This window comes from Pipistrellus kuhlii, unplaced genomic scaffold, assembly GCF_014108245.1.
Source record: "Pipistrellus kuhlii isolate mPipKuh1 unplaced genomic scaffold, mPipKuh1.p scaffold_m20_p_10, whole genome shotgun sequence".
Taxonomy (NCBI): domain Eukaryota; kingdom Metazoa; phylum Chordata; class Mammalia; order Chiroptera; family Vespertilionidae; genus Pipistrellus; species Pipistrellus kuhlii.
In genome coordinates, this window is record NW_023425405.1 from 4,419,805 (window position 1) to 4,563,983 (window position 144,179).

Genomic DNA, 144,179 nt, shown 5'->3' on the forward strand with positions numbered 1-144,179 from the left:
AGGCCTAATATAGCCCATGCAATCCTTGCCTGTTACTAAAGATTGCAGTGTTATAATATCAGCACTGTTCTGATTCATCAAACCCTGATGTGAATACAAGTTCAACCTTTGAAAATAAACAAATTTAAAAAAAAATTATAGAAAATATGAGATGTTTATATGGAATGTTCCTTGGGATATCTTTAAAATGAGGCAAATTCTCTGTGGAAATATTCTAGCCTGTCTTTCATGAAATTCTGTAACATTATGATGGTGCACTTAAATGTCTGTCATTAAACCATTTATTGCTGCATAGGTGGCTAGTTTTAAGACATTTTCTGAGACATAAAAAGGTATAGCTATTCTGGAGCTACAACAAAATGTTTATTTGCACAGCTCATTCTATTCAATATGTGTAGCCCCCTTAATAATGTTAAGTAATTATTAAGAAAAGCAGAAGAGTGACAAATTATGGGGTTTGTAGGCAAAGGTACAAGTATATTTTCAGAGGCTATTTGAAAATGTACATGGGAGCTCATCAGGGTACAGACAATATAGTAAGAAAAGCTTTAGAAAAGCTTCTCTGATTTTTGGATTAGCAGTGGCCCCGGGTAATGCTCTTTGTCCAGAGAGCTTGTGAGCTTTTAAGTCCCTAGAAAAGATTTGTAGGTCATCTCACTAAAAATTAGCAATTATAAATACTGTATGTCTTTTAGTCTTTATTTCCAAACTTAGGTTCAAAATTCAAAATGAAAAAAAAATTGTTTATGTACTATTATAAGAGATTATGATTCAAATCAATATAACTGGATCTATGAGATACTTAAGTATCTTAATATTGGAACTTTGCTGCATTCACTTTTTTTATTTAAAAAAATATATATATTTTATTGATTGTTTACAGAGAGGAGAGGAGAGGGATAGAAAGTTAGAAACATCGATCAGCTGCCCCCTGCACACCTCCTACTGGGGATGTGCCCACAACCAAGGTACGTGCCCTTGACCAGAATCAAACCTGGAACCTTTCTGTCCACAGGCTTGCGCTCTATCCACTGAGCCAAACCTTTTAAAGACATCTTAGGGAAGAATGGATATTTGCTAACTCCTTTCTTAGAATGCATTTCCCTTCCATTAAGGACCTCATTTTCTATAGGAGAACTTACACAGCCCCACTACAAAGCAGCAATGTGATTTGAATGGATAGATTCCACCACCAGGTTAAGTTGAGAAGAGGATCTGATACCTAACCACAGTGATTAGTTCAGGGATGGGCATGTATCACGTTTTGACCAATGAAATGCCAGAGATTTACTAAGAACTCCTATAAATGAAGTTTTCTTTTTCTTCTGTAGTGGCTTTAAAACTTCAGATTACAATGTAAGAAAAATGTGAAATCCATTAATGCCAAGAGCAGATCTAGCATGAAACTGAATCCAGCACCTGGAAGAGGACAGAGCTACAAGAATCAAAATGGAGCCGGGACCGGTTTGGCTCAATGGATACAGCGTCGGCTTGGGGACTGAAGGGTCCCGGGTTCGATTCCGATCAAGGGCATGTACCCTGGTTGCGGGCATATCCCCAGTAGGGGGTGTGCAAGAGGCAGCTGATCGATGACTCTCTCTCATCGATGTTTCTAACTCTCTATCTCTCTCCTTTCCTCTCTGTATAAAATCAATAAAAAAATAAATAAATAAATAAATTAAAAAAAGAATCAAAATGGAGTTGGTGTCCCTATGTCATCATGAACGTATCAATCAAGACTTCCCAATAGCTTAAAATCAAACAGCCCATGTGCAATTCAGTTACATGAATCTATATATACCTCCACATTTTTTCTTTTAAAATCCATTTTGGTTCAGGTTTTCCATTATTTGTAACCAAAAGCCTCCCAGTCATTACAGGGAGGTAATCTGGAACATCAGGTAATCTGGAACATCAGAGGAAGTACTGGGTTCAGGAGGCCTGAGTTCTAGTAATACCAGAGAGTATTTGTATGATCTTAAGCAAGTTCTTTAACCAAATCCTTTAATGTTTTTAACCATGAGTAAAAGGAGAGCAGTAGTTCTAGATGCTTTCTGAAACACAGCACAGAATGTCCACCAATTCTACTCCTCTTCCCAGGCACATACAAGTGACTAAATTTTCTAGTCTCATGTGCAGTTTGGTTAGGGCTGTGGTCGGGCTTTGATCCATTGAGTGTGGCTTTTCCACAAAATACCACAGCCTGGGTGAGTCTATTTTGAATAATTGGCGTTAGAAGAAGTTTAAGTTTAAAAAATTTGGCTCTCCAAAGAAATTTCAATCATTGTACCACTGATATTTGACTCTGTTGACTAATGAGTTTGCTGCCCACTGGGTTAGGGAATTATGACTCAGTTCTAGACACTGGGATATAGAGCAGAATGATAAAACATACACCAAGGTGTAGCCTTTTAAAATATCTAATATGATTCCAAAGTTATCTCTTTCCTTTCTGCAGTGACTGTAAGGGAAAATATTAAGGATGACAGAATCCTAGGTCCCTGAATCTTTATTGGGAGGACACCATCCAAAGGAGCTGCTCAATCCACATGAGACTCTGGGTCAATAAGAAATAAATTTTGTTTAGTGACAGAGATTTGGGAATTTTTTTAATAGCACTTAGCTATACACTAAGATTTGTTTTTCATTTTACTAACTAAATATAAATTAGGATGGAGGTACTAAACTATGAGTAATTTCAATTTACAGTATCAGTCACATAATGTTGAATCAAGGCCATTTTGTCAATGCAATTAACAAACATTGTCTTTAATATTTACCTTTTTTTTTTACCTCCAGGATAACCTGTAATGGTTGTCAAAGTAACTGGGCATAAAAAATACACTACTATATGAAACACCATATTTCTTGACCATTATCAGTTCTATAAATAAATGTTTGTTGGTGAAGCAGAGAGCCAGACACTGTGATGATCAGAAACACATTGGAAAGTCATCAAGTTTTATAGATAGTTTATGCAATTTGGGTTGAAAACTAGAGAAAGGAAATTTTGAATGAACTAGGTAGACTGGACTGTGAGGATTTGGGGAGAAGTACAGGCATCCCGTGGATGGGCCTGAATCTGTTCCTCAGCAGGTGAAAAGCCACAGCAGAGCTTTAAGGAGAGAATATGGCAGGATTACTAGGGACAGGACAAGAATATTTTCTAGGTCAAAGTTGAGCAACCCATTCTATTGACCTAAGCAAGAGGCAGCATTCAATTAATAACCAATTGATTAGTAAACCAATCTGGAAACTTTAGATCAGTCTTCTAAATTTGATTTATTTTGTTTTTCTTAACCAGTCCCAGATGTTTGCCTATCACTCTCCCTCTTAGACACGTGGAATAATCTACTATGTAGTGCTAAAACTGGATCTTCCCAATCTTTTTTTCCCTCCAAGATCCTGCCCCATTAAAACTCGAGCTAATACATAACTTATTCCTGTGTCTCCCAACCCAAACCCACAGGGAGAAAAACCTCCCTACTTCTACTTATTTTAGAAGTGATGTAATTACAATATAAAATCAAGAGCAGCTCTGGATATATATATATATATATATATATATATATATTCTCCATAAAAATAGTAAACTTAAGAAAACTATCTTATTTATTTGGTACTTCTTATCAAATAGCTATTCCTATTTTTTTCTTTTGGCATGTCAAACTTTCATTAAATATTTTTGAATATATAAACAAATTAAATTCCACCACAATTATATTTATAGATGGGTTTTCTGTGTGTGGGAGGAGGAAGGAGGGAGGGAGGGAGGGAGGGAGGGAGGGAGGGAGGGAGGGAGGGAGGGAGGGAGGGAGAGAGAGAGAGAGAGAGAGAGAGAGAGAGAGAGAGAATGTGTGTGTGTATATGTGTGTCTTTGGAAGGGTTTACGGTGAACAGATTTAAGATAAATTTTGTCAACTGCTAGAATTCAGGTCAAACTGGAAATTTCTTATATATTTACAATCATCTATTTGCATGGAGTAGAAGGAGAATATGAAGAGAATTTTCTTCTTTATCCATCGCTATGGTCTTGCATCTAAACTTAGTACAGGGGGCCAGCTACAGACAGAAGCAAGAATTGTTTTCACAATGATTCCCTGAGACCTGGGTATACATGTAATCCTTCCCCAGAACCCAGTAACAAGCTCTGACATAGACTCAAGGAGGAAGCCTCATCACTTAAGATGTGAACACAATACAGCTGAAGCTAAAAGCAGATATTGAGAATAGACTACTATTTTGGCAAACTTGGAAGCCTAAGGCTCTAGAATTTTTGGGAGACATCCTCCTGCTCTCTCATTTCCCCACTCTTCCAGATATATTGTCACTGCAGGCATGAGTCATGGTGCTGGCAAAAGGGCACCCTGAAGAGAATTCTCAAGGCTGCATGAGCAATAATGAAATCTGGAATAGAAGATGTGAAGAGTCTTGGTGAGTTATTATGAGACATCCCAGATGGACTCCCAGAAGTGACCTGGAAGACTCTAAATGGGGGATGGAAATCCTGCATGAACCAGATTAAGCATGAATCAGAGAAAACTGAGTTGTTATTATATAAGTTCCTTTGGGCCCTCAAGCTATGACAGCCCCTAGGCAAACTTGAATTACATATATAATAAAGAGCAGTTCAATAATGAAGTGTCCAAACAAATGTTTCAAACTATATAAGGGTTTGTTGATGTCACAAAAAAATTCTTCTGTGCCGTGAATAATCCTCTCCAGGTCCTTTCTTACCCCTGCCCGTATGACAAAAGAATTGCCTTAATTACAAGTGAATGTTTTACCTGTACACTTTGTTGATATGAAGTAGAAAATATCTTTTACAAAACTGGAATTTTCTGACCTTCCTAAGATTTTCTTATTTCAAATATGCCCAAAACTTAAATGAGTAGAAACTGAATTGTTCACTGAAGTGAACACTGTCAGAGCTTTTCCCAGACACCCTAAGCCTGTCTTCATGGTTTCTGTGTACCTCTCCGGCTTCATTAGTTTTTGCTCCCTGAGGCCAGGATCTGCTACTCTTTTCCAGAATATTGCCATCCTTAGACTACTTGGGCTTTGCCCTCCCTCAGAGCTGGGAGTTTGCCTCTTCCACTCCAGGTAGCCCCTCCTAAGGACTGGCAAGGTGGGGGTTATAGAAGCCCAAGTCCTTGCCTCCGGTGAGGACAAACTCCCACATGGCATTCCTCTGCGGAGTCAGCCTGGGTAAGTCCTTGTCTGCAAATGCAGCATGCTTTGTTTCCTCCCCGCCCCCCCTCCTGCTTCTCCCACTTCCTTACTGAGTTCTCTTGGAAACACTTCTGAAATAAATCACTGATATATAAATAAACCTTTGCTTCAAGGTGTGCTTCTGGAGACTCTGTCTTAAGACTGTCTTCTAAATAGAAAGGTATATAAAGAAATCCCAGGACTCAGAAGGGGAATATGACAGGGAGTCTCACAAAAAGGTGGTTTAACCTATTACCATCCCAACATGATTTTAAGGAAGACTGTAAAAGCATTTTGCTTGAGTATCTGACTGCCACTAATATTGGAGATGCCAACATGAGTGACTTATTCTGTAAGCTCTGGGCCCTGGCAGACTTACCATATCCAGTTACTCCAAGAAAGAGGCATGTGTAGCTCAAACCTTCATCTCCACCAAAATCACCCAGGATTCTGAATGCTACTAGGTCACTGTGGTGTTGGGGAAGAAGGTGAGTTCAAATTTGTCAAATGTTAACCTGAAGAATCCACTATGTTTAGGGGGGTGCATAGATTATTGGTGGCATCTACTTATTGCCAGACACAGGCTGGTCAGTGTGTAGGGTCAGAATGCTTTTACTTTGGTTTGCTTTTGAAGCAGAAAGCAAGCAGCACTAAGGATATACGTAAGATTAGGATATAGAGTAGTGGCTGCAATAACTAGGAGGCACATCCAGAGTTGAGGGATCTCATCCTCCCAGAGGGAGGAATCAGCAGGTCAGAACAACTAGAAAAGGTGGGTTCACTCTTTGCAATTGATACCATTTCAGACTTATTGAGGGATTCCCCATAGTTTACCCTACCACCACTAAATCAATTCTTGCTGTGCCAGTCATTTCTGTGCTTCATTTATTGCTGTTACTGAGCCTCACTGAAGTTTTAGTGCAACAACCTGGTATGTTCTACCATAGACAGGTATATTGTTTTTTAAGTAAACAACCCATTTAAACCAACTTTGCTAGTAGCAGTTTTGGCTTTACTAGACTTATTAAAGAGGCTTATATAGCCGAAACCAATTTGGCCCAGTGGATAGAGTGTCGGTCTGCAGACTGAAAGGTCCTGGGTTCTATTTTGGTCAAGGGCATGTATCTTGGTTGCAGGCACATCCCCAGTAGGTGATGTGCAGGAGGCAGCTGAACGATGTTTCTCTCTCATCAATGTTTCTGGCTCTCTATCTCCCTCCCTTCCTCTGTAAAAAATCAACTATATATATATATATATATATATATATATATATATATATATATGTTAACATTTGACAAATCTGAACTCACCTTCTTCCCCAACACCACAGTGACCTAGTAGCATTCAGAATCCTGGGTGATTTTGGTGGAGATGAAGGTTTGAGCTACACATTTTATATATATATATATATTTTTTTTTTTAATTTTTTTTTAAGAGGCCTGTATAGACCCTATGGAGGGAGCAAAATCTTATATCCTCCTTTGCATCATATAAAAGATGACCTAGTGATATCAGATGATGGCGACAAGAATTGGGGTTAGGCTACAGATACCCTCAAAGTCAGGTAAGATACAGATCCCTTTGAAAGGAAGTATTCACGCTAACTTAGTTTGAGTGTCCTCTAAAAACAGATCCTAGGACAAGAATCCAAATGCAAGTAGTTTAGGGAAAACCAGTAAATGAGTAGAGAAGAGTTACAAGAAAAGGAAGACAATCAATTAGAAGTGCACTATTAAGTCAGCTACTATGTTAAATGACTGGAGATATCCCATCTGAATTATTCTACCAAGTTGAAGAAAGGCTGAGATATTTATAAACCTTCCTTGTCACTCACTGAAGATTGCTCCCTAAGAGTGCTAACTTCCCAGTAGTTCTAGCCTGCCACAAATAGATAGGCAGGATTCTGAAAACAAAACAAAACAAAACAAAACAAAAACTCAGAGATAAGTTTTTGTTTTGTTTTGTTTTCAATACAAGCACAATAAAGCAGTTTTGAAAGAACTGCAAAATGTGTATTGTTATATTCCTGTTTACCTAGAAACTGAGTTACAAGGGACATACCAATACAATTGGCTCAAGTGAAGAGTAATGACAACTTTGCATTTGAAGCATACCCAGTATGTACAGGAACTTCAAGGCTCATGGTAGATTGACTTTCCAACAGTTCTCAGAGAATGCATGGTAATATATATACTTAAATGGAAAAAAAGTGGAAGTCAGCTAAAAATCCAGTTGATATGATTATGATAAAAATAAAAACTCTCAGCAAAATGGAAATAGAGGGGTTATTCCCCCAACATAATATAGGCCATATATGACAAACCTACAACTAACAGCATACTCAATGGGCAAAAGCTAAAAGCACTTCCCTTAAGATAGAGATGTCTGCTTTCGCCACTCTTATTCAAAATAGTATTGGAAATCCTAGCCACAGTGATTAGATAAGAAGAAAACATAAAGGGCATCCAAAGTGTAAAGGAGGAAATAAAACTGTCATTATTCGCAGATGACATGACACTACACATGTACAGAAAACCCTAGAAACTGCTAGATTTAATAAATAAATTTGGCAAAGTAGCAGGATAAAAAATTAATAAACAGAAGTCAATGGCATTTTTGTACACCAATTAATAACCTTCAGAAAGAGGGGGGGGAATCCCATTTACCATTGCAACAACAACAAAAATATAAGATACCTAGGAACAAACTTAACCAAGGATGTAAAAGACCTGTATTTAGAAAACGTATAGGACACTGAAAAAGGAAATAGAGGAAGACATAAAATAAAATAAAAAATTAAAAAAAGCGGAAGCATATACCGTGTGTTCACTGATTGGAAGATTTAACATCATTAAAATGTTGCAGGCTTCAAAACTGCTGGCAAGCACATGTGCCTGGCTGCCACCTGCAGCATTAATGGCATGGCTCCTTTAGGCACTTGCTCTTGCTGCATCTATTCTAACAGAGCGCCTATCTTAGCTATATGTACTGTAAGTGCTCCTGACTAGATGTGGGTTTCAAACAGACCAGAATACGAAATATTAGCCATTTGGGAGTGACCTGTAGATAATTTTATGGGAATGCTGTAATGAAACAGATGCTTCACTTTTCATAAATCTGCTGACACTGCAGGAGTTATTTCAGACCCACAATTCTTCAGTTAAGGAATCACAATCCTAACTCAAATCAGAGGTTTTGTTGTTGTTTTGTTAAAAAAAAAAAAAAAAAAAAAAAAAAAAAAAAGCCATAGCTCCTAAGGTAGTCTCACACACCTTTTCCAATTTGGCTTCAATTTCCTAAATAAGTGAATAAAAACCGCGGCCAGGTTGGAGCACTTTGAGAGGCAATTGCAGAATATGCGAACCTGCTATTTGTCGGTGTGTGTACCTTAGTCCCAGGCCATTCATTCAGCTTCCCAAAGCCTGTCGGGCCCTGCGGTGGAAGGCGGGATTGCACCTCCCGGCACCTGCTTTCATAGAACAGCACTCATCTCACTCTACTTCGCTCGCAATGAGAACACCTTACAGTATTCCGTTTTCCCCGTCCTCCCTCAACGCTTTCCCACCTCTACCCACGCCTTTCACTCCGCTGGGGATCTCCTCGCTCGCCCGCTTTCCCCACTCCGACCCCGATGGGCTGTGCCCCCCGCTAGCTTTCGGGCGCGCGGCTGCAGCGCACACACCCGGAAATCGGCGGAAAGAACACTCTGCGCACGCGCCCTAAACTCGCGCCGCTTGGCCTCCTGGGCGCGGTTGGCTGGTTTCTCCGCCTCTGATTCGCGGAGGCTGCGGTGTGGAACTCTCGCGGTATTTGCCGTGGACGGCAAGCGGGCTGCCTGGGCTGCCGCGGCTCCTTTTGTCGCCCGCGCTTCTTCGTCCCCCGGAGTGTTGGCCGAGCAGCATGACTTCCGCCCTGGAGAACTACATCAACCGTATCCTCTGGCGGCCCCGCCGGCGCCGGCCGGAGCCGCGGGGAGGCCCCCGCCCGGCCGGAGAGGGCCCGGGCCGAGGCGGCGGGCGGTGGGGACTTCCGGCCACTGCGCGACCCGGGTTCGGGGGTTAAGGATCCCGGACCCACCAATCCAGCGCCCGCGACACGAATGGGCCCAAATCGCGCCTTTTCGTTTTAACCTTTAACGCATGAGATTATTCGGAATGTCTCCTTGTCTGTAGAAGTCATCGATTTATTCATCCTTTCTACTTCTCTAGGCCGTCAAGTTGGGGAATGAGAGGAACCGTGGTGCTACCGATGACGCTATTGTTGTAAATCCATGTGTTGCACTTGTTTTGTTCCTAGGCTCGGCTCATTGTCCTGCCCCTTGACCGGCTGAAGTCTCAGCTTCTTTGTGGATAGAATGGAAATAAAGCTGGGAGGTGGCTCGTCGCAGGGGACACACAACTTATAAAGCCTCCGGGCAGTCTCCCGTGCTCGGTGCATGTATGACAGTTTTAAAGTCTCCGGGCAGGAACGCTACATTGTGTGTGTGTGTGTGTGTGTGTGTGTGTGTGTGTGTGTGTGTGTGTGTGTGGCGGGGAGGAGGAGAGCGAAATACTAAAGACTTAATGCTGTGAAGCACATTTATTCCTGTGCCACTCATTACAGCTTTTCTTTTGAATTCCAGAAGCCAAGTCCTGGAAGACAGGGTCTTACCACACTTGAAATCATTTAGCACTAACCCATTTTAGTTGTAGAGATGAGCACACAGGTCTAAGAAAGGGGGACATGCCTTGCTCAGACCCAGAGGTACCCAGTTAGAAAGAACCGAACATCACAGCGGCTTTGAGACAGACAGGTTATACTTGATCACATTGGACAGTGATTTTTTTTTTCTTCTTCTCTATCTTTACCTTTTCTAATTGCCACAAGGAATTGAAGACGTTAGAAACCTCACGTTTTTAGGTTGTGAATGTAGTGTGTGTGTTGAATAGTTGAATCTTAATTCTGTCACCTTTCCCCCAGCGATTCAAACCACTTCCTTACCAGGTTCTACAATAAGTTTTCAGGTCCCATTCCCTGAGAAATGCTTTCCTTGATTCAGTTACCAGGAACTGTTGCTGTTATTACTTCTGACGGGAGGATGATAGTGGTAAGTATTTGGCATATTCATTCTCTCCTTTCTTGGAGGCTTATTGGTTGTAAGTTTTTCTGTAGAAGCTCTGATCTGCAGTGCCTGGGCACGGGAGTGTTACACCTGCATTACAGTTTTCTTGTGTCTCAGCTCTTCACCTGAAAGGTTACCCTGATCACATACAGAAAAGGATTTTCTTTTTCTATTTTCTCCTTTTCTAATTGTGTAAATATGACGAGGGTTGGAGGAGTTACAAACTTTTAAGTCTTTACGTTGTGAATGTAGTATTTTTTTCTTTATTAACAAGTTTGAATATGAGTTAAAGGCTTCTGGAAGCTAGATTCTGCCCTCAGAGCATCTACTGGTAGTATATAATAGTATGCAGACATCCGTATTTCATATTGGTCTTTCCCAATATTTATTTCTTTTTCCATTCAGTACTCTGATATTCACTACATGAATCATAATATTTATTTGAAAGTTTGCATATTGTTCTTAGGATCTTTTTTTATGCACTGGGCCTAACATACTACATTTATGGAACATTTAAGGTGTGTATGGTGTTAATATTCTTTGACTCTTCTGAGGTTGTATGACCTCTCTCTTCTGTAGGACAAATTATGATGATTGACCCTAAATTTATTTCATCTCATTTGTCTGTTTATCACAGTATCTCCTTTTAATTACAGAAAAATTTGAGATTCTCTCCTTGACCTCTTCCTTGATCTGAGGAATTTATTCCATAATTTTGGGCTACTTAATTATTTCTTCACATATAATTCATATAGCTGTTTGCTTTTCAAAAAAGTTTTAAGGCTACTAAACTATATTCTAACTGTATCTAATTTATATAATTTAATCTCATTTTTCCATTCTGCAGTTCTATTTTTGTTTGTTTTCTATTTAATTCTTGTGATTTTTCTCAGTAAGTCTTAAGAGAAGATTACCAGTCAGAGTGTTAGATTTTGCCATTTATTAAATTACTAGAGGCCCAGTGCTCGAAATTTGTGCACGGGGGAGGGTGGTCTCTTAGCTTGGCCAGCACCCTCTCCAATCCAGGAACCCTTGGGGGAATGTCCGACTACCAAGTTGGATATCCCTCTTGCAATCTGGGACCGCTGACTCCTAACTGCTCGCCTGCTTGCCTGATTGCCCCTAACCACTCTCCCCTGCTGGCTTGATCTCCCCTAACCACCTTAGCCTTGGCCCCTGCCACTGTGGCTTTGTCCAGGACAACTGGAAGATGTCCAATTGACCCGGTCTAATTATTATAGCATGTTACCCTTTATTAGTATAGATATTATAATTTAATAATCAGGACAACTAGGTGAGACTACAAATACCCTTGTATTCTACATTAGGCACCAAGCTCAGAAAAAGTGAGTTGCTTTCCCAGAGTCACCTGTAATCAAGTGGCAGAACCAAACTGGGTCTTATTTCCTTCGTAATCAAGAGAACAATCATGTTTTAAGCACATCAGCTTAAATTTTGTCAGGGACAGTTTGAAATACTTTAATCTCAACACTTCAGGAAGCTTTCTGCTATGGCCACTGGCTAGGCCCATATGCATGCACACAAGTCCCATGGATAACAGGGTGGGTGGGGACATATGTGGGGATGGGTTTGGGATGGGAATGGGGGAGTGAGGACAATTATGTGATATCATAATCAATAAAAAAATTAAAAATAAAAAAGCTTTCTGCTATTAACACATTTACAAGTAGTTTTTATTTTTTTATTTTTCAAAAACACAGTTTAAATTTTTCTATTGTTAAAAGGATATGTAATGAATTGGAAAATTATTTTAATTTTATAAAAGAAGGGAAGCTTTTTAAAAACAGCATTTTGAGTACTAAAGTTCATTTGTTCAGCATTTCTTTGATGCATGGTATACTTGATAGAACAGTTATATGTAAAATGAAGCCAAATGCTATGTGTGTGTGTGGTAACTATTTGCAAATTACTTTACTATAGACCGTGTTTCATATTTTGTTTTCTCTTTATTTCATTCGGATTTTATATATATGTTGATTTTCAAAACATGAAACAATTTAATAGGGAGCTTCAGAGATTTAAACAACCAAACAAATATAACGTTCTTCAAAATATTGAATAGCCTCGAGTTATTGTGCTGTGCTATGCCCATGTCTTCCCTTATTCAAAATCAGAAGTCTTCCATAAAAACTTTATCTGTATATTTTCTTCAAGGTTTGGCTCTTAATTATTTCAGTCATGTTTGTATCTACCTTATTGCATTATTAGGAGGATTGAATAAGTAAATGCATGCGAGGCCCCTAGAACAGTTTCTGCCAACTACTCATTGTGTTAACTGTTAAGAACAGTTGAGGTTTATATATCTTTATGGGACTTATCTGAATCTCTTAAGAATGTAAATTATATTTGCTTGTTTATAGTAGTTTAGTAGTTCAGCTGTCTGTCTCTGAAGCTATCCTTTCTTGGTCAGATCCTAGTTCTGCTACTTTCTGCCTAAGAAACCTTTAGAGATTACTTACCCTCCCTGTGCCTCAGTTTTCCTTTTCTGAAGTGGGAATAATTACATCTACTCAAAAGGAAAAGGTTAGTTGAGATAATGTGTACAGTGTGTTTAGCACAAGTCTAGTACTAGTGTGTTGCATGAAGTGATACTGCTATATTGCAATAGCTGGTATATAGTTCCAAACATATATATATATATATATATATATATATATATATATATATATATATATATATATATATATATATCACACACAAGGGTGGCAAAAGTAGGTTTACACTCATGAGTAAGCAAAACACAGTTTATTCTTGTATTTCTCATACCTGCAACTGTAACTACTTTTGCCCAGCCTTGTATAATTCCCCCTTAGATTTAACTTGTTTTAGTTTGTCTCTGTAGAATGTTAGCTTCTGGTCGGGCTTTTTTGCTATTTTCTTGGAATTACACTGGTACATTGATGTCCTTTGTAAGTCTAAGCAACTCTGCACACTAGTGAAATGTGTGCTGTACTTTCTTTTACCCCTTAAAAAACCAAGAGGTAAGTTTTGTGCCAGAATATCGGTAATTATAAAGAGGAATTACATTTTATAGTGGACTTGTATATTTCTATTGGAGGACCCAGCACCTAAAATTATTGTCTGGTTAAATTTACATATTTAAGTAAACCTGAATACTTAAACTTTTCTTTTTACAGGGAACACTGAAAGGTTTTGACCAGACCATTAATTTGATTTTGGATGAAAGCCATGAACGAGTGTTCAGCTCTTCGCAGGGAGTGGAACAAGTGGTACTAGGGTTATACATCGTAAGAGGTGACAATGTGTAAGTGAAATGTGTCTTCTTTAAGGCAGGTTAAATATACTATAGGTGTACTGTCCTACTATGTGGAGAGGAGGTTTTTATCTACTGAGATTTGTCCGTATTTCTAATAGTTAAGTGGTCTGGATAGGGTTCAGAAAGGGTCTCAACTTACACTGAATAATTCATTAGGGAGGCTTCTTAGAAAGTTCTTCCAAAATACCTCTAATTTCAGAGGAATATAAATATACTCCTAGGATACCAAAGCTAAGGTTTGAAAATTAATTGAAAATACTTTGCATGAACAATTTTAAATGATTCCTGCTATATAAGTAGAGCTGAATTTATAAACAAGTATTTATCTATTACTTATTTTTTTAAAAAATTTTCAGTATAATTGGCATGCTAAATATGTGCTTTGTCAATGCTGTGGCCTCAGTTAATTTGTGACGCACTGATGGGGCAGTTTAAGAAGATATAGTATGGTGGTGGCAGCTTAGGAAAAGTCTGCAACAATATAGAACAAAGCTGTTTAGTAGACCTTTTGGGGTGGGTGTGGTGGAAATGCTATATATCTGCATTAAGGTACAATAGATAGCACTAAGGTAGGTACTAGCCGTGTATAACTGCTGAGTTCTTGGAAAGTGGCTTATGTGGCTGAATGACTGAATTTTAAATTTTATTTAAATATAATTGAATAAATGTAGCTAGTGGCTACTGTATTAGACAGTGCGTTATAGCAGCTAAAAGATTGTTGAATCAGTTTTCTACTGATTACTGTATAGATTTAAAACATGGCTGGAATGCAGCAAAAGATGTATTAGCATCTTAGTTTATTTGGGGGGACAGGTAGGATATAGAAGATGTAAGAATTCCATTCATTTGAATTGTTTATCTTAAGAAAATCATATTTTAGATTAAAATTATTGGATTTTTATCTAAATTGGGGGTTTATTAAATAGATGACTATTAGGTGCAAAGTTATAAAGTGAGCTGTAAAAAAATAAGAAGGCTAAGGAGATGGGGCCCAGGTCCCCTGACTAGAACACACTAATTCTTTATATTGTAGCTCCCTGTATAAAAATTGATTTTAAGAATCTCCTACATTAAAAAATAATACTTTTAACTGCAATTTAAAAAAATGTAGATCTTTGCTGTAGACCTAGTGATGTGCTGAAGCCAGCTTATACTAACTTTTGAAAGCAGATTGTTGTGTTTTCAGTTTTGTAAGCTGGTTCATTAATGTCTTGTTGGTAGCTTCATATCGGGAATTGTGGGAGGGTTTACACTAGCGATGTCAGTAAATACTGTAAACCAGCCTCCCATTTTTTTCTTTGGAGATCTGGTTTTAAAACATTTATCAGCACCCACTGCCTTCCAATAGGATTTTAAATGATCCTAAACTTTTAGGGGTACAGTTGAGATCTTGGATTTGTTTTATTTTGAGAAAATAATATATTTCCCCAGAGTTTAGTACTTTTCATTATTAGAGAACTGAAGGCTTTATATAGTTTAAAGCAAAATTGGGCAAATTCTGAATTGAAAGTATCCTATCTAATAAAGAGAGAATATGCTAATTGACCATCACATCCTCACAAAGATGGAGGTGCCCACAGCCAATAAGGAGGTAATATGCTAATTGACTGTCACACCCTCAAAAGCTGGCGGCACCCAGTCCTTTTAGCCCTGCTGGGGCGACAGGTACATGGCATGGCTGGGCCTGCCCCCCAGGCCTGTCTCCGGAGTAACCAAGTCTCCTCAGACCCCACCCCCCTATAGGGCCAGCCCAAGGCACAGGCAAGCCTTGGATGGCAGCTGCCCAGGGCCACCTGAGGCTCAGGTAACCAAGGCTGGCCGGGGCTTGTGCTGCCAGCAGTGGTGGCAGCTGAGGTGTGATGGGGGTGTCGCCTTCCCCTGGTCGCTGGGTCACCTCCCGCCCCTGAGGGCTCTCTTACTGTGAGAGGGGACAGGCCGAGCTGAGAGACCCCTCCCCATCAAGTGCATGAATTTTCATGCACCGAGCCTCTAGTTCATTTATAAAGAATTTACTCTCATTAAAACCAAACAAATTTAAACTGGTTTTTAGTGGAATAATGTTTCACACATATCTCTTGGTCTGGATGTAACAATAATTATATCCAGCTAGAAAGCCATGGCTTTGTTACTTAGCACAGCATTAATGGAATTAATGTTATAGGTTTGTGTTTTCTCATGGGAAAACTACTGGCTGGAAATAGCCAATCACATGAAAAAAATTTTTTTATTAGGTACCTAAGTACTTGTTAACTGCTATTATTTTTGTATATATATAAAAAAAACACACTACTTTTTGGTTTTGAATTTAAATCAAGCAAACTGAGAAATCATGACAATTACTAATAAACATTATACAACACTTACATATTTAGTTCATTGATGTTAATGATAGGTCACCGAAGGAGGAATGCACGAGGCCAGAATGGTGAGGGATTGTGAATTTATTCAATCATCCACACACCAGGTGGCTGAGCCTGGATGGCTCCAGACCCAAGTGATGGAAGTCAGTGGCTTTTAAAGGACCTTTGGCGGGCTTCTTCTGGGCGGAGACTTCTTTATGCATACCCAGAAATGAGATAATAGAATGTGGTCACCGCAAGTGAAATGTGGTCTCAGCAAAGGCAATGTCCATTGTGAAATGGCCTGAAAAGTCAGTTCCTGGGAGGGGGACGGGAGGAGAGTATTTATTCAATCAAACCTAATAGTTACTTAATTAACAGATGCTTTATTTTCTTATTTAGTGATTTTGTGATTCTCCCCTCTTCTCAGACCTCCCCAATACAGTTCCTAGAGTTGAAATCTTGGGATTGGAAGTTTTGGGTTTTTATACCATACCTGTCCCATTTGTGTCTTCTTCCTTTAAAGACTTATGATCGACTAGAGACCTGGTGCACGAAATTTATGCACTTGCGGCGGAGGAGGGGGCTCCTCAGCCTAGCCTGTGCCCTTTTGCAATCCGGTCCTGGGAGGATGTCCGACTGACAGCTTAGCATTGCCACACAGGCAGGAGAGGCTCCCACCACTGCTGTTGTGCTCACCAGCCATAAACCCAGCTTCTGGCTGAGCAGCGCGCCCCCAGGGGAAGCACACTGACCAGGGGGCAGCTCCTGTGTCGAGTGTCTGCCCCCTGGTGGTCAGTGTGCATCATAGTGACTGGTCATTCCACCATTCGGTCATCTGCATATTAGCCTTTTATTATGTAGGATACACTGTAGATGAGACCCCCTAGAACCATAAGAAATGCAAAAAAATCACTGTTAGCTCATTCTCTAATTGGCCCCACTTAAAACCAAATTGCCCCCCTGTGGGGCGTGTGCTGCACCTTGGGAACCACGGGGCTTGACCCTTTTCCTCTCTGAGCTTCATTTCTGAACACATACACATATGCCATGGGAATTGTGATCTCTCCTCCACCGACCTCACTGGGTTGTCATGAGGAGGTTCTGAGCTAGTAAACCTAGAAATGCTTCATCCAGTAAGTGATGTCTAAAGGGGAAGGGATTGTTACTTTTAAGCCCACGGGTACCCTCGCAGGTGGCAGGTGCTGGTAGGGGAGGAGGCATGATTGTTTCCTGGGACTGTAACTATGGAAGCTTTGCAGAGGGTCCGCAGGCCTCGGAGGGTGGGCTCTGGCCAGCAGCCCTTAGCGGTGTCATCCCTGGAGGCGCTGGGAGCAGGCAGGGAGTTAGTAGAGTGCTAGGTGGGTGGTGAGGCCGAAGGGGAAGTAACTGTCAAACCTTCCCGCTTGGCGCCATTGTATGTGGCTGTTTCTCAGCTGTACCTGCTCAGGGCAGAGCTCCAATCTGGAGCGGGATGGGGCTGGGCCAGGGTGGAACCAGGCAGGCTAGGAGGGCAGGTTTAGCCACGCCCCCAGCGAAGTTCAGCGGGGCCTCCACCGGAGTCTGGAGTTGTAAGGGCCTGGCAGTGGCGAGCCACTGGCCTCGGGTGCCTCGTGGTGCCAACGGGTGGTCACCTGTGTGCTATTATTGTGCGCGAGAGTGGCTGGGGAAGAGATTGGGAGTTGGAGGTGCAGGCTGCGGCTACCCCCAAGGCTGGGTCTTCCCATCCAGTAAGCCTCCCCCACCCCCCACCCCCCCCCACGGTACAGGGGCTGGGGTAGGGTGTCCATCAGGGAGATTGGAAGAGCTCCCTGTGGCTGCTTCCTCTCCTTTGCAGACCAGATTTCTGTCAGGCACTGTCCTCAGATCCCTAGGAACTCTGCTCCTGCTGCGCATGCATCATATGCAAATTGGTTGTTAAGGAGACTCAGTCATGGGCAAATTAGCATATTACCTCTTTATATGTATAGATCACACTATATGAAATGTGTCCTTTAATATTCCTGCAATAATGTTGCCTTCAAATTATTTCTTTTTGAGTTTTGTGACTTCATGAAAAATTTGGTTTTCAAATTAAGTAGTTCTTTTTAGTTTGTCTTCTCAGTTTTATCCAGAAATGAGATTGTTTTAACTCACTTTTTTTCTCCTCAACTAATTGCAGTGCAGTCATTGGAGAAATTGATGAAGAAACAGATTCTGCACTTGATTTGGGGAATATTCGAGCAGAACCTCTGAATTCAGTAGCACACTGAGGAAAAATTACATACATTGGACATCTGTAAATCTTTGTACAGAAACTGATTATTCTAAGGATGATGTGTGGAATTTTTATAAACGTGTAATTGTGCAATTTTGACTATTGATTAATTGTGATATATGTAAATTATAATATTTTTACATTTTGTTGAATAAAGATTTTTCTTGTCTAAATCATAGGTTTGGTAGTTGGTTTTATTTTTCCATTAAATAGTGTGAAAATCTAATGATTATTTTGAGAATTTTTAGGGAAAAAAAATGTGATATTTTAATCTTTATGGAAAACTTGTTGAAAAGAGAAATGTGTGTGCTGTATAACTGAAGCATAAAATACCACCAATAACAGTGCAGGATACACGTCACAGGAAGATAAGTCTTGCTTTCCAGATATCTTACACCTCCTCCCCCCTCCCATTTATTGCACAGCCCGGGGGGCTGTTCCCTCACACTTTAGAAGTGTGGGTAAATGTGTTTGGTTGAGAAAAGGAAAAATGCTTATAACAAAGTTGTATATTATCTGAAAAAATGAATGCCATATAGCATTAAAAGCCATCTTGGTTCTTCCGAATTGTGGAATTGCTAGTATTAAAGGAGTTTTTTTTATTGTTTATAAATGTGAGTAAATAACCTTAAGTTTATGTTGCAGTAGTGCTTGCTATTATTGTCAACAACTTTCTATGACACTGGTTCCATAAACCTGGTTTCTAAGGAAGCACTGTAAACCTGGTTTCAAGCATTTCAGGCCTATTATTGGTTGATAATTTGAATGAGTCAAGTAATGCCCCTCATCTACAAATAGGCTGTTTTCTAAAACTCCTTGTATAATTGGTTGATTATATATTTTAAAGAATCCATAGAAACAATATTATAAGTACTGTTTAGATATCCAGGCTAGTGCACAAAGATTATCAACCCGTGTTTAGGCCAAAGTGTATATCTATGCTGAAAAAACTTAGAATTTAAATAAAATTTTTAATGAACTTGTTAAAAATAGCTATTAGCAAACTTTTGTCATGATGCAGATAGTAAGTATTTTGAACCCTTGAGGTCCTATATGGTCTATGTTATAGCTTCTTGTGTAAACAACCATCTAATAAAAGGGTAATATGCTAATTTGACCAGATATCCTCCAGGACAAAGCCACAGTGGCTGCAAGGGTTGAAGGCAGGCAGCCATGGCAGTGGCTGTGAGGGCTGAGGGCAGGCAGCCACAGCAGCAACTGAGGGCCCAGGGCAGGAAGCCATGGCGGTGGCTGCCAGGGCCGAGGGCAGGCCGCCTCAGCGGTTGGCAGTGGCAGCAGCTGCTGGGTGATGGGGGTGGCACCTTCCCCTGATAGGCCCTGTCGCCTCCCACAGAGGCCAGAGGTATCAGCAGTGGTGGGGTGATGGGGGCAAGGCCTTCCCCTGATCAGCCAGGTCACCCACAGAGGGAGGCTAGACTCTGGACATCCCCTGAGGACTCCGGTCTATGAGAGCGGGCAGGCTGGGCTAATGGACTACCTCCCCTCCCCCCATGTCCCAGGTGCCTGTGGCCAGCCAGAGGGAGGGGAGCCAGGGTGCAGAGTTGAGGCAGAAGCCGTTAGGGGTATCAGGCAGGCAGGTAGGTGAGCGGTTAGGAGCTAGCAGTCCCAGATTGTGAGAGGGATGTCTGCTGGTTTAGGCCCAATCTTCTCAAGTAATGAGTTGCCAATATGCTGTATCATTTTGAAGTCTAAAATTATTTACAAAGATGTATTTTCTTGGTTGATGTCAGAAAACTCATTCCCACAGTATGAGTTGGTTGTCCTTATTAGAGGAAATAAATGAAAATGAAATGTACATGCAGTTCTTTACTCCTGGGTGCACATGGTAGGCTTTTATGCTCAACCGATTCAAGTTGGTATCGTTTTGCAAAAGCACTGTAAGGGAAACATAACTATAAGTGGTATCATTAATATGCAGTGGCAAGTTTTTTATATTCTTTAATGAAACTTTTATTCTTACAGTTTTCTTATAAAGAAGAAAATCACTTTTAACCTATAATTATCACTTCTGTGCTTTGTGATTCAGGTACTGTCTAAACCCAACTTAATAATGAATCAAATTTTTCTTGGCATGCTATTTTCACTAAAGCATTTTGCAAATGGCAACTAACTTCAAAAAGGACGTAATTTGTTTCTTTTTAACTGAAAATATACTATCTAAAATAATAATTTAAAACATTGCTTTCATGTTAAAACAATTTGATAAATGGCCTTACATGTTAACAGTTTTGGCTTAAATACTGTAATACAAATCTTGATGCCAGAGAATAAGAGGTATTATAGATAGACTTTTATTAATATTTGCTTTAAGCATCTCTTTCAACATCTTAATAAAATTAAAATTTTTAACCTCGTGAGATATAAGAATTTTTAAGTATTATTTAATGCAAATGTAGGCTATGTCAACATTTTTTCTCAGATATGTAACAAAAAATTCCCCATGTGGACAAGAAAGGAAACAATCCCCAGTGGGATCCAGAACTACTTGTATAGTAGCCAAAGTTACAAAGCAGTCTTTAATTGGCAATATAATGCATTCTGGGCCTCCTCCAAAATTAGTGCACAGTATTTATTGAATGCATGCCATGTGCCAGCTGTGACGTTAAGTGCTTAGAACAGTGACTTTTACATACGGCAAAATTGAGGCTCAATAGGATTTGGCGCCTTACAAGAAGTCACTTGGAATAGGACTCTGATTCAACCAGGTCTTTGTCTATTATTGCCTGATCTGCACAAAGTATAATCTCAAAATTTTTTCTCTCAAGTACCTATCAAAAGCATTGTTGAAAGAAATACTTAAATGTATTTCTCCTCAACTAATTGCAGTGCAGTCATTGGAGAAATTGATGAAGAAACAGATTCTGCTAAACAGATCTAAGGCTATTCCCAAAGCTTCATATACAGAGTGGGGCAAAAGTAGGTTTGTAGTTCATGTGGAAAATACATTAATAAATAATAATACAAAAATAAACTATTTCACTTACAACTATAAACCCAATTTTCCCCCCCAATATTCATTGTGGGCCACCTTTATTATAATTACCTGAAATACTTTAAATATTCTTGGCCCTACTCTCACTATTGCGGTTCAGTAGATATGTGAGCACATGTGGTCTTTGTGAACAGATGCTGCCTCCTAATGATCACTGCTTAGTTTTCTATATGTCCATACTGTTAAAACAAAACAAACCCACAAAACAGATTTTTGAAATTTTGTCAAGGACATTTGTCAAGCCATGAATGCATGTTAGGTACTATGCTTGAAGCTATAGATATATCAGGAGACAATATTAACAAGCTGTTGTACTTGTGAAGCTTGTATCTGCCAATAGTAACTCGGCCAAATCATCTTGACTCCAAGATTTACAGTTCAAGGTCATGAGTTAGTTCATTAAATTCTCTCACTACTCTGGGATATAACTTATGGGTCTTGGATTCTATTTAAAGCAGCTGAAGACTGTGTTTTTGAGTTTAATATAATTTCTATTGAACTTTGCCTGCCTTTTTTCTGTTTTAAGATTACAGAGTCTATGTAGATTGCAAAACAAGAAGGATAAAGGCAAAATGGGACTTCACCAACAGTTCTCTATCAGCCAACATTATACATCGTTTGGTAATGAATGAGTTGAGAATGATTCTCCAAGACATCTTTGCTTAGGTTTAGCATTTAAAAGTTTTAAAACATCCAATTTTTAAATTGATTTTTCTTATATCTGTTACTTCTATACATTTTATACATATTTCCCTTTTAAACATCCTTTAATTTTATAGATATATACTAGAGGCCTGGTGCACAAAATTCATGCATGGATGGTGGTGGGGGGTGTTGTGTGTGTCCCTCACCCAGCCTTCATCCTCTCCAATCTGGGACCCCTTGAGGAACATCCTTCTCACGTTCCTGCAGGAAAACTCTCCATGTTGATGGTGAAGATGCAAAGCAACAGCAGCAGTGGCCTCATCTTCTCCCAGTCAATTGGCTTCTCCGGCTCCTTCTAATTTCCTCCTGGGTGATGCACAATTCCACCGCCATCTTCCTCCTATGGTCCCCAGGAAGCTTACTCTGACCTCCAACCTGGCAGCGAGCGTGTGAATTGCTACTACATTCTTGAGAATGCATTTTTCTACAGAGCCACAGTGCCTTATCAGAGCTATCAAAATAAACAATGATATACCCAGTAACTAGTCTACAATTGGATTTCCTCAATTCTCTCAAAAATGCCTTTTCACAATTGGGTCATAAGGAAAGATGACCCAAAAATGGTTTCTCTGTACCCTAGTTTTTGATATTCAGATGATTTTGTGTAATTTTCCTAGAGTAGTTTGCTTGTTTTCATTCCCCTACTTCCCAGGGCAGAAACATTGAGGGGCCTTTTGCTGGGGCTGGAGATTTGAACTCTGGAAGAAGTAGCTGGCCTTTCTCTCTTTTTCCACTCCCCTGGCCGCCTCTCTTACGGTGGGGGCTGCTCCTTCTGAAGCTGAGAACTTTGCTGCGCCTGCACTAACTGCCCTGGAATAGCCCTGTTTTGTGTTTGTTTTTGTTTGTTTGTTTGTTTTGCTCTAGACACATCACATTCCTGCTGTCCTTAACTAGGTTTTTTAATTGTTCTTTTTTTGTTGTTTGTTTGTTTGTTTTAGAGAGAGAGAAAGAGGGAGAGAAAGAAAGAGATGTCAATTTATTCCACTTATTTATGCTTTCATTGGTTGATTGGTTATTTCTTATATATATTCTGACTGGATATGAAACTATGGCATATGGGAAGGATCCTCTAGCTGAACTACCCTGCCAGAGCTGTCCTTTGCTATTCTTGGTATTGGGGGAAAACTTCAAGTCTTTCTGAGTTTTGCTTCTCTGACACTTTTTACAAAATCTGTTCTACTCCTCTTCACTTAGTCATCTTTGCTTCTGTCTTTTGTCCCTGTAAATTCTGGAGTCCTCAGAAGCACCCAGGATGCTTGGGTGTTTCAGATGCTTCCTTCTTGCTATCCTGTGGTGATTTTGAGTTCTCATGAGTTGGGTTTTAAGGAGGAGGGTGTGCATCTTGGACCATGAGAGGGACCTCTGCCCTTCTGTAGGGAACAGACAATGCTGGCAGTGTAGGCAGGTCTTCCAGACCCTGACTGCTGAGCTGCTCCAGGGGGGAGGGAGACTTTAGTGACAAAAAAGTTGCTAATTTCCATATCTCTTCCCAGGATGCCCAGCAGTGTGTCTGATTCTTGTTGATAAAGACATTTAACACTATCTATTGATAAGTAGATGCTCTGGGAAGATTCTTAGGGGATATAAATAATTGATACTGTGAATGTGATCATTTATAAACTTATAGAGAACTGATGCACAAAATTCATGCAAGGAGCTCAGCCCTCACAGCCCCAGCTTCTGGACGAACATTCTGCTGTTCGGCCATCTGGTCTAGTTAGCATATTACACTTTTATTATCTATACTATAGGCCCAATGCATGAAAATTCATGCACTGGAGCGAGAGGTCTGTCAGCCTGGTCTGCCCCATCTCACAGTCAAGGAGCCCTCAGGGGCGGGAGGCAACCTGGCGATCAGGATAAGGCGATGCCCCCATCACACCTCTGCTGCTGCCACTGCTGGCAGCACAAGCCTCAGCTGGCCCTAGTTACCTGAGTCTCCCATCCAAGGCTTGCCTGCACCCCAGGCTACTCCTGGGTGGCTGGGCAGCTGCCATCTGAGGCTTGCCTGTGGCCCTGGGTGGCTGGGGGAGGGGCGCTGAGGAGACTGGGGGACTCCGAAGGCTTGCCATGCACCTGCCGCCTTGGCAGAGCTGAGGGTACTGGGTGCCATCATCTTGTGGCTCTGGGCTCCACCGTCTTTGAGGGCAGGATAGTCAACTAGCATATTCCCCCCCTTATTGGGTCTGGGTGCTGCCATCGTTGTGATGGTCTTAGGGTCAATTAGCATATTCCCTCTTTATTAGATAAGACATATAAAAGGCTAATATGCAAAGTGTCCCTTCAGGAGTTCAACTGGGAGACCGGGAATTCAATTGCTTGCTATGATGTGCGCTGACCACCAGGGGTGGCACGAAACAAAGGAAGGCCCCAGCCAGCGGCCAGCGGCCAGCAGCCAGCAGCTAGGGAAGGAAGGCTCTAGCTGGCTAGGCCTAGGGACCCTACCCATGCACAAATTTTATGCACCAGACCTTTAGTTATAGATAACTGAGAATATAACTGTGAAGTAAAAATGAAAAAATTCTAGGACTTACATAGTTTAAGCAGCAGGAAAGGTTCTTAGGTGGTCCAAAATTAGTGAATTATTTTAATCAAGTTGGTTAGAGTCAGTTATAGTTTGAATTATACCTTTCCTCCCTTCTTACTACTACACTTTACTGGTCTTTTGTAGTTTTGCACTCCCAACTCCAGGTGTGAAATCCAGCATTGTTTCTGTTTTCATCTTCAGTACAATTTTTTGAAAGTCAGCACTACCAAATCGTACTACTGTGTATTAAACATTGAGATGAGAGATGGGAGATGGGAATAAAAAAAATTAAAATATAGTTTTTTCCCCTCCATGAGCTAACAGTAATTTTGGGAAGCCCATTACAGACCCCCCTCCTCTCCCTCTCCTCCTCTGTCCCCCTCTCCCCCCCGCCTCACACCCAAATAAAATAGACTAAGATAGACATAGTAAAGATACTGTATGTTCTGGACATGGTGTGAGGGTGAATTAGCTTTTTTTTATCCCACCTTTTAATAGATTGGGATTTTATTTAATGTTTATATTCTTTAAGTTGTTAGCCAAAAAGAAAAGAAAGAAAAAATTAAAAGTCTGTGAAGATATGTAAAGGTTTTTGTTTTTTTTTAATATCAGAATGAAAGGCAACAATTATTAGGAGACATTCAAAATTGACAATCCTGTTAAAGTTCGAAGATAGAGGTGTGAAAAGTCTCAACTGGAAAACATTTCACAGGAAGAAAAACTAAGTCCAAGTCTGAAACTAGAGAAGGCGGAGAAGGGCGGACAGAGTGTATGGTAGGATGTCGAGGTGGGACCTCCCAGCCACTTTCTCATCGTGGTTCTGTGCTTAGCTTTGTGTGTAACCTTGAGAAAGCTACTCAGATGGCTCCTCAGCTCCAGCTGAGGTTAGAACACTCATCTTCCTTCCTCGTTTGTTAGATGGAAACGTACTAATCCCCTAACAGCATCAGCACCCAAGCCTAGTACCGTGGGGCAGATGCCACAAATATGCATCAAATGAAGGGCAAGTTTTGGTTTGTCCTGACAGGTGCAGTCTATCCAAGGCACCCTGAGACCATGGGGTTTTCTTGGGGCGTCCACAGGATCATCTCATTTAGTCTGGCGGCACCCCTCCCCCCGCCCCCCCGAGAGGTAAAGTGGTGGTATTGCTCAGAGTTCAGAGAGATCGAGGGCTCCCTGTGGGTGTTCTCAATCTAAATCTCACCCTTTTCCTGTACACCGCAATGCTTCCTCGGTAATGGGCATACACTGAGGAGGCAAACCACCTTAGTTACAATGGATCGTCCAAGCCTGTTAACGATGCGATAATCACACACCAGCAACAGGACTATCTGAGGAGTGGCAATAAGAGAACAACAATCCATTTACATAGCCAGTGTTCTGTATTTGCCAAAGAAAATCATTATGTTTGTGTTGTGTTTCATAAGGTGCAAGATATTTTCACACGATTTATTTCACTTACTATTGTTTACAACCCAGTTAGGTAGTATGGCAGTCATTACCATTTTACAATGGAGAAGAGATCATACGGTAGCTCCTGGCCAACCAGAGAGCATTCCTTGAAGGGCCAGGATAACCTTTCTTCTTTAAGAGTAATCTCTGCAATGAAAAACGGACAACAGAATAATGGCAGCCAATTGCTATGTCCACCAGTAGGAACATAGTGAAAAATAAAAAATATTTTTAAAAAAGAAAAGTCATTATAGATAATAAAATGAGTGTGTGGGGTGTGGAGGGGGTGGAGTTAGTTCTTTTCTATGACTTGTGTGACTAAGATAGGGTTGCCAGATAAAACACAATATGCTTATTCAAATTTGAGCGTTTTTTATTTTTTTAATTAATTTATTTTTTAAAATATATTTTATTGATTTTTTACAGAGAGGAAGAGAAAGGAATAGAGAGTTAGAAACATCAATGAGAGAGAATCATCGATCAGCCACGGGGGGATGTGCCCACAACCAAGGTACATGTCCTTGACCAGAATCAAACCTGGGACCTTTCAGTCCGCAGGCCGACGCTTTATCCACTGAGCCAAACCGGTTTTGGTGTTGAGCGTTTTTTTAAATTATTTTTTTAAATTTATTTATTTTTGTTTGTTTTTTTCTATTTTATTTTATTTTATTTTTATTATTTTTAATCAAATCTTTATTGTTCATATTATTACAAAGGTTCCTCATTTCTTCCTCCCTCCACCAGGCTCCCACCCCACCCTCTGCCCTTTCCCCACCCCCCATTGTCCTCATCCATAGGTGCACAGTTTATGTTCAGTCTCTTCCCACATCCACCACTCCCCTTTTCCCCGAGAATAGAGAGAGGAAAGGAGAGAGAGAAACATCAATTTGTTGTTCCAATTATTCATGCATTCATTGATTGATTCTTGTATGTGTCCTGGCCAGGAATTGAACCCATAACCTTAGGGGTTTATCAGGATGATGCTCTAATCAACTGAGCAACCCACCAGGGCCTTAGATCTGAATTACAGATGTTGTTTTAGTGTGAGCATATCCCAAATATTGCATGGTACATCCTGCAATCATTGCATACACCATAATTCGAAACCAAAATAATCTTGATTTGTGAAAGCCCTTCATTTGATAAGAGAATGGAGATTTTCTTAAAAACCCCAAGTCTTTATGTTTCACCAGAAAAGCAAAGCTTGGTGGACCCAAGATTTAAGCCAATAACATGAACCTGCTGCTATTTCACTTGACACTGTGGCTAGGAAGGGGCATGAGAAATGGTTCATTCCCTCCTAGATCATAAATCTTTTTCCAATGAACACTGCAGACACCTGGGGACCTCCTTTTCACAATGACCCATGCAGATTCATGAGCTTTGAGAGCGCAGCCTCATAGTTTTCAATGACAGGATGTCATTCACAGTTCATTTTCTGGTGTAAGCAACCATCAACAGGGGCTAGGAAAAATAATTTTCTCCAGTTTTCCTGGCAGCAAAAGGCCGGTCAAGTGAAGCAGTGGGGGTGGAGAAGGAACAAAGAAATCTGTAACTGGCTGTGATCAATTAGTTGTAAGACACCACTGCACTCGGACCAGCCAAGCACTTAGGTGGTGCTGAAACTAATATAAACCTCTAAAGTTCCTTCCTTTTACAGTCATAGTGATTATTTACAGGGGTATTTTTCAACGTATGGACCTACGCATCATATATAAGCCATATATTTTAAAAGAGAAAACACCACACATAGGAACTTTGTCAGGAAAAGAGCCCTTTTCTCCCCGATGGAATCAAAGGAGAGCCAGGCATCTCTCCTAGAGCATTGTGGGTGATGTGCATGCAAAATACGCCGGGACACTTCGCCAGAATCCCGGCGGCTCTGAAAGTGGGAGAAGTCACGTGACCAGCCTCCAATCTCAGCGGGTGGGCGTGTCCTTAGGAAGGATGCGGGCAGAGCTGGTCCAGAGCCATCCTGCTGGCGGAGGAGGCTTCCCTGTCTAAACGGAAAGGGAGACCAGTGAAATCTGTCCCCAGAAACTAAAATAAGAACTACAGAACCTGCAGTAAGTTTTAAAAATGAGTTCGCGGAGAAGAGGCGCACAGGAGCCGCAGAGAGAAGCTCCCTAGTTGGTCCCTGGAGCGGCCCCAGCGCGGAGCGCTTGTGCCCCGCGACGTCCCGCAGCTTTGCTGAGGGCGGGAGGGACGCCCTGGACCCAGAAAAGACAGCAGTGCCCCATGCACACGCAGTGCAGCTTTTGGGGCCTTTTCATTTTCAGGGTGAACAGTAGGTACCAAGGACTTGACCCCTGCAGTAGGTCATTGTGAGCACTCTTCCGTAGGACAAAATTATTTTCAGCAATATTCATGTAATAATCAGCAACAATCGCTGTTCCCTCCATTCCTCCTTTAGTTTTAAAACGAGCAACTAAATTTTTAAAAAGGAAGAACTTTCCATTTCGAAAGATGCTTCCTAATTTAGTAAAATATTCCATGTATGTCTGAAAATTTGCATTTCCCAAATACAAGAATTACACCACGAAGCTCCCTCTGTTCGTTCCCATTTTAAATAGCGTGCTTTAAATTTTTAATGAAACACTTTACATTTAATTTAAAAACCAACTTATACCTATTTATTTTAAACTAAACTTTAAAAGCTCATTTACATTTTAATTTAAACAAATTCCAAGTGGTGACATACAATAATAGAAATGAAGTAACTCAGGTTCTCATTCTTGTCTAATCACTGTCCTATGGTCTTTTTTTTTCTTCTTAATAGATTTTATATTTAGGACCATTTTATGTTCATAGCAAAACTGAAGGGAATATGGAGATTTCCAATAAATGCACCCTGTTCCTATGCACAACCTCCCACACTATCAGTATCCTGAACCAGAGTGGGGCGTTTGTTACAATCCACACATTGACACATCACTTGTCACCTAGGACAGCAGCAGGGACCTCAGAGCCTGTGAGGGAGGGAAGTGGGCAGGAGCTGTGAGAGGCTTTGCCTCGGGGCAGCCAGGGCACACCGCCTGAGGCAGGCATGTCCTGAGCCCAGCACATGCACAGGGTGGGCACTGGTTCAAATGCATGAAACAGCCACTGCCCTTGAAGGACTTACATCCACTGAGGAAGAAACAGCCACTGCCCTTGAAGGACTTACATCCACTGAGGAAGACCTGCTCCTTTAAAAAGAAAAAAGTACCAGAGCAGTCACAACTGAGGTCAGTCAAGATGTGCCCATCCTATTCTAAAGATTTAACAGAGCATCTCCTTTAATCCCCACGGCTACTCTTGTGATAGCTGCCTTACGTAGTCCCATTGCCCAATGTAACTGGGGAGAAAAAAAAAGGTTCAAATAAGTAATTTACACAAATCATCCAGCTGGTTAAGTGGGATTTGAACTTGAGCCTGTGGAACAGCAAGTTCAAAATAGGAGGAGAGACATCAGAGTGAGAAGTTTATGGGCACCTAGAGAAAAGTGATGGCCAAGATGACAGAGGGATGAGCAGCCCGTTCCTGAACTGGGGGAGGCGAGTCCCTGGGAGGGCTTGCAGCAATATGCCCTGCCCAGGGGCCATCTCACCTAGCCTCTGGCCTGGCCTGAGGTGTTGTCCTTCACCTGAAACACTCCCATGAAAGTGGCCCAGAGTATGGACGTTCCCTAGGGCCTGGGCCCAATCCAGCTTTGCTGTCCCACTGTTCTTTGCTGTATCCCAATAGCACCCCCAACCCAGCTGAGGTGACTCCCTTGACAGAGCCCAGTTGGGACCCAAATGGTGAAGACTTAGCCCTCGTAGAACATTACAAAAGGTGCATATTGGGAGGGCTTAAGGGGTGCCTAAACAAAAGGGCCTGAATATGATGAGGCTGTTCAACAGAAACCAAATGAGACCCTTCTGTATTTTTAGAAAGGATCTACCAAGCCTAACAGGAACACACTGATGCTGACCCGCAGGCACCGGAAAATGTTCAGTTGATAAACATGACTTTTATTGGGCAAAGTTCCTCGGATATCTGAAGGAAGCCCCGATGTTTAGATGGGGCATTGGGAATGAGTCTCTCCTAGCTGGTGGACATAGGCTTTATTTATTTATTTATTTATTTATTTATTTATTTATTATTTTATTTTTAAATTTTATTGGGGTGACATTACTCTACATGAACATATAGATTTCATGAATGGATTACTAATTTACAAAATCAGTATATAGGACATGTGCCAACCTCCCAAAGTCAAATCTTCTGTCACCTCACATTAGGACCCCATCCCCCTCCTTCTGGCAACCACCACACTGCTGTTGTGTTCATGAGTTTCCGTTTTATATCCCACCTATGAGTTAAATCTTATAGTTCTTAGCTTTTTCTGTTTGACTTATTTCACTTTGCATAATGTTCTCAAGGTCCATCTATGTTGTAAATGATGCTATTTCATCCTGCATGATGGCAAAATAGTTCTCCATTGTATATTATAGCACATGTTTATCCAGCCCTCCATCGTAGGGCACTTGGGCTGCTTCCAACTTTTGGCCACCAGAAATAATGCTGCAATAAACACAGGGGTGCATATATCTTTGTGTATAAACGATTTCTAGTTTTTTGGGTATACACCTAGAAGTGAGATTATTGGGTTATATGGTAACTCTATTTAAAAAAATATATAGTTTATTGATTTTTCACAGAAAGGAAGGGAGAGGGATAGAGAGCTAAAAACATCAATGAGAGAGAAACATTGACCAGCTGCCTCCTGCACACCTCCTTACTGGGGATGTGCCCGCAACTAATGTACATGCCCTTGACCGGAATTGAACCTAGGACCCTTCAGTCTGCAGACTGATGCTCTATCCACTGAGCCAAACCAGTTTTGTCAGTAACTCTATTTTTAATTTTTTGAAGAATCGCCAGATTGCATTCCATAGTGGTTGTACCATCTACATTCCCACCAGCAGTGAATGAGGGTTCCCTTTTTTTCACAACCTCTCCAACACTTGTTATTGTCTTGTTGATAATGGCCACTCTAATTGATGTAAGGTGATATCTCATTGTAGTTTTAATTTGCATTTTCCTAATTGCCAGTGAGGTTGAACATCTTTTCATATATATATATATCGGCTGTTGGTATGTCTTCTTGGGAGAGGTGTATTTTCAGGTACTCTGCCAACTTTTTTATTGGATTGTTTATTTGTTTGGTGTTGAATTTTATGAGTTCTTTATATATTTTGGAAATTAAACCTTTGTCAGAGCAAATTTTATCTCCCATCTAGTTGGCTGCCTCTTTGTTTTGTGGACACAGGCTTTAAAGTTTATTATGCCCAGGAACCAAGAACATTAAAGCAGGCCACTGTTTGTGGGTTTTTTTTTTTTTTAATAGTTTAGTATAACTTTTTAAAATATATATATTTTTTATTGTTGTTGATAGTATTATAGATGTCTTCCATTTTCCCCTCCTTTACCCCTTTCCTCCCAGTCCATATTCACCCCCCCCCCCCCCCGTCTTCCCTATCCTATTGCCCGTGTCCATGGGCTATGCATATAAGTATATAAGTTCTTTAGTTTATCTCTCCTTGCCCCCTCCCCACAATACCCACATCCAGGTACGTCAATCTATTCTATACCTCCATGTTTCAGGTATTATTTATTTATTTGTTTATTTTGGTCAATTCATTTTGCTCATTAGATTCCACAAATAAGTGAGCTCATGTGATATTTGTCTTTCTCAGTTTGGCTTATTTCACTTAGCATAATATTCTCCAGGTCCATCCATGCTGTCCCAAAGGGTAAGATATCCTTTCTTTTTACAGTTGTGTACATGTCTCACAGCTTTTTTATCCATTCATCTACCGATGGGCACCTGGCTGTTTCAAATCTTAGCTATTATAAATAATTCTGCTATGAATATAGGGGTGCATATATTTTTTTCTGATTGTTGTTTCTGGGTTTAAGAATATATTCCCAGAAGTGGGATCACCTCTGGGCCAAAAAGAAGTTCCATTTTAAATTATTTTGAAGAGACTCCATATTGTTTTCCACAGTAGTTGTGCCAGTCTGCATACACACCAGCAATGGACTACAGTTTCCTTTTCTCAAGGGAAAGGAACACTTCCAAGCTCTTTTTTATGAGACCAGCATTATTCTAATTCCAAAACCATATAAAGACACTACAAAGAAAGGAAACTATAGGACAATATCTCAGATAAACAGATGCTAAACTCCTCAACAAAAATTAGCAAATTGGATCCAGCAATATATTAAAAAGATCATACAACATGATCAAGTGGGATTTATTCCAGGAATGCAAGGCTGGCACAATATTCACAAATCAACAAACATGATACATCACATAAACAAATTGAAAGACACAAATCACATGATCATATCAATAGATGCAGAAAAACATTCAACAAAATCCAACACCCATTTTTTATAAAAGTGGGAATAGAGGGATCATATCTCAACTTAATAAAGGCCATATATGACAAACCTACAGCCAACATCATACTCAATGGGCAAACACTAAAACAGGAACAAGACAGGAATGTTCATTTTCACCACTCTTATTCAGCATGGCACTGGAAGTCCTAGCTATAGAAATTAGACAAGAAGATGAAATAAAAGGCATCCAAATTAGAAAGAAGGTGGTAAATCTCTCAATATTCACAGATGATATGATTTTGTACATAGAAAACCCTAAAGACTTCATGAAAAACTACTATATTTAATAAATGAATTTGGCAATGCAGCAGGATACAAAACTAACACCCAGAAATCAATGGGTTTTTTATATATCAATAATAAACTCTCAAAAAGAGAAATAAAAAAAATCCAATTTATCATTGCCACACAAAATTAATAAACCTAACCAAGTAGATAAAAGATCTTTACTCAGAAAATTACAGGACATTGGAAAGAGAGAGAGAGGAAGATATAAACAAATGGGAGAATATACTGTGTTTATGTACTGGTAGAATCAACATCATTACAATGTCCATCCTACCCAAAGCAATCACAGATTCAATGCAATCCCTATTGAAATACCAATAGCATATTTCACAGTTATAGAACAAATACTTAAAAAAAAATGTACATGGAACCCAAAAAAAAGACACCAAATAGCCAGCCACAGCAATCTTAAGAAAGAACAAAATTGGAGGAATCACAATATCAGGTATCAAGGTATTATGAACTCATGTAATCAAAACAGCCTGGTACAGGCATAAAAACAGGCATCTAGATCAATGAACAGAACAGAGATCCTAGAATTGAACCCAAGCTCAATTATGCTCAATTAATATTTGACAAAGGAGGCAAGTTTAGTCAAGACAGTCTCTTACAGTTTAGTCAAGACAGTCTCTTCAATAAATGGTGTTGGGAAAACTGGACTTACAATTGCAAAAAGAAACTCACGCCTGTCAGAATGGCTACCATTAACAAATCAATAAAAGACAAGTACTGGCAAGGATGTGGAGAAAAGCCAACCCTAGTATATTGGTAATGGAAATACAGACTGGTACAACCATTATGGAAAAACAGTATATGGAGTTTCCTCAAAGAATTAAATATGGAGTTCACATTTAACCGAGTGATCCCACTTCTAGGAATATATTCCAAGAGATCTGAAATACTAATCAGAAAGAATGTATACACCATTATGTTTATAGCAGTACAATCTACAATAGTTTAGATCAGTACACAGACCAAGTGCCCATCAGTAGATGAGTGGATTGAAAAAGCTGTGGAGCGCTTACACCATGGAATACGATGCAGCAGTAAGACAGAAGTATCTCTTACCCTTTGAGACAGCATGGAGGGACCTGGAGTGTATTATGCTAAATGAAATAAGCCAGTCAGAGAAAAACAAGTATCACATGAGCTCACTCATATGTGAAATCCAATGAAAAAAACACACTGATGAACAAAATAAATCCAGAGACATAGAAACATAGAAGAGACTAAGGAATCTCAGAGGGAAGGCAGGGTTGGATGGAAAGAGATCAACCAAAGAAGGTGTATGCATATATAGATAACCCAGGGGCACAGGCAATAAGGTGGTGAAGGCCTGGGGTGGGGGTTGGGAGCAGGCTAGAAGGGGGTCAATGGAGGAAAAGAGGAGACATATGTAATATTTTTCAACAATAAGATTTAATAATAATAAAAAAAGTTACCTGATTCTCAGTGACTGCCATACAATCCTCCTATAAGGCTCTTGACCTAATAGAATTGTGTAGCAGTCACTGAGAATCAGGTCTGGGCGCTCTTAAGACTGGGTCCCAACTCCAGTTGCTCTAGGAGCTGAGCATTGTGAGGCACCTGCCCTGCTCACTTCCGGTCATCGGCCCACTTCCGGTCATCGGCCTCCTTCCGGCCTCAGGCCCACTTCCGGTCTCTGGCCACTCAGCCTCTGGGGCTGGTGCGAAGCCTTGGCCAGGCAGAGGGCCATGCCGGGCGGTTGCAGCCGCAGGGGCGCCCCAGCCTGACCGGAGGGCGGTCTCCTGCGGCCATGAAGAAGCTCTTCACCTTCTGGAGGAGGAGTGATGGCCCCCACCGCCCCCCGTCCTGGCAGCCCCGCCACGGGGCCCCCGTGGCGCCCCAGGTGTACTCTGGCTACAGCCTCCGAGATCGGGACTTGAAGGCTCTTCACAGAGCTGCTGCCCTGGGGGATCTGAACAAGGTGAAGGAGTGCCTGCTGCTCAAGAAACATGACGTGGACACTCAGGACAGAAAGCTCAGGTGACCGGAGCGACGAAAGGCCCGGGATGGGAAGCTGGGGCCCTGGAGGCCGCTGGGTCCTCTGCCCGGAAGCAGGGCTTGTCTGGGCTCCCCAGGTGGTGGTCCCTCTTGGCAGACGCTAGCCCCGAGGGTTACATTCCCAACTTTCATCGTCTTCTTTTTAAAAATGCTTACCTGGATATGTGAAGGCATTCGTGTCCTCCGATTCTTTCCTCTTCACGCATTGCCTGCACCTCCACGGGCTACTCCAGTTTCCCAATCTCGCCCCCCTCCCCTTTCCTATAGGTTGTACTGTATTGTCCCCAGCCACCTACGGCTTTGCCATATTACTAATGTAGTCATAAAGAGTAGAGGTGACATCCGAGATCAATGATTATTAAGATGGAGACTTTGAAACAGTGAAACAATGAACTCTTTAATGTGGATCTTTTTATTTTTAAATAAATCTTTATTGTTCAGATCATTACAATTGTTCCTCTTTTTCTCCCCCATAGCTCCCCTCCACCTGGTTCTCCCACCCCAATCTCTAACCTTACCCCCCAACCCCCCACTGCTCTGATCCATAGATGTACGATTTTTGTCCATTCTCTTCCCTCACCCCCACACCCCTTCCTCCCTCCCAGCATTGTCAGTCCACTCCCTTTCTTTGCCCCTGATTCTGTTATATTCACCAGTATATTCTGTTCATCAGATTTTTTTATTCACTTGATTTTTAGATTCACCTGTTGATAGATAATGTATTTATTGTTCATAATTTTTATCTTTACCTTTTTCTTCTTCCTCTTTTTAAAGAATACCTTTCACCATTTCATATAATACTGGTTTGGTGGTGATGAACTCCTTTAACTTTTTTTTAATTTGTGAATAATGTGGATCTTTTATAATTTTTTTTCAATTGCAGAGTTATCTTCCAAAATCCCATCAATACCACTTATTGCAAAACAAAATGAATTTTATATATTAAGAAATGAAGTTGTTATGTGTTTGGCATTAATAACAGAAAATACATACCATCTGCATCTATATTAATATCTTTTGAGGAGTTTTTAAGTTATAGGGCGTGAAAGGGGTCATCTTTCATCATAATTGGGTAACTGGAAACTATGGTTAGAAAGATGATTTGTGTCATCTTGCTGATAGTTTTACCCTCTCTTTAACAAGAACAGAGTTACCTAATTTATCTTTTATTCTGTAACACTCCCTTGAATTACTTTACAAGGTCATGGAGAACCTCAATATGACTTCATTCAGTGGTTAATTCTCAGCCTTACCTGGCTGGCATCTCAGACAAGTATCTTACTTGCCCTCTCAGTAGTAGCTGAAATATTGTCTTGTCTTTCAGGACATTTCTTCTACTTCTGTGGAAACTTTTCAGACTCCTTTGCTGATTTCTCCTCATCCTCCTGACTAGTAAAAATTTGAGGGCTCATACCTTGAATTGATATTCTCATTCATATTCTCGCCCTCTCTCTCGCTCTCGCTATAATCTCTATCTCTATTTGTCTTCTCTCTTTCAATCTTCACTTGCCTGGTGAAGAGAGATTGGCTTTAAATATTTATGTTCCAATCCTTCCAATTCTTTTTACCTCCAGGGAGATCTCTCTCCTAACACTCTCTCTCTCTGTCTCTCTCTCTCTCTCTCTCTCTCTCTCCCCCCCCCTCTCCTTGGATGTGTAATAGGTTGTGGTATGCTCCTCAATGTTCAGTAACAGGCACTTGGAAGGATGGGGGTGAGAGCTGGAGGGAAGAGAAGCCCTGATTTAAAGCTATCAATGTGATGCCAACTGGCTAATTATTCCTGAATATTTCACATTTGGCTCATGAGATCAGGCATCTCCTGTTTTTCCTCTTCAGATCTGCTCTTCTCATTCTATAAATGCCAAGTCCTTTTGTTCAGATGTTTAGGACAGAAACTCCAGAGCCATTATTGACTCTTCTTATTCTTTTACATTCTCCATCTGATTCAACAACATGCCTTGCTTCAAATAAAATCCAACCATTTCTTGACACTTCAACAGTTACCACTCTTATCAAAGCCATCATGTCTTAACCAGAATTACTGCAGTAGTCTCCTTAACTAGTCTTCTGTCTTTTAACCTTTACAGTTTATTCTTAATATAGTAGCCAGAACGATTGTACATAATATATGTCAAATGATGTAATTGCTTGCCTTAAAAATTTCCACTGGCTTGCCATATCACTCCACCTGTTATCTTTCTGCTCTGACTATCTACTACTCTTCCTTTCTGTCATCTCCAGCTACCCGGGCCCCCTTGGTGTTCTGCAGAACTGCCAGAAATGCACTTAGGCTCTTAGACCTGCTGTTTACTTAGCCAGGAGTGCTTTACCCCCAGATAATCACAGAGCTTTCTCTCTTATTTCCTTTGGGTGTTTATCACCTTATCAGTGAGGGTTCCCTCCTTGTTGACATTTCCTACCCTTATTCCCTGCCAGATTTTACTTAGCACTTAATGCTGTTTGTACTTTTTATTATAAGCTTTGTGTTCAATTTTCTGCTAGCATATCTGATCCATAAGAACAGGTATTTTTGTCTGTTTTATTTCCTGTTATATCCTTCCTTATCATCTAGAATCCAGCCTCACTGTAGTAGGTCCTTAATAATTTTTGAATACATACATCCATCCAAAGATAAACATGATAATTTAAAAATACTACTCAGAAATAAAAGAGTATCTTTTATTAATACAAAATGAATTACTCATAAATTCAACAACATGGATGATTCTCAAAAGTGTCATGCTAAGTGAAAGAAGACAGACATAAAAGATTATATGTTGAATAACTACATTTGTTTAAATTCTTTTTAAAAAAATATATTTTATTGATTTTTTACAGAGAGGGACAGAGATAGAGAGTTAGAAACATCGACCAGCTGCCTCTTGCACATCCCCTACTGGGGATGTGCCCGCAACCAATGTACATACCCTTGACCGGAATCGAACCTGGGACCTTTCAGTCTGCAGATGGACGCTCTACCATTGAGTCAAACTGGCTTTGGCTGTTTAAATTCTTAAAAAAGGCAAAAGTTTAGCCACAGAAAGAATATTAGTAGGTAGCTGGAGTTTCAGATGGAGAGGGAAGAAGAGGATTGGTTGTAAAGGAGTATGAGGGAACTTTTAGAGTGATGGAAATGTTCTTTGTTATGATTATGGTGGTGTTTATATGACTGTATATTGGTCAAAACTTATAAAATTCTATACCTAAATTTTTGTATATAAATTAACACCTCAATTAAGAATAATAATAAATATAAGCTGTATATTCTACTTGAATATTTGTGTGTGGAGAAAGATTGAGAATGAGAGAGATAAATTCTGAAAAGATACATACTAAAATTATAATCACTATTTCTGAAGAGAAGATGGAATTGGTAGGGGGAGTAGGTAGGATGAGAATGGTCCCTGGAGACTGCTACTTTGTGTTGCTCATCTCAAGAACACTGTGTCTAATAAGTTTGAAAATTAATAGGAGATGTTTGGTATTTCTTCCAACTATAAAATTAAATGACCTTTTTGGTTTTTAATAAAAAGTCCCTCAGATCATATATAATCTGAGAAGTGAAGGCTCAATTTTAAACTAATACTTTTAGTCACACTACTGAAACCTAGAATAGACCTAAAATGCCCACTCTAGAGTTGAACATAATAATGACCTAGTGTAAAGTAGCTTCATTGGGTTCTTTGTCACTTACCCTGGATTCTAAGTTATCAAGAACCCAAGAAAGTCAATTAATAAAAAGAGTATTCTTATGATAACCCCTAATTAAAGACTGCAGTTCTGTTCTGGCCCTGCAGTAGAGGAACAAAACTTTTCATTTCAGCTTCCATAGTACCATCCACACTTGACTTCCATCTAATTCATGCTTTTTGTTAAATTTAAATTAGAGATTTCTAAAATCTGACAATTTTTCACCTGTCCACAATCTATGCTGACAATTCTTTCACTGATATTTGAGAGAGTGAGAGGCTGGGAGAAAACCAAACTTGAGTGAAACAAAATAATATCAACTAACCTGAAACTTTGGAAATGAGCACTAGGCCTCATGGAATTTAGATGTTTTGTAAATAGGTATGATCAGTTAAAAAGTGACAAAACAAACTAATGTCTTAGACCGAAAATAAAATACATTGATAAAAGAAAAGTTAAGAATTTTTGAGAAATGGAATGATATTCTTGGTTTTAAAATATTTCTCTAAGATATTTACACATATCCATTTTGCGTTCCACTGTTTTAAAAAACAAGCATTTTTGTTTGTGACATTTGGTGAAAAAACATTCTTACTGGCTTCAAAGCATTTACTTTTTATGTGCAAACATTGGTGAATGCCCATAACAAAGCTTTTATTGCATACTCCATTTGTTAGTTCTGGAATTTAAAATTAGTTAAATCTAAAACTTAAAATGAAATGTAGGCAAATGTTAAATCTGTGTGTTTTTAAGACATTTTGTCTTTTTAAACCTTAGTGGATTATTTCATAAGATTCCAAATATTCCGAGAGAGAATCTTTAAATACTATCTTGAAGTTCTGAGTGATACAAACTTTGTAATATTTAATGCCTGATCAAGAGAGATTAGTCTAGTTTTCACTGTGTTTTTTTGTTTGTTTGTTTGTTTTGTTTTGCTTTGTTTTGTTTTGTTGTTTTGGTGTTTTTTTGTGTGTGTGTGTGTGTGTGTGTGTGAAAGACCAAAGGACTATATTGGTCAATACTTGTTTAGAAAGCTGAGGCTTTTCTAGCCATTTTATTTTATTGAATTTAAGGCTGATTTCCTATGTTCATTGGGGCATACAGATGGGCTTAGAGATTAATTGTCTCAGTGAGGTTTAGACTTTAATTAAAAGAGTGAAACTTATCCAGCAGGCATGTAGCAGCCACTTTGGGTAGACCTATTGAAAGTGCCCAAATAGCATTTACTTGTTCTTGGAGTAGGGTATTGTGGGAACCACGCCAGAGACACCCATAGTCAAGGCCAATTAAAGCATAAAGGCCTTGTTGTCAATGCACCAAATGTTGAGGCCACTCTGTCCCTAGTCTAAGATAACATAAGCAGGTGCAAGGACACAAGCACAATAATTCCAGAGTATACTGCTCATGCATGCCCTTCTGTAACCAAGATATGATGATGTAACTATTGGCAGGAAGCCTTTTTTGTTTCTGGAATAATATACAAGTTACTGACCAGCTAGTGTGCTGGAGTGTGAAGAAGTGTGCTGGAGTAGCTACTCAGAGATGTAAGGCTACAAAAACAAGTTTGTGTGCTGGGCAAGGGAGACAGAAGCTGCTTAGCCAGGCAGCAGAAGCTACTGAGGCAAAAAGCTCAGATACCACTATGATGTGATTTTTAGAGGCAGCATACAACTGCTCAGATAATAGCTATAGGTACAGAGATTAATGCTACTATGTAGGAAAGATATGTGTTTACCAGATGGCGTACCACTGCCTTTATGAACTTTGCTGTGAAGGACTGTGTTGTCTGATGGCTATGTGGGCACTGGCTCCTGCAATAAAGACTCATTCTTATACATCCGTAACTCCTCATGGCTTCTCCGCCTAAGACCTGGCATCCAAGAAGGTCCAACCCTAGACAGAGAGGCTTGGACCCAACAGTTAGTGTAGCAAGTAGGGTGTGAGAAGGAACCTACTCTGGTATAGTCTAAAGGAATTTGGAAGAATGTATGGACTCAGAGCACCAGAGCTCTTGCTGGACTCTGGCTGCATCTGACACTCAGAGCATCAGTACTGAACAGTGCTCTTGCTATCATATACAATATATATATATATATATATATATATATATATATATATATATATATATACACACACACACATATATGAAATTAATTAATGAAAAACGAGACCTGGGGTTGGAAGGAGACATGGATCTAAATATCGAGTAAAATACACCTAAGTTCTTTGGGACTAAATTCTTAGGATATGTATAATAGTGGATGAAGGAGACAATTAGGATGTTTGCTAGGATTTGCTAAGCTACTACAAAAAGTTATTTTAGGTGGGCTTAAAGCTTTTGGCCCTTTGGGTTGTGCGTTTGGCTTGAGGGCTGGGCACATTTCTTATTACACAAGGAATAATTCAGTAAAAAGCAATTATAATTAATATAAATTCTGTTTAAATACAAATCAGTACATTTAGCAAATACATACCTTAATGTATAATCTGGCATGAATAGAGTATCATCTCAAACTAAGCCTTATTTCTAACTTTGTGTCTTGTTATATTGATATAGGACACCTTTGCACCTGGCCTGTGCTTTTGGATGTTCAAATATTGTATCTTTCTTAATAGAGAAACAATGCCAAATAGACATCGTGGATAAAGAAAGGAAATCTCCATTGATTAAGGTACGCTAATTTCTCCTTTTCAATTAGAATGTGTTTGAGCTCTTTTCCTAGTTAACTTTTGTTGAACTTCATATTTTAAAACAAAATATTAAACATTTGACTAATATAGCTTATCCTGAGTAGCAAATTGGTTACTTATCTATTTTTGTTGTATTGACAGGCTGTGCAGTGTAAAAAGGAGGCTTGTGCTGCTATGCTTCTAGACCAAGGTGCAAACCCAAATCTGATGGATTTCGATGGCAATACCGCTCTTCATTATGCTGTCTATGGTCAAAGTGTCGCATTAGTAAGAAAGCTGCTTGAACACAAAGCTAATCTTGAAATAAGAAATAAGGTAGTCATCTATTAAAAACACTATATTTTAGAAGGTAATGGAAGAGGTATTTATTACAGATAATTTATATCTGTTGAAACACTTGTTATGTAAAGTATGAATTTGCAAAAATGAAATTGGGGAGGAGAATGAGATTATTAAACACTGGTGTGGTTTTCCTTTTTAAAAAGTCTTTCTCCATTTTATTTCAAATGATAATCCTGACCTCCAAAGCAATAACACATTTATCCTATAAATGAATATTAATCATATAAATGAATTTGATTTTCCTATAAATGAATAAGAATCATAAAGCCTATGTTTTTCTATTTACATACTTATGAATAATGGTAAGAATAGGGTTGAATTAGAAAATTATTTACAATACTAAAAGTAATCCAAATTTTCTATTGAGACATTATGGAAAACTGATGAGTATTTTTTTTAAGCTTCTTAGCACCTTAGTTCACTGATAATTTGTTTACACGACTCACTTGTAGTGCCAGCTTGAAAGTTTAATGAAACCCTATGAAAAGTCAGTTGTTAACAACATTATTAAATGTGAATATATGATTTGCAATTCTTATATTAAATGCTAAGGGCTCATCACCTAAATAATCTAGGTGCCTCTTACTCACAAATTGCATTAAGACTAAAGTTGAAACTTTAATTTTGTTTTTTGACTGGCCCAACTCTAATTTATTTGCTTGGTCTTTAAAGACATTTTTTTTTTTTTTTATGTATCAAAACCTTTTAAAATTAAAGTGTATATCAGAGAATTTTCTTTGTAGCACACTTATCTTTTAAACTGAATTGGGTCTAAAAAGCATGTTAATGTACGATATTTAAATACTCTTTGAAATATATTTTCAGGATGGGTACACTCCACTTTTACTTGCTGTTACTGAAAACAATGCAGAAATGGTGGAATTTCTTCTGAAGAAAGGAGCAAATGTGAATGCTTCAGATTTTAATCAAAGGTATGATTTGATATGCTAAATAAGAGCACATACCTACAGCAACCTAATGGGATGGTGTGAGTATATATGTATATATATATATATATATATATATATATATATATATATATATGGGCATGTATGTATATATACATGTATGTATATGTTGATATATAAAATGTAGTATATTATTGTTGCTGTTGTTGTTTTGGAAAGAGAACTGGCCATATGATTTTGAGTAAATACCCTAGATTCCCTGTGGGAATCCCTTTCTTGTCCTGTGTGGTTCAGGGTTCTGGTTCAGGGTTTGGATTCTGGAGAAGGCCACACACAAATGAAAGAGACTAGAAAAATATTAATTTGGGAATATTGGGGGCCAGGCAGTAGCCCACCTCTGGAGGAGGACTACACTTTGCCATCCCTTTTATTCAGGTTTGGGATACATCCATCGCCCTTAGGCAGGCAATTTCAGTAACTGGCAGATTATCTTATCTGTAAGGATTTATATGATTATTTGGTGGGGAAGTTGTTTTAGCTACCATTGTCTCAATTAGATAGGGAGTGGTTGGCTCTGACTTTTCAGAGCTACAAGGTTGACCAGCATTCTGGGTTCCTTGTCCACATCTTTCTAATTAGTGAAACAATGATCAGTTTTCAGCAATTCCCAAGACCTGTTTTCCTGTAAAATCAAATGTTTGGACAAAATTTATTATTATAACTAGAGGCCCAGTGCATGAATTCATCACCAGTGGGGTCCTTTGGCCTGGCTTGGGGGATTGAGCCGAAATCGGCTATCTGACATCCCCTGAGGGGTCCGGGATTGCAAGAAGGTACAGGCCAGGCCAAGGGACCCCAAGATGCATAATAGGGGCTGGGGAGGGACAAGGGAGGTTGGCCAGCTGGGGAGGGACTACAGGAAGGCTCCAGGGTATGTCCAGCCCATCTTGCTCAGTCCGGATCAGGCAGATCCCAGTAGCAAGTTAACCTACTGGTGGGAGCATCCGCCCCCTGGTGGTCAGTGCACATCATAGTGACTGGTCGACTGGTTGACTCTCTGCCCCCTGGTGGTCAGTTCACGTCATAGTGAGGGGTTGAGTGGCCTTATCATATCATTAGCATATCACACTTTGATTGATTGAAGGGATGACCAGATGACCAGAAACTTGGCATATTATGTTTTTATTATATAGGATAACTTTTTATAACAGAATTTTACACAGAAACCTAATCTCTACCTCCTAGATGTTGTAGTTAAATGAGGGTAGGGAACCAAGAGCTTCAGACACACTCCTCCATAACATTTTGAGACATCTCCTTGAAACCCCAGGGTTTTGGAAAGGAGGCATTGAAAAACCATTGAGCTAGCTGCTTCCTAGAGACTCTATCTTTAGACTCCCAATAAGATCTGGGATTGACACAGGTTTTTGAGCAGATCTGCCCCATTTTTTACATACTTGCCCTGGCTCATTTCCTGATCGAGATTCTACACTTGAACAGTAAATTTAAAGATTAACTTTTGAAAAAAGTACAAGACATGTTTGATCCATAAATAGACATTTCTATCTCTTGTTCCAGAACAGCCCTTATGATTGCTCTAAGTGATGAACCAACAAATTTGGTTAGTCTTCTTCTTCAGCATGAAGTGGACCTATCTCGCCAAGATATTTATGGATTCACAGCTGAGGAATATGCTTCTTTTAATGGTTTTACTATGTAAGTGACACTTCATATCTTTTAACAATTGTATGGAATTTGATCATAAGAAAAGAAACATGAGCCCCCAAATACAATGCTGGAATAGACTCTGCAGTGTGGGTGACCACTTTATGAACTCTGGTCCCATGGATGCAAGGATCCTTGCTTTCACCTGTTTGTAGGGTCCAATCAATATAAGAACTACAGGTAGGCAGAATGTACAATTTAACTCATCGTGGCCTGGGAATTTAAAGAATGCAAAGAGAGGGGATTCCAATAACTAGTGACATAGCCATTAATAAAAATCAGGGCAATAGGGTTGGCAAAATATAATTAATTCACACAATCTCTTTTAATTGTGTTTACACATTAGCAATGTAATAAGTATATTCTCACGAACACAAAAGATAAAACTTTTCATGTATGATCATATATTTCTGATTTTAATAGTAGGTAAGAAAATAAAATAAAATTTAGAAAAGTTTTTTTTTTGTCCCTCTTTTGCAATGGGAACTAAGCTTTCTGTAATTGTGACGGTTGTTGCTTGAATAGCTGTTAACTTTCTACCACAGTTAGCACATACGTGGCCTTTGCTTATTAGTACCATTTTTCACGCTTTCTGGGACATAGGTTCTATGATTCCTTAAGAGAGGAAGCATAGAAAATCTTTCTTATACATATTTTTTTGTTTTGTTTTGTTTTTGTTGTTGTTAATCCTCATCAGAGGATATCTTTTCCATTGATTTTTAAAAACAGTGTGGAAGGGAGGGAGGGAGAGAGAAAGACGGTGAAAGGGAGAGAGAGAGAGAGAGAGAGAGAAACATCGAGGTGAAAGACACACATCGATTTGTTGCCTCCTATCCACACTATTACCCGGGCCAGGAATTAAACTCGCAACCCAATACATGCCTTTGACAGGGAATCGAACCTGAAACCCTTTGGTGTATGACCAACTCTCTAACTATTGAGCAACACTGGCCAGAGCTCTCATAAATTTTGTTTGTTTGTTTGTTTTTTTGTTTAAAATAAGTGAAACTATAAAATGAGGGAATTATGTTTAGATATTTATGTTACAGTTAGCTTTAACCCATATGTTGCCTTGTTTCTTTCATTGAAATACTGAAACCATATACCTAATCATTACATCAAACTTAAAATTAAATAACAATATTCGTGATTAATTGAAATTGACATGTATCTATTAAAACATTTTTTGCTGTTTATTTTCAAAAATAAATATAATTATTTAGGTGTTTAAAATCAGGGTGTCTTTTTTGTGTGTGTGAATATGTCTCATATTGGCATGGAGAAAAGGGTTATTCTTTACTGGGCATGGTTCAGTCCCTATTAATTGTGTTCACGTGTTGTTTGACTGTTAAGCCCAAATGCTATGAGCTAAATTGTGTAACGGTCCCCCAACCCCATCAAATTCATGTGTTAAAGTCCCAATCCCCAATAACTAAAAATGTGGATGCCTATATTTGAAGAAAGGGCTTTTAAAGAGGTAATAAGTTGAAATGACTGTGCATTAGGTTGGGCCCTAATCCAATCTGACTGGTTTCCTTTAAAGGGGGAGAGTACGACATACAGCGAGACATCAGAGGTGCTCATGCACACAGGGACAACCTAGTGAGGAGGCAGCAAGAGGGCAGTAATCCACTAGCCAAGGAGAGAAACCTGGGACTGATCCTCCCCTTATGGCTCTTACAGAAAACCCATCCTGCTGGCATCCTGAACGGGGACTTTCAGCCTTCAGAATTATGAAAAAATAAATTTCTGTGATTTAAGTCACCCAGTATGGTATTTGTTATGGCCTCCCCAGCAGATTTATATGCCAAATAGAACCTCAAGCTATTTTTTCTACCTTGCTAATGGCTTATTTGTGATGGCAGGTAAAAAAGAAGTGCCAGAAAATGGGAGTACATGAAATAAAAATGGTGTCTGTTAATGCAGTTCGCTTGAGAGGTTGCTTGAGGTCAGCGCCAATGTGTGACATCCTTGGCAAGGCACTCGCTAATGTCTGAGGTCTTAATTTGGTAATTTGGTATTCAATTGACTGTTTATAAATGCTGATATTCATATATATTTTCTCTTTATGAAAAGATACCATCATTTAATTGCTAGTTATGGAAAGGAGAAGAAAGTTAAAAAGATATAAAGGTACAGCCTTGGACACTACATTTGATACAGAAGAACTGGAGGAAGGTAAGAAGATAAAAACAAGTAGTTTTTCTTATTGGTTATTTGTTTGTCTTTTAGGAAGAAACACAGCTTTCTCAAGTAATATTTTATTTGAAATTAAAATTTTTTCCTATTTTGAAATGCTAAATTTTTTTAAGAACTGTTCCTAAGAGTATGTGTGCTAAAATATTCTGGCATTGTGTTGACTGAAAATGTAATGTAAAGATATACTGAGTGATTAAGATAATTTTATCTATAGTCTCTTGACTAGATATATAAAACAAACTAATTTTTGCATTACATAGAGATTTCAATAGATATTAGTAAATTTGTTTATTTTAAAACACCTCGGTGAAGTACTTTGATAATAGATAATATAATATATACGTAATCACTACATAAAATTTAAAATTAAGTAACACTATTTGTGATGAATTGAAAATGCCATGCATCTATTAAAACAATTTTTGTGTTTATTTTCAAAAATAAATATAGTTATTTGGGTCTGTAAAAATCAACTTTTTTTGTTAATATGTCTTATTGGCGCTTTTTTATTGTCGAATGAAATAAAAATTTGTATAAATATTTTCTGTATTCACCAGCAACCACACTCCTATCCTACCCTTTACCTGTGTGTAAAAAAGAAAACAAGGTGGGGGCAGAGAGGGGGCCTGATGGTAACAGACCATATAAATGCCACAACATCCAAACACTCACCATGCCTGCTCTGTAGGCATGATATTAGAACAGTGGTTGGCCTTTTTGACATGGGGTGAGTAAATTTAAGAGAGAATTTCCCTGAATTCTTCTTTTATAATTTAATGTCACATACTTTTCCAACAGAGTTTGCTTTCTGGACTCTTGATCTAAATCCTTATATAATTTTCTCCTACTAGCTTTCTTTTTTTAAATGTCCATAGTTATAAGAAGTAAAGAGTTTCTGTGGTTTGCACTTTAAAACCATCCCCAGCTTAACACATATTTCGAGTTTCTAGTCAAATGTTAAATCTTTGCGTGCTTTAAAGTGTAATTGAAATATTAGGTAAAGAAAATTACCAAAAGACAATGCAAAAAATAGCAAAGATAGAAAGTTGTATTTCTGTCAGATTCAAAGGGGATAAAATGCACAGGACCAATGATAAATTATAACTCTGTTGTAACCAAGGCATTGCATTTAAGAAATATACTTAGAAGTAGCATATTTGAACATAAATGAAAACATTACAAATTTACTTGTTTCCTAGATGTGTAACATCATTTCTGCAAATCCATTGCTGCTGCCTTGAAATAGAAAAATCTTTATCGAAAGAGCAGTTAAGTGAACTATCACAGTAGTTTCACTGACTACTTCTTTGAAGAAAAGTTCATTAAATTGAGAACAGTTTTCACCATAGAAGATGTGAAGAAATTTCAAAAGACAAAATGTCTATCTTAGTAACTATGTCAGCTGAAAAGATACAATTGTGTTCAGTATGTAAGTAGAGAAAAACTTTTTAGTCAAAATACTAAATGAAATGTTCGTAAAAGTAAACTTTGCAATATATTGTGTTAGGCATGCATTAGAACATTTAAATAAAATAAAATATTAATGTGTTGGCTATAAATAAGTAGAAATTAGAAATAATCCTGTGTAATTGGAAATTCTCTTTTATTTACAAGTACTTTCATTGATAAAGCCCTTTTTAAAAAATACTACATTAATACATATTCAGAATATTTGGATTGAAAAAAGAAATGCATTACCATCGTCTTATCAATCGAACAAAGCATGTGTTCAGTTTTTGGAATGTTTTTGTAGTCTTTTTTTCCCCCTCAAAGGGAATTTATAATTTTGCTTTTTTCCTTTAAGAAACACCAAACATAATATTTGGTTTTCACTGTGCTCCTTGCCATACCTTAACCACATTCAATGTGGTCTGGCTTTTAAGACATTTCCCTGAAAGACTTCCTTTATCTGTCTCCTGGGACAGCTTTCTTGCTTCATGGGACCTCAGTGCAGCCTTTTCTGGTTGCCCTGCCATTCTATCATTTTTAGTGCTTTATCGTGTACTAGAGGCCCAATGCACAAAATTTGTGCAAGGGGCTTGGAAGGTTGTTTGGCTATCTGGACTAATTAGCATATTATGCTTTTATTATTATGGATTCCTCTCCTCCTTACCTTGTAGATTCCAAGTTCCACAAGACCTTGAATTTTTTGTTTATAGTTAAATTCTCATCACTTGTAAAATGCTCGGTGTGTAGCAGTTAGTTTGTCAAATACATAATAATACTAGTAACTGACAGTTGTCAGGCACTGCTCCAAGTGCTTGACATATGTAATCATCACATAGTCTTGTTGAGGTAATTACTATTCACATCCTCATTTTATGATGAGTATATGAAGTACATCAAGGTATAGTAGCTTGCCTCAGGTTATTGAATTAGGAAGCTGAGAGCTGGGATATAAACCCATGAATTTTTTATTTGAACCTATTCAGTCTCACTCAGGATTTGCACATTAATCAATATACTACACCATTTCACTTATAAATATATGAATATATCATCCTTGTAAACTCTATTTTTAATGCCTCAGAGGAAACATTTTAGTGTTATTTGCAACTTATTTAAACCACTAGTTCATTTAAATATATGCTTATTGTGAAAGAGTTAAAGCCAAGGAAAAAACCTAACAATTCTTGACATCAAGTCAGCACACATTTAATTTCCACTGTGGTTTAGATCAGTGGTTCTCATTTCATCCCCCATGACATATTTGGCAATGGCTGGAGAAATTCTGGATGTCAGGATTGAGGGGAATACTGCAAAATAGTCCACATGAACAGGATAGCTCCTATAACAATATTTATCTGGCTCCAAATGTCAACAGTGCCCAGGTTTAGAAACATTGATCTAGAATCTATAATATGTACTGGGGAGCAAAGATGAAAAAAATATCTTAGTCTTCTGCCCTCAGTGAGTACATAAATGTTTAGTATTTCTCAACAATGTAAGTTAGTAAGGGTCAGACAATGTGTTCTCTACCTTTACCACGAGCTTAAAGAGAAAGCATAGTAAATTACTTAGAGCAGGTTAGGGAGAGTCAGGGATGATTTCAAATAAAAGAGAACGTCGTTAGCTGGGTTAGAAGAACAAGTAAGATTTTGATGGGTCTTTCAATCAGAGCTTACCCATCATGGTAAAAGCTAATTCGTAAGAGAGGCAAAGGAAAACAGCTAAGAATCAGAGGAGAGAAGGTTCATTTGTGGTACCCTCACCAAGGTTGACCCTGGTAGAGAAGAGATTTGAATTAGGTCCTGAAGGATGGATGAAATTTAACATGGGACATCTAATAAAAACTAAATGGGATAGATAAAGAACATTGTATATTTTATAATTGAAATTGTGCTGACTATCTATTTGTAAACATACATACTCTAGTACCGTATGTTGTATAGTGCTGGCATAGCGCAACAATATTGGACTTGAGTTATTTGTGTCCATTGTTGTGAATTCTTGTGCCAATACCAGGTGGTTTTGACTACAGTAGCTTTGTTGGATAACTTGATGTCTGGTATTGCGATTCTGTTAACTTTTTCTTTCTCAAGATTGCTGTGGCTACTCAGGGTCTTTTTTGGTTCCATATACATTTTTTGAGTATTTTTTTCTAGATCTGTGAAATATGCCATGTATTTTAATAGGGATTACACTGAATCTATAGATTGCTTTGGGTAATATGGACATTTTAATGATGTTAATTCTACCAAACATGACCATTTCTTCCACTTGTTTATATTTACTGTATTTCCTTTTTCAATGTCCTGTAGTTTTCTGAGTATAGGCCTCTTACCTACTTGGTTAAGTTGATTAAATTTTTTTGATGCAAGGTAAAATGAATTTTTTTTTCATTTCTCTTTCTAAGAGTTCATTATTGGAGTATACAAATGCCATCAATTTCTGGGTGTTAATTTTGTATCCTAATACATTGCCAAATTCATTTATTAAATCTTATAGTTTTATGATGGACTTGTTAGGGTTTTCTGTGTACAACATCATGTTATCTGTGAATACTGAGAGCTTTATTGCCTTCTTTCTAATTTGAATGCCTTTTATTTCTTCTTGTTTCATCACTGTGACTAAGCCTTCCAGTACTGTGTTGAATAAGAGTGGTAAAAGCAGACATCCTTGTCTGGTTCCTGTTTTTAGAGGAAATGGTTTTATTTTTTGCCTATTGAATATGATGTTGGCTGTAGGTTTGTCATATGTGGCTTTTATTTTTAAGCAATCACATTCTTGCTTTAAAGGAAATACCTGGTAGTCCTTTCCTAAGGACTTGTATCAGTTTCTTATTGTTGCTGTAACAGATGACCACAAACACAGTGACTTAAAACAACACAAAATTTTAATTTTAGAGTTCTGAAATTCAGGAATCCAAAATGAGTCTCACAGGGCTAAAATCAAGACGACAGTAGAATGTGTTTCTGGAGGCTCCAAGGAAGAATCAGTTTTCTTCCCTTTTCTAGCTTCTGGATGTTGCCCACATTCTTTGGCTTCTGACTCCCAGAAATTGAATTAGTCTGACCTCTGCTGCTATCCTCACATCTCTTTCTCTGACTCTGCTTTGCACATATAAGGACCCCTGTATTTTCACTATCCACCTAGAAAGTTCAAGATAATCTCTTTTTTGAGACCCTATGGTAATCAACTCTTTCCTATAAATAGGTACTTTTAGGTGTGAAGTTATAGCTCATTATAGTTTTGATATGTATTTCCTTGATGCTTAGTGATGTCAAGCACCTCTTTTTATTTTAAAGTGTTTGTTGAGTTTAGAGAGAATGGAAGTGAGAGAGAGAGAAAGAGAGAAACATCAATTGGATGACTCCTGCACATGCCTCACCAGGGATCAAGCCCACGATCTGGGCATGTGCACTGACTGAGAATTGAACTGGTGACCTTTTGGTGCAAGGGACGACATCCCACTAACAGAGCCACATCAGTCAGGGTTCAAGCTTTTTTATGTACCCGTTGGCCATTTGTATGTCTTCTTAAAACTGTCTATTCAGTTCCTTTGCCCATTTTTTGAATTGGGTTGTTATTTCTTTTGGCTTTTGAGTTGTATGAGTTTTATATAGAGAGTGGCCAGATTATTATGATCTCTAAACGCACAATAATCTGGCCACTCAGCATATATATATATATATATATATATATATATATATATATATATATATTAAGATATTAGAGGCCTGGTGCATGAATTTATGCATGGATAGGGTCCAATTAGCCTGTCCAGGGGGAGAGGACATGGGCGGTTGGCCAGTCTACCTGCTGGTCAAACTCCTGGTCAAGGGGACAATTTGAATATTAGCCTTTTATTATATAGGATATGCACCGAGTGACCAGATTATTATGCATTCAGAGATCATAATAATCTGGCCACTCACTATATATATCTCCTATCTAATAAAAGAGTAATATGCAAATTGACTATCACTCCAACACACAAGATGGCTGCCCCCATGTGGTCAAAGATGGTTGCTCCATGTGGACACAAGATGGCCATCAGGGGAGGGCAGTTGGGAGGGACCAGGCTTGCAAGGGAGGGCAGTTAAGAGTGTCCAGGCCTGCAGGTGAGGGCAGTTAGGGACAAACAGGCTGGCAGGGGAGCAGTTAGGCATCAATCAGACTGGCAGGGAAGTGGTTAGGGGTGATTAAGCTGTCAGGCAGAAGCTGTTAGGGGCAATTAGGAAGGCAGGCAGGCGAGCAGTTGGGAGCCAGCAGTCCTGGATTGTGAAAGGGATGTCTGAAATCCCTCGAAGGGTCCCAGATTGGAGATGGTGCAGGCTGGGCTGAGGGACTACCCCCCCTCCCCCCGCAATTATGTGTATGTTTGTGTGTGTGTGTGTGTGTGTGTGTGTGTGTGTATTATTAGCCCCTTATCAGATATATGTTTTTCAAATAGATTGTCCTATTCCATAGGTTTTCTTTGCATTTTGTTGATTGTTTCTTTTGCTATGCAGAAACTTTTTTGTTTGATGTAGTTCCACTTGTTTATTGATTTGCCTGAATACTTCAAATATCAAGTCTACTGACATATTGTCATTATATTGCATATGTCATTTTTGTTGCTTATAACATAGATAATTTTAATTTGGTTTAACAGATTTTAAGTTGTTGATTTCTTGTAGTAATCAACACTATCCTAATCATGTATTTATTCTTCACTATCACTTTATTTGAATATGTATTCATTTGATCATTAATATTTCTTCTCTAGACATAATTACTACTTATAAGTGATTACAGTGTTTTGTTTTGTTTTTAATCTAGAGCATTTTACTCACAGAACTACTAATGGTACCGTACATTTTCATTTTGTTTATTTATATTTCAATAATGAATAATTTTGAACCTTTTCTTTAGTACCTAAAGCTAAGAAATATTTCCTCTGTACAACCTTTCTTCTATTGATTTATTTTTGTTTAGCTTCTGATTCATAAATAATTATAGGTTAATAGGAATTTGGAAGAATTTTGTTCTAAATAGGAATTTAAGGCATTTGTAAGGTATTTTATTTGAAATGTGCTTCATTTGTTAAACAAAATTAAAAAAAAAAAACTCCTGCCTTTCTTTACAAAAAAACAGTAAGAATAACAACAAAAAACCACAGCAATCCATAGTTCTATGAAATCCTTTTTTTTATCAGTCTCCTCATGTAATTGTTTGCCTTCCAGTGGACAATCTAAGTACTGCTGTGCTTTGTAAAACAAGATTCTATGTATGGTATGTAGAGATGAAAACTGATCCAAGATTTTCTGGGGCAATGTGTGTTTTCCATTATTGTGTATCAGTTCAAATTATATAGGATAAAAATGCTTAATCTTTCCTTTGTCTTGTCTTTATAGGCTGATTGGGTATCAGCTATCTAGAAGCATCATCTCTTTGATTTTGGTCTGGAAGATTCCAAGAAAGTGCCCCATAAATATCACTTCCTAATAACTGTGATCAATGTAATAGATTACATGTGCATGTGTGTCAACTTATTTTCTCCTATTACATTTTTCATATTTAGAGTTCTCATAACACAGAGAGATAGTGGGTGGAGCTGTGCTTGTTTTACTATGAACTGTTATTTCACTTGAAATTTTGTTGGAGTATTCAACCAGCAGGGATGTACAAGTGAATCTAGGACACCTGATTACCTTGAGCAATGAAGGTAACTGGAGAATAATGTTAATCGATGAACACTTCAGATGTCTGTTATTCACAGAGAGAAGTTAGATGTTTCAGACAACAAATACTAATTGAGTTCTCATTATATGCCCAATAAGATTTTTTCAGTTAACTGGACAAGAAAATCTCTTGTCCTTCTTCTTTAAAAAATTATGTTTTAGCCTATATGTATTTCCATGCCTTGTATGATAGGCAAAATTATAAGATGACCCCACATGATCCTTGCTCTGAGTGTGGATGGAACCTGTGAATATTATGAGATACCATTTTCATGATTATGTTATCTTAAATGACAAAAGGGTGATTATCTGTTTGGTTCTTATCTGATCACATTACCTAGAAAGTCAGAAGTCAGAGATGTAAGGATGAGAGAGGTTTGAAGACAGGAGAATTCTGCTGGCTCTGAAGGAAAGCATGTAACAAGAAAACGGCCTTTAGGAGCTGAGTCATTCCCTAACAAAGATCCAGCAAAATATAAATAAGTAAATAAATAAATAAGTAAATAAGTAAATAAGTAAATAAATAAAATCCTATTTAATAAAGAGGGAATATGCTAATTGACCATCACTCCATCACAAAGATGGCTGCACCCACAGCTGAGGCCAAGTTCCCATAATGAGCCTTAACGAGCGATCAGCAGGGACCTGAGGCTACACCCTCTCCTGCCCCTGTGGGGTTTGACAGGGGACTTCGGTACACCCCCCACCCAGCAGGGCTTGACGGGAGACCTACAGATGCACTTCACATCCTGGTGTTGGGTTAGGGGACCTCAGGCTCTTCCCCCTGCCCCAGCTTCAGACTGGGGAACCTCAGGCCATGCCCCCCATCAGGTGGGGCTTGACAGAAAGCCAAGATAAATATGAAAAAATAGTTAATAATCTGAGAGATGCAAATGAAAATGACAATGAGATATTACCTCATACCTGTCAGAATGGTTATAATCAACAAATCAATAAGCAACAAGTGTTAGTGAGGATATGGACACTGTTAGAGGGAATGCAGATTGATGTAGCCTTTGTTAAAAAAAAAATAAAAAAAAATGCAATTCCCATTTGACCCAGTGATTCCACTTATAGGAATATATCCTAAGAAACCTGAGACACTTATCAGAAGGAATATATGCACCTCCATGTTTATAGCAGCACAAGATTTGGAAACAGCCTAAGTGCCCATCAGCAGATGAGTGGACAAAAAGTATGGTACATTTACACAACGGAATACTACACAGCATTAAAAAAGAAAGAACTCCTTACTATTTGCAATAGCATGGATGGACCTTGAGAATATTATGCTGAGCAAAATAAGCCAATTAGAGAAAGATAAAGTGTCATGTGATCTAACTCAAAGGTGGAATGTAATGAACCAAATAAACTGATGATCAAAAATAGACCCAGAGATGTAGAAGCATGAACAGACAGTTGAACCTCAGAGGGAAGGCAAGAGAGGGTGGGTGGGCAGAGATCAACCAACGAATTTGTATGCATATGTGCATAACCCATGGGCGCAGACAATTGGGGTGGTGAGGGCCTGCGGGTAGCAGGATATAGGTGTGGGCTGGAAGAGCTTAATTGGAGGAAAATGAGGACCTATGAAACACTTTCAATAATAAAGATTTTTTTAAAAACATTTCAATGGAGGAAAGATAATCTATTTAAGAAAATGCAGCTGAAGCAATTGTACAACCATAGGCAAAAAACAAAAATATTTTTGCTTAAGTTTCACACCTTACATGAAAATAAACTCAAAATATAAGAAGTAAAAGTAGCAAAGTTTTAGATAAGAAAAAACAGAAGAACATTTTGGGTTCTAGGTGAGGCAAAGAGTTCCTAAATGTGTCACCAAAAAGATCCTATATAATAAAAGAGTAATATGAAAATTGACCATCACTCCAACACACAAGATGGCTGCCCCCATGTGGAAACAAGATGGCCACCACAAGATGGCCAGCAGGAGAGGGCAGTTGGGGGGGGGGGCAGGCCTGAAGGGGAGGGAAGTTAGGGGTGATCAGGCTGGAAAGGGAGGGCAGTTAGGGGTTAGCAGGCCAGCAGGGGAGGGCAGTTGGGGGTGACCAGGCCTGCAGCAGAGGGCAGTTATGGGCAATTGGGCCAGCAAGGGAGCAGTTGCGCATTGATCAGGCTTGCCAGGGAGTGGTTAGGGAGTGATTAGGCTGGCAGGCAGAAGTGGTTAGGGGCAATCAGGCATGCAAGCAGGGGAGCCTTGGGAGCCAGGAGTCCTGGATTGTGAGAAGGCAGTCTGACATACCTCAAGGGGGTTCCAAATTGGAGAGGGTCCAGGCTGGGCTGAAGGACGTACCCTCCCCCCTTTCACGAATTTCATGCACTGGGCCTCTAGTGGTCTATAAAAGGAAGAATTGATAAATTATACTTCATATAAATTAAAAAATTTTGCTCTGAGAAACTCTCTGCTTTATTCTGTTAAGAGAATGAAAATATAAGCTATAATTAAGAGGAAAATATTTGCAAATTAAATATCTGACAAAACACTAGGATATATACAAGACTCCCAAAACTCAATAGTAAGAAAGAAAACCAAAAAAGCAATCCAGTTAGAAAAAGGACCTAATACATGAAAAGGTATATCACCAAAGAGTGTATACAGATTCCAACTTGGTTTGCTATGGTGATCAATGGAAAAGCTATTGATATGTCATTAGCCACCAGAATATTTTATATCTCAAGCAACAGGATACTTTCTCTCCCTCTATTGAATGCAACACAGAATATTCATTCTTTTCACATCTCAAGAGCAATAACATAGATTTATTACTTATTAGCCACAGTCATATTGATCTCAAAGGTAGCACTATCTTTGTTAATTTTGATGTAGTAGATTTCCAGCTTCACTTGGCAATAATTTCTGTAGAGTGGGAATAAAGAAAATGACATTGGAACTCGGGATTCTGCTGTGGAGCTCAGTTATCACTATCATGGGATAGTGAATTCTGTCCTGATTTGTTAGCAAGAGCATGTATATTATTGGGGTTTTATGACAAAGACTGAAATTTTTATACTCTACCAACTGGGTAATTAAACACAGATTTAAATATTGATGTAACTATATCTGCGTTCACCACTTGGTGGAGCTCATACACTGAATTTATACTCATATACTGAAGTTATGAATGAATAAACTATGGGTAAAAGGACAATCTACTAAAATATTAATTTGAGTATGTGTTTTCCCATTAGTTTTTCTTTCTCTCCAGTTTAAATAGGTTGGTACTCTTGGTAATATCTTATCTGAAGAATTGGAGAAGACTGAAAACAGAATAATGGCTTCAACTCAAAGGATTAAAGCAAAGAAGGATAGTGTTTTCAATAAATGGTATAGGGGAAACTGGATATCCACATACAAAAGAACAAATTGGACTCCAAAAGGATAAGCCTTTGAATTAAAGAGTAAGTGCTAGATAGAGAAGGCAATTGAACACAGAGAGATAGGAAAGCTTTCCAGAGATTGGGAAGGGGGCAGATATCTATGGGTTCAGAAATGGTTCATTTAAAATATATATATTTTATTGATTTTTTTACAGAGAGGAAGAGAGAGGGATAGAGAATTAGAAACATCAATGAGAGAGAAACATTCATCAGCTGCCTCTTGCACACCCCCTACTGGGGATGTGCCCACAACCAAGGTACATGCCCTTGACCGGAATCGAACCTGGGACCTTACAGTCCGCAGGCGGACACTCTGTCCACTGAGCCAAACTGGTTTCAGCAGAAATGATTCATTCCGTCACCCCCCCCCTCCTCCCCCGCCGCCACACACACACATTGGCATTGTGGAGATGCAGTAGGCCTTACAACCTGGACTCCCATTGTTCTTGAAGTTCCCGAGTCCCAAGTGCGATATGCATGCCAGAGGCCAGAGGAGCAGGCCACACTCCTGCTGTCAGTACAGATGGATTGGAAGAATGATGATTAGTACAGATGGATTGCTAAGGACCAAGGCTTGCCTACCTGGACCTCTGCAAAACCTTGCTGTAAGGAAGAAGCCCAAATGTAATTAGATTGAATTTTCCATCAGCATGGTCCATAGCATTCCAGAGTTGTAAATGGTTTACATAAAATTTGATATAGTGCTTGCATTGTTGAGTGTGTGGACTGAGATTCCTTGACTTTACCAATGATTCCTATTACAAAGGGCTTTTACTACTAATTTCCTACAAGTCTTTTTGATTGGAATCTTGTTCAGAGTTTTAGCCAGTGTGGCCAGGGGCACCAATCTTTATTCTTGTCCAAGTATGATTCCTCTTTTTTTCTTTCAACTTCAGGTCATAGGAATTCTCATGTTATTGTTTATAACCTTTGTTCCTAGTTTCTATGTATGTTCCTGATCAAAGATATCTCTAAGGAAAGCCTTTATTTAATGATACCTATGAAAGCTTGTATACTATATGTGCTTTTGAAAAATGCTGGGGATCTTTCTTACTTGCTTACTAGTTCAGTTTCAGACTATATCCTAATGTCCTTAAAAATGGCTGCAGAACTGTGTAAATTCATTAAAGCCACCTATTCTTTGGCTCAGGGGCCTCCCATTCCCACATTGCAATTCACACCTCTCCTTCCATTGCTATCCCATCCTCCCCCATGACTCTTGACTGTGTTTGCTTTGCATCTTGTTTAAATTTCCTCATTAGTCACTGATTTGCATTTGAAAATCTAACTCTAGATTTGTTTATATGAGGTGTAAGATATAATGGGACCTGAGTGCATACTATATTACAAAGTTATGTGATAAAAGTAGTAAGGTGTTGGCATAAATAGAGACACATACAATCAATGGAATAGGATAGAGAGCATAGAAATAAATTCACACATATTTGGCCAATTAAATTTTGACAAAGGCAATAAAAATACATGAGAAGGAAATGATAGTCTCTCCAATAAATGGTGCTGGGGAAAACTGGATATTTACATGCAAAAGAACAACATTAGACCTCTATCTTACACCATACACAAAAAAACAATTCAAAGCAGATTAAAGAATTGAACATAAGTGAAACTGTAAAACCCTAAAAGACACAAAAGGGATAAGCTTCTTGACATTGGTCATGGCAGTGGTATTTTGAATTTGATACCAAAGTACAAGCAACAAAAGCAGTAATAAACAAGCGGGGCTACCTCAAACTAAAACTTTTATTCAGCAAAGGAAACTACAGAAAGAAAAGCAATCTTTGAAATGGAAGAAAATATTATATTTGCAATACACATTTGATAAGGAGTTAATATTAAAAATATGTAAGAACATATGCAAGTCAATAGCAAAAACCAAATAACCAAATTAAAATAATTGGCAAAGGAACTGAATAGACATATTTTCAATGAAGACATACAAATGATCAATCTATATATATAAAAGGCTAAGCGACTATCAGACTATTAGCTATGATGTGCACTGACCACTATGGGGCAGATGTTCAATGCAGGAGCTTCTGAGCTGTGGTGACTTGGCAGCAGCAGTTCCTGGAACCAGAGAGGAGAGAGCTCGATTCCAGGGTGTGTCATCTGAGAACCACTCTCTCGCAGTCCAAGACCTCTCAGGGGATGTTGGAGAGCTGGTTTTGGCCTGATCCCCACAGGCCAAGCCAAGAACTCCATCTGCTGGAGGGATCCTGCTCACTCTGCAGATGCCCTTTGAGCTATGGCGCTGCCCCAGCTGTGGCCAGCAGAGGAAGGATCGCAGGAGGTTGGCTCCAGGGCACATCCAGCCCGTCTCACCCAAATCCCACCCCACTGGCCAACTTCTAATTAATTACCTTTTGATGTGCATGAATTCATGTTCTGGGGTGCTGGGAGGTATATGCAAGGTTTCATATCATTAATCATTAGGGAAATGAAAATCAACACCATAATGAGATACCATCTCACCTTTTTTAGAATACCTAATATAAAAAAGGCAGTGGAAAACAAAGATATGGAAAAGTAGGAAACACTTGTATACTGTTGGTGGAAATGTAAATTGGAACTGGTACACTTTGAACCTGTGTTACCATCTTCACTAACTGTTTTATTGACTCTAATAAAGATCTTTGGAATTTGACGTTTCTCTAGAACAAGTTTTCTCAGTTGCTGAACTATTGACACTTCGGGGCAGATAATATTTTTTAGGAGACTGTCTTGGGTATTGTAAAATGTCTGGTCTCCTTGGCCTCTACCCAGCATTTGCCAGCCAGTAAACATTACCTCACCCCTATCATGAAAACAAAAAATGTTTCTGGATATTGCCAAAAGTCCCGTGGAGCAAAAATCACCTCCAGTTGAGAACTAGTTCTAGGATAGCTGAGAGTTTAATTTTGGGGTATATTATTGATTTGCATAACACAGACTGAAAGTTTTGTATTCCCTCACCCCTTTTTTTCTTTTGTGTGTATGAAGAGTCATTTAGCATCACAAAAATGTATTAGTGTTCGATATAACTGCAATTTCTCTTTGCTCCATAAATATCAATCTTGGGGGAGGATCTTTTAAGAGGACAACCTTTAGATTAAACAGAATTGCATACAAATGTGGCTTATTCTTGTATTTTGTATGTGAATCTGTTCACATATAAATTTATTATATCTGAGAAGAGAAATTCAAATGAATAGTGGAGCTTAGCTGAAAGAAAAAAAACGAAAGAAATAGTGTTCAGTGTTTCAGTACCCCACTCCAGAAAAAAAGGAGAGCTAAAAAATTGCCATATAGCTGAAATCGGTTTGGCTCAGTGGATAGAGCGTCCGCCTGAGGGGTCCCAGGTTGATTCCGGTCAAGGGCATGTACCTTGGTTTCGGGCACATCCCCAGTGAGGGGTGTGCAAGAGGCAGCTGATTGATAATTCTCTCTCTCATCAATGTTTCTAACTCTCTATCCTTCTCTCTTCCTCTCTGTAAAAAAATCAATAAAATATATAAAATAAAATAAAATAAAATAAAATAAAAAATTGCCGTATAACTCAAAATGCCAGCATTCTGAAGTAGTTTGTTTTAGATACGAAGAAGTCAGATTTCCTCAGAATGTAATATTTTAAAAGTTGTATCAAAAGAGAATTTTCCTGTTTTAAGACAATAAAGTTTATATTAAACACATTTAATTTGCTAATAAAAACTATTCATTCGTAGGAAAATTCTAAAAATCATACTGTAAAACAGTGCTTGAGTTATTTCCCCAAAGGCTTTTCTCCAAAAGATAAGCAAGCTAAAATTTAAACCTTCTTTATGATTTTGCTAAGTACATCTATTACACTACATTTTTTTTTTTGCCATAAAATCTCTTCTATTAGAAGCAGTAAAAAATTAAACCTGTGTTCTGCATGCCAAATCTTTCCATCATTTTCCAACTGTGCTGGCATTTTAAGGCAGGAACTCTCCTTGGAATTAGTGTAATGAGCTATAATTGATGGTAGCAATGATGATGAGGAAGCAGGAACAGGGTATTTCTCATGTAAGCTCATTCCAGGCGTTTTGTGAAATCATTTCTGCATCAGGGTTCTTTTAAGTTTTTACAGCGAATGAACAAAATAATAATAAAAAAACTCCTCCATTTTGAAATTTTTTCTTTCTGACCCATTAATCTGAAGTTCGTTTCTTGTTTTAGAGGTTTAAAACTGGATTATTTTCCATAGCTAAAGTTTCCTCCATTCTATCAGCTTATTCTTCAAAATGCTTAATAATCTTGAGAAGAAAAGTTAGGAATTAAGTGTAAGATCAAGAAATATATTTCCTGTGTTTTTTACGGGACTGCTAGAATTTTGCTGTGAATTTTAAAAGTAGTGTGCAGCATGTTATATATCATCAATGAGTAGGAGGGGTATATAGCATTAAGTTAAATAATGTACTGACTGAATAAATTGTGCTCACATATTAAGAAAAATAAATATAGAGGCATTTTATAAAAATATTAAAAATTCAGTTAGGAATCACTGATTTGTCCAAACATAAAAATCCTAGAGTTCAAAGAGACCAGTAGAGATCCCCAAGTTCAAATATTCCAACGTACTACAAAAATCTTTTCCAAAAGCAGTGTGATCACTGGAGTGAAACTTGATGAGGAACTTTAAGGAATGAAGCTATCTAAGGGCTAGTATTTTCTCTTGGTTAAACATCTTTACAGCTCCCTTGTTTGAATGTTAGTATCTTTAGTTTATAGAATAGAAGATCATAGCTGAGGAAGGCAAAGTAAATTGCTTATGAGTTCAAAGATAGAAAGTAGCTGACCTCTGACACCCCCCCCCCCCCGTTCCTGCATTTTCCCTCGTTAGTGGGGGGAAAAGGAGATATATGTACTACTATTTGTAATACCTTAAACAATAAAATTAAGCAAACAAAAATTAAACAAACAGTTCTTCTAAAATTAAAACAAAATTATTAATTAAAACAAAATTATTGTTAAAATTAAACAAACATCAGTTCTTCTAAATTTAAGGCCAAAGTTCTATTTGCTTGATCACATGTCTATAATTTTCCTTTTTTTTTTTTAACCCAAACATTTAAAAAATAATTTTTCAAACATTCAGAAAATTTGAATTTGTACATACCCTTTATCTAGATTCTTAGGTTTTATACTTACATTATTACACATCCATCTATCCCTCCATCAATTCACTTTTAATTGATGCATTTCTAAGTAAGTCACAGACATTAGTACACTTTCCCTCACATACTTCAGCATTCATGTTGTTAATGAAAGTATAATATTTATTTATATTTTATGATAATAATTATATACAATAAAATGCTAAAATCTCAATTATACAATGGATGAGTATCCACAAATGCAAATATCTGTGTTACCCAAACCCCTAGCAAGTTACAGAACATTACTCAAGAAGATTCCCTTATGTCTCTTCCCAGTATACCCGCTTTCTCCATCAAAAGTATTTTCATTTTCTTCTACCATAAATTAGTTTTGCTTATTCTAGAACTTTATATAGAGTCACGCAGTATATAGCATTTGGGTAGTGCTTCTTTCAGCATTCTGTTTTGAGATTCGTCAATGTTATGCATATGTTATTACTTTATTCCTTGTCTTATTGAATAGTATTCCATTAATGAATATACCACATCTGGTTTATCCATTTTCCAATTAATTGATGCCTGGGAAGTTTATAGTTTTTTTTTTATGTGTCAGAAATGGACTGCTGACTTCCAGTTTCCAGCTTGACAGGTAAGGAGTTTGGGAATCACTGTCCTGTTTTAACAAGTAAAATGCTGAACATATTAAAAAATTAGCAACTTAGCCCTAACCGGTTTGGCTCAGTGGATAGACTGTTGGCCTGCAGACTCAAGGGTCCCAGGTTTAATTTCGGTCAAGGGCATATACCTTGGTTGTGGGCACATCCCCAGTAGGGAGTATGCAAGAGGCAGCTAAATGATGTTTCTAACTCCCTATCCCTCTTTCTTCCTCTCTGTAAAAAAATTAATAAAATATATTTTTAAAAAACTTCTATTGGGTCCTTACAAGAGGGAGGAGACAGGGCAAGCCTGTGCCCCCCAAGTTGGAGAGACAGATGAATTCAAGAAGTATGACTTAACAGAAAGCAGAGATTCACAAACAGAAACCACCCAGGAATCAGTAGGAGAACCTGAGGAATTGAGTAAATGACCAGTAACTGGAGCTCAATGTCTGAGGGTGAAAAACTCCAGGTGGACCCTGCAATATGGGGTGATTTACTTCCCGGAGCATCATGGGGTTTCCACACTCCACAGTGGAGAATATCTCCTTGTGCTTCTGGCGGAGGGAAGGGGAGAGGAACCTTACTCCAGAGCTCTCTGCTCTCCTTAACAAGGCCTTCCCTGAGGAGAAACTAATTAACCTGCGCCTAACCTACTGGGGTTTTATCAGAGCCTGCTGACGGAGAGGGGAAATGCCCAACCGCAGCCCTTCAAGCTGTGCTGTCTCATCTAAGGGGAGTGCAGGTGAGGATACTAAACCACCTGTGAAGACCACAACCCAATGGCACAGACTCATTAAAAGACTGAGATCTAATCATACACTGTTTCGCCTGCCCCCACATCTTATCACCAGATTACTAAAGGCCATTTATAGCTTTTCCTTTCATCTGGTACAGCCTGTCCAGCTATTAAGAAGAAAAAAAAAAGTGCACCAAATTGCAAAAAAATATACACATTTGAAGTGAGAGAGCAAACATCAGAACAACATGGCAGGGATGTCAGAATTATAAGACCAGAAATGTAAAATAACTATGACTAATATACTAAGGCTCTAATGGATAAAGCAGAAATTGTGCAAGAACAAATGGGCGATGTAAGCAGAGAGAAATCCTATGAAAGAACCAAAAATAAATGCTAGACTTTTTTTTTAAAAAAAATAAAGGTAATTCCTTATAGTTGACAGAAAAATGGATATCTAATAAATAACATAGACAATAAACCTTTTTAAAATTAAGCTTCTTGAGAAATTGTTTAATATTGAGAAGATAAACAGTTATTTAAAGTTATTATCAGCATCCTTTTTCTGACTTTGAGATCACATTCATTATTTTGCTATAGTTTGTAATGTCAACATCCAGCACTTATTTTCAATGTAATATTCTAAACGTTCATTCCCTTAGGCTACAATCATCATTCTCGACAGGAAAAGTATTATAGCTATGTCAAGACCCATATTTGGAAAAAAATTCATCTTAAAAGTAGCCACCAGTTTTCTCAGAATTCTGTGGCTTATCATATCTGGACAATATTACTTTCAGTTCTTCATTAAGATGATACACAATGGTCCCAATCATGGTCAGCTGCTTTTATATATATATATATATATATATATATATATATATATATATATATATACTGTAGTAAAACTCATTATTTTGGGGTGTGCCTGGAAAGATTCATTTTTTTAGAATAAAGTTAAATGTAAATTTTGGAATCATTAAAAAGAACATTTTTCATTATAAGCACATGCAGTAATTATTTTTAAAGAATATTTTTTATTTCAGAGAGGAAGGGAGGAGAGAGAGATAAAATCATCAATAATGAGAGAGCATGTGCCCTTGACCGGAATTGAACCCGGAAACCCTCAGTTCACAGGCCAATGCTCTATCCACTGAGCCAAACCAGTAAGGGCCAGTAATTTTTAATGGTAATATGATTCTAGTAAGACATCTGAATGGAGCCTGACTGGTGTGATTCAGTGGTTGAACATCGACCTATGAACCAGGAGGTCATGGTTAGAGCACAGGCCTGGATTGAAGGCTTGACCCCCAGTGTGGGGTGTGCAAGGAGGCAGCCAATAAATGATTCTCTCTCATCACTGATGTTTCTATCTCTCTCTTCTCTCCCTTCCTCTCTGAAATCAATTAAAAAATACATTTTTTTAAAGTCTCAGTGAATTACTTTACTAAACAGATTGACCAACTACGTCTGTAAATAGTTGCGTCTACTTTGGTTTAAGCAGTAGACCCTTTAAAAGTAAAAAAATGTATTTTTATTAAAAGTCGTGAACTAGATTTAAAATTTGAAAGCTAAAAATAACCTTGGCAATCACTTATCAATTGGGAAAGTCAATTTGTTAAGCAAATCCATTCTTTATATATCTCAGTCCAGCTCAGTTTGAAATGTCAAACATCCAAGATTATACTGCATTATGAAAGATTCAAATATAGCAAATGTCTGGTTTTGCCAAGATACCCACATTTTAATTACTGACATATAAAATTTTCTATATTAATGAAGAAAAATATAATTTACAGAAATATAATTTCAGAGTACCAAAATATTATTTTTAACTCAAAAATGTATGGTCCCTCCTGTGACTTAAATTTTTTTTTTAATTGATCTTAGAGAAGAAGGGAGGAAGAAAGAGAAACACCTGCAACTGGGGATTGAATCTGCAACATAGGTGTGTGCTCTGACCTGGAATCAAACCCAGGACCTTCTGGTGCACCAGATGATGCTCCAAACAACCGAGCCACACTAGCCAGGGCTCACCTATGACTTTTAAGTATTCTTATTTACAGAGAAAAAGGCATTTTCACATAATTTTAAAAATATTTGAATTTTTTACATTAGTAAAATGTCTAAGAAGTCTTGAAAACTTTTGAATTTTTAATATTTTTGATAATATTTTCATCACGAGGTACTCAATATATGTACAACTTTAAATTTACTTTATAAATTTATAGATTTACTCTGAAGAACAATATTTCTTCATTTATACATGCACATATCCACCATCTACTGGTGCTTCAATAGGCATTTCTGCAGTGATGGAAATGTTCTACATCTGTGTTCTCCAATGTGGTAGCCACAAGCCATGAAGGCTTAATATGTGGCTAGTGTAAATAGGAAACTAACTTTTAAATTATGTTTAATTTTAATTAATTTAAAGTCATATTGTTATTGAATTAAACAGCATCGATTCCAATCTTTTATGTTTTTAGTGGAAATTCTACTTTATGCCATGAAGTTCAGCTGACAATAGATCTATGGTCTAATTCCTGACTCACCCACGGACATATTTTTAGTAATTTTTAGAGAGAAAAGAAGGGAGAGAGAAAACATCAACGTGAAAGAGAAACATCAATTGGTTGCTTTCCATATGCTCCCAAACCAGGTATCAAACCGGAAACCTAGGTATGTGTCCTGAAGGTCATGTTTTAAGATCAATGGGCTATCAACTTGATGGTCAATACAAAACAGGTTACTACAGTAATTTACTAACTATTGTTAGGTGTTCAACTATGCTAGATACCTAAACCTTCTAATAAACACTTGACAAACATAATTGTTTATTGATAAAGCCTGACCAATATTCTATTTATTCATATAAGTTTTGCCTCTTTCTCTTGTATAAGAAAAAATAAAAATAAAAGCATTAAAAGATGTAAGAGATCAGAGATGTGCATGTGAGTTTACATAATAAAGAAATGTAAAACAAAAATTTAAGTTTAGAAAAGAAAAAGTGGCAAATCTATGCTCTGAGGAGAAAAAAGATTCTGTCTGGGGCTAGGGTTTAAAAGTGCTCTGGATTATCTAGTGACTGAAAAAAAAATACAACAAATAATTAAATAGCAAGTACTTACTGAGCTCTCTGGGTGTGCCCACATTGAACTAGATAACTTGAGAGATACAAAAGGAATTTAAGATACCATTTATTTTCTAACGTGTTTGCAATTTAGTGGAAAAAAATAATATAAATTAAATGATTAATTTTTGGAATGTGCACATGAGAAATAACAATAAATCCAAGTGAAAAAGGCTGAGTAAGAGAAGTGAGTAAAAGATTCACAGCTGTAAATTGGCCAGTGGAAAGCCAAAGACTTAAGGTAAAAAAAGAATGATTTGTGAGAATACTTCCTTAAAAAAGTTAAGCATTTATATATTATATTTATAATATATAATCTGAATATTATCATTATTATATGATTATGAACATTTGTTTTTCAGTTGGAATAACTTCTGGTAATTTAAGTAAGATTTCAACTGTCAGTATAAATTGTTTAGTTGATACACAGAGCAGTGGATTCTTTCTTGGGGTTTATTCCCATGTGGAGAAAAAACTATGAGGTGTGGCTGATGGATGATTGTGAATAGAGTCAAAGTTCAAAGTTGATTTTCTATCAGCTTTTAGTGTATTACTCTATTAAAAAATTACATACAGTAGTATTCACTGTTTTTGGCACAGAGTTCTGTTAGTTTTATTTTTTAAAATTTTTTTAAATTTATTTTATTTATTTATTTTATTTTTTAATTTAATTAATTAATTTATTTATTTTTACATATTTTATTGATTTTTTCCCCCTCCCTCCCTCCCACACATCCCCTCCCTCCCCAGAGCTTTATGTCCATTGGTTGTACTTATATGCATGTATACAAGTCCTTCAGTTGATCTATTATCTCCCCCAGATCCTCCTCCTCTCCCTGCTGAAATTTGACAATCTGCTTGTTGCTTTACTGTCTCTGTATCTATCTTTTGGTTCATCAGTTTATAATGATCTTTATTATCCACAGATGAGTGAGGTCATGTGGTGTTTCTCTTTCATTGATTGGCTTATTTCACTCAGCATGATGTTCTCCAATTCCATCCAGGTTGCTGCAAATGATGAGAATTCCTTCTTTTTTATGGCAGCATAGTATTCCATTGTGTAGATGTACCATAGTGTTTGGATCCAATCATCTGCTGACGGGCACCTAGGCTGTTTCCAAATTCTGGCTATTGTAGATTGTGCTGCTATGAACATAGGGGTGCATATATCCTTTCTGATTGGTGTTTCTAGTTTCCTGGGATATATTCCTAGGGGTGGGATTACTGGGTCAAATGGGAGTTCCATTTTCAGTTTTTTGAGGAAACTCCACACTGTTCTCCACAGTGGTTGCACCAGTCTGCATTTCCACCAGCATTGCACGAGGGTTCCTTTTTCTCCGCAACCTCGCCAACACTTGTCGTTTGTTGATTTGTTGATGTTGGCCATTCTGACAGGTGTGAGATGGTACCGCATTGTTGTTTTGATTTGCATCTCTCGGATAATTAGTGAGTTTGAGCATGTTTTCATGTGCCTTTTGGCCTTCCTTCTGTCTTCTTTTGAAAATATTCTATTTAGATCCATTGCCCATTTCTTAATTGGATCATTCACCTTCCTTTTATTTAGTTGTATCAGCTGTCTGTAGATGTTGGAGATTAAACCTTTATCAGAGGTGTTATTAGCAAATATGTTCTCCCACACCGTGGGCTTTCTTGTTGTTTTGTTGATGGTTTCTTTTGCTGTAAAAAAGCTTTTTATTTTGATGTAGTCCCATTTGTTTATTTTCTCTTTAGCTTCCATTGCCCTAGGGGCAGTATCAGTGAAGAAGTTCTTTTGGCATACGTCTGAGATTTTGCTGCCTGTGGATGCTTCTAGTATTTTTATGGTTTCCTGTCTGATGTTTAAGTCCTGCATCCATTTTGAGTTTATTTTTGTGTATGGTGTAAGTTGGTGATCTAGTTTCATTCTTTTGCATGTGTCTGCCCAATTTTCCCAACACCATTTATTGAAGAAACTGTCTTGATTCCATTGTATATTCGTGCCTCCTTTGTCAAATATTAATTGAGCATAGTGATTTGGGTTGATATCTGGGTTCTCAATTCTATTCCATTGATCTATATGTCTGTTCTTGTGCCAGTACCAGGCTGTTTTGAGAACAGTGGCTTTGTAATACAGTTTGAAGTCTGGTATTGAGATCCCTCCTACTTTACCCTTCTTTCTCAGGATTGCTGTGGCTATTTGGGGTCTTTTATTGTTCCAAATGAACTTTTGGAGAGTTCTTTCTAGGTCAGTGAAATATGCCATTGGTATTTTAATGGGGAGTGCATTGTACCTATAGATTGCTTTAGGAAGTATGGACATTTTGATGATGTTGATTCTACCAATCCATGAACATGGTACGTTCTTCCATCTCCTTACATCTTCCTCTATCTCTTTTTTCAGTGTCGTGTAGTTTTCTGCATATAGGTCCTTTACTTCCTTAGTTAAATTTATTCCAGGTATCTTAATTTTTTTGGTGCGATGGTAAATGGAATTGCTTTTTTAGTCTCTGTTTCTGTAGTTTCACTGCTGGTGTATAGAAATGCCATGGATTTCTTGGCATTAATTTTGTATCCTGCTACATTGCCAAATTCATTTATTAAGTCAATTAGTTTTTTAATGGAGTCTTTTGGGTTTTTTATGTACAATATCATGTCATCTGCAAATAAGGATAACTTTACTTCTTCTTTTCCAATTTGGATGCCTTTTATTTCCTCCTCTTGTCTAATTGCAATGGCTAGTACTTCCAGTACTATGGCAAACAGGAGTGGCGAGAGTGGGCATCCCTGTCTTGTTCCTGTTTTTAGAGGGAATGGTTTTAGTTTTTGCCCATTGAGTATAATGTTGGCCGTGGGTTTATCATATATGGCTTTTATTATTTTGAGGTATGATCCTTGTACTCCCACCTTATTAAGAGTTTTTATCAGGAAAGGGTGTTGGATTTTATCAAATGCTTTTTCTGCATCAATTGATATGACTATATGATTTTTATCTTTCAATTTGTTTATGTGATGTATCACATTTATTGATTTGTGGATATTGTACCATCCTTGCATTCCTGGAATAAATCCTACTTGGTCATGGTGTATGATCTTTGTGATGTTCTTCTGGAGACGATTTGCTAGAATTTTGTTGAGGATTTTGGCATCTATGTTCATGAGGGATATTGGCCTGTAATTCTCTTTCATTGAGTTGTCTTTATCTGGTTTTGGTATTAGGGTGATGCTGGCTTCATAGAAGGAGTTTGGAAGTGTTCCTTCCTCTTGGATTTTTTTGAATAGTCTGAGGAGGATAGGTTTTAGTTCTTCCTTGAATGTTTGGTAAAACTCTCCTGTGATGCCATCTGGCCCTGGGCTTTTGTTTGCTGGAAGCTTTTTGATGACTGTTTCAATTTCTTCTCAAGACAGTGGTCTATTGAGATTTTTAGATTCTTCCTGATTGAGTTTTGGAAGTTTGTATTTTTCTAGGAATATGTCCATTTCCTCCAGGTTGTTCAGTTTGTTGGCATAGAGTTGTTCGTAGTATTTTGTAACAATCTGTTGTATTTCGGTGGGGTCTGTTGTTATTTCACCTCTTTCATTTCTGATTTTGTTTATTTGGCTCCTCTCTCTTTGTTTCTTGGTTAGCCTGGCTAGAGGTCCATCTATCTTGTTTATTCTTTCCAAGAACCAGCTCTTGGTTTTGTTGATCTTATGTATTGTTTTTTTGGTCTCTATGTCGTTTATCTGTGCTCTGATTTTTGTTATTTCCTTCCTTCTGCTTACACTGGGCTTTTCTTGTTGCTCCTTTTCTAACTCTTTGAGTTGTAGAGTTAGATCATCTGTTACCCTTTTTTCTAGTTTTTTGCAATAGGCTTGTAAGGATATGAACTTCCCTCTCAAAACTGCTTTTGCTGTGTCCCATAGATTTTGGATTGTTGTGTTTTCATTGTCATTTTTTTCCAGGATGTTTTTAATTTCTTCCTTGATTTCTCTGGTAACCCAATCCTTGTTTAATAGCATGCTGTTTAGTCTCCATGTGTTTGATTTCTTTGGATTATTTTTATTGTAGTTAATTTCCAGTTTTATGCCATTATGGTCTGAGAAGATACTTGATATGATTTCTATCTTCTTGAATTTGAAGAGACTTTGCCTATGTACCAAAATGTGGTCTATCTTTGAGAATGTCCCATGTGCACTTGAGAAGAATGTATATTCTGTGGCTTTGGGGTGCAGTGTTCTGAAGATGTCAATTAATTCCATCTGGCCTAGTGAGTCATTTAGGATTGATATTTCTTTGCTGATTTTTTGTTTAGATGATTTGTCGAAGGGTGACAGTGGGGTATTAAAATCTCCTACTATGATTGTATTGCTATTAATCTCTCTCTTAATGTCCTGCAGCAGTTTTTTAATGTATTTGGTTGCTCCTGTATTGGGTGCATATATATTTACCAGGGTTATTTCTTCTTGTTGGATTGTTCCCTTTAGTATTATGAAGTGGCCTTCATTATCTCTTATTATGTCCTTCACTCTGAGATCTAATTTGTCAGATATAAGTATTGCTACCCCAGCTTTTTTTTCATTTCCATTTGCCTGGAAAACTTTTTTCCATCCCTTCACCCTCAGTCTGTGTGCATCTCTTTTTCTGAGGTGGGTTTCTTGTAGACAACAGATGTATGGGTCTTGTTTTCTTATCCAATCTGTTACCCTATGTCTTTTGATTGGAGCATTTAATCCATTTACATTTAAGGTTATTATTGATAGGTACTCATTTGATGCCATTTTTATTCTATACCCGTGTTCCTTCTTCACTTCTTCTTTCTTTATTTTTACAGTAGACCCTTTAGCATTTCTTGCATTGCTGGTTTGGTGGAGATAAATTCCTTCAGTCTTTTTTTGTCTGTGAAGCTCCTGATTTCCCCTTCAATCTTGATTGATAGCCTTGCTGGGTACAGTATTCTTGAATTCAGACCCTTACTTTGCATGACTTTGTATATTTCATCCCATTCCCTTCTGGCCTGATAAGTTTCTGTTGAGAAATCAGTTGCTAGTCTGATGGGGGTTCCTTTGTATGTAACTTTCTGTCTCTCTCTGGCTGCTTTTAAGATTCTGACTTTGTCGATGTTGTTTGCCAATTTAATTATAATGTGCCTTGGAGACTGTCTTCTGGGATTCATTTTGCTTGGGACTCTGCGAGCATCTTGGATTTGTGTGATTTTTTTCTTCTCTATTTCAGGAAAGTTTTCTGTCATTATTTCTTGAAATACTTTTTCCATGTCTACCTCAGTTTCCTTTCCTTCTGGAACCCCTATTATTCGAATATTATTTTGTTTTGTATTGTCCCAAAGCTCCCGTAGGCTCTCCTTCTGCTTTTTAATCTTTTTTTCTAGAAGTTGCTCTACTTGGATATTTTTTTCCATCTTTTCTTCTAGCTCACTGATGCGGTCCTCTGCTTCATCTAGTCTACTCTTGATGCTTTCTATTGATTTCTTCATGGTAGCGATGTCATTTTTCATTTCTTCTTGGTTCTTCTTCAGTTCCTCATGGCTCTTCAGTTCCTCATGGTTCTTCCTCATTTCTTCTTGGCTATTGTCAAATTTCTCTTCCATTCTTTTTAGCCATCCTATGATCATTACTCTAAATTCTTGCTCTGGTAGGCTGCTTGCCTCTGACTCGTTTACTTCCTTTTCTGGTGATGCCTGCTTTTCTTTCACGTGCGGACTATGTTTTTGTCTCCCCATGGCCTCTCTTTTCAGGATGTCTGGTTATGTAGTGTTCCTCCTCCTTTCCGTGGGTGACCGAAGAGCTCCCTTGAATCCACGTGTCTGCGCCGATTTGGGCTTCTCAGCTGCTTGATGGACCTCTCTGCTGGGGTTTTCCAGGCCTCAGAGAAGCTACTCCTTTCCTGGTAAGGTGGCGGAGCCCCCGAACCGCAGCCCTCAGCTCACCGCCGCCTCCGCTGCCGCAGCAGTGCTGGCCACCCGGCCAGGAAATCCTGTCCAGCGGACAGCTTCCTACCTTCCTTGAGAACTCCGCTGCCCCTCAGCTGCCAATCAACATTCCCTGAGCTGCTCAGATGCTACTTTTGTCTGTTCTGGGACCAGAGTCAGAACAAGTCCGACTGTTCAGTCGCCATCTTCAAGCTCCGCCCGAGTTCTGTTAGTTTTATCACATGCATAGATTTTTCACATCTCACCTTGATGTAGAACAATTGCAACATGGCAAATAATTCTGTTGTTGCCTCTTAAAAAAAAAAAAAAAAAAAAATATATATATATATATATATATATATATATATATATATATATATATATATCTGATTTCAGAGAGGAAGGGAGAGGGAGAGAGAGATAGAGACATCAATGATGAAATGATGAGAGAGAATCATTGATTGGCTTCCCCTGCAGCCCCCTATTGCAGGCATGTGCCCTGACCAGAATCAAACCTGGGACCCTTCAGTCCAAAGACTGATGCTCTATCCATTGAGCCAAACCATCTAGGGCCATTGTTGTCTCTTTTAATCAGATCATGCCCCCTATACACAACCCCTGGCAATCACTGATTTTTCCCACTGTTCTAATTTTTTTTCAGAATGTCATTGTCATACTAATGGAATTATATGGTATATAACCTACTGAGACATAGTTCTTTCACTCCATAAAATGCTCTGGAGGATCAAATTGTTGTGTATAGCAGTAGTTCAATATTTTTAGTGATGAATAGAATTCCTTTGAATGAATGTACTGCAGTTTATTAATTCACTCATTGAAGTATATTTAGTTAGTTTTCCAATTTGGGCTAATTTTTTATTTTTAATTTTAATTTTTTAAAAATTTAATAAATCATTGTTCAGATTATTACAATTGTTCCTCTTTTTCCCCCCATAGCTCCCCTCCACCCAGTTTCCACCCTACACTCTTTCCTTGCCCATCTCACTGTCCTCATCCATAGGTGTACAATTTTTGTCCAGTCTCTTCTCGCACCCTCTTCACCCCTTTCCCCCTAAGAATTGTCAGTCCACTCCCTTTCTATGCCCCTGATTCTATTATATTCATCAGTTTATTCTGTTCAACAGATTTTCTATTCACTTTATTTTTAGATTCAATTGTTGATAAATATGTATTTGTTGTTCATAATTTTTACCTTTTTCTTTGTCCTCTTCTTAAAGAATACATTTCAGCATTTCATATAGTACTGGTTTGGTGGTGATGAACTCCTTTAGCTTTTTCTTATCTGTGAAGCTCTTTATCTGACCTTCAATTCTGAGTGATAGCTTTGCTGGTAGAGTAATATTAGTTGTAGGTTCTTGCTATTCATCACTTTGAATATTTCTTGCCATCCCCATCTGGCCTACATAGTTTCTATTGAGAAATCAGCTGATAGTGCTCCCTTGTAAGTAATTAACTGTTTTTCTCTTGCTGCCTTTAATATTCTCTCTTCGTCTTTTGCTTTTGATATTTTAATTATGATGTGTCTTGGTGTGGTCCTCTTTGGATTCCTTTTGTTTGGGGTTCTGTGTGCTTCCTGGACTTGTAAGTCTATTTCTTTCACCAGGTGAGGAAGTTTTCAGTCATTATTTCTTCAACAGGTTTTCAGCATCTTTCTCTTTTCTTCTGGCACCCCATAATTCGGATGTTGGTACACTTGAAATTGCCACAGGGGCTCCTTACACTATCTTCATATTTTTGGATTATTTTATCTTTTTCCAATTGAGTTTTTTTTTTTTTTTTTTTTTTGCTTGTTTGTATTTCAAATCTTTGACTTGATTCTTGTGATCCTCTAGTCTGCTATTAGATCTCTGTGTAATATTTTTATTTCAGTCAGTGTATGCTTAATTTCTAGTTGGTCCTTTTTCATATCTTCGAGGGGTCATTTCTTGAAAATTCTTGAAAAACCTTATAACCGTGGTTTTGAACTCTATATCCAGTCAGTTTCTTTCCTCTATTTATTTCATTTGTGATGCTTCTTTGTCTCTGCATTTTGGCTATTTCCATGAGTTTATAGAGTAGCTTTGTGTGCTAGGTGTCCTATAGGGTCCAGTGGCTCAGCCTTCCCAGTTATCTGAGGTAGACACTCTTGGTGCCCCCCTTTATAGGCTGTGTGAAGACTTTTATTACAATAAAAGCCTTGATTGTTGTTGGTATCACTGGGAGGAATTGACCTCCAGGCCAATTGGCTGTGAGGATCAGCTGTGTCTTCGCTGGGAGAACTGTGCTGGAGACACCCTTATGAGGGCAAAAGCCTCTGTTCTCAGCTTGGATGGAGTGGAGTCTCAGAGTAGAGCAGACAACATTGGTTTCCCATCAGCCCTGCTCTAACAGGCCCCTGTGTCTCAGTATCCCGTGGTAATCACTGCAAGCACCTCTGAGAGAAAGCCACCCTCAAGTTTCGCCTGCTGTTAGACAGTCCAGTTTCTCCCCGAATGAGTCTGGGTCCCCAGTCTCGCCCAAAACTTGAGTTCAGTGCAGTCAGGAGTTTTTGTATCCCTCTCATTTGAGAAAGCCAGCCACGCACTCAGTTGCCAGTCCTCTCTGCGCATGCACGTCTCAGTACCTGTGCCTCCTATAGCTCCTCTGAGCCTCAGTGTGCTTTTCTCTCTCCTTCTAGTTGTAGAATTTCCATTCAGCCAGCCTTCCTGTGATTCTGGATGATGTTCATTTTATCTTTTAGTTGTAGTTTTGAAATTGTTGTGTGAGGCAGCAGTTTAGGTGTTTACCTATGCCGGCATTGTGTTTTCTCCTTCCAATATGGGCTAATTTTAAATAATGCTGATATAAACACTTATGTACAAATTTTAATTAAACATATTTGCTCTGACAGAGCAGTTAAGAGAATGAAAGGATAACTCAGAGTAGAGGAGTTTATTTGAAAATTACATTGTGCTTAGAATATGGAAATTTTATTCTTGGACTATATTAGAGAATATTTTCCCTGAAACAAGGAAAATAATGTTAGTGACATTGAATTTTAATGTTAAAGCAGCCTGAATTACATTTTTTTTTCTGAAAGGAAGCAATGATAGAACATTATAATATAGCTATAAAGTAATACAAAATAATATGAAAAACAGAAAAATACCTAAATGCTGGAAGGCTAGATTTTGTAGATGTTTTTCTATGAAAACATGGAAAAGGGGTAAGATATTTAATGCAAACTTTTAACAGTGGGAGAAAGCAGTCATTGCATTTACAGAGCTGCTGCACGTATTTAAAATATGAGAGTGTCTGAGCAAGAGACCTGGCATTTGGAGGGCTTTAAATGTGGGAAGCCAGGTCACAGAAGTGATCAAACAAAATGTCATTTTTTACAAAATATGTGGGAAGGATGAACATATGATTTCATGGTTGCCTAAAGACTGAACATACTAGTGGAGACCAGAGAACAAAATGGAAATTTGAGCAGAAGTAAATCATATATCACTTGGAGCTTAAAAACGGTAGGTGATTTTAAAGGCTTTGAGAAGCAAACATAAAAGGATGTTTAGAGAGAACAATGAATGAGAAGGCTTTTATGAAGGAGGTGGAAAGTAAAAAACAATGAAGTGGGGAAAAATGCCTAAGTGGTAGTTTGTGGCTCTGGGTATTTCTAGCGATGGCAGTCCCATTTCAGAGGGCTCTCCAAGGGACAATGGTATTATACATACTTCAAGGACAGTTGCAGCTGCATAGAGAAATCAAGAAACTTTCATAGTTTTCAGAAGAAACTGTCTTGGAGAAGTTTAATGCTGATTATCACATTCCTTTTTCAGGTGTTTTCTGAAATTAAACTGTGTTCAGGCCTTGCCTTTCTTTACTCATATACTCTTGTCAACCACAGTGAGAAGCAGAGCCTTCTGAAGTACCGTGTTGTAATTAGTGATGTCAAATAACTCACGTAAAACTTACAACATGTAGTAAAACAAAATAATGGGTGGTAAACAATGAAATTTAATAAACATTTTGTATGCTGTTATAGGACTAAGTGTTTTATAAACTCCACTTGTCATTAAGAATAGTAAAAACTGTCCCACCTGAGGTTAGGGTAGAAGGAAGCAATGATCTGCAATCCTCTGTACTTATTGTAGATTGCACATCACTTAACTGTTTTCTTTTTAAGAAGCAAACTAATTTGTATCTACTTATCTATATTTATCAATACTTACCCATATGTACATTTATATGTGAAAAGTAGGAAAAACACACACAACAACCCTCAAATAAAGGGCTTTTAGAAAAAACGACTGGTGGGAAAAGCATGAGCAGTTTGAAAGTGCACCCGGCGGACCTGTGTGTGAGTCCAAGTTTCACATTTTGGACAAATTACATAATCTTATGAGACTTGGTTTTCTCAGCTGTAAAACGAGGGGGGAAATACCCACTTCCTAACTTGTTCGTTGAGATTAAATAAAGTGACAGTGTGGAGGGCCTAGCAGAGTGTCTCACACAGAGAAGTTTCCTGAGAAACAGCAGACGAAGATCTCCTTCACTGGCTTGTGGAGTAATCCTCTTGCTAACCACCTGAAGCAATCTTTCATAACTTTAGAAAGTAAATGTTCTCACTTTATATTTCCACTTATTGAGCATCTCATAAATAATCTGAACCCACAGTTTAATTGGGGTCTTTGACAGATATGCTCTTACAAACTACCCATCTTTCACACATTATGAAACTACCTCAGAGGGAGCGCTCACATCATTGACGATCACTCTTCTCAAGACAGGGAAGAGTTAGAACTCAGAAGGTGTCAGAGTCTCATGAAACTACTATGAGCATTCATGCCTCCGAGTCTTTGGTCTCCTTGTTGAGTCCACCTAGAAAGCTTCTCCTTCCTTTCATCTCTTTGTATATTATTATATTATCTCATCTTCAGATCCCAGATCAAGGACACTTTCTCCCTGAAGCATATCATTGCCATATGAGGCAAACCTTGGAATTTCTACCATACAGTCAGTACAAGACAGTCCAGCATGTATACACACATACACTATTCATTTGCGCAGTTGGGTCCAAATGGAGTTTGCATAGACTTTAGAATTAAGTGTAGTTCCTCTCAAGGGAAACAGATACAAATCTTCAAATAGATAAAGCAATAGCAGTTCACTTAATTATCAGAGAGTCAGGTAGCTGGTTAAGGTTAAAGAAGTTGTTTATTAGGCAAGGTTCTTGAGAAAATGAGCAGTTTCAGATGCCAAGGGTGAAGGAAGCTAGAGCATCCCAGGCCCATCTGTCTCAACTTGGATTGTCTTGCCAACCTCCCTGGTCTCTAATTAGACTTTTTCATTTCACTAATAGGTTACTATCCTGAAATATATGCAGAATAAACTGCATTTTACCTGTTCTACTGCTGTCTCCCTGGTCCAAATCCCACCACCAATCACCTGGGGTATAGCACCCTCTCCACCAGACTCCCTGTTTCCACTCAAGCCTTGCCTTCAGTTTATTCTGAACAGACCTTCCAGAGAGATCTCTTTTGGATAGCCTCTGAGTTCCTGTTCCACTTTGAATAAAAGCCAAAGTCTTTATAATGTCTCTAAAGCCTGGAAATTTTAAAATAAAAGGATTATTTCCGTTCTTTCCTCTGTTTCATCACTTCTCTGAGGCACTGACTAACAAAATAAGAACATGGCTAGGTACAATATATGAGGAAATTCAAGAAGATATTGTACCATATAGTTTACACATGATGTGCTATGTAGTCTGCCACTGCGCCTTACTGAAAAATAAAGTTGGTCTAATAGGAGCTTAATTAGTAGCACTGGAGCAGAAATCCCATACCTGTTTCCTGAAAGGATTATAAAAAAATCCTTAGTAGGAATATAGTCAATGGATGAAGGAAACTTGTAAGAGATTTAAAAATAATAGGACATGTTCTTTCCCTTATTGCTTTAGAGTTCATAAGACTTTAGCGCCAAAGGTGTCTGCTATAACCTGGCAAGGAGAGAAAAAATAAATAGGACAGGGATGTAGTTGGGGTTGGGGAAAATCTTTAATCCTGTAGTAATGTCCCCTATAAAATGATCAGGAATCTAAATCACTGTATCCAAGCATGAGATGCAATCTGTGTTCACACTTGGTTGATGTTAGTGTCACATTAGAGCTAGTCCAAGGCTGTAGGGTGATAAGAGGCATCTTGTGGGAAAGAAGCAGTGGCTGGAGTGACCTATATGATGGCGGTTGAACTTGGAAGATATCTGAGTTATAGCAGAATTCCAGCTAGCAGAGATTGGGAGGTAAGTCTGTGAAGCTTGTAAGAGTGAGAAAAGACACTGATGTACCCACCAAATGGACCAGGAGTTAGATAGGCTTCCTGGTGTTTTGTTTGTTTTGCTTCTCTTTACAGGGGAAACTAGGGGGCAACCAAATTTGGAAAGGCAAAACTATCATGAGAAAGGAGGAAACGAAACTTACTGGTGTTAAAGGGCATGCTAGGGTACTTACCATATGTGGGTAATTTACATGTGGCAGCTTATTTGAATTGTTTGATTAAAGTTATTCAGAGGTTTTCCCTAGGCATACCAGGATTAGGGCAGGAAAATAAGTTGTTTTTAATTCTCACTCAAAGAGTGAAGATATTTTTTCCATTGATATTCCCCCCCCCTCCCCCCCCAGAGAGAGTAGAAGAAACAGAGGGGGGGGGGCAGGGGAGAGAGAAAAATCAATTGAGAGAATCACATCAATTGGTTATCTCTCACACATGCCCCGACCAGGGACATGGATCAACCTTGCAACCCAGATTACACCCTTGACCAGGAATTGAATCAGACCCTTGGGTATGCAGGCTAGTGCTCTAACCACTGAGAACACCAGCCAGGATCATAGAAAAAATAAATTTTAAACCTAACCTCGTCAGGCCTTTTTAGGCCTTGGATAGACTTGAACCTACGGGTTGTTGGACTTATATACGCACAGCTAGGTGGAACCAGGATGGCAGATTGGGCATTTCCTAAATTCAGTGTTCTCAGCTGTGAAACAGATTCACTGTTTGTGCAATATCTACCTGGACCTGCCTCTTTGTCACCCCGTGGATTTTATAGAGACAAAGGGATATAATGCAGACATGAAGTGTGTGCTGCTTGCGGTGCAATAAGCAATAAACTGTTTAAATCAACTTGGACTAGTTCTCTCCTTGCCAGCCAATGTGTGGAAGTGTGGCAAGCCAGCCTGGCAGCAGCTCCTGCACTGCTGCTCAGGGCCTGTTTACCTGCTTGCCAGGCCAGAGGGAAAAGTACCACACATTTGTGCTCTTGCCTGCCTCCTTGTGTCTATGAGTGTAGTAAAGGTTCTTTTCTGGATCCTGGAAGAATCTAGGAAGTGCTCCTTAGGAAAACAGAAAGTATTGTTTCCACTTACCTATATTTGAACAATTTGGTTATTCAACTGGATTAAGATCTTGATCTTCTTTCCCATCTCTTAATCTGGCCACATTACCAAACAAAATTGGTTAGGGGCAATCAGGCAGGCAGGCAGGCAAGTGGTTGGGAGCCAGCAGTCCTGGATTGTGACAGGGATGTCCGACTGCCTGTTTAGGCCTGATTCCACCGGCAGTTGGACATTCCTCAAGGGGGTCCTAGGGTGCAGGCTGGGCTGAGGGGACCCCCCTCCCCATGCAATAATTTTTTGCACCGGGGCCTCTAGATATGAAATAACACATGTTAAGAAAAATAGAAAGAAGGACAATTATTATTCATGGAGGATAGCTGCTAAAGTAAAGGGACTATATGTTTAAAGTAACAAAGTTAAGTGCTAACCACTTGTATAGCTCTCTCTGTATGGTTTGACAGGTGATAGCTATAATTCTACTAAGCAAAGATATTATCAAATTTCTTTAGGGAGGAAACCAACAATTATTTTCAAGGAAAACTTCAGTTTAGATGGATTAACTGAAACTTGTTTTATTCTGAGTCTTCAGTATACCGGGACCCTCAAGGGGGAGCCTTCTGGCTGGAGAGGACAGGATGATGACAGGACAAAGTCTGCATTGGCTCTATATCTCAGTTTTCTTAATTCCACATTTCCTTAGGATTTTAGGCTCTGGGTCTCTCTTGCCAATTTCAAAAGGCGTTTACATCTGGAAACTTTAGTTGGCATCTTTTACTTTGAGCTCAAGTATGCATCCAGCTTGCTGTGTCTTTTTAGTGACCTGGACATCGTCAGAAGATTACTCCTCAGGAGGAAAACAGTTTGCATTAATAATGAGAACATTTCCCCTTCATATTTATTTTATAAAAACATGCGTGCCTTAAAAGATTCCTGAGCAAGTTCTTCCATTATTTAAATTTGATTTTTAGTGCCCATTCAATAGGCCACTCCTAAGAGCCACAACTTCTCTGAGGATTGATAGAAGTGGACTCAGAATGGCCCCATCTAGATTTTTTTCATGGAAAAAATATTTTCTTTCTTTACAGTGTTATAGAAATGCAAAAACAAATACCTATGCATCTAGCAAGAACAACCCTGAGGCCACTTAGCTCAGAAACATTTATCATCATTTTGCACAGGAGCTCTGCTAATATAGAGTCGCCAAACTCTCTTTTCCACCAGTTTTCCTTAGTGGCATAATTGCAGGAAACCTTATCTCTTTCTAAAAGGATAAAGCAGACTTCTCTCAATATCAAGGACATTATACTTCTGTACTTAAAATATGTAGTTAATTCATCATCAAAACTTAGATCTGACTTATGCTATCACATATCAAACAAGAACTAACTATAAGGGATGTTAGTAAGGCCATTATGGGGCAAAGGGTAGGGAGAAATAGCTAAGAAAGTAAATTTTTCTAATCAAATTTCTGTTCTCTATGCCCATAGATGTAAGTATATACTTAAGTTATTGATTACTATGAATTTTGAGTTTTTATTTCTAACTAATAAAATAGAAAATATGGACTTTTGAAAATAAATCTCCTAGACTTAAAAAAAAATCTAGGTGATAATTATACTCCTTATGTTTTTTTCCTAATTTATAATAAGTAAAGTTCTGTTAGTACCCTGTTTACCCGAAAATAAGACAGTGTCTTTTATTAATTTTTTGCTTCCAAAGATGTGCTAGGTCTTATTTTCAGGGGATGTCTTATTTTTCCATGAAGAAGAATACGGTACACATTTATTGTTAAATGAAAATCAAGGAAATTTATTACCTGTATACGGTACGGTAGTACGGTAGTTGTCAACACAAACCAGACAAACTGTGAATCCTACATTATCAAGAAGTTACTCATTTATTCAATGACAATCATGTCATCATCTTCTGGTACATCATCATAATAATCCAATTCCTGAATTTCCTGGTGAATTTCTTGTGACTCCATTTCTTTCAGAATCAGTGGACCAAATCTCTCATGTTTATCCTGGGAGGGGGCCTTATTTTCCTTATATTTCCTTGTATTTCACTCAGAAGGAAACCTGTAAGTAGGTCTTATTTTCGGAGGATGTCTTATTTTCGGGGAAACAAGGTAGCAACATTTAATTTACACAGTAGAGATTTTTGCCACCTTCTGTTATCAGATTGGCTCTCGCTTCTCTGAATAATAATTTTTGTTTTATGAATGTCCACAATACAGTTGGAACCCTAAGCACTTAAACTCGCAGCTTTAGTTGGGAAAATTTTATCTCTGGGCATAAAATGTACACATTTTGGGTACTAGTTTTTGCATAATTTGTGTGAATTTATCATGACAACTAGAGGCCCGTTGCATGAAGATTGGTGCAATAGGCCTTCCTTCCCCTGGCTGCCAGCACAGGTTTTCCTCTGGCACCCAGGACCCAGGCCTTCGCTATGGCCACAGCAGAGAAGCCAAGCCTCTTCAGTCTTCAGTCTTCACTCTTCAGTCTTCCCTTGGGCCAGAGCAATTCAGTCTTCGCTCCCTGCCTGCATATGCAGATTAACCTTCCATCTTTGTTGGGTTAATTTGCTACCCACTCCTGATTGGCTGGTGGTCATCATAGAGTTATGGTCAATTTGCATATTCCTCTTTTATTAGTGTAGATGGCTCTGAAGTAGATATTGTTGTCATGCCTAACAGTACACAAAACCAGACTCACAGAGACTTTACCAAGTGACTTTACTAAACTAAGCAACAAAGACTGGATTCAAGGTCACATATTCTGATTTAAGTACAGTGGTCTTTCTAGGATTTCATAATATTTCAGAATAAATTGGAGACAAATAATGTATCTTTAGAGGAAGGTGATTAAATCCTTCAGGGAGAAGAAGCTTCCCTCTTTTGTTTTTGAGAGGATAAAAACATAAAGGACAATTTTCTTCCACAACTTAATGAATATTTTATAGGAGAAAATGTTCTGGTTCCAGAGTATGAATCAAGGCAAAAGAGAGACAAGCACAGCTCTTGAGAGCAGGAGGCCAGAGGACGAGGTAAAATATCAGGTAAATGCCAGATCTCCAGATGACCATGGAGTGTCACTGTCTGGGAAGGTGAGTGGTCTAGTCATTGCAGCTGAATGCGTTACAACCTGAGCATCTTTTGCTAAGCCATGATGGCCACCCTGACATAACTGATGAGAGAGCCACATCTGGAGAGATATGTAGCAGGTGGGAATGAGAGAGTTTACCTCATTTTACCTAAAGTTGTACCAGAACCAGGTACAGAAACCTCAAGGAATTGGAAAGAATGTGGACAAATGAATTTTTGTGACACCACCCCCAATATACCACAGCAATTAGAAGAATAAATCATTATAGATGCACCTACATGTCTCCAAACTTAAGAAAAATTGATTTCCTAGGGACATTGGGTAGTGTGTAAATTACACATATCGGATTTTTCTCCTTATGTAGTACAGGGAGCCTCCTCTTGCATCCCAGGCATTAGGCACAGTTTGTTAGGCAGGATCCTGCCTGTACTCTCTCTGCAGACATAGATTATGGCTTTAATGGACTTGTCAATTTCATGCTAGAAAGGATCTGAAAGCTAGTGAAAACGGCAACATTTTCAATCTTTTAAATGGCTTTTAGGTCTATGCTAATAAATTTTGAATTCATAGTTCATAATTTTAGGTTCAAACACATAATTCTTATTTTGTTTATAGTCTCAAGAGTCTGAGCATAAAATGCTACTCTCATCATTCTAGGCTGTTAAGAAAAATTACCTGTCAGTTTGAATTAAAGGTAGTTTCTTTTTTTTTTTTTTTAAAAATATTGTAAGAAAAATCTTGTTTGGAAGTACTAAACAAGCCCTGAACTTTCGTTCAAGTGCTTTTAAAAAGTATGATACTGTTGTATTATAATTAACTAATCAGTAATAACAGGAAAGGAGCAAAGGGAAGGCCAGACATCATGGGCATGTTCCCTGCAAGGCGGTGGGGGAAGGGGGGGAGAGGAGGGGAGACAAAGGGGCCAGAGACAATTGTCAGTAAAGTTGAGATGACATAGGTAAGATATGTACTTGTCAGTCACACCTGGGAACAGAGATCATTGGCCAGAACGGGGCAACTGCAAGCCCAGAGAAGATTTAGGATGCTTAACTCCCTAGAAAAGGAGTTCGATCTCTTATGCCTTTTGGCTGTCTCCCCATCTTGGGACTTGGCAGTCTTGGGACTCTGGGCTTTTTGCTCCTGTTTCCCTGTTTTCGCCCACATAATCCATGTTCCATGTGGACTCCCCACAGAAAGGACTAATGGACTGTAACTAGCCTGAGGCTGGACTGGACCTGCTCCAACAGGAAGAGAAACTCTGGACACTGGCTCTGATTTTAGCTCTACTGAAATCCCAGCTATGCTGCTTCTATGACTAGACTAAGGGAAATGGGGCTTTGGGTGTAATTCCTTAGAGATAAAGCTGTTTACCATATTTCATTCTCCCATGGGAACCTCTGGAAATGCTTCTCCAGAGCTCCCCATGGGGCAGTACCCCAAGAACCCCACTCCCACTAGCCACGGGGGAGATGATGTACCCTTTTCTCTGATAACATGTACACAGGAGGGTAAGAAACCAAATAATAGTTATATGTTTAAACTACTTAATACTCTAACCTTGTTACTAAAAATAATTTTATAATATTTGTTACAATGTATGCTGTAGATAAAGATAACAGAACACATTTAGGAAGGTAGTATGGTGCAATGAAAAGTGCAGCACACTAGAGTCAGGTAATTCTAGGCTCAGTTCTGTTCAGTCTTGGTGGTGTGACCTTGGTGGAGTCATTCAGTCTCTGAGTTTCACATTTCTTATCTGTGAATGGGAATAATAATATCTGCATCCCACACATTATTGACTAATTTTCACTGCACATATTTCCAGAGATAATACATAGGGACCTCATGACACTACTTACATAGCTCCTTGCCTGGGCCAATACCTGTGCTAGATAATGCAGTGTTTCATAGTGAGTAGTCGAAGCTATTTTTATGTTATAGCTAAAAATATCAGGAGTTGATTATCCATGGTGAAGGCAAGCTTTTCAACTTCACGCTGGGCAGACCTAACCAGAGCACTGTGTTCTATGCTCATTGCTTAGCCATCTGCACTCTGCAACTGAAGTCCTTTAATTAATTCAAGGACCCCTTTTAGTCAAATTCAGGAATGTACACACCTAGACATGGTTTTAGGTCACTGTCTAGTCACCAAGAGACTGCTGGAACTTGTTCAGCAGTCATGTAACTACAAGCCACTTTGGAAAGAAACCAACGAGGCCACCAGAACCCTCAACAGAGGCATCTCCGAGTTCATTGTGATGGCTGCAGACCCAGAGCTCCTGGTGTTCACTCTTCACTTCCTGCTGCTGTGAGAAGACAAGAATGTGTCCTTCGAGCAGGTCCCGGTGGCCTGTGGGTCTCCAGGCCTGTCCTGCCTGTAGTGTCACCTTCAGAGAATGCGCACAGCTGATGCAGCAGATCCCATCCTTCTGGCAGTCCATTGAAAGAACTCTTAGCCTAAACCCTGTGGCTTCTGCCGCAGTCTCTCACCACTCCTGTCCCTGGCGTGTGTATCATTGTCTGTGCCAGCATGTAGCATTTCCAGCTACCTGCTAATGTTAAAAATATTTTAGTAGTAAATCTGATGATTGCGTTTTCGTATTATTTTTGTTTTATCTTACAGGTCATCACCCCTACGCCACCCCTGCCCTAAACCTCCCCTTCCACTCTCTCTCTGCCATTTGTCCTCCGTTTGAAAAATGAACTAAGACCCAGACAGGTGGGAGCGGAGCAGTGACACCATTCAAAGGCAGGGAAGAGCCAGGGTAGAGATCTGGTTCCAGCTTTCAGGATTACTCCCTTCTGTGTGCGAGGCATGGTGAAGTAAACACCACCCATTTGATTTCCTCTGTGTCTGGCCTGCAGAATCATTCCCTACATGTTTAAGTGACCTAAGGGTTTCCTTTGCTCCCTAGGGATTAGGGATCATTTGGGGAGAAAGCACGTATTTTGTGAGGTTGTTAGTTGTATCAGGTGTCACTTGTTAAGGTACCCTTGCTGCTTGCTTTTGATAATATGATGCTCGGCCAGTCCCCCAGGGTGGCAGGACAGCAGCATACCAAAGAGATGTGTGCCACAGAATCCAGGGGTCTTAAAGGAGTCCGTGGTGGTATGGCGCTGGAATGAAGGATACTGGGCAAATCATGAAGACCTGGAAGCTACAACAGAGATGATGAAGCTCAAGGAAACATCTTCTCTGTGGTGAATAGGGATTTCTCAGTGGACACTTGGTAACAGTTCTGAGAGCCCTCATCCCTGTTTCCTACCATGATAAATTTATTGTGCTGACATTGGTTAACAGCTGTATGTATTCTTATCACGTCGGAAGGACAGTGCTAATGTGCCATTCTTGTGAAAAAATATATTTAAATTAAAAAAAGAATTGGCTTAGATTGTATCTTAATGGCTAAGGCCACTTCTTTCATTAGTTTCTTACAATATTTTTCATTTTTATTACCATTCATTATTATTATTATTGGTTAATTGAATTAGAAGCTTTTTAGCCCTTGTCCATTTATTTAACTATATAACGTCATTTCTAGAAAATAAGAGATACAAATTAAATACATTTACATCACTACATTTTTCTAGTTTGTAGGATTTCCTCAGATAAACACCAGGCTCATATTTCTGAAATATATATCCTATATAATAAAAGGCTAACAATCAACCTAAAGGCAGAATGACCGGTCGCTATGGTTCCCACTGTCCACCAGGGTCCAGATGCTCAATGCAGGAGCTGCCCCCTGGTGGTCAGTGCACTCCCATAGAGAGAGCACTGCTCAGCCACAAGCAGGGCTGATGACTGGTGAGCGAAGGGGCGGTGGCACTACAGATGTCGAACTGATGACTTAGGCCCACTCCCAGCAGGAGAGCAGAGAGAGAGAGAGAGCTGGTGGCTTGGAATTAATTCATTGAAGGGAAAAAAAGATCATGGAAAAGAAATAGGTTTAGATTAATCAGGTACACCTTCTCAGTGATGGTGATGGTGATGGTAACGTGAGATGGAACAGAGTGTGAAACTCCCTGGGATCAGAAGCAGCATGGGGCCTTCAAGGGTGTGGGGAGTCCAGTGAGTGAAAGCAGGCAGGGGGTGGGACATGGGGAGAAATTAGGTGAAAGAGGGAGCAGAGGACAGATGTCCATCATGGTTTATTCAGATTAAAAAAAAATAATTACCTTGGCATGTCCATCCTGCATGGCTCAGTGATTGAGCATGGACCTATATACAAGGAGATCGAGGTTCAGTTCCCTGTTAGGGCACATACACGGGTTGTGGGCTTGATCCCCAGTAGGAGGTATATGCAGGAGGCAGCTGATCAATGATTCTTTCTCATCATTGATGTTTCCAGCTCTCTCTTCCTCTCTGAAATCAATAGAAATATAATTTTTTAAAAATTACATCACAGCCCGAGTTTTCCCTAATCATGTTTAGTTATGTTAACCATTATCATCCAGGATTAAATGGTGTCTGTGAATGGGTTTAACCAGCATGAACAATGGTGAACACTGTAATTTGGTGATAAAAATGTAGTTACAATAGGTAGTATAATCTAAATGACCCTTGATGTTCACTAAGGTATGTCAGAACATAGTACTAGGGCTAACATTGTACTTTGCACTTAAAAAGAAAGTTTTCATATTTTTTTCAGAAAAATAATGTTTATTAATATAAGTTGTGCATTTAATAAAACTATTCTTTGCTGTCTTTGTATATACACACATACATAAAATTGTTATGTGGGCATAAATGAGTTGATGGAAGATAAATTAATATTACATATGTCATTACCTAGCCAAGTCCTGGACTTATATTTAGTAAATATTAGTTTATTTCCTTAATTTTTTACATGTCAGGCACTGAATTAGACATTTTATTTGTATTTTATGCAAGACAGTAAATTTATTTTATTTTGCCTTCATCCACATAAGAATGGGGAATATAAAATTATTTTCAAGTCTCACAAGTAACATTATTTTATAGTATAAAGGGAAGTGTCTAAAATACCCTTGAAATGTATGCTAAAATGAAACACATAGCAAAAAGATTTTATAACTTTTTATAGGCATGCTATGAACAAATGTATGTCAATAATTTAGATGACTTCCACAATTGGTGTAAATTATTACACACAGTGGGGCAAAAGTAGGCTTACAGTGGTTCATATGGAAAAAGACATGAGGTTATGATTATTACAATAGCTTTATTAACTCTGTTTTGCATATTCACAACTGTAAATCTACTTTTGCCCCACCCTATACATTGGAGGTTTTTACAACAGCCTGGTAACAGCCAGTTTTTCCCTACCCACAACCTCTTGCCTATCACCTGAGGCAAGGGCACTCAACCTTGGTTGCTTATGAGGATCACCTGGAGAGCTCTTAAAGTCTCCGTGTCCAGGCCTCTTCTGAGATCAAACAAACTGTAATCTCAGGGGCAAGGATTGGCATGTCTGCCTTGAAAGCTCCCTGGGTGATTTCAGTTGGGAGGGCAAAGTTGAGAATCACTGTGCCAGGGGGTCCTCTGTGTAGGGATGGAGGGCTATCTTAAAAAAATGCATGCATTTGGCTTTTCAAAAAATGTCTGACCCTTTTCAAATCCCACTCTGCTTTCAAGTCATCAAAGAATTGGCAGCTGTATTATGAAGCCTTCCCATTTGATACAGCCTTTGATATTCAATCTGCTCTGTGCATAACTTTATTATAGCTCACACAGAAATAGTCATTCCTAATGGGAGCAAAAACAAAATATTAAACTGAAGGCAAGCTCCTTGAGGGCAGGGAGACAGATGGGTAGAAGACAGATAGATAGGTAGATAGACAGATAGAGGTATCCTATATAATAAAACCCTATTATGCAAATCAAATGACAGATCAACCGGTCGCTAAGAGCAGGGCCTAAGCTGAAAGGCAGACCTCTCCTAAGGGGTCCTGAACTGAGAGAGGGTGCAGGACAGGCTGAGGGACCTCCCACCGTCCCCCCCCTTCCCAGTGCACAAATGTTGTGCACTGGGCTTCTAGTTTAGAAATAATTAAAGAGTAAGGACAAGTGGTATCTTAAAGGTTTTAAGTCTGATACTTTATGATGTTCTTATTCCTCTAACATCTGACCAGCGGTTGTCCATCTTATTCTTGCATACCTCAAAATGCAGGAGCTTCTTAGTTCATAAGACTATGAACATTATAAAATAGTATGTTTTATAATGTTATCACTTTGATTTGAAAATTGAAATGTGATATGACAAATTGTGAAACTTTTTTGAATGAAATGAATTATTAATATAATCTTGAAATTTGCTTCTGAAATGTGACTACTAGAAATAAGGAAAAACAACTGATTATTATGAAATTAGTTAGAGAACCTCAAAACATGTTATGATAGATATAATTTACTGAAGCTTAAAAGGATCTCAAAAAGATTACTATTATGGCTATTATCACTATCAGAATAACAAAGGTAAGGGAATGAAGATAGATATATCTACATGTTCAAATAACAATAATAGAACATTGTATAAAGCGACTATAAACAGATTTTGTGCTGAACAATGAGAGGGCTTATTAAAAAGCAGTTAAGAAAACTGAGAATAGAAAATGGTTATGGGCATAGCAGTCACCCCTTATTCATAGTTTTGCTCCCCATAGTTTCAGTCATCCCAAGTCCCAATTCATAAGTTTTAAATTGCATGCCATTTGAGTAGCATGATGAAATCTCACTCAGTGTCCCAGTGTATCCTGGAGTGTGAAGCATCCCCTTGTCAGAGGACCCATGCTGTGTGCACTCCTCGAACACTCCCTCGTTAGTCACTTAGTAGCCAGCTCAGTTATCAGATCAGTTATCAGAGAGATTGAGAAAGAGACAGACCCCATTCATATAACTTGCATTCCAGTACATTGTTACAATGATTCCCCTTTATTATTATTATTAGTTATTGTTGTTACTCTCTTGGTGCACCTAATTTATAAATTAAACTTTATCAGAAGTATATACATATAGGACAAAACATAGTATATATAGGCATCTTAGAAAATACCTACTGAGGGTCTTAGAAGTATCCCCCATGGTTAAGGTGGGGGCTACTCCAATTTCTGAATGCTGAAACAGAATTTAATTCTGTAAATAAAGATCTGTATGCTTGTTCCTGTCAGAGAAAATTGAACAAGTGTAATATCATTTTCCTAGAAACTTTGGAGATACCAGTCTATTTGGATAGAAGACTTTTAATTGTGATTCTCTTCTCATGTCTTCCTATGCTCAACAAGCAGAGAATATCTGGATGATAAGATAAAAGTGGGCAGATAGAAAAAAATGAAAATAATAAATTAATCCCTAATGAGGATTATACCAAAACGCGCTGTACTGTGGAACAGATGAGAGGACTGCTATCCATGTAAATGAAGCAAACCTGACTACAGTCATCTTCTATTATATTAAACTAGAGGCTCAGTGCACAAAATTCATGCACTCGGAGGGTGGTGAGGTCCCTAGCTTGGCCTGTGCCCTCTCACAGTGAAGGAGCCCCATGATTGATTGCCCCAAAGAGGTAGATCTTGCCCACCCTTCCATGGTTCCTCAAATGGATTGTCCCAAAGAGGTAGGCTGGAGTTGGGGGTCCTGCCTCTGTGACGGACAGAGTTGCCAGACCCCCAGGCCTCACCACTTGGAGCTGCTGGGCCCAGCCTCCACATCGTGCATGCAGCATCAACTCCCCGCCCACCTGTGTGTGCCTGCTGCACACGCAGCCTCCTGGTGATGGCTTGTGAGGGCATGATGGCATGATGGTGTGAGGGCATAATGATCATTGGCATATTAGTTCTTTATTATATAGGATTAGAGACCCAGTGTATGAAAATCATGCACTGGTAGGATCCCTAGTGGCTGCTGGCTGCCGACCTGGGCCTCCCTCCCTTCCTCCTGCCGTCCTCCCCCTCGATGCCCTCCCTCCCCCGATGAACTCCTAGACACTCTTGGTAGAGGGGACAATGTGCTCACTACGCTTTTATTATATAGGACGTTGGCTAACATCACTTTTGAAGAGACAGGCTTATATAGAAATGGCTGTAGGTCAATTAGCCAAAAGTGAATTCACTAAATTCACTTGTTTCTCTTAACTATATTAGTTTTAGTTGAATAGTTTTTATTTTGTTTTCATAACACCTTTTTAGGTAATGATCCATTTGTTTCTCCTCCAATTTTCCAAACAATGTTCCTTTGGTTTCTACCAAAGCTGGAGACCAAGGGCCAGAGAGCAGGAAAGACTGGTAGACATAAGGACGTGTGTGTGTGTGTGTGTGTGTGTGTGTGTGTGTGTGTTTGTGTGTGTGTTTTAGTAAAGCCAGCATAAATCAGTTTTATTGTAATAATAAGATTTGAAACTCATGTAGTTTTGGGGGTGGGTGGGGGTGGGCAGCAATCATTTCTCTCACCAGATCACTACACAGGATAGCAAAAGAATGAGGAGGGGAGGGGAGGAAGAAGCCAGGAAACTGAGATCAGCAGGGGCAGCTTAGGTATAAATATGATACTTTTCATGCTCAAATTGGTTCACCAATTTTTATAGACAATTCTATTTTTATAGACAAAAAAGACAAGAGAAAGCATACCTCAGATAATCGCTAGTATTGACATTTCCCTTAAAACCAAAGCTACTGCAATGCGTGAACCTTGAACGTATCCTTGGACTCTTCTCAGACACTGCCACCTATCTGGCAACTATGAAAGAGTAAGGGCTCTCCATTCATTCTCAGAAGTGTTCTAAAATGTCTCTCCATACTTTCTGTATGACTGAAGGACAGAAACTTATATTACGGACAACAGGAATAAAATGGACCTCTAATAATAATATTCAAAACTTGCCCCAGTTGGTTTGGCTCAATGGATAGAGCATCAGTCTGCAGACTGACGGGTCCCAGGTTCGATTCCGGCCAAGGGCACATGCCTGGGTTGTGGGCTTGATCCCCAGTAGGAGATGTGCAGGAGGAAGCCAATCAATGATTCTCTCTCATCATTGATGTTTCTGTCTTTCTCTCTCCCTCTTCCTTCCTCTCTAAAATCAATAAATATATTTAAAAATATTTAAAAAATAACATGCAAAACTTGAGAGATAGATGAGCTATTTTCAGCAACAACTGAAACTTAGAGAGAGTTGCTTTTCAATGTTATGAGGTCCAGTAATGAAATGACTCTCAATCCATAAATCATATGATTGGCACAGCTGAAAAATAAGGTCAAAAGAATCTTGTTTCTGATTCACTATTTTCTCTGATAAAGTTAATTCTCTCCAGTATACAGAAAACTTAAAGATATTTCTTTTTAAATCATGGTAAAGAAACCTATGTAGTAAGGAAAGAATATTCTTAACCACTCTTTAAACTTAAGTGGCTAAGGATAAGAGTCTGTTTGTGATATAGTTAGAATTTCTCTGTATATATATTTATCCTCGGTGGTTTGATGCTTTGCAAACTGTATTTGTTAACTGCCTACTCCTGTTTTCAAACTGTTTAAGCAATTATTTCTTATTAGCCAAATGTAAGTCAGGGGCATGTATGTAATAAATTAGTTGTGAAGGCACTGTTCACAGATTGAGATTAATGATACGTACTACTTAGTTTTGAATCATTTTTTCCAAACCCATGGGGAGCAACACAGCTAAACACAGCAAGAGAATTGTTATTGAAATAGATAATAAATGTGAGTTGTCTTAAACCATGTAAAAGTGTCGATAGTAATTATGACCTCACGTTTTCTTGGACTATAAAATTGTTGTGAAATACCTTCTCCCAGCTTGAATGGAATGAGAACTGTAGTGTCCTCACAGTGATGATATCAGTGCTCTCAAATGGGATAAAGCACCCTGAGCTGTTTCTGGCATTTAGTAGGGGCAAAATAAACTTGAATTTTCTCTTATTGGTACTTATAAAGGTTTTAAACAGGTAACAAAATAAAACTTTTCATGCCTATACAAACTTTGAATAAATTTTCAAAATTTCCCAGCCTTTTAAATTAATGTTTTGCTAAATTAGTTGGGTTTGTTGTGCTTTTCATATTATTTCTCAGGTAAGATGACACCAGATAAGTTATCTTTTGAGTTACTGTTTTGCACCTTTTAGACACAGATATAGATATACTGTTAAATTTGGCTTGCATTTACCTAAGAAAAATATATCCATACCATTTTGAAAAGCCAAGGGCAGGAAATAAAAAACTCAGCTTTCCAAATGCTTTGCCCCAGGCTCTGGATTAAGCATTTGTCTCTAAATAAGCATTGCCCTTGGCAGTATGTTTGATGTTTTGTCTCAGAAGTAAAATATCTATTATTATAAGCTATATTGTTAACCATGTGGAAACATTAAGCTAATAGATATTTTATTTAGCATGGTTACTTTCCAGTGACATAAAATATTAAAGAATCCTAGTAGAAGGAGTTACACATAAGAAATAGGAATAATTATTTTAAGACAAACAATAAAGATATGTATTAAAATATTCATTTGTCTAAAACGAAATAATTGGGGTAGTTATATTTTTTCTATTAAAGTCATAAGAAATATATATATATATATTACTTAGGTAGAATTATATTTATAAAAATTAACAAAGCACTTTGTCTGTACACTGTATTGTGCATTCACCACCCCAAGTTAAGTCTCCTTCCATCACCATTTATTCCCAACTATACCTTCATCCACCGAAGGTCCTCTTGTAATCCCCACACTGTTGTGTCTGTCCATGAGTTTTTCTCTCTTTTTTTCCATACAACCCCCCCTCCCCACTAAGTCCACCAAATTCCTCATCCCCAACGGCTGCCAGCTAGCTTTCTCTGTCTATGGGTCTATCTCTGTTCTGCTTTTAGTTAATTTTGTTCATTAGATTCCACATATGAGTGAAAACATATGATACTTGCATTTTTCTGACTGGCATATTTCACTTACCATACATAATGCTCTCTAGATTCATCTATGTTGTGGCAAAGGATAATATTTTCTTCTTCCTGTTCTTGTTCTTCTTCTTTACAGCTGAGTAGTGTTCCATTGTGTAAACATACCACAGTTTTTTAGCCACTCATCAACTGAGGGGCATTTGGGCTGCTTCCAAATCTTGGCTATTGTACATAATGCTGCTGTGAACAAGGGTGTATATATTCATTCAAATTAATGTTTGGGTTTCTTTATTATTATTATTATTATTATTATTATTTATTTATTTATTTTTATTTTAAAGAGGGAATTTTATTTTTGTTTGGGTTTCTTTGAATGTATTCGAAGAAGTGGATTGCTGGGTAATAAGGTTGTTGGTCTCCTGGTTGAAAGACTGCCTTTGGGGACAATTTGCATATTAGGTTTTTATGATATAGGATGGGACAAAAGAAACATCTTCTTTGGAGAAGTGTCTATTCAGATTCTATGCCCATTTTTTAATTGGTTTGATTTTGTGTGTGTTTGTGTAAGTTCTTTATAAATTCTGGATATTAACCCCTGATCAGATGTATCATTGGTGAATATGTTCTCTCATTCACTGGGTTGTCTTTTAACTTTGTCAATGGTTTCATTTGCTGTGCAAAAACTTTGGTTTGATATAGTTCCATTTGTTTACTTTTTCTCTTGTTTCCCTTCCACAAGGTGATATAAAAAAATATTGCTAGGAGAAATGTCCAAGGTTTTACTGCTTATGTTTCTTCTAGGGTTTTTATGGTTTCAGGTCTAACATTTCAATCTTTAATCCAGATTGAGTTTATTCTTGTGTATGGTGTAAGAAGGTGGTCTAGTCTCATATTTTTATGTGTATTTTTTTCCAACACCATTTTCTGAATAGACTATCTTTATGTTATTGTATGTTCTTGCCTCCTTTGGGTGGTTCTAGCAGATCTTCTGTAAGGGGAAAGTGCCAGTCAGGTTTATGGAAAAGTGGGAGGAATGGCCCCTGTCCCAAAGCCAGACAACTCAGTCATTGACACTCCCTGAGTCTGTCCAGACCTCTAAATCTTGGCCAAGACAGCTGACCCTCAGCGTGTCACAAGATCCACAGGGTGGGGAGAGAAGGAGCCCAGAGGGGGCAATTGCTTTCCTCTTGACCAGTGGTCGGCAAACCGCGGCTCACGAGGCACATGTGGCTCTTTGGCTCCTTGAATGTGGCTCTTCCACAAAATATCATGTGTGGGTGCACATGTACAGAGTGATTGAAACTTCGTGGCCCATGTACAGAAGTCGGTTTTCGGCCTAGTTGAGTCTATTTTCAAGAAGTGGCGTTAGAACACTCAAGGGGCCAAAGAGCTGCATGTGGCTTGTGAGCCGCAGTTTGCTGACCACTGCATTAGGCTGATGTCTCTTGGAGGCAAGTAAAGCTGATGTTTTTTAAAACAAAACTATTTGGAAAGAATATACTTGAGTATGCAATGCTTATGTTACTAATGAAATCTTGGCTGTCATAATGAAAAGAAACAAATATATGTATATATAAATGACAGCTTTTCTCCACAAGTTTTATTCTAATTTTAATAGAGTCTTGAGATGTTATTAATTTCTGAGCAGGTTTAGAAATTCAATAATAAAATAACACTATTTAAAAAAATATATTTTTTTTATTGATTTCAGAGAGGGAGAGGAAGAGGAAGAGGGAGAGGGAGAGGGAGACACAAATAGCAATGATGAGAAAGAATCATCAATGGGGTGCATCCTGCATGCCTCATACTGGGATCAAGCCCACAACCCAGGCATGTACCCTGACCAGGAATTGAACCATGACCATAGGTCAACATGCAACCATTGAACCAAACCGGCAGGGCAAGGGATACTCTTGTTGCATCATTTTTGTGTTTTTCATTTCAGTGCCTCTGTTATGGTGTTCAAACACTGATTAAAGACCTTGGCTTTTTTTTTTTTTTCATTTTTCTTCTAATCTTCTAAGTCATAACTTGAATGATCAAATGGAGATAGTGAATATAAATATTTAATGTGCAGAGTTTTATATAACCATTTGTATTTATCTAGCTCTTTAAGTTTCCTGCAAGAATAGGGCTTCCCTCTCACCACCACCACCTCTCCTGCGCCCCTCCCCCCCTTTCCCTGCCACCTCTGACCCCACCCCTTACCCCACGCTTTTCCTCCCCCTGCCACTGCCGCCCCCCCCCCCCCGCACTTTCCCTCCCATCACCTTCCCGCTACTGCTGCCTCATGCTTTCCCCTCCACTGCCACTCCACACTTTTCCGCTACCACTGCTGCTGCCACCACCACCTGCAGCCACCGCGCTTTCCTTCTCACTGCCCCCTTGCGTTGTTTTCCTTCCCTCTTCCTTTTATGCTGTCTTCAGTCTTCACTCCTCCCTCCCTCAGCATATACAAATTAACTTCTATTTTTGTTGGGTTAATTTGCATACTCTCTCTGATTGGCTGTGGGTGTAGCAAAGGTATGGTCAATTCGCATTTTCTCTTTTATTAGTGTATATATATACACACTAAAATTGGTTTGGCTCAGTGGATAGAGCTTTGGTCTGTGGACTGAAGGGGTCCCAGGTTCAATTCTGGTCAAGGGCATGTTCATTGGTTGCAGGCACATCCCCAATAAGGGGTGTGCAGCAGGCAGCTTGTCAATGTTTCTCTCTCATCAATGTTTCTAGCTTTCTATCCCTCTCTCTTCCTCTCTGTAAGAAATCAAAAATACACACACACACACACACACACACACACACACACACACATATATATGGACAAGTCATACCTGAACTTTAAAACCAACAATGAAACCTGGTTCCTAGTCTTTTAACTAAGTAAGCAAAGACTCTGTCCTCCCAGTGAAGACAGCACCTGTGCAGACAGATTGGCAAGAACTGGCCCTCCTCGAGGGGACAGTGCAGGAGCCACCCTGCCACTCTCAGGGGCTGGCAGACCAGATAGTATTTTGTGTCCACACGTGGGATTAAATATTTTGAGTTGTGCTTTCTTCCTTTACAAAATAATGGGCTCTTTGACATTTCAGATCACTCCATTTCTACCCTGGATACTTTGGAACCAAAATAATTTTGTTTGTTTTCAGCCGATGAGTGGGTTACTTTGATTAAAGTCCAGGAGGAGCTATGTGATGTCAGCTGCCCATTTTCCTGTGAGAGCAGCTGCCTGATGCGTTTACTCCTCCAGGTGAGTGTATAGGACGGACAGAAGGACAGATGCCATCCATGGATGAACTGCTGGACTGCCGACTGCACTTCACTGTTTCTCTTCCTTGCTACTCTTCTGTTTGCTTCTTTGTGTTGTTGACTTGCTCCTGGCCTCATTATCCATTCTAAGTTAAACAAGTCTCCCAAGTATTGTGTGTTTATGACATAACTATTCCTACTTTATTTGGAAAACAATTCAATCTTTTATTGCACACCCTTTCAAACAAATGCCACAGATCTCCTGGTGGAATGTTCGCTATGCTGGGTGCTGTCACCAGCTCCTCATTGTTGGACCAGCTGTCTACACTGCCCTGTGCCCCACTCCTGTAAGGGCAGCTGCTGGGGCGGAGCGGGAACTGCATGTTAATTAACAAGGGTCTTTGAAGTAAGCTCCTTGAGATAAAGCACTGGAAACATCTAGGTTGTTTTCTGATTTGTGATAAGAAATTCCCCTCAACCTTTATGAACTGAATTCACTACTAAGGCCGACTTCTCTCCCACAAAAAATAAAAACAAGAGCAAAGGAAACAACAGTGAGAGAATGAGAAATAGGAGCTCCCCCACCCCCCAACCCCCAAGCTCCTCCGGAAGAAAACCACTGGCCTTTCCCCAGTGTTCTGGGGCTCAGGGCTGAGCAGCCATGCACGCAGAAAGAGAAATAAGGCTTTGGCCTTCTTGTAAATTTTTAAATGTCATCATCATTACGTTATTTATTTAAATGTCATTATTTTGGTATTTATTATTTTTAAAGAGAGGAAAACAACCATATCTTCCTGGTAGAATGAAATGACTCAGAATGGTATATTTGGGCAATTTAAAAACATTTCTTATTTACCTAAAGACCAAATATGATAAATCTAAGTATTGTGTGTCAATCCAAAGTATAAAGTTGTCACAATGTTACTGCAGGTAATGCATATTAAAGATTATGAAATTAAAGTTCAAGTATGAACACGTGGGGGAAGTTGCTCCCTTGGGGAGATTTTATCCATACTGAATATTCTCAATAAATGGCACATATTTTAGAAAACGTTTATATGTGTCCTCCCTGAGTGTGTGTGCCTGTGTGTACGTGCGTGTGTGTGTGTGTGTGTGTGTGTGTGTGTGTGTGTGTGAGGCCCACTGCATGAATTCATGCATGGATGCATGGATGGGGTCCAGCCAGCCTGGCCAGGGGGAGGGGACATGGGCGGTTGGCCGGCCTGCCTGCTGGTCAAACTCCTGGTCAAGGGGAAAATTTGTCTTTTATTATTGTATATAGGATATACACTGAGTGGCCAGATTATTACCGTATTTTTCGGACCATAAGACGCTCCGGACCATAAGACGCACCAGTTTTTAGAGAAGGGAAATGAAGAAAAAAAGATTCTGAAACAAATAGTGTCCTAAAATATTTTATGTGCATTAAAACCCAACATCACAGTCATAAACACATGTAATCAACCCTGTAAAGTAAACAGCAGCATTTAGAACCATTTTAGAGCCGGGCAAGCACACAGAGACCACACAGAGCTGGGCAAGTAAAAAAACTTTTTTTTTTTAAAGTATATGTGTAGGCTATATTTGGACCATAAGACGCAGGGACTTTTTCCCCCCACTTCTGGGGGGAAAAAGTACGTCTTATGGTCCGAAAAATACGGTATGTGTTCAGAGATCATAATAATCTGGCCACTCAGTGTAGATTAATCTTAAATTTTCTCACCTCATATAGTAGCAAAATATAATATCTAAACTTAATTATATTAAGTATAACTCTCACTTTCTTTTTTTCCAAGGAAAGAGGTCACAATATTATTTTGAAATTCCCCACACAGATTGTGACCAAGCCTATCAAATATGTGACATGTTGCAGTTCAGTCAATGTCATTTCCACTTTCCTCTCAGGAAGTATTTTTCATTAGTGAATTGTTTTCAATTTCAAGGTCCAGGGAAAAGGCCATGTTCTTAGAGAATAAATCACATTATAGTCAAACAACCATCAAAATAATTTGTTGAAACAGCTAAAAATTTATATTACCTTAACTTTATAAACATATTTAAAGCACTATATTTGTATCTTCTTAATAATAGTGGAGTTAAAGATTGTTTATATACTACCTGACCTTACTACAGATGGGATCTATTTATTTGTCAATTATAATTTAAAAAATCCTCACTAATCTCTTTGGAAAATAAAATTTAATCCTGAATTCTAAGTGAAAATCTGAATAAAGTGTATTCATTAGTATTTTTTATTTGAAACCACATAAAGTCTATGCATCCTTCTTATTACAAATATAGAATATTGAGAAGAGAGGTGAAACTTACCACTATATTCACATACTTTCACTTGTGGTTAATAATAAAACTTTAATATGTAAAATATTCAGGTAGTAAAGTAAAATATCCTTAGATATAGAAATAATTCAATTTCATTGAAATTAGTAATATGTTTTGAAGTAATATTAAATATAAACCTGTTATGTTTGAACCAAATATCATAAAATATCATATGTTACTCTATTTTTAATATATTTATATTTGACATTACAACATTATACTAGAAGTTCTATAATATTTCTCATTTTCTTTCTATTCTGAGTCTGAATATTTCCTTTTATGTTTTTCATTACTTCTGTGTAAGAAACTCCCAGATTATTTACTCTTAGCAGAAATAACTCAGGAAGAAAAATGTCATGAAACAAATGCTGATGACCTCAGGCTGAAACTTGTCTTGCCTTACTGTCTTGTGAGGCAAGACAAATTCAAGCATCTTAACTAAATTTATAGATTTCTGTTGACTCACTGTAAGAATGTTTTAGAATGTCTCAGAGTGTGGTGGAGTGGTGATAACTAGTGGGAGAAGTTATGGCTTGTCACAGTCTATACTTTCAGTAAACTCCAATTACACCTGCAGTGTATATATCATGAGTGAATGTTTTAATACTTGATAGTAATACGAAGTGTGCGGGTATATTTACTGCTTCTCTAATATTTAGATTGATTATTCAATTCTCTTTTAATTTCTAGAACCCTTGAAATACCATATCAAGAAACCCTGGTGTTTATACCCCACATTTGTGGTGGGTACAAAGAAAACATTGTTGGACACTTGAAGGGGTGTGGTCTGCCTGGGAAATGTGCTGGATTATTTGGTGGCTAGAAACACAGAGTCACTCATCTTGCCTGTAATAGTCAGACTGTAGTTACATTGCACATGGGAACGAAGACAAGTGTAGTCTAATGGGAATCCAGGGCTAAACCAGAGATCTAGGAAAAATCACTTAAGCTTTAGCCCTTATTCAGCAGGAGATCCTCCATCTCTTGCCACTAAAATATATAATCTTCCATGTTTCTACCTCTATTGTAACCATTTGCTTCACTTCCTATTATGAACATCTATTATCTATCTCAGTTTTTATTTACTTTTCACATAAACATAATCATATTTTGACTCTTGGTCCTGACATTTCATGACCTCTCACGTGCATGTTTTCAGCTCCTGCTACCATCTCTTTGTTCCTTCTATAGCTCATGTCCTTAGGAGAAGAATTTGCACAAATTACCTAATTACTGTAATGAAAATTTGGTTAGGACTTTAGTGCTGGCCAACCTACAGATTTGCTTTCTTTTGGTCATTGCTATTCCCTGGTTTGTTTCCTAAATTGTACAGTCCTTTAGTACAGAATGTGGCTCCTTAGAGGAATGAACTGCCTGAAGCTGCTTCTGCATCCTGCCTTAAATTTTTATATACATAAACAATTTTCTTAGAAAAGGGCTGTGGGAGTGGAAGGCGTTATGGTTATACTGTCCAGTATAGGAGGAAATGTATAATGCTGAGAAAGTTACCTTCGTGTTTGCTAGTTAAATTAGGTGACAAAAAATTAAAACTTTAACAAATGAAGCTGAATTAATGATTTTAAGGGTCCAAAATATCCTTGAAGACAATAGAATAAAGAGATCAAAGGCTTAGAATAATAAAATTTATAAATGAAAAGGATCTTAATAATTACCATATGCAAACTGAGGTTATAGATTAAGGTAGATGTTAGAATGTAGGTCTACATTCTACTTCACGTCCATTGCTCTTTTCATTCTATCCCACATTGTGCTTGGGAAACTTATGAAAAAAAAGTATTGGTAACATAACTATTTTCAAATGAAACTTTATGCCTTGCTTTATTTTAAAGTCCTTCAGATTATATATCTGTTTCTGGATGACTATTTATGGTAAGGCCAAAAATAAAAAAGAGGTTTAAAATTCCTAAAATTTATTATTTGACGAATAACAACCACAAATCACTATATTTATAGTTAAAATTCATCCTTGAAAACACATGTTTTTAATTAAATCAGAAATAACCGTTTTAGCTTTGGTCCAAGATAGCTGATTAATTGTTCATTTTAAATAATTTTTTCCTAAGAAATAAAGAAGACATACAGCCTACAAAAAAATGTACATGGGAGCAATCAATAGATAATAAATTAAATATATATTTTAAATGAAAAAATGAATTGAAGACTGTTAACAGATCAAATAGTGCCAAGAAAGCCACAGCCTGAGGTATGTTTAAGTGTATGTTGCTTAAAAAGGAGGTGATTATCCTGATAGAACCTCAGAAAAGGTCTGAATTCTGGAAAGGTACTACTGATACTGTGGAGATGCAAAGCAAGGAGATTAAAGTCGATGAAGAATAGTCATTAACCCAACGCTACCTCTAGTAAATGGGAACAAACCCACTCCATCTTGTCTATGGGTCATCCCGTCAGTATGAAGTATGGTCTGGCCCTGAAGAGGTTGTTCAGTTGGTTGGAGCCAACTGAAGAGGAGCTCAGTTGGTCAGCTGGTAAACCAAAAACACTCTCATTTCTGGTCAGAGTACATAACTAGATTGTAGGTTGATCCCTGATCAGGGTGCATATGAGAGGTAACCGATGTGTGACTGATGTGTGTTTCCCTTTCACATCAATGTTTCTCTCTCTCTCTCTCTCTCTCTCTCTCTCTCTCTCTCTCTCTCTCTCTCTCTCTCTCTTTCTCTCTCAACATATCCTCAGGTGAGGATAAAAAAATAAAAAGGAAAGTATGGTCTGGTGCCTCGCGTGATCATGCTGAAGTGGTGCCTGCCATTTGGAAGCCCGTTCTCCACAGGTAGAACTTGCAATAAACATTTTTCTTTCTTTATTCTTAAACGTGTACAATCAGACATTTGAATACAAGTGATTGAATATGAGTGAGCCTAAAACGAATGAGGGGGAATATCAGAACTAGAGAACGAGTCACCGGAGAAATGAAATCTGCAAACCTATTGCGCTTTTTATCTCCATGAATCCTGGGAGGCAATCACATCAAAGAAGTCTAAGAAGTCTCCCTCATGGTGAGAAACTAGATGGGGAGGAGTGGAAGGAACATTGAATGCCTCTCTCTCTTATTTGGAACAGGAGTCTTCATCTGTGGGGATATTGGAAACAAACACTTCTGCTCTTAGAACACCAGTGAAGACAATTGCAGCTGGAGAAAAATCTACCCCTAATTGAGGGACAGGAAAGTACTTGAATTACTAAGAGGACCAACACAGCAAGCTAAAGGATATAATATCTGATTAGATTAAAAAAAAAAAATTAGTTGGGCAAAATTTAAGGAGAAACAGGGTATTTACATAGTCTCAAAGTATTTCCACTAAGTATTATTTATCAAGGGGGAAAAATAACTTTATAATGAAAAAACATGGTGGACATGACCTTAACTAAATGACCAAACTTAACATCATCGGTAATAATATACATGTACAACACATACTCTCTGAAATTGTGCATTGAGGTCAAATCACCTCTCTGGTATTCATCTCAAAAAACCATAACTTTATTCTAATTTTAAAGATATGTTAGACAGACAAAATGGAGAAAATTTCTACAAAATGCAAGATAATTACTCTTAAAAGGAGTCAAAGGCATAAGTACAACAAAAATATCAGGATCTATTATTACAGATTAGAAATGAATTATGACAATGAAAGTCTATGCAGGATTCAAAACCAGAAAAAGAACATTAGGGAAAACTGGTGAAACACAATAAAGTCTTCATTTCAGTATATAGTACCGTATCAAATGTTAATTTATTTATATTGATCATTGCACAATGTTAACGTAGGAGACTCCAGCTAAAGGATATTGGGGAAGTCTGTACTATTTTTACAGCTCTTCTATAAATCTAAAGCATCTCAATCTAAAATATTACAAAATTAGAAGCAAGTTGCATATCTAATTTTGTCAATTATACCTCAAAAGAACAGTCAAATATCCGAGAATTTGAAAACGCTGTATAAAACATTATGGGTATGTTTTTGTTTTGTTTTTTTTCTTTCTTTTATATTTTTACTAGAGGCCTAGTGCACCAAATTTGTGCACTGGTAGGATCTCTAGTGGGTGCTGGCTGACACCTGGGAACTTCCTACCCTCCCTCAAGCTGCCTGCCACCACTGCTGGGGGGACTCCCTTTCTTCCTCTGGCTAGCCTGCCCCCTGGTGGAACTCCTGGAAGAACTCCTGTCAAGGGAACAATTTGCATACTATGCTTTTATTATTTAGGATGTATAGCTACTATACATACACACACACACACACACACACACACACACACACACATAAATTGGAGAACATTCAGCAGGAATTACCAACTAAGGTCCAGCTGAGGAGGACACATATCAAGGAAGGACAAAAAACACTGGAAACTCTAGGAAGGGTAAGGCCCTGAGAGGAGCCAACCCAGCTCTCAGGGGCAGCCAGCCAGCAGGCTAAGAGATGAGGGAGCACTAGGCTATGGGAGGGTCTGTTCCCTCAGAAGGCAGAGGCCCAGGGCCCAGTCTGGGCTCCACAGCCAGGAACACCAGAGCTGAGTGAGACCTGCAGCCCATGTAACATCCAGCTGTGAAAGGCGGCAAGGCTGCTGGCTGCTGTGCTCTGAAGCCAATTGGAGAAAAAGCCACAGTTTCGTTGTTGTTTTTCCCCCTCTAAACCCAGGGCATGGGAGTTTGCATTTGCAACTTGGTGCAGGGAGGGAGGCGTGGACTTGAGGTACCTGAGGAGAGGCCGGGGTGGAAGCAGGACAGGAGGACATGGAAATCCAATAGTCCATGTCTTGCATTTGGTTGTTCATACATGTGCAAACCTAAATGGTCATTTTCCCTGAAAGAAGCTAGCTGCTCTCAGTAGGCTCAGGGCAGGTGATATAGCCTGCCCCACCCTCAGGAGCCCTGCGCACCACACCCTCATTTTGAGCTTTTCAGAGGAAACCAAAGCAGCGGCCAAGCTCAAGGTTTGAAAAGTCTCAGGAGCCCTCAGTGACTGGATTGGAGGGGGTGCCATCTGCTGCACTATTCTGGGAACCAGACTGATAAAAACTCCAGGTTCCCAGCCGACCCCATTGTTCTCCATATCCAGCCCAGGGTGGAGTAATACTTTGGGCCACTTGCTGAGGAGTAGCCCTGTGACAAGAAAACACACCCACCACTTTCCTTGAAAGATCTGCAGCATGCCCCCCACCTAAAGCCCTGTTAGAAACAGACTATTGAGTGATGAAGTTTGACAGCTGGTTAGCAGGCGAAGGCAGAGGCGGAGCCCCGGGGAACCAGTGGTTTGCTGACCCAGCCCTGGGCCCTGTGCTGCTGACAAACCTATGTTAGAGGGGAAATTGGCTCCTCCTATTTGCAGCAAAGGCCTGTGGAGACGCAGCTGGTGAAGGCTGGATCGCTTGTAGCTTCGAGGGGGGTGCTGAAAACCAAAAGAGAGTGGCTGACAGTAGTTAGCACCTCAGCGCCTAACAGGAAGCCCAGAATTGGCAGACAGGACAGAAGACTGGAAGTGAGTGCCATGTTTGTGGGTACATCTCTTAGGGCAAAGGGAATGAATGAGAAAGTAAAGAAAAGGGATTACATGAAAGTAAAACGATTCTGCACAGCAAAAGAAACCATAAACAATGAAAAAGGAGCCCACTAGATGGGAGAACATATTTGATAATGATGCATCTGATAAAGAGTTAATCTCCAAAATATATAGGGAATGCATACAACTTAACAAAAGAAGACAAATAATCCAATTAAATAATTGGCAAAGGACCTGAATAGACACTTCTCCAAAGTGGACATAAGAAGGCCAAGAGACATATGAACTGATGCTCAAAGTCACTAATTATCAGAGAGGTGCAAATTAAAATGACAATGAGATATCACTTTACAACTGTCAAAATGGATATCATTAAAAAAATCAACAAATGACAAGTGCTGGTGAGGATGTGGAGAAAAGGGTACCCTAGTACACTGCTGGTGGGAATGCAGACTGGTGCAGCCACTGTGGAGAACAGTATGGAGTTCTCAAAAAATTAAAAATGTAACTTCCATTTAATTCAGTGATCCCACTTCTAAAAATATAACATAAGAAACCCAAAACACCACTCAGAAAGAATATATGCACCCCTATGTTCCTAGTAGCACAATTTACAATAGCTAAGATTTAGAAACAGCCTAAGTGTCCATTAGCAGATGAGTGGATTAAAAAACTATGATACATAAGTCTGCACAATGGATGTACCAGTCTGCCTACAATGGAATATTATAGCAGCTTTAAAGGAAAAAATGAAAGAACTCCTACCATTTGCAACAGGATGGATGGACTTGGAGAACATTATGTTAAATGAAATAGGCCAATCTGAGAAAGATAAATATCACTTGATCTCACTCACATGTGGAATCTAATGAACAACATCAACTGATGAGCAAAAATAGATCCAGAGACATAGAACCATCAAACAGACTGTCAAATCTCAGAGGGAAGGCAGGGGAGAGGGGCGTGGGAAGAGATCAACCAGTGAACTCACGTGTATATGCATAGTCCATGGACACACCAATGGTGAAGACCTAGGATTAGGGGCAGGGGTCGACTTTAAAAGGTCTATGGGAGAAAAGGGGTACATATGTAATACTTGCAACAATAAGTATTTTTAAAGAAATAAAAGAGAATTTAAAAATTGCATTTCTTCATTCTTGTTCTGAATAAATGAGATTTTGCTTGCAATGTGCCTGGTTAGAATAATGCTTCCAACATAGCTGGCACTCCATGAATACTAGTCATTTTAATTTTTCCTTTTCTCCTTTTTCTCTGCTGCCAAAAATACTCAGCAGCATGTGATGTGAGGGCAATTAATAACTAGTCTAAGAGGAAATATTGACAATTTAATCCCCCAAAATGTGTTCAAAATGAATCACTGAGATTAAACAGGTTGCTGACAAAAAATAAAATTACTTTACCTTTGTCACATACTATGCTGGTTAACTATACTAACATATTAAAATAGTTTGCAACATCCTTATTATAATATGGATTATAATTTCTGACTCAATCATCTGGCAAAACCTGTGGATAGGAGGGTAATAATATTGCCTTGTACTTGAAAGCCAAAGCAGGATTTCTGTATTTTTAAAAATATATATTTTATTGATTTCTTACAGAGAGGAAGGAAGAGGGATAGAGAGTTAGAAACATTGATGAGAGAGAAACATTGATCAGCTGCCACCCAATGGGGATGCCCACAACCAAGGTACATGCCCTTGACTGGAATCGAACCTGGGACCTTTCAGTCTGCAGGTTGATGCTCTGTTCACTAAATCAAACAGGTTAGGGCAGGATTTCTGTATTTTTTGAGGAAGGATTTCTTAGTAAATTCAGTTTCCCTGTCTGCCATTGATCCAGAATAAACTGCTAACTAGCATTAAATAGGTAAACTAATTTCTGAAAACTACACTGATTTATGTTGAAGCAAAATTTGGTAGAGTGGTTTTTCCTTCAAGAGATTTTTGTCAAAATGTGCTTTTGCTACTCACACCAATGGAATCTAAAATGCAGTGACAGTGCTGCTAAGGTGCTGTCAATGCAAATACGTAGTAAATAAATTACAAAGTATGGCCAATAAAATAACATGATAGCAAGCATGACTATATCATACATTCAATGGAAAGTGCATATTTATTCAGACCTTCTGAAGATGTCAAGATTGAGACATACGAATATTACATTACTGAGAGAAAATGAATCAAGTCAGAGCAAACTTTGTTAAAGATTATGTAAATTCTACTGAATAAAGGTAATTTCAAGTGATGGCAGCCAAAGTGCCATCATATTATAAGGCGCTATCATGTCTCCTGTGACAATTCCAGGTTCCCCCACCTCTGTTGACAATGCTTATTGTCCTTGGACCTGAGTGGTTTTGTGGAAATAATTCACAGGTTCTTCCGCCATGATTTGCTGATAGTACTAGGGAACTTCTAATTTCAAGAAGCGGGTGAGGGGGTTAAGATGCTCTAATTCCAAGGCCTGGGCCCTACTTTCACTTCCTGCCTCCCATCCCCCTCTCCTGCTTTAGTCCTGGAAGAATGGAAGTGAGATCTTGGAACTACTGAGGCTTCTCTAGGTGGAGAACAGTGGCACCTGTGTACACTCAGCTGATTTCTAGATTCTTCTATTATAGGGTTAAGATTTTAAAGTGTCATTGCTATTAGGAATGCTTCAAAACTTGTCCATATTTATTGAAATGTTTTTCAAAGTTTGCTCAATGGATGGCCTGCATTTGAATTCCCTGGGGTGTTTTTGGAAAAATTAAATTTCTTCCTGGATTCTCTCTCTGCCATCCCGAGTCAGAAGATCTGGGGGTTAAACTTGTTTTCTCCCTGTAAGTGTGATCCAAAAAGGCCTAGCGACCAAAAAAGCATACTTTCATTCTGGGCTATGGAAGACCCGGCCATTCATCATCCTGATTCCAGGTCTGGCACTTATTATTTTCCCTGCCTGGTTTTCAGAGTGCTGTCTCACTGTCTTGAGAAGTGTCTGCTACACAGTATTTTTCAAAGATTTTTTGGAAAGGGCATTAAATAGATAAAGATCTTTGTTTACCCTTTTCACCAGCACATTTATTCTCTTGCCCGGATAGACCGAGAGGCAGCTTACATACATTTTTTATTTTGTCCTTATAAGTAAGGTGGCCATATAATTTAGTGTCACAATTGGGGCATTCCTGAGAGAGAAAGGAAGTGCTGTTAATTATGCTAGGCTCTAGGAGAAAATCAAGACTCTCACAGAGAAACCTAGACATATGGTCATCTTAACTCTATTTGGTTAAAACAGCAATACCAATTACAGTTTACCAATCAATTCTAAGTTAACAATCACAGGGTCTTATTCAAATTTTCTGACAGACAATTGAACGTCATGTTTCTTAGTCTGAGGCCAATTATAATTCTCCTGGTGTCTTCTATTTCTTCCTCAATATTTCCTGAAGCTCTCACTCCCTTAAGCCTGTTGTTTTTCTCAAAAGGGCCTTGGTCGGAAGCATCAGCAGAACCTGAGAATTTGTTGGAAATGAACATTTTTGGTCTCACGTCTGATTCACTGATTCAGAAACTTGGGGATGTGGCCAGTAGTCAGTTTTCTAACAAGCCCTTCAAGTGATTCTGATGCATACTAAAGTTTGAGAATTTCTGCTGTAAGCTAGAACTGATAAAATTCTTTTCTTTCTTTCAATTCTTCCTCCAACTCCTAGTTCTTTCTATATCCTTTCTGCATGACTGAACTTGTGCTGTTAATAATTCTGTTCTTCTACTCCAATTAGTGAAGTTGAAAGTGTGGGGAGACTAGGGATCTGGTTTTTATTTTATTTATTTTAAAAAATATATTTTATTGATTTTTTACAGAGAGAAAAGGAGAGGGATAGAGAGCTAGAAACATCAATGAGAGAGAAACATCAACCAGCTGCCTCCTGCACACCCCCTATTGGGGATGTGCCGGCAACCAATGTACATGCCCTTGACCAGAATCAAACCTGGGACCTTTTAGTCTGCAGACCAACGATCTATCCACAAAGCCAAACCAGTTTCGGTGAGGGATCTGATTTTTAAACTACCGTACCTCTATTTTTATGAGTTTATGAGATAATTTTTGAGCATTAAATATGTGCTTGGCATTGAGGCTATGGATACAAATCAGATTCTGTTCTCTTCGAGCTGTGACTTGAGCTCGAGAGACAGAAATATAAATGATCAATTATAAGGAGGTAAGTGCTGTGGAACTGGCTATCATGGGACCAAGGTTTCTTTACAGGGAAATCTCATAGAATCCTCAGAGGTCACCTGCATCTCTCTGGAACAGGGAGCCAGAGAGCCTTTGGACCCCTGAGCTCCCTGTCCATGTTCCTTCATTAGGCTCCTGTTCTTTCATCTCTATGTATTTCTGGGTGTCTGTTCCTTCCTCCTGCCTCACTGCCTTATTCTGTAATGTATCCCGCACTTGCACAAGGTCCTTCCTTATCACCTTTCACAACATCTTTTCTTTATGATTCTCAACTGACATTTTTAATGAACAGAAAGAAAGAAAGAATGGATCTAATCCACTCCATATTTTTTTTTTCTTGTTTAGAATAATCCTCAATTCATCAGTCACTGGCCAATTTATGATTAGTTTTCACTTGAATCATGGTTTTTAATCTGAATGGGGAAGTTGGATATGGCAAACAACTTACATTGTAGAAATTAGTTTCAAGATAATTTTTTAAAATATATTTTTATTGATTTTGTACGGAGAGGAAGGGAGAGAGATAGAGAGTTAGAAACATCGATGAGAGAGAGTCATCAATCAGCTGTCTCTTGCACATCCCCTACTGGGGATATGCCCGCAACCAAGGTACATGCCCTTGACCGGAATTGAACCCAGGACCCTTCAGTCCCCAAGCTGACGTTCTATCCATTGAGCCAAACCAGTTCCGGCAGTTTCAAGATAATTTAAATGTAAATCTTCTCTATGTTTATGAAAAATATTTTTGTTTTGTTATCCTAATATCATCTAATAATATTGTTCTTATATTTAAGTGGTTATCACAATTGCATATTTCATGCAAAATTTCTTTTGCTTTTAAAAAACACTTTGTCTTTATTAAAAGAGAAGTTGCCTAGCCCGAAACTGGTTTGATTCAGTGGATAGAGCTTCAGCCTGCGGACTGAAAGGTCCCAGGTTCGATTCCAGTCAAAGGATGTACCTTGGTTGCTGGCACATCCCCAGTAGGGGGTGTGCAAGAGGCAGCTGATTGATGATTCTTGCTCATCGATGTTTCTAACTCTCTATCCCTCTCTTTTCTTCTCTGTAAAAAAAAAAATCAATAAAATATATATAAAAAAAGAGAGAGAAGTTGCCAAACTTAGATCTGTTTGGAGTTTTTAATAAATAATAGAAATGTAATATTCCAATTAGACCAGACCAATTAGAAAGACGTTCTTCTGGACAATCTTCCAGTCAAAGCTGGGGCTGGGAGGGAATTCTGGGTCCCAGTGCCTGCCAGCAGCAAGAGGGAAGCCTGGGTCCTGGGTGCCACATGGAAGCCGGTGCTGGCAGCTGGAAGGCCTATTCTTTCACAAATTTTGTACATCAGACATCTAGTTATTAATAACACAGAATTCATATCCAATCTTTCTGGATATTGAATAAATCATGATTTGCTCCTTGAAGGTCTATTAGTTCAATGAACTCTCACAGTTCATCTTGTACTGTCTAAATTAATTCCAATTTTTTCTTTACCAGCATTTAGTTGACATTCCTATCATACATACAAAAGTAAGTTGTAAGATAAAAATCAAAATACATTTACTAAAGACTTTTCATCTTAGAGCAGATTCACAAAAGCCTATATGTTATTTATAATTTGCTCTGCTGAAGGTCAGAGCTGTAGCTACCAATAAGACCATTTTACCTAGTAACAAATTCAAACTATAGTCTGCTATTTATAGCACAAAGAATGCCTCTAGATTGAAGGTAAAATTCTTGATTTTATGCCTTTCCCTTTACCAGTAAAACTGTCATTAACAAATTAAAAAGATTCACAATACTAATTGTTGACAGGAATGTGGGACAATTGAAAGGCTCATCTGCATTCAGTATCTCTCCAGTCTGAAAAAAGTCATACATGTTACTTTAGACTTTTACATTTATACAACTGAAATAATAATATAAATTGTTTAATATGCAAACATTCTCCAGATGCCATGTGCAAGTGATATATATTGCCCTAATTTCTGACTATCTCTGGAAACTCAATTTGGAACAAAATGAGAAGCAAGGAAATGGGCACTTGGTAGTACTTGGAGGTAATAGTGTGCATGAACACAATTTCATCCTGTTTTTTGTGAGAAAGAGAGGATTTGACAAGGTAATAATTTGTCTTTTCTTTTTCCTAATTGTTTCTACCTCTCCAATCTTCCCCATTATTTAAATTAGTTTTGACACCTGTCAGCAATAGCACAATCTTTAAACTTTTATGAATTTGTTTTGCCTTTGTTTTAAATATACATCAAATGATATGAAAAATAATTTTCTTGGGTTTCGGACAATGTTTGTTATGAAGGTAGAATCGTTGGTTTCTCAAAGCAGCCTGAACCCTGGAGCCTGAGTGGCTGAAGTGATAGATAATCATTGTCCAAGTTCATTCTAGAATAAAAAATATGCTAAATATTTAAATAACAGCTAAAATACTGTTATGAAAAATCCCATGACAATATTTAAGCTTTGTTTATATATGTCTTACTGTACATTATTTACATAGTGAAGGTTACTTTTAACAAAATATCCTGCTATTATTCAGTAGTTAGAAAATAAAACCAAAAAACCAGATGAAATGTAAAAAGCACCTAGAATTTAGCTTTCAACATATTTGTTGCTCAATATCCTTTAGTCTAAATCTGAAGCAGAACTTTTTTGCATGGTAATACTTATAATTTGGGCTTATTTTGAATCTGTTTATTGATCCTCATTGTTGAGACAAACAGGTGATGCTATAGCTCAAGGAATAAAAGGGCAAAACAAAAACAAGTAAATATCTACGATTATAGCAGTGATAAATGTAGCATTCTTAGCTATTTTTTAATTTACACTCAGTGGCCAGATTATTATGATCTCTGAACACATGATAATCTGGCCACTTGCTGGAAAACAAATCAGTTTCACTAAAAAGAGAGATGTTCACAGGAAGCCAGGAAGGCTGGTCAACAACCTTAATTGCTCTAACCACTCACCCTTTAGTTGAGACATTGTTAGCAGAAGCAGCCTTCACCTTGTTTGTCCCTGTAAGTTTCTGTTATTTCCTGCCTAAGGGCTACATGTAAATTTCTGTTTATGTTGCTTAAGGTGTTTCCCCAAAGCCTCAATAAAAGGGGATGGCAGGGCCAGAGCAGTAGTTCTCCCACTAGAGTTGGACTACCGCCTGGCCCCCCATATCGCCAAATTGAATTTCTTCAAGACTCAAGTCTTTTCATTTGTGTGCAGCCCTTCTCCAGAACCCGAACACAGGGCGTGAAAGAGATTCCTATAGCCACTCAGTGTATATCCTATATAATAAAAGGTTAATATGCAAATTGTCCCCTTGGCCAGCAGGCCATATCCCCTCTCCCTGGCCAGGCTGGTCGGACCCCCCTATGCATGAATTCATGCATTGGGCCTCTAATATATATATACACACACTGAGTGGCCAGATTATTATGCATTCAGAGATCATAATAATCTGGCCATTCAATGTATAACCTATGGGATAATTTTCCAAATTGTTTGCAAAATTAGTTTTCTCTATTGTATGCTGATATTAATCTATGAGGAAACATGCCAAGGATAAGAGACCAGATTGATGCTGGAAATATTTTCCATCAAAGTTATCAAACATTTATTGGCATAGTATTAGTCTGATTTTCTTACTCTTGGTGGAGAGGTCATACTAAGCCTTGAAAAACAGTCTTTTTATGTGTATTTGAGAGCAGTTAGAATTAGCCAGAGTTGCATTAGTGTGCTGGCAAGTCCCCAGGAGAGTGATGGTGGGCCCCATGTACTGCTGGTTTCCAGAAGGATAAAAGCAGCCTGGAGTGAGTTTTTAGAAAGCAGATAAAAGAAACACCATGCTGTGCCTCCACTTTAAAATCTGATGAGCTGTGGGATGACTACTATTTTCTTATAGAATCAAAAGTTTTAAAATCATAGTATGCGAGGATTTTTCTGTTCAAATAAATACTTCAAATACTTAGAAATCAAACTGCATGGATATTTCCAGTTGGCTTTTAAAATGACCTTACAAAAATGATTTTAATCAAAGCTACTTAAAAATTTCTTCTCTCGATTTTCTCATTTGCAAAGTGTATATTAGAATAAAGTGCCTTCTTTGCAGTATTTGTATGAGAATCAAATAAAGTAGAGTTGTTTCAGGGCGAGGGAGGAAGTGGAAGAGGGCAAAGGGGGATAAATGGTGGTGGGAAGAGACTATACTTTGAACAATGGGTACACGGCGGTATGCATATGATGTTTTGTTGAGTTGCACACTTGAAACCTGTATGATTTGTTAACCAATGTCATCCCAATAAATAAATTATAAAACTTCATTTAGAAATTAGCAACTGATTATGTAGTACTTTGCAATCTTGTAGTCTTTTCATTAATACAGAGTGAAATGTGATCACATTTGTGGAACTGAAATTATCCCTGGGAAAGAGGGATAGTCTGGAATCAGAGAAATGGTCCTCAGTGATTGTCAGGGTTAAATACTGGGCTCTATTCATCTTCTCAGGAGGAGCCTTCTTCAGTGATCTCAGAACCTCATCCAGGTTTCTCTCTCTCTCTCTCCCCCCAACACACACGTGTGATAAATATGTACATGCTCATATATGCATAGATATATACTGTATATCACAAATATACTTATATTGAACATTTATATAATGTGCATGTGTATAATGCACACATATATAGGTTACTATTATATATATATTAATACAACTTAGTACAACCTGAGGATTTATAACATTTTTGTTGAAGAGGAAATCAACAATTTTAACTTGATTCTAATGATAGGTTTTTAAAAAATCAATAATAAAAAATAGCTTACTTATTGTATGTTCCAACAGAAGCACATTATATACACTTTTACTCCAAGTTATATGCAGGAGTCATTGTAAGCATTAAAGTTGAAAAAAATTGATGTGAAAATTAGCTCAAGAAACCTAAAAACCATCAACACGTCATTTGTGTCTATTTTATATTGGGTCGGCAGCTAAGTAATTGCGGGTTTCACACACATATGGCTTCAGTTGAATTTTTAGGTTTGCAGACGTAGTACAAATGTAAAACACATTTTGTTATTTGATAGTTGGCTATTCAGCTGTTAATCAGTAAAAAAAGTTTTTTGATCTGTTTTGTAGTTTTCGTTTGGCGTTCGTTGAAAAATGGAAAATCAAAAGGAACATTTTCGTCATATTTTGCTTTTTTATTTCCGCAAAGGGAAAAACGCATCGCAAGCTCATAAAAAGTTATGTGCTGTTTATGGTGACGAAGCCTTAAAAGAACGGCAGTGTCAAAATTGGTTTGCCAAATTTCGTTCTGGTGATTTTTCACTCAAAGATGAAAAACGCTCTGGTTGTCCAGTTGAAGTTGATGACGCCCTAATCAAAGCAATAATCAATTTGGACTGTCACAGTACAACACGTGAGATTGCAGAGAAGCTTCATGTATCACATACATGCATTGAAAATCACTTAAAACAACTTGGCTATGTTCAAAAACTCGATACATGGGTTCCTCACGAACTGAAAGAATCACAGTTAACGCAATGCATTAGCAGCTGCGATTTGCTAAAGAAACGTAATGAAAATGATCCATTTTTAAAACGACTGATAACTGGTGATGAAAAATGGGTTGTTTACAACAATATCAAGCGGAAAAGATCGTGGAGCAGGCCAGGTGAACCAACTCAAACAACATCAAAAGCTGATATTCATCAAAAGAAGGTTTTGTTATCAGTTTGGTGGGATTACAAAAAAATTGTCTACTTTGAACTCTTACCACCCAACCGAACGATCAATTCTGATGTCTACATTGAACAACTAACGAAATTAAACAATGCAGTTGAAGAAAAGCGGCCCGAATTGACAAATCGAAAAGGTGTTGTATTCCATCATGACAATGCAAGGCCACACACATCTTTGGTCACTCGGCAAAAATTAATGGAGCTTGGTTGGGATGTTTTGCCACATCCACCATATAGTCCTGACCTTGCACCATCTGATTACTTTTTGTTTCGATCTTTACAAAACTCTTTGAATGGTAAAAATTTCAATAATGATGATGATGTCAAATCGTACCTGATTCAGTTTTTTGCTAATAAAAACCAGAAGTTTTTTGAACGTGGGATTATGATGCTGCCTGAAAGATGGCAAAAGGTCATTGATCAAAATGGGCAATACATTACAGAATAAAGTTATTTAGTTCCATGAAAAAATTGTCTTTGATTTTCTTTAAAAAATCCGCAATTACTTAGCTGCCGACCCAATAGTTTAGTTCAGCTGAATTTAAAAGAAATACAAAACCAAACCAAACCTGACTGATGTTCAACTTAGGTCTTCCCCTCCTTTACCCTTGGTACCCTGAGTACTCTTCCCCCTCCGTGCTTATGTGAAAACAGGAAGTCCATCTTCAGCCCCCCTCCCCTTGCACTCTCAGACACCTCTTCCACCGCAGTCCTGCCCCAAGGGCGTTCCCTCCGTGACTGATATGGCTGTTATTCTGTGCCCAAACCTCCGACATTTCTCAGCTTGTGAACATCCCCAGTTTTCCTTGACCCCCAGCAACATCACGTCTTTAAGGTGAGTAACATAATTTACTGTATATCTTGGACCTTTTTCTCTACTAGAACAATTTCTAAATCTTATAATTACATGTATTTTAAGTGGAAACACAGCATTATTATACTAGGGACTGCTTCTCTGTCTTGCAACGCAATACAAAAGTAACAACTCTATTCATGATAACATCTCTGAACCGTTCTTTCAGGCCAAGGTGGCTTGTTGATTTAAGCATAAATCCCTGGGGAAAAATTATAGTTTCATAGCTAAAAGCACAACACTCAGGAACATTTTGGTGTTTAAGGTTAATATTTCTTTCTAAGAGGAAAATAAGGGCAAGCTCAAAAGTGATTATTTGGTTAATTTGAAAATGAGGTGTGTAGCAATATAGGAAGAAAACGCAAATGAGAACAGAGGCTGTTTATTCGGTATTTGCTACAAAGAAGTCAGCTATAATCACTTGTGTTTGGCAGAGACTCAAGGGCAAGCAGGGGAGTGGGAAAACTTTAGAGTAAAGGAAAGGGAAAGCTTCCGGTATGCTTTGATTAGGGGTTGTTGGCATGGGAGCAGAGGTGGGCTGACCAGGATAGGGTCATCTCACGTGATTGATGCAGGGACTATATTAAGTTGACCCTCTCCCGCCGGTTCTGAGTTGGAAGTGGGACAGAGGAGGGAAGCTGGTGTCATGGACAGCAGCCCTGACCATTGTTTGCTGCAGAGGTTGTGGCGTGGCTTGCCAGGCTGGTTGCTGTAGAGGTAGATGATTAGACTTTTCTTGCATATATGGTTAAGCCATTGTCCATTTGTATATTCAACCAATAAAGTGCAAAGACAAAATTTGCTTTAATACATATTAAAAAATTGATGGCAAAAACAAAAATTTGAAAGCAGTGTTGAAAGAGTGGCAAGGATAGTCAAAACAGTAAAACAAAACAGATTATCCTGAAACAGTTATGCATAGTAAATTACTATTGAATGGAGGAAGGCTGATCTATGAAATAATGAAGATTTTATAAAAATGATTATTAAGCAAATGCCATTGTAAGGGTTAACACCTATTTTCATAAGAGAGCATAGTTCAAGGAAATTCTGGACTAAAGCATAAATGTTCACAATTTAACAAATCTATATAGATGAATACTTGTTTAGTATCTGGATAATTATTTTCCTAACATGTAATTGTTAATATGTATCTCAAAGAGAAAAAATTATAAAACTGGTTTACATAAAAGAATCATATTCTTGATATATAAAGTTACAGAAATCAATGAGAGGAATTTCCAAAGACAAACCCAAAGATAAAGACAAAGGGAAGGTAAGTTATTAAATTTGAAATAAATATTATCAATAAATATACACAAAGCTTAACTTTAGTTATAATAAAAGAAACATAGCATAATGAACTATTTTTTCATCTATTGAATCAAATAATTATATAAAAATTTTAATATTACTGAAGATGTCATGGAGAGATGGATTCATATGTACGTCTAGGAAGAGTTTATACTGACCGTCAAAGGTAATTTGAAAGCAATTTGGCAATATATAATACTGTAATCTCTTAAATATCTTACCCCTCTATCCAAGTGGACCTTATTATGAAGAAATATGCAGAAGAAGATATTCATTGCAACATTATTTATTATAATGAAAATCTGGAAATAACTGAATGTTTAAAATTAGAGGGGTATAAATAAGTTACAGTGCACCAAATATAATGGGACATTATACAACCATTAAATATATTTATGAGGGATTTTTACAGTAATGGAAAATGTTCATGTTACAATGTTAAGAGAAAAAAATGAAGGGAATACAGAAGGCTCTGTTAAACATTCATGAACATATACTTTAAAATACGTCTTTGGTTATTTTATTAAATAAATTTCAAGAAGTAGAATTATTAGGCATATATATATATATATATATATATATATATATATATTAAAGCTTTTCATATATATTGCCAAATTTCCTTCCAGAAAAATCAGCTCAGTTTTTTTTTTTTACACTATTTACTGGCAGTAAATCCGACTACCATCGCATATGAGTACTTTTTCCCTTCACTTTTTCAAATATAAAGTCTTAAGTTTAAAAAAAAATCTTTGTCAATATGTTGATAAAAATTGCACCTCATTAGTTTAATCCAAATTAAGTTGAAGTTTATGTCTTAAAGATTTTTATTGCTTTTGTGCATTTATGAATTATCTATTTGTGATTTGTACATTTTATGTGCTTATTTTTTTCCTTTCTGAGTTGGTAAGAATATTTTATATTTTAAAGAGAAAATACTAATCTCAAGTTGCTCTGTAATGTTATAGGAGGCAAAGACCAGTGTAGGCCTTTGAGTTTTTCTGATATATTCAACATCTACTTATGAAATCGCAAATTTCCATCAGCCATGCTTCAACATTGTTAGGACCAAAGAAATTGAATATAGTATAGTTTTTAAGCAAGTTACTGAGTCAGATGATTAATTCTGAATTTGAGAACAAGGCATGGTTTTAAAAAATTAGATTTATCTTTAAACTGTGTCTCGAAGAACACGCTCGATTTACAGCGGGTTTAATAATAGCCTTTCCGGGTTGAGGAGAACATGCAGGCGTAAGAAGAACCTGTGATAAGGCCAAGGCATGCGTTGCCTGGAAAAGCCTGGCTCTTCTTTCTTTCAGTTCATATGATTGAGTTCACCTTAGAAATCTTCACTGTCTGGATACAAACTCTCAGGTACTGAAGGTCAGAAAATCTCTGAAGTGTTCTCAGAACTAATTATATTTAAGAAGGCTGACATTTTAAATCTCAGAAGGCCCTAATGTAGAAAATGAAAATTTCAATTTAGTTTAGTTTAGTGGATTTGTGTTAATCATACCAATGCATTCACTCCCAGCAAGCATGGTACATGGGTGCCTTCAATATTCTCAGGATCAATGGAATCAGAACAAAAGTATAATCTATAATATTCAGTGCATTCACCTTTTAAAAAGTATTTTACATTCATGAAATCACATTCCCTACTCATTTGGGATGGACAATGTTCTTGTCCTTTCCCTCTGTCACTTGATGGTCAGTATTCGAAGAAGGTAGAAAGAACAATTCAATAATAAAATTTCAGTAATAATTTATATAAAACAAATATTTTGCTTTTAATTTTATTTGTGTTTCAGCACAAAATTAATTAGAAACCAATCATTTGAAGGGAGGGTTTTTAAATAATTTCTCCAAATAAAACATGTATTTATATTAAAGCTATGGTTTTGCTGAATTTTAATACTCTATTGATTCATTTTTTTTAATTGGGAAAATAAATTTTCTCTTTAGCATTCAATTTCTATTGGAAGAGTAATTTTAGACTACATAAAAATATTGACTATAATAGAAGTTATAGTTGTAGTCATTTATTATATTCTAAAGTTTGTAGATAAGGAAATGGAGATGCTGAGAAACTTGTTCCACGCCAAACAACTACTAAACTCGGTTTTACTACACAGTAATGTTACTCAATATAGTAGCCATGAACTCCATGTAGCCAGTTAGCACTTGTAATGTGGCTATGTGCTGAAGAACTGAATTTTTAATGTTTATTAATTTAAATTTAAATGGTCACACTTGGCTAGTGGCTAGCATAGTGACACCACAGCTCTAGGGTGTGTGGGCTTTACCATTCCATTTTAGAGCAAAGGAGAGATATTATCACTATAATTCTGTACACCAGTGCTTTTCAAAACATCTTCTATAGGATGATAGCTGAAGAGATGGTCTCATATAAACAAATTCATAGTCCAAGTAAGAGAGAAAAATCCTGCATAGCATTCCCCCATTGGGAACTCACATTTACAATAATATATTTAAGACTACAAAGTAAATATATCAATTTTACTTTTTAAAAATGTAATAATGAAAAACCTCTCCCTAAAAACTGAAGTTGAGGACCAGACAGATTTACTGGTAGATTCTACCAAACATTCCAGGAAGCAACAATATAAATTTTTCTCAAACTATTCCAAAGAATAGAAGAGGAAGGAAGTCTTCCAAAGTCATTTTATTAGGCCAGCATCATCCTGATACCAAAACTAGACAAAGTCATCAAAAGAAAAGAAAATCACAGGCCCATATCCCAGATGAACATAGATATAAAAGTCCTCAACAAAATATTAGCAAACTGAATTCAACAATCCATTAAAAAGATCATACACCATGATCAAATGGGGATTTATCACAGGGATGAAAGGATAGTTCAATATTTGCAAATCAACCAATGTGATACATCACATTAACAAAATGAAGGATACAATTTATGTGACCTCAATCAATTCAGTAAACATATCTGATAAAACCAATATCCATCATGATAAAAAATTTAAACTACATGAGTATGTAGGAAATGTACCTCAACATAATAAAGGCTCTATTTGACAAGCACACATCTAATATCATACTAAGAGGTGAAAAGCTGAAAGTCTTTCTCTAACGTCATGAATCAGGAAAGGACACATCCCACATTCACCACTTTAACCAAAATAGAATTAGAGGAAGGTCCTTACAAGAGAAATTAAGTAAGAAAAAGAAATAAAAGGCATTTAAATAGGAATGGAAGAAATAAAACTCACTATTTACAGATGACATGATATTGTATATAGAAAATCCTAAAGACTAGAGCTAATAAATTCAACCAAGTTCCAGGATACAAAATCAATACTAAAAAATCTGTTGCATTTTAATATAACAACTTTCAGAAAGAGAAATAAAGTTAATAACCCCTTTAATAATTGCATAAAAAGAATAAAATATCTAGAAATAAATTTAGTCAAGAAGAGGAAAGATTTGTATATTGAAAATTGCAAGACATTAATAAAAGAAATTGAAGACACAAATGAATGGAAAGGATATTCTGTGATCATTGATTGGAAGAATAAATATTGTTAAAATATCTATACTACTTCAAATAATCTAAAGATTCAATGCAATCATTATAAAAATTCCAAAGATAGTTTTCAAGAAAATAAAACAAATAATCCTAAAATTTGTATGAGAATCCCCAAATACCCAAATAGATAAAAACAATTTTGAGAAAGAAGAATAAAGCTGGAGATGCCATACTCCTTGATTTCAAACTATATTACAGAGCTATAGAAGAGCGATTTTCAACTGGTGTGCCACAAAACATGCAATATCTGACTATTTAGTCAGGGCACTGATCTCTTTTCCCTTAGATTATCAAATAAAAATATGACAACAACTTACACAACAGTAGCCATCTGGTATGAATGCCTTGTCCTAAATCATAAATATATTGGTTATATAACAGAGTTGCATCTTATTGATTACATCACATAATAAGGTTGTGCCTGATTGATTAATTCTTGGTACCGTAGTTGAAATCTTTATATACAAGTATAGGCATCTGATTTTTAAAAAAAGTGACTTTGGAGCAAAGAGGGTAGGTATTTACTATTAATTTTATTTTGTAAATCAAAAATTATACCTATTTTTTGTTAAGTTGGCAAAGATATATATATTTTTTGGTGTGCTGGAGAATTTTAGTAGTAATTAGTTTATGTGTGCCATAAGATGATAAAATTTGAAAATTGATGCTATGGAAAATAAAACAGTATAGTGAGGCAAAAAAATAGACACATAGATTAATGGAACAGAATTAAGAGCTCAGAAATAAACCCATGCATATATATTGTTAATCAACTCATGGCAAAGGAGTCCAGAATATACAATTTGAAAAAGATCATCTCTTCCATAAATGGTGTTGGCCAACTACATGCAAAATGAAAAAACTTGACCACTCTCTTACACCATATATAAAAATTAACTCAAAATGAACTTAAGACTTGAACACAGATCTAAAACCATAAAACTCCTGGAAGAAAATATAGCAGTAAACTCCTTGGCATCCATCTGGGCAATGATTTTTTGAATCTGGTAATGAGTTACAAAAGTAACACAAGCAAACATAGATACATGGGACTACATCATACTCAAACTTTCTTTTCTGCACAGTGAAGAAAACCATCAACAAAATGAAAAGGCAACCCTATTGAATGGAAGAAAATATTTGCTGGTAAAGGGCTAATATTCAAAATATATAAAGAACTCAGAAAACTCAACAGCAAAAAAAATTTTTTTTTATTAAAAGTCGGCAGAATATCATAATAAACATATTTCCAAAGAAGACATACAGTTGGCCAACAGACACATAAAAAGATGTTCAACATTATTAATCATCAGGGAAATGTAAATCAGAAGCGCAGTGACACATCATTTTATAACTTGTTAGAATGTCTATTATCAAAAAGACAAGAAATAACAAGGTATGGCAAGGAAAGGGAAACCTTGTTCACGGTTGGTGGAAATGCAAATTAGTACAGCTACTATGTAAAGTAGGGGTGTCGAACTCAATCAGAGAAGGGGCCAAAATCTAAAATCCAGCCTAAATCGCGGGCCGAATGGTTTACTGAACAGTCATAAACTGTCATTGTGATGGAAACGCAGCGGAGTGCAGTAATAACAGTGAGGTGCGGGCCACATTGCAAGGCCTGGCGGGATGGATTTGGCCCGCGGGCCTTGTGTTTGACACATGTGATGTAAAGCATTATACAAATTCCTCAAAAATTAAAAATAGAACTGGCCTATGATCCAGCAATTCCACTTCTGGGTATTTACCAGAACAAAATGAAAAAACTAACTCAAAGAGATATATGCATCCCATGTTCATTGTGGTAAAATTTACAACCAGAGGCCTGGTGCATGAATTTGTACACAGGTGGGGTCCCTCCACCTGGCCAACGATGGGGGCCAATCGGGCTTGTATTGCTTAGTCCTGTTTGGGGCCCATCAGGGTCAGCCAGCTAGGGAGAGGTACCATGGGAGGTTGGCTGGCAACAGGAGATTGACTGTGCGAATGCACTGACTACCAGGGCGCAATTGAGACTCCTGCATTGAGTCTCTGCCCCCTGGTGGTCAGGGCGTGTCATAGTGACCAGTTGTAATGGTTGGTTAGGCTTTTATATATATATAAATAGCCAAGATATGAAAACAGCCTATGTCCACTGATAGATAAATAAGATAAATAATTTGCAGTGAAATATTATCTATAATAATAAAAGGATAATATGCTAATTAGAGTTGGACTTCCTTCCAGATGAAGCCAGGGGGGAGGGAAGCCTGGGTCCCTGGTGCCAGAGAGAAGTGGTGCCAGCAGCCAGGGAAGGAAGGCCTACTCTTGCATGAATTTCGTGCATTGGGCCTCTAGTTCAGTCGTAAGAAATGAAATCTTGTCATTTGTGACAACATAGATGCATCTTAAGGGCATTATGCTAAGTGAAATAAATCAGACAAAAATACAGATACTGTATAATATCACGTACATGTAGAATCTAAAAAAAGAAAAAGAAAAAAAATCCAAGCTCATACTTGGATTAATGGTTGCCAGAGAGGAGGATGAGGTGGGGTAGGAGAAATGGTTGAATTGTGAGTTTTGGTCATATTTTTAGTTAAAATAAATTTTTTGATTTTTAAAAAAAAATCCAGTCTCTCCTCCCCCCTCCCCAACTTATTAGTTCAGAGACATTTTTTTCACTTAACACGCTGAGTTAGTGTTTTGCTGCTCTAGGATGATTAAAATGACAGCAAGAATAAGGAGGCTATGCAGTGTGGAGAGATGAGAAGCTTCTTAGCCATGAGGCTAATTACTGAATCCTAGGTGAGGATTCATCAGGGTTTCAACTGGGCATAGGACATGGAGAATGGACAGGGGCATGCGAGCTTGTGTGGTATGCATGTACTCAGGTGGAAAATATATATGAGGTTCACTCAAATTTCAAGTAAACTGGGAAGATAATCTGCCATTAACCTTAATATGGAATAAGAGGAGAAATTTACTTATATAGGGATATATGTTCAGGATAATTTATTACTAGATTGAAATATATATAAAACAGGTTCATTTAGCAGATATACCAGGTATGTAGGCAGATATATTAGCAGAGAATTTGAAATGTGGGTTGATTCTAGAGCATAGAAGAGGGGAGGATATGGCTGTAGGAAGAGATTTTGGAATTATCTATATAGAGGAGGTAATTGAAAATTTAAGAATAAATAAAATTACTAAGAGGTAGTGGGCAGACAGAGAAGAGGGCCAAAACAAAACTTCATATTAAGAGTTTATATGTAAATCAATGGAGCTTATGTATTGTGGGTACATGTTGGGGGTGTGTGTGTGTGGGGGTGTACATTCCATTTTTAAATATTTTGAGACATAATAAATAACTGGAGGTTCAAATAAAATCTTCAGATATAATATTTCCGTTTAATAAGAAATATGCAAAAATGGGTTAACTTTGAGCATGGAGGTATAGCAGAACTTACCTCGTAATGATCATTCTGACAGAAATTGGAACCCAAAATAGAGCTTATAAAGAAGATATTGAAGTTCTTTTCATTGGAAAATGCTCTTTTAAAAATAAGCACAGGAAACTTATATATGGGGAACATCAGACCTTCAGTAAAAGAATCTAAAAACTCTCCCTCCAATTCTATTTAAATATTTTTACAAATGAAATAAATTAAGAAAGAGTTTCATGAATATTACTTCTTATTGGCTCTAGTGGGTAACTTTTGTATAGCCCTGTACATTTAATATATATTCTTATTACTAAAGCTACAATATTCATGATGTAAGTTGAGGTAAGGTACTAAAATTTTTTAAAGAGTTTTATCTGGTGAAAAATTTTAGCCTTGTATTACTGTATTAAAGAAATAATCATCACAATATTTCCACTGGAGGAGAAGTTATGGGCTTTTTCCTCTCCATGTATCATATTAGTAAATAGAAGTACTGTGAATATTAGTAAATATTCAGTCAGGAAGAGGTTTTCTTCAAAGTTAAACCTCCTCTTAGGATCATTATACTTAACCAGGAGATGGCACTAATGCACTTTGTTCTGTAGTACAGCAAGCAAATCTGGAAGCCAAAGGTTACCTCAGCAATGCATTATATAACATTGTGCGAATTAACTTTGTTTCATCCTACTGCATAGCCTTCTATTATTTATGGTGCACGTTAAGGCAATTAGTTATCTGACTATGTCATCCTTAAAAGCCTAACTTATTTTACATCACCAATATAATATATGCTTTAACTAAATCACCTGTTTCATTTTGCAGTTTATTCTAAAGAATGTCTATCCTTAAAAAGGAAGAAAAGTAAAACCGTTATGTACTATAAATCAAGCAGTTACTAAGTTAATAAGTAATAATAAGCTGTAAGGATGACAATGGAGTTCAAGCTCAACAACATGTAGGTGGTGCTAATGTAAAAGCTGCTGTGAATATTAATCTCCTCCATTATTTGTACCTATTGCAGTGTTGGTAGATGCATTTTTACATTATGAAGAGATTTTGAATTTTATCATCCAAAAAGTAATGAGAGGATATCTTTCAAGGATTCAATACTTAACATATTTTTTACTTTAATTTTAATGTGTTTATAAATTTTATTACTGTGTGTTATGGGAACTCATGTAGATATTTGCTTGCTAAATCAAATGAAAGATTGGGTACTTATTTAGGAATATAACTCAAATAACTATTAACATGTTATATACTCTATGTCTGACATTATGCTAACTGCTGAGATATGAAGAGTTTTAAAATTCCTACTCTCAAATAGCTCACAGTCTTACGTTATGCAGTAATCTGCACACCTTAAATTATTTTAATATTTTTGATGCTGTGCTACAATATTGAATTAATGGAAGGGCTTGTAATTTTGATAAGAATTAATTAAAATTAGAAATTTTGAAGGTACATAATTTTTTGATGCTTCCTAAAATAATGAAGTTGGTTTTGTGTATATGTCTCCTTTTAACTCATGTTTCAATATTATAGTATCCACACTTCATGAGATATCCACAGTTGGTTAAAAAAAATTTCTTTTTCAATAAGAGACAAACAGAAGTATTTGGTGATTGAAAAATTCCATTTTAAATGTTGGAAGGAGGCTTGGTTACACAGGGAAGAATAGCTTTTTAGGTAATTTCAAGGGGCTAGCAAATATATTGCTGTACCTAACCTTCATGGAAATTATTGTCTATTAATATAATACAAAAAGAATATACTTTATAATATTTAAACTCTTTATGTCCATTAAGTATATACTTAAGGAACAAGTAAGCAAAAAATAAAATGGCAATAAAAGAAAAAGCAGCTTGAAATCTATGGTTTTAAGAGTTCAGGTTATGAAATTGTAGTCCACATAGCAGGCAGAACTATGTCCAGGAAAATTATAAGTTTGTGATTTTTTTTTTGTTTTATACCTCTGCAGTAACAGAATAACATGGATGATAGCATCAAATCAGATTTGCCTGTGATCGAGTTTTTGAAAAATAACCAATACATATAGTTAGTAGTGTCTAAAATCCCCATGTTACAGTTATAAATAAATAACCTGTTAAACTAAGCAGTATTTAATAGTCACAATGATTTTAAGTCAGGCAAATAAGGGAAACTATTATTATTTTCATGTCATTGTTTCCAGATAAATGCTCCTGTCTGAAAATGGGTGGTTTTATAGCATTATCAGAAAGAGCACACACACACACACACACACACACACACACACACACACACACACACTGTAGACCACCAGCAGAAAAAAAAGGTTTCAAATTTATTGATAAGAACATATTTTTCGTGTTATGATCAAATAAATGATTTCCAGAGCATTTTTTTTAGTAGCAGAAACTTTTTGTTAAATAAGTCTTAAATATATGGCTAATATGTAAAAATATATAAGACCAGTTCTTTCTTCCGATTAAAGAGGTGTTGAGGGTCTTGGAGACCAACTCTCAATTAGATTCTTTTAGAATCTGAATCACAGAAACCTAACCCCGTAGTAACTGAACACAAAGGCTACACATTTCTCAATTTGAAAGATGGTAATCCCTCCCCCGCCAAACCCTCTCATCATATAGGCAGCCTTTAATAAGGGTTACTTTCCTTCTCTTCCAGTAAGAAAAAAATTAAACCACAAAGTCTCCACCTTTTCCCTACTTGCATTAGGTTTTATTTATTTATTTTGCATGGGTAACCAACTGTTTTGGCATCATTTGTTAGAAAGACTATCCTTTCCTCACTGAATCACTTTTGCACCTTTGTGAAAAGTCAATTGACTATATATGTGTAGGACTCTACCTGGAATGTTTTCTGTTCTGTTGACCTAATTGCCTATCTCTCTCTATGTTGATATCATACTGTGTTAATTAATGTAGCATTATAGTAAGTCTTGAAATCATGTAGTTGTTTTGAGTGTTCTAAGTTCTTTACATTTTTATATCATTTTAGAATCAGCTTCTCAATTTCTAAAACAAACAACCAAAACCAAATTGAGCCGGGTCTTTGGTTGTATTGCATTTCAAACAATATGTAGTATTTTCATTAAAATATAAAGACTTTCTAATTTCTTGTTAGATTTATTCTTGGGTTTCCAAATGTTTGGGGGGTTTTCTATTACTTTTTCTAACATAATCCCATTGTGTTAGGTAATATACATTGTATGGCTTGAGTACCTTTTAAATGTTGTGACTTGTTTTATGGACCAGAACATGTTTCTATGTGCACTTTCAAAGAATGTGCATTCTGCTGCTGTTGGGTGAAATGTTTTATAAACACAAACTAGGTGAATGTGATTATTAATATTGCTCATGCTCCAAATACTTACTGATTTTCTATTTGTACTATCAATTACTGAGATAAATTATTGAAATATATGACTCATTGGTAGATTTGTCTATTTGTTCTTGAAGTTTTATCAGTTTCTGTTGTATATACTAGTATTTTGAAGCTCTTGTACTAGAAACATAATTTTTTAGGATTGTCATATCACTTGAATGACTTGTTTGTCATGAAATGAACTTCTTAATGTTTGTTATGAAATCAACTTTGTCCCATACTAATGTAGTCACATTAAATTTTAAAAACTATTATCAGCATAGTGTGTCTTTTTTTTTTACTTTTAAATTTAAATCAATTTATTTAAATTGAGTTTCTTATTAACAGCATATAGTAGGTTCTTGATCTTTGTCCAATATGACAGATTTCAGCCTTTTAATTGGGATGCTTTGCCTGTTTAAATTGAATGTCATTGTAGAAATGACCACTTTCATTAATGGATATATCATGTTGGTGCTCAGATCATTGGGTTTCCTTACTTTTTTAAGATTAGATATGGTTGGTATGTCAACTAGTTATATAATTTTTATAGGTTGGGTGATCATATGTTTTATAATCCAAAACAGCATTATTCTGAGAGTGAATGCTGTGAAATTAATCATATTTCTCAGGATATCTGGTATAAACCTGGGAAATCCTAACCAAACCAGGTCTTGCACTTACCCTACTTATGACTTCCCTTTTACATATCATATTTGTTTTGGAAACCTATTTAAGCAGACCTTTTGAGTAAACTTAAGATTTGAGATAGCCAGGCCTGGAGCAGTGGCTGCCAGGCTGGGAGCGGCCAGACCTGGAGCAGCTGGGTCTGGTGCGGCCAGGCCCGGAGCAGCAGCTGCCAGGCTGGGAGCGGCCAGGCCCGGAGCAGCGGCTGCCAGGCTGGGAGTGGCTGGGCCCGGAGCAGCAGCTGCCAGGCTGGGAGTGACCAGGCCCGGAGCAGCCGGGCCCGGAGCAGCCAGGCCCAGAGCAGCTGGGTTGGGTGTGGCCAGGCCTGGAGCAGCAGCAGCCAAGTCCAGAGCAACTAGGTCAGGAGCGGCAGTGACCAGACCCAGAGCAGCTGGTTGTGGAACGAACCAGAGCAACAGAGTCCAGGCCCGGAGCAGCCAGGCCTGGAACAGCTCGCTCCTCGCCTGCCCCTGCCCCACGGCTGCCTCTCAGACATGGCTGGAAACTTTTGCGGGAACTTAAGGGTCTGCTGAATCAAGTGATGAAGGCTTAGATCTGGATGTGTTGAGTTAGTATAGCTCTGGGATGTTGATCTGTGAGTGCCTTGGGTGGGGCCTGGATGAGGCTGGTTGACCTATTTGGAAATGTCTTTTGTGTGAAGTGTATCATTGGGCATGTGGAGGTATTATTGATATGAGAAAATGCTAAGTAACTGATTTACTATCTGAAAAGGGATTTACTATCTGGGAAAGGGAGGGAGGAAGAGACTGAACATAAACTGTGCACCTATGGATGAGGATAATGGGGGATGGGGTGGGGGTGGAGGGTGGGATGGGAACCTGGTGAAGGGGGGAAGAAATGAGGAACCTTTGTAGTAATATGAACAATAAAGATTGATTAAAAAAAAAAGTCTTGAGGGGGAAACACTTTATAAAATAAATGATTGTCTAACCACTATCCTGTACTAAAACTAATACACAATAATACTGCATGCAAATTGTAACTGAAGAAAAAGGAAAAGATCCTCTGGAGGGATTTCCATAATAAACTAATAGGAATGGGCTTAAAAAAAAAAAAAGATTTGAGATAGCAAGCTTGGTCACCATATTCTTAGCATGTATCTCCCAAGACTAGTGTAAATATTAGATTATGTGGAACAATCTAGAGAGAAAGATTATCACTACAACTTTAGCACTGCATGCTTGTGAAGTGTCACTGAATAAAACATAAAAAGACAGATGGGATTTTGTTCATCCCATGTTAATCAGTGAAGTTATGTAACTTTTGAAACTCAAAGAACCAATATTTTTGAGTTAAAAGAACAAAATATATAATTTAATGAATTTCATACTTTGCAAAAATTAGTTTACATTGTATAGGAATTTAAAAACTGATTTTATGTATAAGTGTAATAAGCATACATATGAGTATGAAATACTATGTATTTAAGTATCTGGAAATATGTGATATTCTTAATCATATTTTTATGACACATCATTATCTCATGACAACTGACTGCAAATAAATTTAGTTTTTATTTGTTCACTCTGTTTTATCTTGATCTCATTAAATTGATACATGATACAAATGAATTTTAGAATACTCTATAGTAAATTGATAATCTACCTGTATTTAAAATTATTTTCTTAAACATTTCATAATTTTAATGTTTTCCTAATCCCATGTTTTAGCCATCCCTAGAGGTCTTTTGTTTGTGTAAAACAGACCTCAAAGGAAATTAAATTTTAGAGTTATAACTGTGTTATTCTTACACATATTAAAGTTTCTTTTCAATTCTTAAAAAATGAAAATAATGATTTCAGATTATCCTTATTCTTCCTGATACATTATTTTCATTAGAGAATAAGTTAAAAATGACAAATTACTGTAAAAAATGTACTGTTGACATTTGTACAAACTGTATGTGACTAATAGCTGCCAGATAGATTACAAAGCATAATTATATATAACTTACAAAGACAGATTTGTATTCATGAATGCATATGAATTAATGACATGAAGAAAAAACTTTTCACAAGCAATTGTTTCATTGTGAAAACAAACATTTAACTATTATTTCAGTTTTGGGGGGTACAACTTGATATATCTCAAGTTGATTAAAACATAAATTTACTTGTATACTCTCTTACATGTTTTAAAATGGCTCTTTGGTTCTGAGAACTATAATGCGGGACTATTTTACTACAAGGTGTCTCATTCTCTGACTAGAGTTCTCCTTGTACAGCCCTCTTCCATTTTCATCCTCTGCCTTTCCAACTCCTCAGCCATCAGACATCAATTTAAACATCATTTCCAGGAATGCCCCCAAATCGTATTTCATTATTCTTCAAATATATCAAGTACTCTGTTATCAATTCTCACTGAAACACTAGACTAGTCTTTTACAGTAATAACAATTGTAACTAAAAATTACTAATTGCTAATTACATATTTAGTTATGGTCTGCTTTGAGGGTTATGATGTAAATGTCAAGACAATAGTAATTATGACTGGTCATTGAGTTCCCAGTAGCTAACAGAGAGCCAAGCACAGTGGAGGTTCTCAATGAACTGAGTTTGTTGATTTATAACTGGAGTATGGAGGGTGAATGGATAAAGGATGGGTGTTGATGCTTATATAGAAACGTATGATTGGACAAGAATGTGATTTTGTGCTCTAAAATCCTCCGAATCATGACATAAAAGATGTGAAAGGACTTAGTGTTGAAAATATTATTTAAATACTTCAGGTAACTGTTTCCTTACTACACATTCACTTATAATTTAATTAAGGTAGATGCTTTTAATGATGTTAATTTGGTTTATTGGTTTGGACATGGAGCTCATGGGTTTGAAGTTGGACATTCTTTTAGTTAAGTTCAGTCAAAAAGTGGGGGCTGTTGCTATGGTTTCACACTGTAGTAACATGAACTTGTGTAAGACATAGTCCTGATTCTCACCAATGGCATCAGCCACAAGAGAGAGGGTGTTTTAGAACAATAACATGCGTTTGCAACTTCACTGAAAATTCAGGTTATCCAATATTTACTGAGCACTTGAGATCACTGAGAGGGTAACTGTCCAAGCAGAAGTATGTCTAGAGAAAACCAATCCTGAGTCCATCTCCTACAGACAGTTACTGTCATTATTCATGTGTGGCTTACCTGATAGTGGATCTTCCTTTCCTTTTCTATGTGGATTAAATAATGTCTAACAATTCTGTTATAAAAAATAGTAAGTTATAACAATGGATATAGCTTATGATAGGATTCTCAATCTTGCAAATTTTAGCTGCAGACATTTTTATTTACTCTGTCTCTCCAAGTTTATGGTAATTTTAGGGTAAGTTTTTTCAAATAGAGCTGCATTTATGTCATGAATGACAACTTATTTTGAGAACTTTCTCCATAGACTAATGAAACAGGCATTGTGGAACAACATAAAAATACTTGAAATATAGGCAATTCAACTATGTATTTTCTAAATTAGTCATATATGCAAATTGTTAGCAAGCCTAGAATTGTAAGCAAGCCTAGAATTGTTAGCAATCTAGCTACTCATTACCTGCTGTAGGCTGGTAATACTTCATATACCCTATTCCAGTTTCACATTGTCACCAATTTATACTAGCACTTGGTACTGTTTTATAAACAGCATATTGTAAATAATATGTCAGACAATTTAAATGTAAATAGGTGCATATTAAATTAGAGAAAAATTATCAGTAACTTGATGAATTTTTTTCCCCCCACACAAAAGTTAAAGGGAAAATAAATATATTTTATTGAAACAAATGCAAAAAAAAAATTTTATGTTCATTGCTTCAAACTGCCAGGCCCAGTTAAGTCAAAGGGGGAAAGAAAGAAAAAAATAGGTTTGGCTCAGTGGATAGAGCATTGGCCTGTGGACTGAAGGGTCCTGGGTTCCATTCTGGTCAAGGGCATGTACCTTGGTTGTGGGCACATCCCCAACAGGGTGTATGCAGGAGGCAGCTGATCAATGTTTCTCTTTCATTAATGTTACTAGCTCCTATCCTCCCTTCCTCTCTGTAAAAATCAATAAAATATATGTATATATTTTTAAAAATAAGAAAAAACAAATACCAAATCAATTGGACTTTCATCCTGTTTAAGGGAAATATTTTGACTCCTTAATGAACACAAAATGTTTTACTGAGTCATAGTTGTTTCACTAAAGTCCTTTGGTCAATTACTTATAAAAATGGTCCGTACATGGCCTCTATTTCTATCACAAGATTGATCAGATGAGGTGAAAAAAAAAGTTAAATTGCTGGGATAAGTGGGATAATCAACCAATTATCTAACTTAATGAACTATTAAACTAATTCTGTAAAAAGAAAAAGTCCCTGTAAAATTGAATTGAACCATTACAAGAACATTCTACTCTAGCCAGTTTCCAATTTCTCCATTTGATTCTTAATATTATCTCCAGAATTGTATTTCTGAAACTCATATCTGATCTATAAACATTCAGATCTCTTTATAATCACAGAAGTATTCAAACTTTAAAAATGTCATTATTTATTTATATAGTATTGCTATTTGTCACTTAAAATTATTTATAAGGGTTTTTTATTTTTTAAAGTATTGCATATGTCTCCTTTTTCCCTGATTGTCCCCCTCCCTGCCACAGTGTCTGTGTCCATTGGTTATGCTAATAGGCAAGCATCAAGTCCTTTGGTTGATCTCTTATCTTCCCCCTGACCCCCCGCCTTCTCTCTGAGGTTGCATGGTCTGTACAATGCTACCTTGTCTCTGGATCTATGTTTGTTCATCAGTTTATGTTGATCATTATATTCCACATAGGAGTGAAATAATGTAATATTTATCTTTCTCCAACTGGCTTATTTCACTTAGCATAATGCTCTCCAGTTCCAACCATGCTGTTGCAAATGGTAAAAGTTCCTTCTTTTTTTATAGCAGCATAGTATTCCATTGTGTAGATGTACCACAGTTTTTTAATCCACTCATCTGCTGATGGGCACTTAATCTGTTTCCAAATTTTAGCTATTATAATTGTGCTGCTATGAACATAGGGGTTCATATATCCTTTCTGATTGGTGTTTCTGGTTTCTTGGGATATATTCCTAGAAATGGGATTACTGGGTCAAATGGGAGTTCCATTTTTAACTTTTTGAGGAAACTCCAAACGGTTCTCCAAAGTGGTTACACCAGCAGTGCACGAGGGTTCCTTTTTCTCCATATCCTTACCAGCACTTGTCATTTGTTGACTTCTTGATGATAACCATTCTGACAGGTGTGAGATGGAACCGCATTGTCATTTTGATTTACATCTCTCAGATAATTAGTAACTTTGAGATGTTTTATATGGCTTTTGGTCTTCCTTATGTCCCCTATGGAAAGTGTCTATTTAGGTCCTTTGCCCATTTTTGATTGGATTGTTTATCTTCCTTTTAAGTTGTATGAATTCTCTGTAAATTTTGGAGGTTAAACTCCTATCTAAAACATCATTGGCAAGTATGTTCTCCCGTGCAGTGGGCTTTCTTATTGTTTTGCTGATGGTTTCTTTTGCTATGTAGAAGCTTTTTATTTTTATATAGTTGCATTTGTTTATTTTCTCCTTAGTTTGCATTGCTCTAGGAGCTGTATCAGTAAAGATACTGCTACAACGTATGTCTGATATTTTGCTGCTTATGGAGTCTTCTAAGATTTTCCCATTTTACATTTAAGTCCTTTAACCATTTTGAGTTTGTTTTTGTGTATGGTGTAAGTTGGTGATGTAGTTTCATTTTTTTTTCATGTATCTGACCAAATTTACTAGTACCATTTATTGAAGAGACTGTCTTGACTCCATTGTATGCTCTTGCCTTCTTTGTCAAATATTAATTGAGCATAATGACTTGGGTCTATTTCTGAGTTCTCTGTTCTGTTCCATTGGTCTATAGGTTTGTTCTTGTGCCAGCACCAGGAAGTTTTGAGAACCATGGCTTTGTAACAGCTTGTTATCTGGTATTGTGATCTCTCAAATTTTATTCTTTCTCAGGATTGCTGTGGCTATTCTTGACATACATACATATATATATATATATATATATATATATATATATATATATATATATTTATATATTCCAGATGAATTTTTGGAGAGTTCATTCTAGGTCTGTGAAATATGCTGTTGGTGTTTTAATGGGGATTGCATTGAATCTATAAATTGCTTTGGGTAATATGGACATTTTAGTGATGTTGATTCTACCAATCCATAAACAAGGTATATTCTTCCTTGTTTATGTCTTTCTCTATCTCTTTTTTAAATGTCCTGTAGTTTTCTGAGTACAGGTCTTTTACCTCCTTAGTTAAGTTTATTCCTAGGTATCTTAATTTTTTTTGGGGGGGTGCAATGCTAAATGGGATTATTTTTTTAGTTTCTCTTTCTGTGAGTTCATTGTTGGTGTATAAAAAAACCATAGATTTCTGGGTGTTAATTTTGTATCCTGCTACATTGCCCAATTCATTTATTAAGTCTAGGAGTTTTTTGATGGAGTCTTTGGGGTTTTCTATGTACAGTATCATGTCATCTTTGAATAAGGACAGTTTTACTTCTTTTCTGATTTGGATGCCTTTTATTTCTTCGTCTTGTCTGATAGCAATCGCTAGTACTTCCAGTACTATGTTGAACAGCAGTGGTGAGAGCGGGTATCCCTGTCTTGTTCCTGTTCTTAGGGGAAATGGTTTTAGTTTTTGCCCGTTAAGTATGATGTTGGCTGTGAGTTTGTCATATAAGGTTTTTATTATGTTGTGGCATGATCCCTCTATTCCCACTTTTCTGAGAGTTTTATTTATTTATTTTTATCAAGAAAGAGTGTTGGATTTTGTCAAATGCTTTTTCTGCATTGGTTGATATGGTTATGTGATTTTTGTCTCTCAATTTGTTTATGCGATGCATAATATTTATTGATTTGTAGATATTTTACCATCCTTGCATCCTAGAATAAATCCCATTTGGTCATGGTGTATGATCTTTCTAATGTAATAATGCTGGATCCGATTTGCTAGAATTTTGTTGAATATTTAGCATATAGGTTTTTTTAAGGATGTTGACTGGAATTTTTATTTATTTATTTATTTATTTATTTATTTATTTATTTATTGTGTGTGTGTGTGTGTGTGTGTGCGCGCGCGTGCGCGCACGCGCGCGCGTGCGCGTGTGCGCGTGTGGTGTCTTTATATAGTTTTGGAATTAGGGTAATGATGGCTTCATAGAAAGAACTTGGAAATGCGCCTTCCTCTTTAATTTATTTATAAGGCTTATTATCAATTACCTGATACATATAATCACATATATTATTTGTTACTAGAAGACAGATTTTTTTCTTTTCTATTTTTTTTTATACAGAGAAATACTGAGAGATTTTGTTTGAATATAAGTAGATTGAAATGAAAGAAATATTTTATTTTCTTTCTCTTATCAGTGTTATTCAATTTTGAACTGCAGAATCCTAGAATTATATGCCACAAATCATTAAGTGAGCTACTAGCAAATATTCTTTTTAATGATCTATGGTCTGAACATTCTATTAGGTTCCCTTTTGATATTATTGCAAGAAAAAAAAGGTCTGCTAGGAGATTTGTTTTAAGTTATTAGAGGTACTTTCTCAACATTGAAAGAATTATATGAACTGGCGATTTTGTTTGATTTCAGGAACATTTAACTCCTTGGGATAATGCACTGATTAAGATCTAGATGAATACTTTTTATTTAAAAAATGAGGGAGAAGTGTAAGATTAATTTTAGGAAATAATATATATTTGATATTTTGCTTGTAAGCCCTTGGAAAGTCTTTGTGTACATTTATTACAGGGTGTGAAAAACAATGGTTCATGCAAGAGGATCAAGTCTACAGTCCCTAACCTGGAGTAGATCCCTCCTAACTATGGTATATGGTGCCTCCTCTGCCTCTTCCTCCAGCACAGCCTACCTCAAGGGCCCAGGCATGGGATCTTACCAGGCTAATTGCTATATCAAACATGAAAAGCTCTTTCCAGTTTCTATGCTCTTGTAAATATTGTTTTCATTTTCAATTAAGGAAACTACTTGTCTTTCAAGTTCCAGCTCATGATTTTTCTCCACAATGAAGCCCTCCATGCCTTTAGGAAGCAGAATTTCTTCCACCTGTATTGCTCATACCGATAACATCACCTCTCAAGTTGCATTGATATGGTTTGTTAATTTTTTATTATACTGTCTTATTCTAGAGATTCATGACTGTGCTTTATTCCTTGATTAATGAATATATTTTACTAAACATTTTAAAATATACATTAAAATGTGAGATATATTTTATTGCTATATAAATTATATTTTATAAACTCTGTTAGTGTTTCACTTTATAACTCACTATTTTTGTGTGTTTTTTCCATAATTGCTCTATATTATACAAATAAATTATTTAATACAGATTATGGACTATATTTTTAAATACTCACTGTATATCACAGTATTTTACCTGGTCTATTGTACTGTTTCCTTCATACATTTGGGTTTTTATTGTTTGAGCTTATAAAGCAGAGTGCAGTCCAAATTTATAAATGGGCATTGTTCCAAAAAATTCATTATTAAGTGAGTTGCTTTCATTTTAGAATTTATAGTCCTCCCAAATTAAAGCTATAGATGATGATTAAATTGCAAGGCAGTCAAACAGAGCCTATTTAACTGCTAATAACCTGAAATATGGTATAATATTACTATTCCAATTTTTTAAAGTAAAATCATAACACTGAAAAGAAGCAGAACTATTTATTTTCCCTAATGTGTTTTGATTTCTAACCAAACAATGCCAGGAATACATGTGTAGAGCTGCTGAAACTCACATGGTTTGGAGATAACTAAAGAAAGGGAGGGAAGTGTAGTTTACTTTGTGGCCCAGGGAGCAGTGGCATCACCATCACCTTGGGCTCATTAGAAAGGCGAAATCTCAGGCTCACCTCAGACCTTCTGATTCAGAATCTACACTTTAACAAGATTCCCGGATGAGCCATATGCATACTAAAGTGTGGGGCAACCTGGAGATCAATAGTTGCTTTTTACCTCTTTATATCTACGTTAGAAGAGGGGTAGCGCTGTCAATATCTATGTAAATGAAAAAAGTACTTGAAGTCATCAATTTCTGGGAATCATTAATTCCGTGCTGAAGAATATTTCCCCCATGGGTTTGACTAAAGGACCAGCACTTGGTCTATCCCACTCTCCATTGGGCTACATGACTCTTCGGTAAGAAGGAAGAATAAGTGTTTTTGGATAATTGAAAACCAGTTAAATCAAAATATTTCTAACTTAGTGACTTTCTTTATATGTATAACAATCTATATACCCCATATAAACAGGGAATATGCTAATTTAGCCAGGTGTCACGACCACTTAGGGGGAGGCTGCATCACTACTGCTCAGGAGGAGCTGTGCACACAGGTGGATGGGAGGGGTCTGTGTGCTGTCCCCAGCCCCAGCGGCCACAGGGGGGCTGGAGCTGGGATGGGCCAGAGCAGAGACACAACTCACAGAGTACCTGTCCCACCCCCTTGGACACAATGTGGCACTATGTGGATCAGGCACAGGTCTTTGCCCCTCACTAGGTGAGGGGAGCCTCTAGTCTATAATAATAAAAGCATAATATGCTCATTAGACCTGACAGCCAAACGACCTTTGGACATCATTCTTCCAGACAAAGCTGCAGCAGTGGGGGCTGAGGCAGAGACAGTTAGGGGTGATCAGGCAGGCAGGTGAACAGTTAAGGGCTATCAGATGGGCAGGCAGAGTGGTTAGGGGTGATCAAGCAGGTAAGCAAGTGGTTAGGGGTGATCAGGAAGGCAGATGAATGGTTAAGGGAAATCAGGCAGGCAGGCAGAGGAGGATAGTGGTGATCAGGAAGGCAGGCAAGCAGTTAGGGGTGATCAGGTAGGCATGCAGAGTGGTTAGGGGCAATTAGGCAGGCAGGCGAGTAATTGGGGTGATAAGGCAGGCAGGTAAGTGGTTAGGGGCAGTCAGACAAGCAGGTAAGCGGTTAGGGTCAATCATGCAGGCAGGTGAGCAGTTAGGGGTGATCAGGCAGGCAAGGGGAGGGGTTAGGGGCGATGAGGCAGGCAGATAGGCAAGAGGTTAGGAATCAGCAGTCCTAGATTGTGAGAGGGATGTCCGACTGCATACAGGGAACTGGAGGCTGCAGAAGGAGGGGCCAGGTAGGGGCACAGAAGATGGGCTGAGACCTGCTCTGTGCCTACTACAACATCACGGCCCACAGTTCCTGTCAAGGTGCATGAATTTGTGCACTGGGCCCCTAGTGTGTGTGTATACACACACACACACACACACATATACACACATATTGAGTGGCCAGATTATTATGACCACATGACATTTGTAGGCCCCCACCTGCTTGAAGGGTTAGCCATATATTGCATCATTAGCCATATATTGCATCATTATGAGATATGGAAGCTGAAGACCTGTTCGAACATCTTTGCTATCTACAGTTACCAAGATAAAAATGTCTCCAATTCTCACAGGAACACAAGGATTAGACACCTGAGCATTGGAAAAAAGTCATGTGGTCCGATGAATCACGTTTCCAGTTGCATCATGCAGGTGGCAGAGTGAGAGTTTCATAGAAACAGCAGGAAAGCATGCGCCCCACATGCGTGAGTACAACCCTTCAAGCAGGTGGAGGCAGTATTATGGTATGGGCATGTTTTCCTGGCATGATTTGGGCCCTTTAATTCGTGTGGAACAATATCTGAATAGCATAACATACCTTAGTATTGTTGCTGATCAAGTTCATCCTGTCATGTTGATGGCATATCCCAATGGAGATGGCTTCTTCCAACAAGACAATGCACCATGCCACGGTGCTTGTACTGTGCATGAGTGGTTTCAAGAACATGAGGGAGACTTTATCTTGCTTAGGTGGCCCCCACAATCACCAGATCTCAATCCAATTGAGTATTTGTGGGTTGAAGTTAAAAGAGCCATCAGGCAGCTGGTTCCAGAACCATCAAATCTCTCAGAACTGGACAATGCTCTTCATCACGCATGGTATCAGATTCCTTGCATCACCTTTCAACATCTCATGGAGTCAATGCCAAGAAGACTCGCCATAGTATTGAAGGCAAAAGGTGGCCCCACGAAATACTGATGTCATAATATCAATATATTACACACACACACACACACACACACACACACACACAAATTTTATGTTTATTTGTTTTTACTAATATAGACAGTATTATGTATGGAATATAAATCAAAATAATGCTTCAAATAATAAATTCAACCATGAATGTTGTTTTTTCTCATGTAACCTAAATAACAACATTTCAAATATTTAATATATGGGTTCAGAGAAACCAAGAGAGATTCATTCCAAAACAGGTTTTGGCTCATTATGGCATATTTTATCTACAAAATGTATGTATTTAACTTTGATGATATACTGGTAAACACTTTAATTTATATAGTCTTCTATAAATACTAGGTATTTCAACATTCTATCCCAGCAATAGTAGTTTAACTACATGAACTTGTTTTAGTACCAAATAAAAATAGCAATAAGACCATCAGCAGATTCTGCTTTTTTAAAAAATTTGTCTATGACATGGAAAAATGAATTACTCTACCTTTTAAAAGATTAATAGCCTGCCAGTGAATTAAAACACTTTTCCCAAAACATGTTTTCTAAGATTGCAATTTAAGTTACAGATATGCTCATGGGGACTCTACAAATAAGATCCTATAAATCTTAAATATATTAAAAATTGTATATGTTGTATTCTAAAGAAAATTGTATCCTGACAGGAAAATCTTTTCTCTCTACCAATTATATTTAAAATAATTTTTAAAGAATTTTTTATTAAGAAACAAAATTTTGAGTTGCATACTAAATTAAGCTCTAAGCTATAAGTGACTTTATAGCATACAGCAATTATTCACTAAATTACTTAAAACACTGCTTTTTTATGTTTTTAGATGAGAGACCGCCTAAGTAGAGTACAGTAAGGTTGACTTATTCCATAGAACTCACTAGATATTGACTTTATTTACTCATAGTATGTGTGATATTTTTTGGATTTCCATGAGCAGTGACCTCTCTGAAAGTAAAGATTATATTTAATTTAATTTTGTGTTCTTATCTTTCTTAAAGCAGAAGAATGCCTAAATCACATTAGCATATCTTAAATTGCAGGATTTATTTTTCAAATTATTGCCAAAAACACATAGCTCATAATGATATTTTTATATTCATTTCTTTTTTCTTTGTCATTTTCTCTTCTGTATTTCTTTTTTTTTTTAATACATAAGTTGTCTGCTCTTTTTAAAAAAAATATATTTTATTGATTTTGTACAGAGAGGAAGTGAGAGAGATAGAGAGTTAGAAACATCGATGAGAGAGAGTCATTGATCAGCTGCCTCTTGCACACCTCCCACTGGGGATATGCGCGCAACCAAGGCACATGCCCTTGACCGGAATCGAACCCGGGACCCTTCAGTCCCCAAGCCGACGCTCTATCCATTGAGCCAAACTGGTTTTGGCTCTCTTCTGTATTTCTTGTATATAAGTTTGTGTTGTGATTTTGTAGTGCTGGAAAGTTTTTAAGTTGATGTCATAAAATCTTATGGAAAAAGAGTACCCTCCCAATGTATAAAATGAGAGGGGGACATATAATTTTTTGAAATATGATTGGATGGGACTATGAAGGTAAATCCTGGGGTTCAAGGAAAAGGTTAGAGAATACTTTATTCCAAGTATTGTTTTCCTTTGCTTAAACAACTAAAACTATTTTTAGTGCTTCAAGAATGCAAGTAATTACGTGTTTACTCTCTTTGCATATAACATTTTTTTCTGAGTTTCTTTACATTGGAACAGAGTCCTTGAAGGGGAAATACTATAACAATGAATTTGAACTATTTAAGCTACCTGGTATGCATTACCCATGGGCATTCTTAAAATTTTGGGATCTTGTCATTTTTTAAACATTTGATGGTTTTAAAAGTGAAAAGGCCATTATGTTTAGATTTGTTTATAAAATTTAGCAGTTTTCAACTTTGTTAGACATGTTTATTTTGTTTTCTAAGAATTCCAGATTTTTTGTAACAAGAAATATTATCAGTGGAAGGGGAGTGGGGTATCCTTTCCCTCACTGAGTGTGTGGGGGGTGGTCCTTACAATATCTCTGGAAAAAGAATTTTCTCAGACTGGCACGGAGGATGAGTAATTGTTATTTGCATGGAATCACATCTCTGTGTTTCCAAAGTCCCATCTCCCTTAATCCAGTCCAAAAGAAGTTTCTCTGGGGATTCAGCAAAGCTAAAAGCAAAGACAACGTCCAGAGTTACCATTCCATGTTGCAATTGGGTCTGGTTTAGCAATAGGCTCAGTGCAGTCCATTAGTCCATTGTGTGTGGGTCCACATGGCCATTAGCATGAGAGCCCTGCAAGCCAGGAGCCAACCAAGAGGGAGCCAGGAACCAAGAAAGCAAAAGCACAAGAGACCGAACTTCTCTGTTCAGGGGATTAAATATCTCAAATCTTCATGCTTTTGCAGTGGCCATGCCTGCTTGGCCAATGACCTGTTCTTGTGTGATTGACAGACAAGTACCTTCCCTAGTTCACCCAGACTCTAATGAGCATGTGTCTATTCTCCACCTAGCAATCTGTCCCTTCTCCCAGCAATCTGTGGGGAATGGACCACGGCGTCCTGGGGTGTACCCAGCTGCAGCTTCCCGGCAAAGCTGCACAAATGGCATCCATATCCAGTGGTCGGCAAACTCAGTCAACAGAGCCAAATATCAACAGTACAACGATTGAAATTTCTTTTGAGAGCCAAATTTTTTAAACTTCTTCTAATGCCACTTCTTCTTCAAAATAGACTCACCCAAGCTGTGGTATTTTGTGGAAGAGCCACACACAAGGGGCCAAAGAGCCGAGTGTGGCTCGCAAGCCGCAGTTTGCCGACCACTGCCCTATGCTGTTTGGCCTCCCCTTTGCTCATTTCTTATTATTCATTTCCAGAGCCCAGCTGCCACTCTTCTTCTTCCTTCACATCTCCTTCAGCTGCTGCTGATTCTTTAACCTTTTAAAAGCAGCACTTTCTATAAAACATTCTGTAAAACACCTGTGCTCTGCACTATTTTTTTTTCTTTTCTTATGTCTCATACATCTGTTCAACACCCCAGTTCTCTAATGCTGTATTTTGTCCTCACCATGATGTATTATTTATTTTGCTGACAAAGTTATTCTTGAGTTCACAATCTTTAGAAGCTCTTATTGTCACTGGGTAAAAAATTCTCAACTTGGCAACAGGCAAAGTGGACCCAGCTCTGATTTTTCAGTTTATGCTCATGCATTAGGCTACACCACCAATCTGAATTAATGGCATCCATCTGCCTCAGAATTTATCAAGTACATTCTCACATTTGTCTGCTGATTTTGGTGGCATGTTCTTTACAGCTTTGTCCTATTATTTCTAGTTGAAACTTGGCACTGCACAATTCTAATTTTACATGCCTTTATGAGAGCTAATTTGATCCTTAATGAGAGTTTATTGGAACCACCATTTATGGCATCTTCCATATTGATATGCATAGAAGTTGTACTAAATTACTCTGCAGTACTGATGTTAGCTTCGAGGACTGGCTCTGCCCATGCTTCTTCTGGCACAGTGGGACTTTGTATCGATACATAACGAAGTGGCTATATGCACTTGTTTAACTGAATCAAAACTAAGTGGTAGTTGGTTGAATCCAGCTTTATTGAAAAGCTTGAATTAAGGCCTACAACAAACGGTTTCAAAAACACACATTTTCATATTTTATTTACATGTGGAGGCAGAAGCTTTGAAATTATTACTGCCCTTTTGAGGAATGTCTTTCCTCTCTTTTGAATAAGATAGACCCACTAAAAATAATTTCACAAGAAACTCATCCTAAAGCACCATGTGTTTTGGGCAGTAAAAGCTACTCAAAGGGTCAATTATACTTACATTTGGTGACTCTTTTTACTGACTGATCCCTAGCTATGTGGGATACAAGTGTGGCCATTGCTTAGAGTTCAGTGGATCTTTGCTCCTTTTCCTGGCGAGAGTAAGCACACTTTGGGGACAAGAACTCTTAAAGGTGTATATCCAAAAATAACATCACACAAACGCACACACAAACAGATCTGGGAAAATGGCACAAGATTAAAAAATCAAATTGCAAAAACAACGTTCTGAAACATCCTACATGTATAGTACAATTCCATCAAAATTCAAAAACAAAACAAAACAAAACAAAACAGAATATGCATATATGGTTGTATTGATATATGCATAGATAATTTTGGAATGATACACAGAAACTTAATAATGGTCCCTTCTGAGGGCTGGGCCTAGAGAGGTTCAGGAGGACAGGGAAAGAAATTTTTAAATGCACTATTTATTTATCTTTATTAACCAGTTTTCTCTTTCAACTATAGAGGTAAAAAATGATCATGTTAAAAATTCAATCTGGAATATCACATGGCCAATAAGTGCATTTATCAAAGGAATGACAGAGAAAAATGTTTACACTGTAACATAATTGAGGGAAGTGGGATATAAGTGATATTTTTGGTGTGATCATAATGTCAAATAGACAAAAAAGAACAGCACGCACACGCTCGCGCGTGCACACACGCACACGCACACACACGCACACGTATATAAACCACAATTGTTGGGACAGGAAACATAAAACCTCCAAGTGGGTCGTTGGAATTGATGGTAAGTGGAACCACTCCTGCTACCACCCACAGTTTCCCAGGGACATGTTTCTGTCCCATTTGATACAGATTAACAAGGTCTCCGTCCAATGTGCACCCTGGGAGAATATGCTCCAATCTCATGGGGAATTGCCTCTGAGCTGTTAAAAACCTACCTCCAGCAGGCCGTTCTAATGTTCTGCTAGGCTAGCAACTTCGTAAAGTGGGTTTCCTGGTTAGATGCCCATCTTGTGTGGAATCAGGCATTCTGCAAACTCCCAAGTAGTAGTGCTGGTTGGTGCCTGCAGGCAGGAAAGGTAACCCATAACCAGAATGGATGTCTATGCCTGTGAGATGAACTGTTGCCCTATCCAGGATAGAAGGAACCCTACACAGCCAACTTGCAACCAAGGTTGGCTGGTCCCTCAAGGAATAGTGT

General features: G+C 37.8%; 2 protein-coding genes across 2 annotated transcripts; both read left to right on the forward strand.

Moving 5' to 3' along the window:
• The first annotated feature begins 8,993 nt into the window (after positions 1-8,993).
• On the forward strand, positions 8,994-18,382 carry LSM8 (LSM8 homolog, U6 small nuclear RNA associated). Its single transcript, XM_036425301.2, has 4 exons — positions 8,994-9,142; positions 10,257-10,297; positions 13,471-13,598; positions 18,111-18,382. The coding sequence occupies exons 1-4, from the start codon at positions 9,112-9,114 to the stop codon at positions 18,199-18,201; spliced, it is 291 nt and encodes a 96-aa protein (XP_036281194.1). The 5' UTR covers positions 8,994-9,111; the 3' UTR covers positions 18,202-18,382.
• Positions 18,383-34,302: 15,920 nt separating this feature from the next.
• On the forward strand, positions 34,303-108,401 carry ANKRD7 (ankyrin repeat domain 7). Its single transcript, XM_045578666.1, is given in 8 exon segments — positions 34,303-34,633; positions 40,899-41,013; positions 41,174-41,347; positions 42,200-42,306; positions 43,861-43,998; positions 46,084-46,131; positions 46,133-46,185; positions 108,268-108,401. Coding segments are annotated over 8 exon segments (999 nt in total). The 5' UTR covers positions 34,303-34,403.
• Positions 108,402-144,179: the final 35,778 nt, after the last annotated feature.

Excerpts from the sequence above, each read along its gene's own strand:
- LSM8 (XM_036425301.2), top strand. The coding sequence starts at position 9,112 with ATGACTTCCGCCCTGGAGAACTACATCAACC. Across the intron at positions 9,143-10,256 it reads CCTGGAGAACTACATCAACC|GAACTGTTGCTGTTATTACT; the intron begins GTATCCTCTGGC and ends TTCAGTTACCAG. Across the intron at positions 10,298-13,470 it reads CTGACGGGAGGATGATAGTG|GGAACACTGAAAGGTTTTGA; the intron begins GTAAGTATTTGG and ends TTCTTTTTACAG.